The sequence below is a fragment of the Ruditapes philippinarum genome, unplaced genomic scaffold (genome assembly GCF_026571515.1).
Source record: "Ruditapes philippinarum isolate M1 unplaced genomic scaffold, ASM2657151v2 ctg707_1_1_1_1, whole genome shotgun sequence".
NCBI classification, from domain to species: Eukaryota; Metazoa; Mollusca; class Bivalvia; order Venerida; family Veneridae; genus Ruditapes; species Ruditapes philippinarum.
Genome location: NW_026853675.1, coordinates 44,865 through 164,523, shown reverse-complemented (window position 1 = coordinate 164,523; position 119,659 = coordinate 44,865). Strand labels below are relative to the sequence as shown.

The following is a 119,659-nucleotide window of genomic DNA, read 5'->3' as shown; positions in this document are numbered from 1 at the left end:
TATCACCTCAATGCCTCTACCATGTCGGCCGATAATTTCACATACTTTTTTTCTTTTGTAGTAGGATCTTCAATCTGGATAACAAACTCACTGAAAAAAGGAGAAAAACATATAAGGTTACCAGATGTCCAGATAGTCATAAACAAAAAAATGTTCTATTCTATAGATTCATAAAGCATACAAGTTGAATTTAATCAGCCAGATTAGCCGTACTTTCTTTGGCTAACCAGCATATTTTCTCAAAACGGTGACACATAAATTTTAAACATTCTTAATTTTCAGAAAATACTCGGTGATTTTGGGACTTTTAAAATTCAACATCATTTTCATCGTGAATTCCTGTGACAATTTGACGTGTACTTTTTATCATCACCAAAAGCGTATGCAGAATCGCCTCTTCTAACAGAAATAAAGCCTATTTATACTCATGTCCACTTATTACAACTTATAACGCGAAACATGCACGAAAACTAGTAAGAAATTTTACTTCACCTATCGTCCAATGCTTTGTCAGCCATCTTGGATTCCACGATGCACCTACTCGACTGCGGGGACGGTCGGAACATGTTCTGGACGTTGTGCCGATTTGTTCCATTGTAATTCTGTATGTTCTGGACGTTACAGACAGTGAATGGAACGCGCCCTATGTTTTTGTAGTTTTATTCTTGTTGTCTTACTCATTCCTACTAATTAGCAAGGTTTCTTCAGTTTTTCACATATTCATTTTTGTGTGCTGTATGACTGTACTGTGGTCGATAATAAAACATAATTGTTCCCTTCACTTATGCATGGTGGTAATATTGTAAAATTCTTAACAGAGACACATTTTATTAGCCATATACATGTATTACATGTTAAGTTGAGTTGATAAAATTTATGTCTTTATGATTCTTCAAAAGTAGGACGAGCGTTGTATTCTCTGCAAAATGCATCAAATGGGTTATCATTACATTTTCTGAAATTTCAAAACGAAACAATGAATATGTGATTTTTGTCTTTTTAGCTCACCTGAGCCCAAAGTGCAGTGCTCAAATGTGAGCTTTTGTGATGGCATTATGACCGTCGTTGTCTACAATTTCTTTAAGCAGAATCCCATTTACCATGCACTTGAAGGGTTTTGACCAAACCTCACAGCAATAATCCTCAGGTGGCCCTCTACAGAAGTTTTATAAATCGTTAGTCTGATGCCTAAGTAGGTCACAGGAGCTAAAAATAGACTTTGAAATCTTGAGAAAATCTTCTCAGATATTGAAAAGCCAAGAGCTTAGATATTTGAATGTAGCATCATTTTGTGGTCCTCTTGTAAGTTTTATAAATCCTGTCCCTGGGATCAAAATTGGTCCCACCCAAGAGATCACTTACTTTAGGTATATATACTTGGAAAATACATTTAATTAAGTCTTCTTTTGTAAAACTCCAATGCCAAGAGCTTAGATATATTTGGCATGTAGAATTGCCTAGTCGACCTCTACAAAATCTATATAAGTCATGCCCCCAAGGTTAAAAATGACAACGCCCTGAGGTCATTTATTTTATATAGTCACTAGTCTTGTGTAGTACATGTAATAATGCCTTAAAAACTTCTTCTGAGTGCCCAGAGTTTAGATACTTTGCCTTGTAAGGTCAAAATTATACCACTAAGTTTTGAAAGACTTACTTACTAAAACATATTTAGATAAATCGTCTTGTGCAAAATTACAATACCAAAAACTTTGTCATGAAGCATTGTGTAGCAAAAAATTAATATTTTAAAGGTTATGCAGTTTGGGTAAAAAATGATAAACCCAATGTGACCTTATTACTGATTTAAACATTGAAAAAAGCACACCTTTTTAACAATTTATCTCAAGTGAGTGATCCAGGGCCATCATAGACCTCTTGCTCTTTAAAATATAATAAATCAATAAGAGTTAAAGTGGGCGTTTTTTTGTTGTTCTTTTTTTTGCATGCGATATTGAAAACGTTCTACAGGATTAAGTGTATTATATACATATGCAAATATATTTTTCCACACTTTGTTAAATTTCCAAAGTAATATAAATACATGTACATGTATATAAATTAAATTAATACATTAGACTGTAAATTTTACATTTGTAAATTTTACAGCTAAAGTGCAAAACTTGCAATTTAAAGATTTAAAATGTAATCTGCAAAAGTTATATCGCAAAGAACAAGGATCGAACGTAACATGGTGAAAACACGAAATTATACTGAAGTTTTCACCATCATGGTTTTCATTGTTTTCATCTTTTCACAATCGTACTTTCGTGTTGTCAATGTGTCGCGATGACTCTAACGGGACACCGTAATATTCTGTTCACTATTACATAACCAAATAACATCAGTACAGTTTCACAATTCAAATTGTAATGTGGTGGATTTCTTTTATAATAACTCCTTTATATACAATGTAGTAACTTAGCCATTCTATACTTGCAACAACTTAATCAGAAAAAGAAACGTCTATCACGTAGCAGAAGCGGCGGATAAATATATCAATGTGGCCATACCACGTGACTTTTCGGGTACGGAACACGGCGATTTTTCACCCGATTCAGGTATGTTTTTTATTCATAACTTATTTATTACTCAACCAATTTTGATCAGATAAGGCGCAGAGTACCCGTAATTATATCAGTTATCCACGATATATCAAAATTCTGAAAACCCCTGAATGATTTTTGAGAACATTCGAGTACAGTTTTCTTTTCATAGCCTGGGCCGAGGGGAACGGTACACACTTATTTGGGATAACAGGCGATTTCTAGCAAGTCATATGTTTTTTGACACTTTTTCATAGACAAACACATGTTAAATCTGATATATTTACTATGTCCAATGTATCAAGTGAATGCAGTGATGTTTTAGCATATTTTCATAAAGTTATGTTGAAATGGTACGGAACACACTGTTATTTCAAAAGATACGGTACACACACAATTTCTGTCTTTGAAACAATTCTAAAATAAAATATATAAAAAAATAAAAAAATTTAAATTATAATGTGATTGATTTTTATAGTTATACATTTTATTAATTTAAACGAGAACCCTGGGACCTGTTTTGCAAAGTATCATTATGCCTACAGTTTGATGTAAACAGGATTATTAAAAAAATAAAAGAATATTTTGAGAGTACGTTGCGCACAATTCGATTTTATATGTTGAGCAATTAATAATTGGCTATAAAATGTTAAAATTTCAGGGAGGGATACGGAAGACGTTCAAAATTTTGTTTTGTTTTGATTTTCATTTGAAAAAAATAAGTATATTCTTTTGGATTATAAAACGAATTGTGAAATTCATGGACATCTGTTATGTGCGATTATTATTTCATTTAATTTGCTTGTTCGAATATATAAATGACCGTCTAAACGTAGTATGAATATATAAACAAACAAGAAGTAAGGAGTAAGTTGGAAATATATGTTCCTTGCAAAATGTTGTTTAAATAATCGAATTTGGAGAAAAAAACGCTGGTTTTTGGTGTAAGTGGATTTTTTTAAATCACGGAAAGTTTAAAGTTTTTTTCGGCCACATGATATTTGGTATGAACATCTGCCAGGGTCCCAAACTAACTGCATGTATCTAAATTATCAAATTATCTACATATGGACAAATATATTTCGCAGTTTTACTGTGCAATCAAATTTGATAATTTGAAAAACCCATATGGGAACAAGGCCTGTTATATAACGTAACGTAGTTTATACAAGGTAACCTTGTTACATATACATGTAAGGATATACATGATAGGAAATTTGGTAAAATTATGCCTATCTTGGACTTTCATTTCAAGATGCATTTAACACTTGAGTTCATGGATATGTGTGCTTGCATGTTTGTGTTAAAAATAAAATGATATTTTAATAATACCCATTTTGTCAATCAAATGTTATGGATTTTGGAGGCTGCGTTCTGTTTTATATACCACATGAAGTAGGTACAAGACCACAAGTGACTTCGATGTTTCGATTTTTTATGTGAGAAAGTTTTCTTATTACCGTACAGAATGTCGGTCGTTTTACTCAGGTGCCCGTTCGTTCCTTTATTTATACCCAAAGGGGCACTTGTAAAAACTTGAAAGTCGCCACATGATAATGTCAGTTTTATGAGCCGTGAAACCAAACCAAAAATGATCTAATTACATGAACTAAAAGTTATTTTCAAAGCTTCATGCCTTTAAACATTGAAAATTTAAGCAATGGCGACTACATTTTTGTATTTTCTGATCGCAAGATCAGTAAATACATAGCTAACATCCACGGTCTAACACAAAATTTCCTAACAGACCTAACAACGCAAAGTAGTTCTCACTCAAAACTGCTTAAAAACCAGCAATTTAAAAGACAGAATAATTTTTAATATAGGCATTTAACGAATTACAGTGCATTGAAAGTTCAGGTTAGTCGATAGAAATATGAGGTTACAATCACAAATTTCGCGGATGAATATCATTTTAATCAATGAAAATGCTATTTTTAGCTATGTCGATTACTGAATACTCCAGGGCGTAGTATACAAATAAATCTGACTGCCGAGTAGTGAAATATATACATGTCGGACTGTTTTGGCGAGAAGATTTTCGCTAAATTATTTTTATCAGTGTTAAACAGGTTTATCGTGAACAAAATACCTCGAAATTGATAAGGATTACAAACACGAAATGGAAATTCTCAATTTAGAATCACAATGTATTTGTTTTTATTTAGGCTACATATTACGTATTACTTCACCGTGATGCAGGGGTATCGCGCTCGTTTAGGGTGTGAGAGGTTCAAATCCTAGTCGAGGCAACTCTTTTTTGAAGTGTCTTTTTTAAGGAAGTAGCCACAATATGCAAGGATAAAGTGTGGTTGTCATAAAAAATGATTTTTGATGCAACTCTAGTCATGCAAAATTCCATATGAATCAATCTCAAACTGTTATAAAAAAAATCTTAACGCAGTCGCTGCGTAAGATGAATTATAGTATATAAAAATAAACATATATAGGAAAATACATACAGATAGTCAGTATGATTTAGATTGCAAAGATCAGAAAATACCACAGAGCTTGCAGCCCTTTGATTATTTGTTGGGTCGTCAGACCAAACAAATAATGGTAGCGAAATTTCAGGCTCTGATCTGCTTATTTGCAAAATAAGAAAGTAGTCCGAAAGTAGAACCCCTGGAAGCGGTTACTTACCTTTATATGTATTCTAACGCTGAAAAAATAAGGGGGGATCACTGTGTTAAAATTGTCAAATGACGGGCGCATTAATTTTCAAGCCTTCTCGGGAGAAGAAAAAGTAGTTCCCGATTGGTCAAATATTTCAAATATTGTGTAATTCTTTACAGATATACATGTAATATAAAGCTCCATGATTATTTACATCAGTGTCAAACGAAATTAATAAGGGTTACAAACCCTAATTTAGAATGATATAGTTTTCTTCAGGCTGTTATCTTATAACTTCCCCGTGGTCGAGGGGTAACGCGCGCGTTAAGGAAGAGAGATGTCCTGAGTTCAAATCCAAGTTAAGGCAACTCATGTTTTTTTGTTTTTTTTTGTTTTGGTTTTTTAATTGTTTAAGCCAAATAAACAATGAATTACATATCAGTGTTGCAATAAGCCTTATAGCCAATTTCCTACAATTATGACACTAGAAACAACATTGGTGGCACTATACAAAAACAGATTGGTTTACAATCTCACAGCCTTCACCTTTCCGACATTCTGAGACCCAAACAAATTCAGCGCCTTCTGTGATTTTATTTAATTAAACATGACCACGATATTGCTAAATTGTACTTAATGACTTGCTTATTATTAACAAAATATAAATATAGATAAATTGTTATCAAGTAATGATACTTTTCAGCGATTTAGGTCATGACCTTGTTTTATTTTTTTCAGGGTGAAGCAAAAATACACATCTTACTTTACTTAAACTAAAAGAGATAAAAAACAACAATAAACAACAATAAACACAGCACTATATAACAACATTTTCTTTCTACATGTTCTATAGAGCGCAACTAAAATATATTGTGCAAAATTATGTATGTTTACTGCTGGAAAACTAATGTATTATATATTTGTTATATTAGAAAATCCTCATATTGTACAAATGTGCTTGAGTGAATAAAGATATCTGTCTGTCTGTCTGTCTGTCTGACTACCTGATTCTGTGAAGATCGAAGTGTTTAACATACCCTAGGTGATTTTAAATAGGACAATTACATGGAGGTTGTAAATGTTAAGCGTGATCTCTTGAAATAAAGTGCACAAATACATATAAATATTAAAAGTAAGCATGATAATTGCAAAACAGGTCCCTGGGTTCTCGTTTAAATTAATAAAAATGTATAACTATTAAAAAAACCTCACATTATAATTGAAATTAAATTTAAATATATTTATTTTTAGAATTATTACAAAGACAGAAATTGTGTGTGTACCGTATCTTTTGAAATAACAGTGTGTTCCGTACCATTTCAACATAACTTTATGAAAAATATGCTAAAACATAACTGCATTCACTCGATACATTGGACATAGTAAATATATCAGATTTAACATGTATTTTTTCTATGAAATAGTGTCAAAAAAACATATGACTTGCTAGAAATTGCTTGTTATGACAAATGAGTGTGTACCGTTCCCCTCGGCCCAGGCTATGAAAAGAAAACTGTACTCGAATGTTCTCAAAAACCATTCAGGGGTTTTCAGAATTTTGATATACCGTGGATAACTGATATAATTACGGGTACTCTGCGCCTTATCTGATCAAAATCGGTTGAGTAATAAATAAGTTGTGAATAAAAACATACCTGAATCGGGTGAAAAATCGGCGTGTTCCGTACCCGAAAAGTCACGTGGTATGGCCACATTGTCCACGGTATATCAAAATTCTGAAAACCCCTGAATGGTTTTTGAGAACATTCGAGTACAGTTTTCTTTTCATAGCCTGGGCCGAGGGGAACGGTACACACTCATTTGTCATAACAAGCAATTTCTAGCAAGTCATATGTTTTTTGACACTTTTTCATAGAAAAATACATGTTAAATCTGATATATTTACTACATGTATGTCCAATGTATCGAGTGAATGCAGTGATGTTATAGCATATTTTCATAAAGTTATGTTGAAATGGTACGGAACACACTGTTATTTCAAAAGATACGGTACACACACAATTTCTGTCTTTGTAATAATTCTAAAATAAAATATATAATAAAATTTCATTTCAATTATAATGTGAGTGATTTTTTTTATAGTTATACATTTTATTAATTTAAACGAGAACCCAGGGACCTGTTTTGCAATGTATCATAATGCTTACTTTAAATGTTTATATGTATTTGTGCACTATATTTCAAGATATCACGCTTAACATTTACAACCTCCATGTAATTGTCCTATTTAAAATCACCTAGGGTATGTTAAACACTTCGATCTTCACAGAATCAGGTAGTTGTGCTCTATAGAAAGAAAATGTCGTTATATAATGCTGTGTTTATTGTTGTTTATTGTTGTTGTTTTTTTCTTTTAGTTTAAGTGAAGTAAGATATTTCTTTTTACTTCATCCTGAAAAAATAAAACAAGGTCATGACCTAAATTGCTGGAAAGTATCATTACTTGATAACAATTTATATATATTTATATTTTGTTAATAATAAGCAAGTCATTAGGTACAATTTTGCAATATCATGATCATGTTTAAGTAAATTAAATCACAGAAGGCGCTGAATTTGTTTGGGTCTTAGAATGTCAGAAAGGTGAAGGCTGTGAGATTGTAAACCAATTTGTTTTTGTATAGTGCCACCGATGTTGTTTCTAGTGTCATAACTGTAGTAAATTGGCTATAAGGCTTATTGCAACACTGATATGTAATTCATTGTTTATTTGGCTTTAACAATTAAAAACAAAAAAACATGAGTTGCCTTAACTTGGATTTGAACTCAAGACATCTCTCTTCCTAAACAAGCGTGTAACCCCTCGACCGCGGGGAAGTTATAAGATAACAGCATGAAGAAAACCATATCATTCTAAATTAGGGTTTGTATCCCTTATTATTTTCGTTTGACACTGATGTAAATAATCATGGAGCTTAACATTACATGTATATCTGTAAAGAATTACACAATATTTGAAATCTTTGACCAATCGGGAACTACTTTTTCTTTTCCCGAGAAGGCTTGAAAATTAATGCGCCCGTCATTTGACAATCTTAACACAGTGACCCCCCCCCCCCCCTTATTTTTTCAGCGTTAGAGTACATATAAAGGTAAGTAACCACTTCCAGGGGTTCGGACTACTTTCTTATTTTGCAAATAACCATATCAGAGCCTGAAATTTCGCTACCATTATTTGTTTGGTCTGACGACCCATACAAATAAAAATGTAGTCGCCATTGCTTAAATTTTTAATGTTTAAAGGCATGAAGCTTTAAAACTTTTAATTCATGTAATTAGGTCATTTTTGGTTTGGTTTCACGGCTCATAAAACTGACATTATCATGTGGCGACTTTCGAGTTTTACAAGTGCCCCTTTGGGTATAAATAAAGGAACGAACGGGCACCTGAGTAAAACGACCGACATTCTGTACGGTAGTAAGAAAACTTTCTCACATAAAAAAATCGAAACATCGAAGTCACTTGTGGTCTCGTACCTACTTCATGTAGTATATAAAACAGAACGCAGCCTCCAAAATCCATAGCATTTGATTGACAAAATGGGTATTATTAAAATATCATTTTATTTTTAACACAAACACGTACGCAAGCACACATATCCATGAACTCATGTATTAATTGCATCTTGAAATGAAAGTCCAAGATAGGCATAATTTTACCAAATTTCCTAACATGTATATCCTTACATGTATATGTAACAAGGTTACCTTGTATAAACTACGTTACGTTATATAACAGGCCTTGTTCCCATATTGGTTCTTCAAATTATCAAATTATTAATTTTGATTGCACGTAAAACTGCGAAATATATTTGTCCATATGTAGATAATTTGATAATTTAGATCCATGCAGTTAGTTTGGGACCCTGGCAGATGATTCATACGAAATATCATGTGGCCGAAAAAAACTTTAAACTTTCCGTGATTTAAAAAAATCCACTTACATCAAAACCAGCGTTTTTTCTCCAAATTCGATTATTTAAACAACATTTTGCAAGGATCATATATTTCCAACTTACTCCTAACTTCTTGTTTGTTTATATATTCATACTACGTTTAGACAGTCATTTATATATTCGAACAAACAAATTAAATGAAACAATAATCGCACATAACAGATGTCCATGAATTTCACAATTCGTTTTATAATCCAAAAGAATATACCTAATTGTTTCAAATGAAAATCAAAACAAAACAAAATTTTGAATGTCTTCCGTATCCCTCCCTAAAATTTTAACATTTTATAGCCAAAAAATAATTGCTCTACATATAAAAGCGAATTTTGCGCAACGTACTCTCAAAATGTTCTTTTATTTTTTGAATAATCCTGTTAACATCAAACTGTAGGCATAATGATACTTTGCAAAACAGGTCCCAGGGTTCTCGTTTAAATTAATAAAATGTATAACTATGAAAAAAATCACTCACATTATGATTTAAATTATTTTTTTTATATATTTTATTTTAGAATTGTTTCAAAGACAGAAATTGTGTGTGTACCGTATCTTTTGAAATAACAGTGTGTTCCGTATCATTTCAACAAACTTTATGAAAATATGCTAAAACATCACTGCATTCACTCGATACATTGGACATAGTAAATATATCAGAATTAACATGTATTTTTCTATGAAAAAGTGTCAAAAAACATATGACTTACTAGAAATCGCCTGTTATGCCAAATGAGTGTGTACCGTTCCCCTCGGCCCAGGCTATGAAAAGAAAACTGTACTCGAATGTTCTCAAAAACCATTCAGGGGTTTTCAGAATTTTGATATACCGTGGATAACTGATATAATTACGGGTACTCTGCGCCTTATCTCATCAAAATCGGTTGAGTAATAAATAAATTATGAATAAAAAACATACCTGAATCGGGTGAAAAATCGGCGTGTTCCGTACCCGAAAAGTCACGTGGTATGGCCACATTGTATATGGTTTTCAGTTCATCTTCGCTGTCATCAGCGAGTTTTATAGTAAAGTAATACAGAGTTCTGATTCTATGATTTCCTGGAAACACCTATTGAAACTTAAGCTTTCATACTCTAACATGGTCTCAGTGCAATTCTTTGTCATTTATATAAACATTTGTGCAAACGTACTATTTGACGAGGCTTCACCGCCTCTGCTAAATTTTGGTTCTAACCAAAACAATTTAGTACAAAACGACCGCTGAAACGTCGGCATTGCATCGCACTTTCACAAACCAACCACATTGGTATTGTTATTGTATGCAGCCTATATACTTGATTACAACATAGTCGTGACAATAACAACGTAAGTGTTATTACGTAACTTTAGAATGAAATTCTTCAAACCTCGACTTAATTCCTCTTTAGTTAAGAAGTGAATACACAAAAAAAACTGGACAATTATGTTTCACTTTGTAAAGCAGTCGTCTATTGTCTTTTAATATCATGTGCAGGAGAGTTGTAATTTGAGGACAAGTTTTCTGTCCATGAAAAACAATTTCAAATGGCGATATTAACCGTCATTAAAGCATATCATGCCATTCGTTTTTTAAAGAAACAATTTACATGTGTCGTTGGTTTAAACCCCATGGGTAGCAATCTCTTTTTGGAAGACAATGGTTGCTATGAAGATCACTGGTCACTAATGAAAGTCAATGGATGCTTTGGAAAGTCAATAGTTGCTTAGGCAGTAATTGATTGCTATGTAGTCAAAGGTTAAAAAGGAAAGTCAAAGGTTGCTAAGGAAAGTCACTACATGTATGCTATAGAAGCCACTTGTTACTAAGGAGTCAATGGCTGCTATAGAAGTCAATGTTGCTATGGAAAGTCATCAGTTGCTATGGAACTTACTGGTTGCTACGGTAATTGGTTGCTGTGGAAATCACTGGTTGCTATGGAAAGTCAACAGCTGCTATGAAAGTCACTCCTTGCTACAGAAAGACAATAGTTACAATTGGAACGTCAAAGGTTGCTATGGGAAGTAAATGGTTGCTATGGATAGAACAGGTTGCTAAGGTAAATCCATGTTCCTACTAGATTATGTTATGTGTGGGTGACAAAATAATGGCAGATATAAATTATTTTTATTTGTCCAATATTTGATACATAATTGTCTTTTAGCTTCAATCGTTTAAACTCATCTAAACATGACGTGGCCATGTATGATGTAGAGCCATTGCTAGAGTGTGAATGCATCAGCAAATTCCTAACCTGCAAGAAACTAGTTTAATTTATAATTTGTAAATCTTGGGCCTCAGTATTTCTTGTTAATCTTTGTCTTAAATATTTCTTGTAGATCTTAGTGTTACTTGTAGTTGTTGGTATTTCTTATGGGTCTTGGTATTTCTTGAAGTTTTCAGTTTTTTCGTGCATTTTTGGAATTTCATATTTATCTCAATATTTCTTGTAGATCTTGGTATCTCTCTTGCAGAAAATGCTTTCTCTTGTAGGTCTTTGTTTTTCTTACAGATCTTGGTTTTTCTTGTTTAACTCAGTATTTCTTGAAGATCTCAGTATTTCCTGTAAATCTCATAATTATCATAATTCCTTTATTTCATATAGATCTTTGTATTTCTTATAGATCTTGGTTTTTCTTGTGTATCTCAGTATTTCTTGAAGATCTTGTATTTTCTGTATCATATTCCTTGTAGATATTGAAATTTATGTAGATCATTGTATTACAGTTACCTGTAGGTCTATACCTTTTGAAAGAGCTCAATATTTCTTGAAGCTTAATCAACATTAAATTTACTTCAATAAATATAAATACTTACATGTATGTTTCTTAAATTCACATACATGTAGTTTTGCTACTAAACATATAAAAAATAAAATCAAATAAAAACAGCATTCTTAACTGTAACAATTTAATCTTTCAATCACATGTAAAACTTTAAATCTTTGACAATTTGGTTCATCATTTCTTACAAAAATGAATCAGCACTTGGATTTACATGTATTAGCAACATAATCATATCATCAGAACTTAGATTCTGTACTGTTATCATTTAACCATAAATTTAAGTTGTTTAGAAAACATACAGTAAAACACACACAAATACAAAAGTTTTTCTCAAACCACTGAGCAGCAGAACAAATTTCTTCAAATATGACAAATTCAAGGTCCCCTGTGTGGGTAAATGAATGATTCAAATTGTTGTTAAAATGTGATTCCCTCATTGTTAATGATGCAAGAAAATCCCTTTTATACCAGAACTAAAAAAATAAAACATTACACACTAATGAATGAGAAAAGAACACATATGGAATACAACATTTTTGGCAACCTCCGTCATCTTTCTGCACTAAGAGTGGAGTCTACAGCCTCAGGTTCACTGCTGTCTTCTGTATAAAGATCTTCTGACTCATATTTCAGTTCTTCCATCTGTTCTACAAGGAAATCTCTATTCTCTTTTAATCTGGAAAACAATCAGAAACAATTAATCAGCTGTTGTTTTATGGCCAAATGTCTGTTGTCATAATAAATTTCAAATTTATAACTGTAAATTCTTTTATTCCATTTTGTTGGGTTTTATGTCGCACCAAACACAGTGCAAGTCATTGGCACCTTTCTAGCTTTGATGGTCGAGGGAGACCTCAGGTGCCCTTCCGAGCATTATTTTTTAAGGCACAAACAGGCAATTGAAAAGAACCACAGACGTTCCGTTAGCTAGCTGGATAGCAATATTTCACATGAAAGAATCCAAGTCCCTGTCAGGATTTGAACCCCAAATGGTGAGGGGCAAGTGGTTTGAAGTCAACAGCTTTAACCACTCGGCGACAGAACCCCTTAGCCTTTATTATTATAAGTGTAAAGAAGAATTATTTTGATGGGGGCAACTAGCAGTGGCAAACATGAAATCATCAGATACAATTGCAATATTTTCTATAAACCAGTCAACAAACAGACATATATCAAGTCTACCACTTTGACTGTAAACAAAACAAAATAGGAAATGACATACTCCTGATTATATACCCAAGCACATATTAGAAAGATTCATGTAAAGAACCTAAGAATGCTACTAGAACATAATAGAGTGAATATGTATTGTACATACTGTTCTTTAATATCATCCACCTCAGATTGAGCTGTATCACTATTTTCACTTTGAAGCTTCTGTCGACATAGTTGCAACTTGGCAGTCTGAAAGGTAAAAATACATGTAGTATATGTTTTAAGTACAAACAAGGCACATTTTAAATTATTGTGAACATTCTTGAATTTTTATAATTTTATCTACAATGTCATATTACAATATCATGTCAAAATGATGCTTCTCTCCAGAGGTACTATATTTATATCCAGACATGACTAGCTGATATAAAATAAAGATTTTAGGGACAAAGCTATCAGGAATCAGCTATCAGACCATCAGGGATGACATTAACAACATATATTCTCACCTAATACATGGATTGCTTATTAATTGAACTTCTTACAACTTCAGGGATTTAGCAGCAATTCAAGATTTGTCACACTAAGAAATAATTACATCAAATACTGATTTTAGTGTAAGCAGGCAATGAATGCATCATTTTGTTATATAAAAGATTTCTTTGCTGTAAATATTCTCCACTTGATTTTTTTTTGGAAGGGTGGGGGGTGGTGGCCTGTGATAATCTGGCCTGTACCTTCATAAAGGCTGAAAACCCAAACACAGCCTAAAACCTAAAAAAGTTATTTTGCAGAGTGCATATCGAAGCAGTGATGTGTAAACAAAATAGCAAGAAAAAACAACAGGGATAAAATTCATAGGTATAAAATAAAAATTGAAATAATACAAACACTAAGGATAAATTCACAAAATGTACATATAATTATATAAGGTCCTGTAACTCAATTTTTTCATAGTTTTAAATCATAAATATGATGCTCAAATTAAGATTTATCAATATTTTAGGTTCCAAAAAGCATTATTTATAAAGATATTACCGAATTTAACATTTCATGAAAATAAAGGGAGGTAATTAGAAATTAATTTTCTATAAATTTAAGAAGAAATAAATGCACATATATTTTTATGATTATATATAATATGCACAATATTTGCAGTTCATATTTTACATATTCTTTGATGTTTGAAAATTGTTTTATATAATTATTAGCATAACTATATACATATATATAATTTCACTTAATGTGGTTAACCACTTTTGCCAGCTCGCATAGCTTAATCGGTTACAGCGCGAGACTGGTAATCTTGACATTGTGGGTTCGATTCCTGGGCTGGCCAACTAAAATTACTAATCAGTCTTTCTTATGAGACTTTAAATCGACGTCCAGTGTATGAGTGCTTTAACACTTGGCACGCTGAAGAACCAGGAGAAGCTTCTGGAATAGGGGCATCTTTCTGTATCTGTATTTTGCACTATCCTCCAAAAATCTAAAATGACTAATACTCTTCTGGAGGACTTGCCCATATGGGCAACTGGTGGCGAGTATAAATAAACTCAAATACACAAAAAAGTTAACCACTTTAATCACAACATACAGGATCTTTAAACATAAACTCACAAGTTCAAGCTTTGTTTTTTCTGCATCTTGAATCTTGCCGATTATTTCTGATATTGGTAATAGATTATTCCATTCAGCAAATGTAGATTTGATGGAAAGAATGTCTGTTGAGATTTTATTGAACGTCTCTGTGATCTCACTGACTAATTGTCTGTATAATGGAAAGTTGTAATTGGGAGCACCTTTCAGGTAAGCTTGGAAACCTCTGAAATATTGAAGAACTTCAATCAAAATATATTCAACATAAAAACATCAGAAGGAAACAACAACCTTTCCAAAATATAATTACACTGGTCTGTCGAAGGTCATTTCATGTATGTGAAGCTCTGTCAAATAACGTAGGCCTAGGCTTCATGTTATAAGAAAGAGATGGTTAAGAATAAAATTGTCCACAAATAGACAAATGGACTGGACATGAACAAGATGCCCAATTTATTGAATCTGATTATACTAAAAAACAATATGAAATATTTAATGTCTGATTAATAAATAAGATTAAATAATAATAAGATTAACAAGCAAATTCGTTGAATTTATATCCCCCGCCGAGTACTGGTTATTATTAACACAACAACTGAAGACATAAGGCTTTATTTATATATTAATCATGGCATAAACAGTAATATTCTTTGAACTTGATAAATATTCAGGGCAATAACAGAGCCATAACTTTGTGTTAAATAGTAAAATCTGGAAATGCCAATGAGATGTATGCATACTACATAACTAATCAAGGGCCATAAATCTGAGTTATAAGTATCTGATTGGAACAAGGCGACTATATGCACATCTCCTCAGAGTATCCCATAAAGTTTCATTGAATTCCAGCCAGTAGTAGCGAGAAGTAGCGAGGAAACAAATATTTTTCTATATGGATATTGCATAACTAATCAAGGGCCATAACTCTGAGTTAAAGTGTCTGACCGGAACAAGCCGACGATATGCGCATCTCCTCTTGGTAGTGAAGGTTCCCATAAAGTTTCGTTGAATTCCAGCCAGTAGTTGCAGAGAAGTAGCGCGGAAACGATTTTTACTCCATATGGATACTGCATAACTAATCAAGGGCCATAACTCTGAGTTAAAGTGTCTGACCGGAACAAGCGGACGATATGCGCATCTCCTCTTGGTATTGAAGGTTCCCATAAAGTTTCGTTGAATTCCAGCCAGTAGTTGCAGAGAAGTAGTGTGGAAATGATTTTTACTCTATATGCATACTACATAACTAATCATGGGCAAAACTCTGAGTTAAAGGGTCTGACTGGAACAAGCCGACGATATGCGCATCTTCTCTTGATATTGATGATTCCCATAAAGTTTCGTTGAATTCCAGCCAGTAGTTGCAGAGAACTACTCCGGAAACGATTTTTACTCCATATGCATATTGCATAACTATTCAAGAGCCATAACTTTGAGTTAAAGCGTCTGACCGGAACAAGCCGATGATATGCGCATCTCCTCTTGGTATTGAAGGTTCCCATAAAGTTTCGTTGAATTCCAGCCAGTAGTTGCAGAGAAGTAGCGCGGAAACGATTTTTACTCCATATGCATACTGCATAACTAATCAAGGGCCATAACTCTGAGTTTAAGTGTCTGACCGGAACAAGCCGACGATATGCGCATCTCCTCTTGGTATTGATGATTCCCATAAAGTTTCGTTGAATTTCAGCCAGTAGTTGAAGAGAAGTAGTGCGGAAATGATTTTTACTCTATATGCATACTACATAACTAATCAAGGGCCATAACCTTGAGTTAAAGGGTCTGACCGGAACAAGCCGACGTTATGCGCATCTCCTCTTGATATTGATGATTCCCATAAAGTTTCGTTAAATTCCAGCCAGTAGTTGCAGAGAACTACACCGGAAACGAAATTCGGACGGACGGAAGGACGGACGGAAGAACGGACGTTCTCACAGGACAGTAATTATGTGGCTACTCTATTGTTCTCTCTATTGTTCTTTTTAGCCACGCAAAAGAAAATAGCCACATAAAAGCATTACGGAATGAATGACATCAAAGAGAAAGAACAGTTACCTATTGTCCCTCTAGCCACATAATTACTCTCCTGTGAGTGCGGACGGACGGAAGAACGGACGGACAACGCCAAAACTATATCCCCCTCCCGATTCCATCGGCAGGGGATAATAAATGCAAATATATGAAGTAAAGACACTCCTGTTGAAAGCCATCCTGATTAGCTCAACAGAAAGTGTGTATTGTTTACGGTACACAGATGTTTTCCTAAGAGCCTTTGTGGCCGCACATTTTTGGTTGAAAGCAATGACTGTAATGCCATTCTCGTTCTCCATCTCTGATTCAATTATTATCTACAGTATTTAATTGGCTGTAGCTTATTTACATTGCAGAAATACAGACTGGTTAACTACCAGCCATGGGCCATAAGTATTTTGATTAAATGCCTTCAAATTTGTACAAAACATGCACAACCAACCAACCAAACTTCTGGTTAACTCTCGACAAAGTGATTAAGTCGCAGCGTGGCCTAATGGTTAATGCATCAAACTAGTATAATCTAAGATTGCTGACTGTGTGGGTTCAAACCCTGTCAGCAGCAAGCTGTTGTTTCCTCTAGCAAGAAACTTTAAATTCATTGCTTAGTACTGGTTGGTTTCCAGGAACGGAATTTCGAGAGTGTTTCAATAAGCTTATAGCTTCCAACACAATCAAACTTACATAAATTTGTATAAACTTAACTTCTGGTTAAAATTTTGTAGCAATTCTAACATAACAAAATATGATTAACTCACTCTTCAAACATTGAATAAGTCTGTACCCTTTCCTCTTGTAGAGAATAAAACCTTGACAACATCTGTTTGGGTGTATCATCTCTGGTCTCATTAGTGCTTGAACTATTGCTATTAATTTCGGCTGTGCTTAGCTCACCCATTCTACACTTAATTTTCCTGAAAAATGTTTAAAACAGTCATTAAAATGATTGCATCTGTAATTACAGGACACATACATATATTAAAGTAACATCTTTCAATTAGTGTATCACATAATACAATGTTGACTATTAGAAAATTAAAATACTATGTGTAAAAATTGATATATAAATTGTATACATGATGTCAATATGAAACTGTTATATTAGTTATAAAAAAGAAAAGAAATTACAAATTGTACTGGCAAGTCTCATTGAAAAAGGGGCTATTTTGGATTGAAAATAGGGCCTTATATTGGCCCCTGGTGATAGGGTGAAAATGCCCATGGCATGCCCATTTCTTAGCCATTTTGGGAAAAAGTACCTAACCCAGTTTGTGAAATTTTGTGTCAAAATTACTGAATTGGGAAATATATCTGGAATTTGGGAATGGGTTTGGTAATCTAACCTGTGGTGACACTGGAAAAGGCATGTGACCTAATCGAATTAGACACTACAGCTTGAGCTAGTGTTTCCAAATTTATGAGGTGTGATATTTAAATTTTTATTAAATTCCTGAGACTTGTCTTGTGTCTCTCAATGTAGATACACATTAACCCTTTACCTCATATATATGCGAAACAATGCACTTTCAACCCCCCCCTTTAGCCTAAAGTGAAATTCAGGGGAGTTGCCAGAAGTGGGTAAGTGCCCCCTTCGTATATCAGGGGGTTTGTAGGAGGGGCAGTCCCCTTCGTAAAGAGTTTTGGACTTGTGAGAGGCTAAAAATGGCCCCAGGTCAATTATAAGGTAACGTGTAACCAACACTGAAAAGCCTTTGACTCTATCTGAATCCACTGAAAAGTTGCAGCACTTTGAAATCAATTTTGATGGAATTAATCAACACAAAATAGTGATATTTGGCAATTTTGAGATGTCCCCTTGTTGCCATGGTAACAGGAAATTTAAGACTGAACATGTATAGTTACAAAGGCAATGGTCCAGTCAGATAAGTATATGTATATTAATATACGTACTTGGTCCAGCCAACATTTGTGCCATGTTTGATTAGTATTGAAGCAGTTTTTATAGTTTTATAGCAATTTGAAATTGTAATAGGAGACTTTTCAATGAAAACAGGCATTTTTCACAAAATGCTCATGCAGTAATGGGTTAACTACATAACAGGCGCAACAAAAACTGGTACATATTTTATTTATAATATGGATCATCTCCTTTACAAGTACAAATTTTAAGTACATTTAGAGCATCTCACCAACCATACAATAAGTACATGTATAGACAAAATTAGCGATGTAATTAAAAATAGGAAGTGAAGTTTAAAATTTAAGTCATTCGGGCCAGTATTGCTAGCCAAAAACTGTGTATGTGTCTCACATACGGCTAGAGCTTTTGGCTAGCAATACCAGTACAAACATCTAGACACTGAATTAAATAAATCCTTTCCAAAAAAAATTAAGCATGAACATCTATGCGTTTCAGGTCACAAATTTTAAGATGTCGATTTTGGGAATTTTCCAATAATTAACACACATACTTATGCTACCTGTCTAACTATACAGTTCAGTGCAAATTTTCTGATCAAACTGATAAGGAGATGTATTAACAAAAGGACGAGTTGACCAAAAAGCTGAAGAGTTGACAAAGGTTCGAGAAAATCCAATGCGAATCAATAGTGGTACGAATCTATTATCAGTATAAAACTAAAATTCACAGCAAAATACTGTACAGAAAATAACATAACAATGTCCTCGTTTTATTTTTTTCGAATACCTTTGAAGTCATGTCAGCGTGAGATTAACTGAAACTTGTAAACTGAAAAACTCTGGAAAAACTAACCTTACGCTTGAGAATTATTCAGCAAAATCGAATGGTCAAATCAGAGAATTCCGCATGATTTGTTTACTACTAAATCGCAACTTTTCGGCCCTTAAGTAATGTTGAACGCCACTAAAAATACCCTGTCAGGGGAGGGGGCCAGGTGAGGATGTTCTTATTGTTTTTTTGTTTTTTTTTTTGTTTTTGTTTTTTTTAATACAGTAATGGTGGCATGTGGTGACATGTTTAACACATATTACGTATTAAGAAATATCTCAAAGAAAATCAAAGGACAGAAGGCGCTGATTTTTTTTTGGGTCTCAGAATGTCAGAAAGGTGAAGTTTGTGAGATTATAAACCAATATGTTTTTGTATAGTGCCACCAATGCTGTTTCCAGTGTTATAACTGAAGTAAATTTGCTATAAGGCTAATTGCAACACTGATTTTCAATTCAATGTTTATTTGGCTTAAACAATTTAAAAAACAAAACAAAAAAACAAAAACAAAAAAAACCATGAGTTGCCTTCACTGGGATTTATACCCTAGACCTCTCGCTTCCCAAACGAGCGTGTAAACCCTTCAACCATTGGGCAGTTATACGATAACAGCCTGAAGAAAACCATATTATTCTAAATTAGGCCGAATTGTAACCCTTATTAATTTCGAGATATTTTGTTCACGGTAAACCTGTTGTTTAACACTGATGTAAATAATCATGGAGCTTAATATAAGCATGTATATCTGTAAAGAATTACACAATATTAGAAATCTTCGACCAATCGGGAACTATTTTTTCTTCCCCGAGAAGGCTTGAAAATTAATGCGCCTGTCATTTGACAATCTTTACGCAGTGATCTCCCCTTAATTTTTCGGCGTTAGTGTACTTATAAAGGGAAGTAACCGCTTCGAGGAGTTCGGACTACTTTCGGATTTTGCAAATTAGCATATCAGAGTCTGAAATTTCGCTACCATTATTTATTTGGTCTGACGACCAAAACAAATAAAAACACACAAAAAAACCCCAACTTTTTTAAGCATAATCGAAGAGATAACACTTAAAAAAAATGATTCTAGTGTTGTGAACCTTGTCATACATGAAACAAACAATACTATCTTGCCTGATTATAAAGGCTCTTAGTGACAAGGAACATTTAATATTGTAAACCATATAATTATATAAGAAGGAATTAAATCTGCATCCGAATCGGTGCACATGCAAAAGTGTTACTGGTTGCTATTTCACCACCAAGTTGGATTTTGTGTCCTTATATAGGCCTATGGGAAACATTCTTATGTGTTAATTCAACAACTTTAGTTTTTTTGCTCATTATCAGTATTATGACGTTCTATCAATGTCGTTACATTACTTTCCTCTCCGAGAAGTCTCGTCCCGAGACTTGGCCTGGGAAATAATTGAGTTCAGCAACTCCAGTTCGGCAGTTGTCTACATCCCCACTGGCCACCAAATGTAACATTTAGGGCACACTAAACCCTCTCAGAGAAAAGCTAGCTCACCACCGAGAGGTTTATGCCCTTATATACGGGATACTTTCCTATAATTATGTTAATTCACCACATTTTGTTTTTGCCTGTTGTAGTGCTCATTTAGAGTTTTATGACGTTCTACCAACTTCGTTACCACCGTGTATATCCAGTAACGCAGGAATGTGCAAATAACGCAGGAATTGCAATGAAGAAACACAGAACTGTGCAATTTAATGGCTAAAACGACCACCGCGATAAGTAAATCAACTAATGTTTTTTATTGTACACCAAATTGGAAGCGTTAATGAAGTAGCGCATTACGGTTGCTGAGACATTATACTTCAAAAATAGTTCCATGAAATTGTTTATTTTTAAAGATCATTCATGAAAATAACGACATGAATAGCGTATTGATGGCGATTTTAAGTTTCGTTGATATCTTTAAATACAATAACGTACATATTACTTTATGATTTTTTATATTCGGTGTACCTGAGACATTTACAATCTACTTGTGTCATATTACACGTAACTTAGCAGATACAACGTAATTGAGACGATTTTTACGAGCTCGAGGTAACGCCGAATTCGTGAATGAAACATTGAAGCAACGGCGGTTTTCTCATTTAAAGTAGTTAAATCTTATTTTATCAGCTTCCTTCTATTGTTATACGACACTTAATTTTTGTAGTTTGACAAATGTCTTAGGTATACAGAATATGACAAAAAAAAATTTAAATGTGTTAAATGTGTATATAATTATTTGACGAAACACTCAAGTCACCTACAAAACGGTAATCAGGTTGTCTTTCTCACTAATGATATAAGAAAGTAAACAAATTCCTGAAAAAAAAATGAAATGCTGGTTAAAGTCTAATGTCATAGCAGCCGAATGCGCTAATTCATTTCTTTAAAATTGATTTGATTTAGAATAAAATATTTTGGTTCGTTTATTTACTGTGTTATTCGTTTTGACAATAGTGTTGCATAGATTCGGCGTTACTTTTACGTTAATTGAACATTTTTGCGTTACTGGATATGCACGGTGGTTACAGTTCCTATGAAAGTCGACAGAATAATCACTAGTTGCTAAGGAAGTCACTGGTTGCTACAGGAAGTTACTGGCTGCTATAAAAAGTCATTGATCCCTATGGAAAATCAATAGTTGATGTGTAATACAATGTTTGCTATCTAAAAATCAGTGGTGGCTATGGAAGTAACTGATTGCTTCGTAGAGTCATTGGTTGTTTTGGAAATCACTGATTACCATTAAAGTCATTGATTGCTAAGAAAAATCATTAACTGAGCACTATGGATTCAATCGTTTGCCCAGGACGGTCAATGCTTTAAGAAATCTTAATTGCTCAGCAAAAACAGAGGTTACTATGGAAGTCAGTGGTTGTTATGGAAAATCAGAGGTGGCTATGGAAGAAACTGATTGCTAAGGAAAGTCACTCGTTGCTATGATAATCCAAGCTGGAAGAAACAAAGTCAATGGTTGCAATAGAAGTCACTGGACTGTTGGTGAGTCAATAGTAAATGGAATGGTGAGTCAATTGTACAAATGTAAGTGGCTGGCAGCCATGGAAAGTCACTAGATGCTATGGAAAATTATTGGTTGCTATGGAAATTCAGTGGTTGATTTTTTGCGATGGAAAGTCAATGGTTGCTATGGAAACCCAATGGTTGCTATGAAGGTCATTTGGTGCTATGGAAAGTAAATGGTTGCTTTGAACAGTTACTAGTTGCTATGGAAAGTCAATGATTACTATAAAAAGTCTATGGTTGCTACAGAAGTAAATGGTTATAAGAAATGTAAATGGTTGCTTAGGAATGCCACTAGTTCTATGGAAGCCACTGAATGCTATAGAGTAAATGGTTGATAATGAAGTAAGTTGTTGCTAAGGGAGTCAGTGCTTGCTAATGGAAGTCAGCGGTTGCTACTGTGATCACTGGCTGCTACGGGAAGTCAGTAGCTGCTAAGGAAGTCAATGGTTGCTATGGAAGGTCAATTGTTGTTTTGGACGTCATTAGTTGCTAAGGGAAGTCGGAAAGTCAGCGTTGCTATTGAAAGTCAATGCTATGTAAATAGCTTGTTGCTAAGGAGTCACTTTTAAGATTGAAAGTCAATAATTGCTGTGTAAGTCAATGGGTTCTAACGAAATTTAATGGCTTCTATTGATCCATTTGACCTTAACAGTCAAGCTCATTTAAGAGTGAGTCACATTTGAATAAATCAACATGTCAGTTTTGTTTAAAGTGTTCTTTTGTATAAGAATGAATCAAATCAATAAATAAATAAGAAAGTTGCGACAATTAAAGCAAAATATATCAACATGTTGGTTTTGCCATATGCTTTCTTCTGTCTAAGTATGAATCTAATCTGTAAATAGGTAACAAAATTATGACAATTTAAGCAAATTTCAAAAATTTTGTCTCAAAGGTCAAGGCCAAATTTAGGTCAAAGTCATATCAGAGTAAGTCAATAAGGCCATTTTGTCATGTATTCTCTTGTTCAAGAATGAATCAAATCCATAAATAAACTAAGTTATGACAATTAAAGCGAAATTTCAATGATTTCATCTTAACGGTGAAGATCAAATAAAAGTCAAGGTCAAGTACATATAACCTTAGACATATTGGCGATTTAACTCCAGTTCCTTCCAGAACACATTTATTCGCACCTGGAATTCTCTTCCTGAAACACTTCGATCTAGTCCAACTTAAAGCTCATTCAAGTCCAAAATAACTCCGAATATCAAAAGACCACCATCTTACTATAATACAAAAACAAGTAAAGATTAAGATTAGGATGTAGCTCATTGAATGAGGATCTTTGTGGATAGCCCAACATGCACATGTGGAATGACAGAAACTGTATCTCATTTCTTATTGCAAAGTACCAAAAACAGAAATATACGTCAAAGATATCTCACTACTTTAAATTGTCCAGCTGCAGTATATAACCATCTTTACGGCAATGAACATCTCTCTTTTGATGAAAACAAAACCCTCTTTCAGAATGTCAAAAAATTCATTACACAGTCGAAGTGCTCTTTTGTGAATAAACTTGGCCTTTCTGTAGGCTCATATTTCTTTATATGTTAATCTTAAGTATTAAACTTCGATATATTCAATCATATCTTTCCTTAATTCTTCCTTTCTTCCAGCATTTCACCATAATTTACCTTAGTTTCTCTATAGTGATAATTCAACAATCAATTATTCTCTTATTCTTTGTTGTACATTCAATGAGCTTACATCTAACTGCAACTTTTTTGCATCTTTATCTTCAAAATAAATTACTTTTACTGGAGAGGAATTGATATAAGTATTGTTTTACTTGTTTTAAAATCCAGTCTGAATTACATTGTTATGCAATGTTTGTAAATGTCATTTTATGTACAATTTATTGAATAAATAAAGTTTAAACTAATTCCATAAATCAATTGTAGCAAAATTCACTTATTTGACCTTAAGTAATTTTTGTTGCGCACAAGTATGAAGACAAATATTACAAAATAATAGCCAATTATAGCTAAACAAGGGGGCCATTGGACCCAATGCGCTCACCTGAGTACTAAATGCAATTGATATACAAAAGTGAAGTTACCAGGTCTTAAAAATATACAAAACAAATAAATTTTTTTGTGTAAGTAAGAAGTTGATGTTTTAAGACAACACACCAAGAACTATAAAGTTATGATCAAGGTTAAAGTATGTGGATGGGAACAGTTTTTACTATATACATATAAGGAAAACCAATGACCCCGGGGCGGGGCCAATTTTGACCCTAGGGCTATAATTTGTACAATCTTGGTAGAGTTCCAATACACAATGGTTCATGCCAAATATCTAACCTCTAGCCTTTGTCAATTCAGAGGAGAAGGTTTTTTAAGTTTTTACTATATACATATAAGGAAAACCTATAACCCCCTGGGGCAGGGCCAGTTTTGACCCCAGGGCTATAATTTGAACAACTTTGGTAGAGGACCTATAGGTGTTATTATATACCAAATATCAAAGCTCTAGGCCTTGTACTTTTAGACAGGAAGATTTTTTAAGTTTGCATTTTTTAAGTTTGCATTTTTTAAACTCCTTTTCTAGCCCTGTGACCTACTTATGCAACAGACTGGAACCATTTGAACAACTTTGGCAGGGGACCACCCAAGGATCATTCCTGTAAAGTTTGGTTACTGTGCAGTCATTGGTTTTTGAGGAGATGTTGTTTAAAGAAATTGTTGATGATGCACGACGACGGACGGTGGGGGATCACAATAGCTCACCATGAGCCAAAAAAATTTGTGAAATTATAATAATTTGACCTTCAAGGGCAAGGTCATTTAGGAATCAGAGTTTGATATTCTTTCCTTAAGGAAACTTTCTTTTAACTAAAATAAATTAAAGCAACATTCATTTTATTTTTTTTACCAAATAATTTATTTCAATTTCACCAAAACTTCAAACAGACTTTCTTTTTGTAAAGAATATATGTAACACACGATAAAATAAACATGTAACCAGTCAAAATAATCATGGCAACTGTGTGAGGCTGGTATATAGTTCTAACTGACATATTGACTAAACCAGTCAGAAGATTGGCAAACAGGAAGTAGAACAGTCCATTGTAATTTATAGCAGATACAAGATCACATGTGTTGTATACATCTGTAACAGCAGTTTCCTGGTTTGGTTTGTAATCTGGAGATTCTGGAAAAAAGTTAAAAAACTGTCTGAAAATTTGTTTAAACCATATCTAGCTCTAAATTCTTTAATCTACTTTACAAGCTTTTATTTTTGGAAATGTTGATCATCAGTTTTGTACTTGTAGTAAAGGCTGATCACTTTCAGTTCCAGCAAGGGCTATCAGAGATTTGATTTGTGTCAACTTATGTATCAATAAATGCTTTCTTTACTTGTTAGCACTTGTGAGGAAAATAAAAGAAATTAAAACTACCAAGTTAGATTGTAATGGTAGGAATTTTATTTTTCCATTTGTAGTACTTTTTAAAGGAGCTGCAATTAGTACCTCAACTTTAATTTGAGAAAGCTTTGACTTTACATTTATTAAGCAAATGTTGTACATTTACAATGTATATGTAATACAGTGATGAGTTTGTTATTTTTAAAACAAGTAAATAATTTTTTGTTCTGTTTTGTAATACAGAAAGATATTTTTAATCCCAGGTAAAATGCAACAGAAAAGATTCTTTAGTTTTTGAAGTTGACCATACTCGCCATTATAGGCAACAAATTGGATGAAACATTCGTTCCAATAATATATGGCTTGAAACATTCATTCCTATAATGTATGGCCTCAAAAATTCATTTCTATTTTAATATACAGTGAAAGTTGAGAAAACCAGACGGCTTTCGGACCGAGGGTTTTGTCCGGTTTTCTCAGCGGTCCAGTATTCTCAATGTCCCCTTCAGCTGTTTAGGATCCTATAAACCGAGCAATGACTTACAAAAGATGCTGAACATATATTTGCATTTTAAAGATCATGAGTAAGTATATTGCTAAATAAAGAAATGATAAAAATACTATACAATATGTTCGAATTGTTTTGTCCCATTTTTGCATATAAATACAATAAAATTCTGGATTTAAAGGAACATCAGTTTCCTCATAACGATAAAGTCTGTTTACACCCGCATATGTTTACATTTGGGTAAGGGATAATGATTTAACAAACATCGTTTACTTTGTTTGTTTATAATAATGCCCCAATTGTAAATATTGCCTATACCATAATTGTCAGATAAATACTTTTACAGTAGGTCTCGGCAAAGTTTCACTGTCTTTAATTAATTTAAATTTGTCATTTATAGACAGCTCTCGTCAAATTCTTTTAGGCCATGGAATAGAACTTAGTGCTGATAAATGTCGTTTCCGTTGCGTTGTCATTATAGGAAATTAATATACAAAAAGCAATGCAGTATAATTATACTCTATTTTTCATTCATACTGATTTTAACTTATCAATTCCTTGTGCATTTTGGCATTTATATAAAACGGTAACATCTATACCTTACATTAAATCAAACTGTGAAAAGGGACATAATTAACAAATCAGACAATCATTGTTCCGTTACAGCTCAGTTAGCATATTAGACACAACCAATTGATAAGTACACAAGGTTATTCACACCTTCGTCGTCCGGTATTATCAGGGTAAGTGTCTATATAATTGACTTGTAGTCCACTTTCAACCGTCCGATATTCGGTTTTTACAGATTCTGGTATTGTCAATGTTAAATAAAATAGTTTAAAGAAGGGAAAATTTGGGACTGAATTATTCCTCCAGTGTTTAGAGAGTTCCGATTTTCTCAGCGTCCGGTTTTCTCAAAGTTCACTGTATCAAGTATAATAGAGGTAGATAACATTAAGAAACAAATGTTTACAATAGCAATCTGTTATACCTTTTTTGTTGGCAACATTACAGAGATGAGTAAGGCATGTAACAGCTATATCAAACACCAGAAATAACAACATCAACATACTGTTAAAAGCAATCTGAAATAGATAAATATGTTTGATTTTATATAGTGATTACGTAAATTTCATCCAAAATTATTAATTAAGTTGGAAATTACCAATTTACTGTTCATGATTAAGGTTCATGTAACAGGTAATAGTCTATATAAGCTGATTATGGATTATTTTTGGCACTTGATTTCAAAGAATGACTTCAACTTTTTGACCTTCACACAAACTTCTTTTGCACATATTTCCTCATCAGGATGAACAGTTGTGACAACTTATTATATTACCTTCATCAGATCAAATGGCCAACTTTGTCTTAAACCTGTTCTTTTATACAATTTGTTTTCTTCCCAATAGTTTCCTAAATTGCACTTTTTTAAAGTTTTTTTTCATTATCTTTTTTCAGCTGCTAAAATATGTTTGTGTAGAACATACATATAAATTGCTTAAAAATAATCTTCAATAAAAGAAAAAAATCCATAAAAGTATTGACAAAGTCTAATATTTTATGAAATTTAAATGAAATGTTTCAGTGTAAATTCTTAATACATTCATTTATAAAGGTGTGATAGTAAAAAGTTAAAGTGATCTTTGTTAACATACCATCCACAGTAGGTATGCTAAGTTAGCAAATCTCCGGGAAACTGGCTCCACATATTTGCCAGCAAAATACATGAGCAACCAACATACCCCACTAACAAGGAAAAGAGAGAAACATAACTTCATCCAGTCTCTCACGCATTCTCTGAAATAGTTAGAAGGGTACATTACAATCCTTCACTGGTACAGTAGTGTTTCATGCAAGATTTAAAGTGTTTTAATCTACTGTTAAAAGTACCAGAATAAATTTCAAATTTTTCATTATATTTCAAATTGAAGTTTAACTTTTTTTAATAATTTACAACTTTGTTTTCATAAGTGTAAAATGAAATTATTATTTCTGACTAAAAAATAACTAGAAATGTGTCATCATGCCACGGATGCCCCCGCATGCAGCCAAAATTTCAGATGGTGCATTAATTATTTTTTTCATTTTAAGTTCAAAGCCCTTAAAACTTTTCAATGTTAACACAAACCATTTCCATACAATGTTCAAGGCACTGAAATTATTCAGTCTTAACCTTTTAGAAATAGCATATTGCATATTTGCAGCCAAAATAATGGCTAAAAGAATGAGTGGTGAAACTGAAAGTTCAAAATTTTTCCAACATTCAGGAAAGATAAGTTTGTCTAAAATCATTGAACCATGACCAAATTAAAACTTAAACTGCTTATTCCTAAGATGTATCTATATTATTTTCAAAGTGAAAGAGACAAACTCTGCCAAAAAATCATCAAACCATGACCAAATTCCAACTTGACCTGCCCATTCCTTTGACATATCCATATGTCAAATTAAAGTTGAATATGTGACACTGTTGGGTAGATAATGAACAGAAACTGTAAATTTCATATTATTTTCAAAGTGAAAGGGGCATTACTCTGCCAAAAATCATTGAACCATGACCAAATTTGAAGTTGACCTGAGCATTCCAAAAACATTTCCATATGTCAAATTTGAGTTGAATGTGTTGTACCATTGGGAAGATAATAAACGGAAACTGAAAATTTCATATTACTTTCAAAGTGAAAGGGGCATAACTCTGCCAAAATCATTGAACCATGACCAAATTTGAACTTGACCTGCGCATTCCTTTGACGCATCCATATGTCACGTTTGAGTTGAATGTGTTGTACCTTGAGGGAGATAATGAATGGAAACTGAAAATTTCATATTATTTTCAAAGTAAAAGGGGCATAACTCTGCCAAAAATCATCGAACCATGACCAAATTCGAACTTGACCTGTATTTTTTCATGACATATCAATATGTCAAGTTTGAGTTGATTGTGTTGTACCATTGGGGAGATAATGAACGGAAACTGAAAATTTCATATTTTTTTCAAAGTAAAAGGGGCATAACTCTGCCAAAAATCATTGAACCATAACCAAATTCGAACTTGACCTGTATTTTCTCATGACATATCCATATGTCAAGTTTGAATTGAATGTGTCCAACCGTTCTTAAGATAATGAACGGAAACTGAAATTTCATATTATTTTTAAAGTAAAAGGGGCATAACTCTGCCAAAAATCATCGAACCATGACCAAATTCGAACTTGACCTGTATTTTCTCATGACATATCCATATGTCAAATTTGAGTTGAATATGCCCAACCGTTCTTAAGATAATGAACGGAAACTGATGATGACGGAATGACAGAATGACGGAAGGACGGAAGGACGGAAGGATGGAAGGACGGAAGGACGGAAGGACGGAAGGACGGAATGACGGAACAGGGTAACACTATATGCCCCGGCCATTACATGGCGGGGGCATAAAAAGAAAATTTCCAAAACGACAAAAATTGCATATGAATGAGACTACATTGGAAGAGCACTAGACAATGATTTTAGATTCAAAAGTGTGATTCTGATTCTCACACTGGAATTTGGATGAAGACAGATAAGAAGAAGTGAGCACTTTACTGACATTAATGAAATGAGTCATAACAATCCTAGAATAGTTAATGCTCTTTTGCATAAGACACAATTTTTGTACATCTCACTGTGTGACTGTGTCATACAAACTTACTTAACTCACAAGTACAAATTTACATCATACATACCAGTAACAAATAACTGCTCACCTTTTTTTCATGACAAGTTTTCCCAGCTGAACACCCATTATATAGATACTTAGGAAGCCGACACTTGAGTACAGCCCCTCTCTGTTAGCATCTATTAGATCTGTACGGCCTCCTTTACCATCTGCTCCTTTTATAATATAATCCTTCAAGTCACCATAGGTCAAATTGTGCTGTAGAAAATATGAAATAAAACTTTTAATAAGGTTATAATATTATTAAACCATTGTAATTTTAATTTATACAAATTTATTTTAGTTTGATTATGTTGTAAGCTATAAACTTATTGAAACACTCTAGAATCTGTCCCTAGACCAAACCAGTACTAAACAATGAATGAGAAGTTTCTTGCTCAATGAAGCAACTGCTTGCCCCTGACAGGTTTTAAACCCACTCTGTCAGAAATCCTTAGATTACTAGTCTGACGCATTAACCACTCTGCCATGCCGCCATTGTTATTTTGCTGAGCATTTTGTATTATATTTTTGTCGATAAAATCTTACAAAATTGCTAGGTTTTGGTCAAATGATAATATCTTACAAGTCTTTACTAGTTTAAATGGGAGAACAATCAGAATCAGACTTTTTGTCATACCCTGCCGCAGACCACTTACCTATCCAGTTTTATTTAAACATAGTTCAGGCATGTACATGTAAGATCTAAAATTGTTTGTGGATTTAATTCACATTAGTTGTAACCTATATTTCTGCAAATAACTGGTTATGTTCTCATACTAAATCATTTAATACAGCAATATTTGACTATTAAATAATAGTTAAATGATCTAGTATTATTTTTGTCAACAAAAACACCTATGCTGTGACCATAGTTTAAACTATAAATCTATTGACTTAATGCTCAGTCTAACTAATGAATTTACTAGGATGGCACTGAAAGTCACTGTAAGGCAGTAAGCTTTAAGAAGTTACAATGCTTTAGAACAATGAGCTGAAGACTCAATTCAGTTGTCAGTTGTTATTATAGTTATTCTTATGGTTTTGAATGACTGTTACAATAAAAAAACCTTCTTTCAAATTGAGAATTAACAAGATGATTTTGTATCTTTTGTAAATTTTAAGCTTTTTAATATCATAATAAAACAAGTATCTGACATTTTGTTAAAAGTATCTCACATTTAGTTGTCATATTTTATATACATCATACTCATCCTAGTAAGTGTATATGTAATGACTAGCAGTATAAGATTTTGAATATTATACATCATGAGAGCTATCATTTAGATTATCATCATGAAATTGCTACTTACCTGATATACTGCTATGATTAACACAGCTATGATGTTCCATAACCGTGGTGATACTATACAAAACAACAGTGTACAACCTATCTGTAAATATAATTATAGTTAACAGATAATTTATTAGTAAGTGAATAATTTCTCTATAAATCAAAGGGCTGTGGTATTTTCTGATCTTTGCAATCTAAATCATACTGACTGTATGTATGTATTTTCCTGTATAAATTTATTTTTATATACTATAATTCATCTTACGCAGCGACTGCGTTTAGATTTTTTTCTTAACAGTTTGAGATTGATACATATGGAATTTTGCATGACTAGAGTTGCATCAAAAAATCATTTTTCATTTTGTATGTCAGACAGCCACACATTATCCTTGCATATCGTGGCTACTTCCTTAAAAAAGACACTTAAAAAAAAGTTGCCTCGACTAGGATTTGAACCTTAGGCCTCTCACACCCTAAACGAGCGCGCTACCTCTGCACAACGGTGAAGTAATACCTATATAGCTTGAATAACAAGCAATTATCATAGTATTGCAAGCAATCCATAAGTCCACTACCGGTTAGAACCCCATCAACATTCTGAAGGGCCATTGGCCATTCACTAATGTTTCAATTTTTCTCTATTTTAAGTAAACTTGTTGGAAAAGTTCTTTAAAAGTGATCACAGGAAACAGTTTTTATGAACAGAAAGACAGACGGACTGAAGGACACTCTAAAGTTAATATTTAAAACATCCCTGTTACCAAAATATAACATTTTAAAAGCAAAATTCTTAAAGCGGAGATAACTCTTGAATTAAAGATGCAATTTCATAAAAATTTTCAGCTCTTTTTGACTAATCACAAATATTGTTATATTTGCCATGTTTTAAGCCTATTTGTTGCCAAGGCAACTGATATTTTTTCAAAATAGGAAGAACAGATAAGACATGCATAATCTCAAGACTGCTATCTACCCATATGTCAAGTTTCATTAAAATATTTCCAGTATTTTTTCAGTGGATTCAGTTTATGTGTAAAATTTGCCATATTTTCAGTCTATGTGTTGCCATAGCAACCAGAATTCTCAACATAGGAAGAAAAGAAAAAGACTTGCATAATCTCAAGACTGCCATCTACCCATAATTATGTCAAGTTTCATAAAAATATTTCCAGTACTTTTTGCTTTATCACTGGATCCAGTTTATGTGTAAAATTTGCCATATTTTCAGCCTATTTGTTGCCATAGCAACCAGAATTTTCAACATAGGAAGAAAAGAAAAAGACGTGCATAATCCCAAGACTGCCATCTACCCATATGTCAAGTTTCATAAATATATTTAAAGTACTTTTTGCGTTATCACTGGATCCAGTTTATGTGTAAAATTTGCCATATTTTCAGCCTATTTGTTGCCATAGCAACCAGAATTTTCAACATAGGAAGAAAAGAAAAAGACGTGCATAATCTCCATACTGCCATCTATCCATATACCAAGTTTCATAAAAATATCTTCAGTACTTTTCAAGTTATCGCGGGATCCAGTTTTGTGGACGGACTGACAGACGGACAGACAGACGGACGGACGGACTTACTTAGCAGACGTGTTTGTGGGGTTATTCCTTTGATCTCTTAACCCCACAAGAGCAAATTTTTTTAACCCCATAAGAGCATTTTTAACCACATAATACATGTCTCTACGGAATGAACCCCATACAGAGTGCCTGTACATAAACCTAAACCTCATAATGTAGCTCTCGTCTGCTCGGACAGACGGATGGACAGACGGACGGAGGGTAAACCTAAAGTCCCCTCCGGTAAACCGGTAGGGGACTAAAAACAAATACATTGTAATTCTAAATTGAGAATTTGTAATCCTTATTAATTTCGAGGTATTTTGTTCACAATAAACCTGTTGTTTAACACTGATGAAAATAATTTAGCGAAAATCTTCTCGCCGAAACAGTCCGACATGTATATATTCCACTACTCGACAGTCAGATTTATTTGTGTACTACGCTCTGGAGTATTCGGTAATCGACATAGCTAAAAATAGCATTTTCATTGATTAAGCTTTACGGAAATAGCCGAACATTTTTCATTGGGTAAAAAAGATATTCATCCGCGAAATTTGTGATTATAACCTCATATTTCTATTGACTAATCTAAACTTTTAATGTATTGTAATTCGGTAATTGCCTACATTAAACATTATTCCTTCTTTTAAATTGCTGGTTTTTAAGCAGTTTTGAGTGAGAACTACTTTGCGTTGTTAGGTCTGTAAGGAAATTTTGTGTTGGACCGTGGATGTTAGCTTTGTATTTACTGATCTTGCGATCAGAAAATACAAAAATGATAAAGGATATCGAGATTGATGGCTTTATTAACCCTTACATTGTTGGAACAAAAAGCCTAGCCTTTGCAATCAGTTTACACACGGGCCAGCCAGTACATCTGTGCCATCTAACCAGATTTTATACTGTTGGTAGCTCAACTTTTGTATTTTAATATTAAAATCTCTAAAACAGTTATGAATAACCATTCCTATTCAAAGCTGGGCAAATCAATTGCAGTGATGGAGCAGGTTATGTGTTAACTAAACACAGGAAAAATATGCACAATGCCATTCTTTCCTGAAATCTTTAAAACCACACCTTTTGAAAAAAAGTTAATTAAAGTTTATTAAAAATTACTTAACTGTATGAATATATTTTTCAAACAAATTTCTATGCTGATGTTATTTAAGAGCTCACAATCCAAATAAACAAAAAGAAGAACTTTTTGTTTTGACATTTGCAACCCTAACCTGATAAGGGTTCTTTTTCATCCTTTGCAATTAAACTAAGAATCAGAATGACTTCAGTTAAGAAAGGAAATCAAGTTATATATAAAATTACTGTAGTTTATACAGAATTTATTTAGTTTGTGTTGGAAGATATAAGCTTATAAACACACTCTTGAATCTGTTCCTGAAACCAACCAGTACTGAGCAATGAGTGTAAAGTTTCTTGCTCAAGGGAACAATGACTTGCCCCTGATATGGTTTGAACTCATGCAGCAAGCAAATCCCTAAGGTTACTATTCAGACATGTAGACCAGCCACCACACAAATTTATTTGTGAGGACTAAATTTTGTTTGACATGGAATATTACCAACAAAATACATCAACACAAAGCACATTATCTAAATTTGATGTTTGCAAAACAAAGTACAAACTGACAATTCTGATCTCCCTCCATCTGTAGAGCTACCATGTCTTATTACTAACCTCATAGAGCTTATGAAACTTAACAATATGCATAGTAAACTAATCAACTACCTTTACAGCAGCAAGTGTGAAGAAGAAATTCCAGTGTACACCATATTCTGTCACATGTTCCTGATAGTTGGTAGATTTCACAGCTAGTACACGCACCAGACCTAGTGCCAACAATGGAACAGATGACTTCAAAGATTTCAGTAGTGATGGCACAACTCTGTACAATGAGAAATTGTCCAGTTATTTTTGCATTCAGTGCTCAAAAGGTCTTCTTTAATTCAAGAGCTGTTCATATACCAGCCATTTGATATAAACCACATTATTGTCCATACTTATAATATATTCTCTAATAAATGCTGCAAGTGTTTTACATTTTCCAAAAGTCAGCCAATAATTAAAGTACACACCACTTTAATTAACATAAATCTAATCTAATTTGCCTACTGTTTAAGTGATATTTTCATACTTGTTTATACATGCTAGAAGCACCAAATTTGTTAAAATTGTGCCAATTTCTGTGAATTTTTAACAAATTGCTTTCGTCTCTGTACATTGTAAGTCAGTCTTCTTTTCTTCTTTGACAAAAGGGGGAGTTTGTCAATATGTTGTACCCAATCTCACTATTTGGAGAAGTTTTTCTCTTCTAAAGTACAGATCACTTTTGTAAACTACTATAATCTCTAATTGATTTGTATATAAAGAGAAACAATTTATTAATTAAACATTCATTTTGTTATTATATAAAGCAATTGTTATTACATTATAAAAAACTTGTTCATAATCAAAGATCACATAAATTTGTATGCCTTTTATTACATTGTAAATCAAGATTCAATTTGTATATTAATTTGCACATATAAAATAAACAAATTATAGGAACTGAGTTATTTTTGCCACAAATATAAGTACAAGAAAGTTCCAGACTCTATGAAATAGTTGATACCATTCTTTTGCCTATTTTGCACATATATTTATTGTACATTGGGAAAAGAAATCAGCAAGAATTTGTAACAGAGTTACCAACGTCCCCCGCCTTGGGAAGTTTTATATGAAGCATAAAATTGAACTATTTCAAAAGATTGAGGTATGGACCTTGGGACATTCAGTCCAAAATTATGATCAATGCTAGATCTGCAAATGCAACAATATGTTAAAAAAATAAAATGAAACACGGAATTTAAAAATCTATCATGTTAAGCTTTGACCTCTAAGTGTGACCTTGACCTTGGAGGTAGGGGAGCAGGTGTTGTGCATGACATATCGTCTTATTATTGAGACTATTTGTGCCAAGTATTTTCAAAATCCCTTGAACTATGAAGAAGTTCTAGATCCGACACAAAATATACCCTATAACAGACTATGTTAGTTTTTGACCTCTAAGTGTGACATTGACCTTTGAGGTAGGGATGCAGGTGTTGCGCATGACACATCCTCTTATTATAGTGACTTTTTGTGCAAAGTATTTTCAAAATCCTTTGATCTATAAAAAAGTTATGGACCGGACACAAAATATACCCTGTAACAGACTATGTAAGTATTTGACCTCCAAGTGTGACCTTGACCTTGGAGGTAGGTGACAGGTTTTTGCACATGACACATCTTCTGATTATTGTGAACATTTAAATCAAGTATTAACAAAATTCCTTAATAGATAAGAAAGTTATAGACCGGACACGACATATACCCTCAAATAGACAATGTTGACCTTGAATGAGCAAGTGCGACCTTGACCTTGCAGGTAGGGGTCTGGTTGTTGCGCATAACACATCATCTTATTATAACAAACATTTGTGTCAAGTTATTTCAAATTCCCCTGATAAATGACAAAGTTATGGACCAGACACAAAATATACCCTGTAACAGACTATGTTAATATTTGACCTCCAAGTGTGACCTTGACCTTGAAGGTAAGTGACTGGGTTTTGCGCATGACACATCGTCTGATTATTGTGAACAATTATGGCAAGTATTTACAAAATCCCTACATAGATAAGAAAGTTATGGACCGGACACGACATATACCCTCAAATAGACAATGTTGAACTGAATGAGTAAGTGCGACCTTGACCCTGGAGGTAGGGGTCTGGTTGTTGCGCATGACACATCGTCTTATTATAATAAACATTTGTGCCACGTTATTTCAAATTCCTTTCATAAATGACAAAGTTATGGACCGGACACGAAAGTTGACGGACGGACGGACAGATGGACGTCCGGCTGAAATGGAATAAGGGGCCATTTCTTTTGTTATTTTCTAATGTTTAATAGAAGGCCAATGGCCCCTTACTCTATTGTTACGGAATGAACTCTATTGTTTTCTTTTGTTCTGTTTACAGTTAGATGGCCCCCTATCCCTGTTTGGTAGTGCGGACAGACGGACGGACAGGCGAACGGAGGAACAGGGAGCCTATTTCTATATCCCCCTTTTTTCTTCGAAAAGGCGGGGGACAACAAGCAGTCAGTTGTTTAAGTCTAAACCCTTTTTTGTATAGATTGTAAATATCATGTATAAAAATATTCTGACGATTAAAATATGTTTAAACCAAAGGTGTAGAAGCTCACCTGTCTGTGGATGTGATACCCCTAGCTTCTGGTGACACAACAGCATTTGTAATGAGAAATCCTCCTACACCAACATCCATCAATCCTGTGCCATATGTTTCTACTTTAGCAAAATTTCTTGGAAATATCTTAAAGTCCACAGCTAGGATTGAAAATGCAGTGATTACGTTTGCATATGCTCTATAATATGTAATAAAAGGTCTTCTATTGCTCATGTGAACATCTTTGAGAACCACTTTTTCTCTTACAGATCTGATTTTTGTCATCTTTAATTTCATGTTAAATATCAAAGCCAAAATCATGAAGAAACCAAAAAGGCACTGGAAGGAATACTGGCTAAATACTGTCATGGTAAGCTGTAGGGGAACTATCACTGCAATAAAATCTAACAGCAACCCAACCCTGCAAATACAAAACAAACAAAATTATAAATATACATGTACATGTATGTACTGTACATGTATGTACTACTTATATTTATTATTCAATGACTAAAATATCCTGAAAATAGTTGTACAATCATACTTATTTAATATCTTTTTACCCATTGTATATTATAATGCAATCATACCACAATGTCTAAAGGCAGGTCACATGCAACAATAGGCTATTAACAAATTGCTAGACAAAAGTTTTGACTGTATCAGAAAAAGAAGCTATGGCAACTTATTAATCTTGTATAGTCTAGATCAGTAGATTATTAAGTACAACAGTCATGTAATTTGGTGCTGGATTCATGATGATTAAAGGGACATTATTTTACAGTAATTTTATCCTTATTAACAAAACAAATTAGATAAGAGGAGTAGTTGTGGTCAGTGCTAGTTAAGAGTGTAAGGTATACTTCTGGACAGCTTCCACAGGTCATATGACGAGGCGGGCAGTAAGACAGGGCAACCCATACCAGGGCAGAACATACCTCTGTACAGGGCGAGCCATATTTTGGGACAGGGCGGACCATGACTAGAGAAGAGGCATACCATGCTTTAAATTCAAATTTAATATTGCTATTTCATTTCTTTTTTTATCTTTTGATATCAATATCATCCTAAACATGCCATATATCTAAGCATTTTAGTATTGAACAGATTTATATTGAAAAATTTAAACATCGATCTAGTTAAATATGTACTGATTAATCATGTGCACATGACATAAGGCGGACAGCAGACTTCCCGAAAGTTAAAAAAGACATTCGGTCTGACAAACCATGAAAATCTGTCAAACCGAAACGAAATCTGTCAGACCAAATAAAATTAATCAAAATCAAAGGAAAACTTGTGTTTGTATTTCTAAGACACTTTTAGGTTTTAATTTTTTCGCAATAAAAATCGGCACAGTCTGTACAGTTCATTTTCATCTCCTCCCTCTCATACACCAACGATTTACGGTCCTGCTTCCATTTTTCATTAAATTTTGTCTCAGATCTATTCTTTTCATCATTATACTGCTGTACTGCGTGCTCCGCTGACGTAGATTTTGGTTTTTCCCATGTTTGGCACCTATAGTGACGCAATTTTGTATACATGCGACTTGGATAAAAGCCGGACAGTCGGACCGATCCGGAATAGAAAAACCTTCGGACCTAATCAATATTTATAGGACATGTCTGCCGGACCGACGTATTTCGGGAAGTCTGGGACAGTGGATTAATATAATTTTACATAAATTTATTATCATATTGTCTTTTTTGTATCATATTGTTAAATAAAGGTTTTCAGTATTAGCAGCATTACTGTCTTATTATTTAACAAACAATGACTAATTGGTCAATTACCACCTGATTAAATGTCCAACTGGATGCTGTTATTTATAAATTCATTACAACATTTTGTTTAAAGTTATAAACTGCTTAAGTTTAATTAATAATATGTATACATATATATTTATAATGAAAAGAAAAAAAGAAATATCAATATTTAAATGTTTATATTACATTAAATCACAGATCATCTTGTCTTGAGTCATGGTCTTCCCTGTCCCAAAATAAGGTTCGCTCTATCCAAACATACAGTCCGCCCTGTCTCACGGTCCACCTTGTCCAATATATCTCTCATTATGTGCACATAATTCTTTCCACACGGTACGGTTGAAGGTAAGACAAAACATCCATAAGGTACAACATTTTTATACCATTTTCAAGGGGAATAATTAGTTAATAAAAAACTGCAAAAGATGAATATAAATCTGCTTCTGTTAGTTTTAAGTCCATATATGGAAGCATTTCGGGTGGATAAAATTAAAAGGACCTGGAAAAAAAGTTTGCTAAATTGCTTTGACTGTTATATTACTACAATGTGCAGTTTTGTTTCCTGTGTCTCGTTCTTTTTCAGCGGTTTAGAAAGTATTGTATAATGAACCCTGTACCATGATAAGTATTGTATGGTGAGCTGAGCGTATCATTACACCCTCTAACTTCTCGTCCTCTAAATATGATGATGCTTTTGAGATATTTTTACTTCAGTGCCTGACGAACAACATTTTGCAACATGCATTATTTCATTGAACTAGAGATACGACAATGTTTTAGTGAAATATGTAAAGAATCAAAGGTTGAACTTGAGTTTAACTAAGTTTTTACCACACTTTTTCTGTAAACTTCGCCAACCCTGGAATAACAACGACACTTGCATCTCTAATGTATACTGGTAAAAGACATGCGATCCCAGTAACTGCGATATGCAATGCATCTGTACCATTCGTTCCACCTATAAATGCTTCGTGTTCGTCTTTGTACGTCATCCTTTAATAATATTTTATTCAGTTAATTCATTGACAACTTGCAGAAATCACATTTTTTAAGTCTGTATCATCAAGACGCTTGAATATCTACGTCGCAAAGATCAGGATGATGTTTTAGTACTAAGTTGCTGACGAATAAAATATTAAACGGCACTTTATTGCCCAGGCCAATATCAGGACATATTGCCTGCTTTTTAATGAATGATATTAATTAGCTTAAGAATAACGCTAACTTGTCATTGTCCTTAGGGATTAGTATAAAAGTATCACTTTATATGTAATATAGATATACATTTTGTACATGTATAGAGAAAATTGCATTCACCCGTCTGCAAAAAGGCGCACTTTGTAAAATAATATCATGTCCCTCAACTATATCTATTGCAAATCTACGCATGATCGGGCCAATATTGACCACTGCAAATATGAGATCAATTATACACATGTAAACTTATAAGAATTGCGCGTTTCCATAAAGTAATATACAATTTGACATCACCCCAACATTATGCATGTTGTTAGTCCAACTAATTGTACCGTGCGAAGATATATTTTGCGTTTTTGTGTATGGGCAATATCTCTCTTGTAGCGTGATTATGCCCAGAACAAACATATTTTAGAATCAATATATTTTGGCTAGCCATGTTATCTGATTGCTGTCTTTTACTGTATAAATTTGTCCGCTTTATATTCCACAAAGGCTAAAAACGCGTTATGCAAAGTACAGGTCATGAAGAATCCATCATAGTATACGTAATGTCCAACTTTTTTAGCTGCGTCACGACAAAACCAACATAGTGGGTTTGCGACCAGCATGAATCCAGACCAGCCTGCGCATCCGCGCAGTCTGATCAGGATCCATGCTGTTCGCTTACAAACTCTTTTACTAGCAGAGAAACTGATAGCGAACAGCATGGATCCTGATAAGATTCATGCTGGTCGCAAACCTACAATGTTGGTTTTGTCGTGACGCGGCTCATTTATTTCCAGAGTTTAACACTGTTTATTCATCAATTTCAAATTGTGTAAACTTTCCCACTCTTGAACAGTGTTAAACTCTGGAAATGTCTGCGCTCGTCATTCTTCAATCGCATTAATTAATATGTCTTATGACTTTAATAGTACGTACGCTTATCACGTTGATGTTGTTTAATTACAAATGTGTTGTCGCTTAATTTTGCTGTGTTTGCAACATCTGCAGTGTTAATTCTGAGCATATGTCAGTTAAAATACCTTAAAAGTCTTCGTAGTATTACTCAGATTACCGTTAATAAACACGATTTAACTTTTGGTTATGTACCCAAATTTATTGACCGTGTGCGTTGAATTTGTGTTTGATTTGTAATTAAATAAATGAACTATAATATCATTTCTCTCAGCTATATATTTTGAAAATGTCAGCATGATCAGGCAAATATTGAGCAGCGTATATGACACTATTTATACATGCACATTTATAAGATTTGTTTTAAGTGTATATGTACATGTATTCTGCCGGACATATAATGTATATATGCGGCCATGGTGTCAGAAACCCAGGTATAAATACTAAATTTAATACTTATATTTGTTCAACAAATTTCATTCACGTATCAATACAGACCGATTCAAGATTGAAACAGAGCCATGTAAACTACGCTTTATTCATTTGCCTTCAGTAACCATGGTAACTTCTCGATGGAATCGATTTGTTTTTATTTGTTTGGCTCGTCAGACCAAACAAATAATGGTAGTGAAATTTCAGACTCTAATGCTGTTAATTGCAAATGCCGAAAGTAGTCCGCTTTTTTGAAGCGGATACTTCTCTTTATATGTACACTAACGCAGAATAATTCAGGGGAGATCACTGCGTAAAGATGGTCAAATGACAGGCGCATTAATTTTCAGGCAAAAGGCGCATTAATTTTCGAGCAAAATAATTCCCGAATGGTCGAAGATTTCTAATATTGTTTTATTCTTTATAGATATACATGCTTATAGTAAGCTCCGGTGAGCGGCGTCGTCTCTTATGGAATGCTTTTTATTTTGGCCTATGGAAGGAGCTGTTATTATTAACAGTTAATGTCATGTTGTTAAAATTACATATGTGTTAAACAACAGTGAGCGTCGTTACAAACCCTAATTTAGAATAATATGGGTTTCTTAAGGCCATTAACATATAAATTCACCGTGTCCGAGGGGTTTGCGCGCTCGCCTAGGAAGCGGGAAGTCTGGAGTTCAAGTTCCAGATAAGGCACTCATTTTTTTCAAATTGTTTAAGTCAAATAAACATTGGATAGAATATCAGTATTGCAATTAGTCTTATAGCCAATTTACTAAAATTAAAACGATGAAAAGCATTGGTGGCACTATACAAAAACAAATTGGTTTATAATCTCACAACCTGCACCTTTCTTACATTCTGAGGCCCAAACAAATTAAGCGCCTTCTGTGCTTTGATTGTTTTTTTTGCAGGTCATATATTTAATTTTCAGTACACTAGTTAGCGGATGACGTTTACTAGCAAACACAGTTCTGTTACGTTACTTCTTTTAATAACATGGAACTTAATTTTTTTTAAATTGGACACATGAAAAAGATAATATGAGCCGCTTCACGATAAAACCATCATAATGGGTTTGCAACCAGCATGGATCCAGATCAGAATCCATGCTGTTCGCTTACAGACCCTATAACAAGTAAAGAAACTGACAGCGAACAGCATGGATCCTGATCAGACTGCGCGGATGCCTGCGCTGGTCTGGATCCATGCTGGTCGCAAAACCATTATGCTGGTTTTGTCGTGACGCGGCTTATATGTTTTGCGGAAGATCTTCTTTTTCTTATTTGGGAAATATTTTTTATGAAAATATTCATTTACATTAAATAACTCGGTCAATACAAATGTTTTAATAAATTAAAGTGACCATCATAGTGTGTATGTAAGGTTCCATATTTCATTTCATAGATGGCTATAATAAAAAATAAAAGAAGCTAACACAATTTTTTTTTAAAGATTTATATCAAAAGAGACAGTTCAAAGACGAAAAGATAAGAAAATAAAAACATAATATTTACAATAAATTTAAGTGATTTAATTTAGAAAAAATACAAACCGCAACAATAAGTATTATATAGTCCTAAAAAGGATTATGTTTTTCATTTAAACGACGGAAAATACTTTCAATTGAATATTTCTTAATCGGAAATTCATTTATTTTAAACCCTCCAGCTTTTCAATTCAACACTTCTTTTATTCAATGGTCACCAAAAGACAACTAAATCTCTTCTTGTTAATCACACATCGTTTTTCTAAATCTAATATGTACCAGTTGTTTTAATTTTTTTTACTCGTGTCTTATATATAACAGTCATTCCTTCATAAAATCTTAAATGAACAGAAACAAAAAAGAACAAAAAGATATGACTTCTTGTAGCTACATTTCGGTAGAATATTTTTGTTTTTAACCTTATTGGTAAATTTTAAACATAAGTTTCAGTAGTCAATTACAAATCTTTTCAGATTATGTAAGTCTACTTGAACAAAGTCTACAAAAACAAAAGTTAAAAATCTCACACATTGATGATAAAAGTACATGGTATTGCTTCAAAAGATTAAAATGATTTAATTATCTACATTTCGGTAGAATATTTTTGTCTTTAATCTTATTGGTAAATTTTATACATAAGTATCAGTGATCAATTACAAATCTTTTCAGATTATATAAGTCTATTTGAACAAAGTCTACAAAAACAAACGTGAAGAAATATAAGTTTAAAATCTCACACATTGATTATAAAAGTACATGGAATTACTTCAAAAGATTAAAGATCCAAAAGATTCAAATATCTACATTTCGGTAGAATATTTTTGTCTTAAACCTTATTGGTAAATTTTAAACATAAGTATCAGTAGTCAATTACAAATCTTTTCAGATTATATAAGTCTATTTGAACAAAGTCTACAAAAACAAAAGTTGAAAATCTCATACATTGATGATAAAAGTACATGGTATTTATAATACTAAGCCTCGCTTCTGTCTGTCCTAAGAATCTGCACTGACGATGTAACTTCATTTGAAACATTTATGAACCGGATTAAAATAAATAAACGAAATGGTAGACCTGGTTTTAAATAAAAAGAAAAACATATAAAACAGAAAAAAAATTCAAAAAGAAAATTCAAAAAGAAAGATTCAGTTATAGGTCTTGTTGTATTTCAATATTGCTTAATTCATAAATAGTCACGCTGGTTAACTACTACCAATTTTTTGCTGTCTGCCCTGTAATGGTCAGGAAAATGTTCAACAAAATTAGTAATATATTGATAAAATATTGGGCAAAGTTCTATTCCGTTCTCGGCCTTTAAACATTTTTATTTTTTCCTGTAGGGATATCTGCCGTCATCATGTTCATTAGGATATCTATCGGATTCTGTATCTCCTTGGTGCTCTGGTTCACCTACATCATCACCCTCCGTTGTGTCTCCATCATCTTCACGGGAAGGTCGAGTTCCATCATCTTCAGGATACTCACCATTCGGGTAGTGACTAGGGTCTCTTTCTCCATGAGAATCGGATGTATCTTTGTCGTCAGCGTAAGCTATGTCATCTGATTCACCACCTCCTTTGACCGGATGTTTGCCACAATGATCGCAAGTGCACCGGGCAATAGATTGCCAGGCTACCATTTTGTTCTCAAGGTCAAGGTACCCTCTCTTTACTATGCCTTTCTCTAAAAGTAGAAGATATGTCACTGCTGATTATCATCATGAATAGTAATGATAATATAAAATTAATCACACCACTACTTATGACGCTTTTCAATATTAAACAAGTTGTATTTCAACGTTTTATAAAATAACGAATACTGTTAGTGTTAGGGATACTTAGGCAAACAATGACAAAATATTAAAATGATTTTATGTACTCAAATCACGCTAAAATGACATTTTTTAAGTCCCAGCATGAATTTCTGTATATTTTCTAGATATTTAGGGTTTGAAGCGTGAATGTATTCATATATGTAGAACAAAATTTAGACCCCGACAAAATCAATCACCGAGTAGTTTTAAAACAAGTCATGTGACACTAACAAACCCAGGAAGTTACAATAACATATACTAGGGATATTGTATGACTGAAACAAGTGTAAGTTATTCATTTGACATGTACTTTAACGTTTCAAGAGTTCACTGTAACAAGTATTATGAAATCTTAAGCTCTAGATAACCTGACCCACTTGGATCAAGTTAGGAAACCAACGTTTTATTCTTTATAAGGAGAAAAGTTTTGTTCTTGTGACAGTCTAGTGTTTTAATTTTGAGGACATTTACAGAATAATGAATGAAAAATTCAAAACTAAGAAATGAAAATTTTGCCTGTTTCTCCCTTTAATAGATATGCTGGAAACAAAAGAAACAACAGAATTATATGAAAAATTCAGACTGGCTGTTGTTGAGTCTGTTCATGAGTTTAAATGTAAAAAAGTGCCGCTTCTCTCAAACAATCTTCAACACATAAAGTGCTTGATTATAAACTTTAAAAAAATAAACTATACAAATTTATATATCACAAGTTCTTTACAAGCACAGCACATTGAACTCCTGTTATACTTGGACGTTTTGAAAGGTAAATATCTAGCTAAGACTTGTCATACACGTAAAAATAAGACATAAATTTACAATACTTTTCATATTTGATTGTGATATTTTATAATGACAGTAATTTTAGGTAGATAACAAAATTTTACCCATTTTCGTCAACGGCATCTGTTTTCTTGTAGTCATTTTGTCATTTCCATTACATACCGCATCTGTGAGATAATAGAGTACTTCATAATTATTAATTGACACTAAATTTATTGAAGCATTCTTATTAAATATCAAGTACACTTATATTATCTGAAAAGATTTGTAATTGATTACTGATACTTATGTTTAAAATTCACCAATAATGTTAAAGACAAAAATATTCTACCGAAATGTAGATATTTGAATCTTTTGAAGTAATACCAAAATCTGCGAAAAATACGAAGCATATTTCTTTATCATACGAATACAAAATGATCAACATTTAATATTCTACCACCTTTTTAAAACAAGAAGTATCTTTTAACACCCTACTCAGCCGAATAAAAACTTTTTAACAAACAAAATTATGTTATTTCTAAGTTTTCAATAGAAACAGAAATGTTTCAAGCACCTGTATGTAAGTACTGTTTTCGCCAAAGAGTTTTAACATCTTTCTATCGGTTCAAAAGATACAGACCGGACACGAATTTTGAGATTCATACAAAATAACTAAGTGTGACCTTGATCTTGACATGATGAATGTCAAACATGCGCTCATCGTCTCATTAAAAATTAAAATTTCTGCCAGGTGGTTTCAATCTCCATCCAACGGTTCAAAATATTCAGAACGGACATGGAAACTGTTAACAGACGGACGACCAGGTACATAACAATACTCTCCGTTATACTCTCGGGCGTATAAAAAAGAACCCATAAACAGTCTTAACCACATTATAAACCACAGAACAAAATGCATTTACCAAATGGATCCTTTTGCATTGTGCCCATTTGCATCATGTTATTGTCGGAGATACGTTTTGCATGTTTAGATACTACTTCCTTCAGGCGTCTCATTTTACAAACATCCTCTTTTAGAGTGTCAACGGTCTCACCATTTCCAGTAAACGACTGGTCCTGTTGTCTACACATGCTCTTCATCTTTCGGATACATGCGTTCCTTTTACCACAGCCATGTAAAAGTTTAGCATAGATTCCTTCGTTAAATGGAAACCCTGTCTTATTCATCCTGTAATCATTCAGTCGTTGTTGAAATGATTCATCATTCATCCAGTCAAATCTTACCGATTGTATGTCTTGTTTCAAAGCATCATGTAAATGCATAAGCATGTTCTCGAAACACGTGTCATAAAATTCTGGATAGAAAAACATTAGCTTGACTGCCAGCGAGGATGTTGTGTCCGAAAACTTTGCAATCATTTCCTTTACTTCTTTACCAGCAAGATCCATATACTGATACTGAGTTTGTGCTGACATTTGCTTGAATCTTTCTAGTGTGTTTGCTACTCCACATACCTCTTTAGCAACATATTTCTTAGCAATTTCTTGTTTATGATTGCGTACAAGGGAAATCATTTCATTTATAGTTGCATTCATTGCTCTGACACCTGTCAGTTCGCCAGCAGACGTATACCCTAGAGAACTTAACTCCGCCCGAAGTCTCTCAGCAATGTTCGATAGTTGACCTTCATCCTGTCCAAAGTAATTCATAGTTTAGTTATTTGCAAGTTATCATTTTTTATTACCACGATTGTAACTTGTTTCTTTCTTGAAGCGTAAAATTTACGTCCTATTTCAATTGTTCGACTTTAAATTGTATAATATCGTATGCATTTATATTTAATTATTAAGTAAATGTTAATATCACATTTGTACTTTATTGTACAAATTATTTTGTTGATTAATGAATTTGTTTGTTTTGTTTTTTTGTTATTGTCATCAAAAAAAGCTGTTTATCGGTATAACGAAGATTGTTAAAAAATAATGAAACTAAGCAAATACCTATCACGTGATACACGAACTATTTGAGATACACTATTCACATGCGTAAAGTGTAATTGTTTCTAAACATTCACTTTGAAGGCCAAGTAAACGTGGAAAATGTTTCTAAAATATATATACTATTTTATTTTCAATTAAGCAGGACAAAAATGAACACAATACTTTGAGCGGAGAAATAAACAGGCAAATCGTGAATGGGCAATTAAAACACTACGAGACCAGCAAAAAGGACACAATCTGTATAGATGATGTCACACGTAATTTTGTCTGTGATAAAAGTTAAGCATACTAGATACATGTCCCGAAAACAAACTCTATGACGGAAAAACATCTATGAAAATGTTATCTTGAAAAAACTAGGAAAATATATTTTCAAAACAGCGACTAAAAACGGGGATGGATAAAATTAATATTATATTCAATTTTGGTATGACAAAGCATCGTCGCATAAGCTAGACAATTTGAAAACATTTTTAGAAACAAAACAACAACAACAACAAATGTTCTTAACTATCCTGTAAATCGTACTTGTCTGTACAACATACAATGCTCTTGGGACAACACTAGTTAAGAACCTAAAGGATATACCTATTTCAGATTAACGAAACTGCTATAACAAGTATAGAAACTGAAAGCGAACAGCATGGATCCTGATCAGACTGCGCGGACGCGCAGGCTGGTCTGGATCCATGCTGGTCGCAAACCCATTATGTTGGTTTTGTCGTGACACTGCTCAATTGTGGATAAAACTTTTGAAAAAGGGTGCATAACTATTGGAGTGACTGCTTTGTATCATTTAAAACGGTTACTTGAAGACTTGAAGTGAATTTGGTAAATTTGATGTATTGCATTTAAATATACGACCCTAGTTTCATAATTTTCTGAACATCTTCGTATACGTGAAATAAATATTCTCTATATTATATCTGTTTTTGATTTCCATAAAATATTGGAAAGCATATGACAATAAACAACCAATGTATCTGAAAAAATGAGATGAAATCTAACACAGTGAGACTTGCCAATTATACCTTAGAACACATTTTTGTTTAATAAGAAAATATCTTACTTTCATTTCTTGTACATAGCGTTTGATCAAGTCTAGAAGTCGTCGGTAATTGATAACACTTTCTTCATTCGCATCACCCCATGTGTTTTCACCGTTTAACCCTTGAAACTCATTCAGTTGACTTTTTACCCATTCTTTAGCTATTTATAAACATGTTTTCATTTTATAAACATTCTTTATTAGTGGCGTTAATAAATCATTACGTGCCTGTTATAGTTTGCAATCATTTAGTTATTGGCCAATTACATAAACCATCTTTTGCTTTTTTTTGCTTTTCTTTGCAATAAGTACACTTATCGTGTGGAGCATTTTGTAAAGGCAATTTAACTTTGTTTTTATTTCTTAACTTTTACGACAAATAGTTTTACATTCAGCGCCTATGTATTCAGGTAGTAGTCATCTAGTATGCTCCACAAATATTACTTCAATGTTATAAAACTTATGTTTGCCCTTACTAAAGAAGAAAAAAAAAGGAAAACATTATGTGTCATACTTTTTGGGCTTTAGAACAACTTTGTGAGACTTGAAGTTAAACAAATTTTGGTAAACTAAATTCCTAGTATCTTGTTTTATGTGTAAATTATTATTACCATTTTCATTTTCCCTGGAACAATCATCAAGGTAAGATTCCTTCGGAAGTCCTTTAATATAGGCTCTCATTATTTTAGTAAACATCTTTCCATATTTTCCAACTACATCATAGTCTTTTTCATACTCTTCATTCCATTCAGGAGACATTGCCTAACGGAGGATAATAACAAATAGTCAATATCTGATTTTCCAGTATTTCTTTGTCACTAGAGATTAAAACATTTAATTGTGTAAAGATATTAACAGTATATGCATACAATGTATAGTTTGAAATGAGATGCTGTCTTGTACATTACTTTAACACCGAATTTTATGGTCGTTAAATCTGACTTGAAAATTAACATGAAAACATATGATAATAAGGAAATAATTGTGACCATATTATATTTGCCATTTTGTTTGCAAGAGTTTACTCCCTTGAATTTCTCACTCAATTGCCATACGACCTGTTCTGCAATATTTTTCTGTTCAATTCGACCATTGAAATTTACCTTACCATCTATTATCTCATTCAAACAATTTGCTTGCATTCAACAATTTAGCATTTTGATAATGAGTCGTGTATTTTTTTCTTTCAAATTTACATAAGCATAACAGAAACTGTCCCATATTCTTCCTATCATGAAACTTACCCTTTGTCTAAACATTTGCATAGCATGTTTGAACCTCCTTGGTTGACCATACACCCCTTCAGTCCGCATGTGATTCATGTAGAGTAATGTAACGTCATCGTCTTCGGTTTCCATTGGGAGCAAATCGCAAGTAGGCTCTATAAAATAAAATGTGAGTGGTTTTACTGCATTGATAGTCATAGTATGATTTATCCATTAGTAAAGGCGTTAAGCAATTATAGACATTATTTTTGTATTCGTCTGTATTTTTAACTGTGAAATATCACAAGACGAAAACATTATTGATAGTATTTTAGAAAATACATATGTATTTTTTATTTTTTGTTCTGCACTTCAAGTTGTAGGAGGACGTAAGGTCAAGGTCATGTCAAAACAACATTGAGAAAAACAATATATTGACAATTAAATTCTACTAAATAATAAGCACCTCATATTGAAAGTTTAGCGTATTTTATGTGGCAGTTGTTGCATTATCTTATTTCTTTTCATACAGAGAACTAAATTATTGAAGCCATCAAGAGACTTTAAGAAAGATTATTGTACGCTTAATTTAACAACACGAGCTATCCGATTGTTTTGAAATTACTGTGGGTGTAGTATGCGATAGATTATTAATATCTTCCATTGTCTTGCTTGCTTACGTAAACTTTGAGTACTTTTAATTTGTACTGATAGTAAACGATGTTTCTAATTTCCAAAACAAAGTAACATACCCGTGACTGTTTGAATGGAGCAGTTAAAGTTGATATCAAACGTAAGATAGTTGTTACAGAAGTTTGTGTCACCTTGAACCTCCCGTAATGGATCCAACATACCCACCAAACGGTACATACCTGCACAATTTATATATGTTAACTATAAATACTAACCTGATAAATACCAATTATTAAAAACCTGTAAAGTGTGCTCAAGAAAAACGCTTTTAGATAAAACAACTAAATAGATGAATCACTTTTTATAAGTAAAAGCACCATAACTTTAATAACGGGTTTCACATATTGCTAATTGTTAAGAATCATGAGTATATTTTTTTTTCAAATGAAAATGACTTGTCAATAGTTATTCTCATCTCCTTGAGAATTTTAGAACTTGTCCTTCACATTTCTTTTACCAGAAACATAAATTGAAGTGGTAACCTATGTAGTAAGTATAAAATCTTGAACGGTATGATATCAACAGTGTATATCTTTAATTTGTTCTTCTAGAAACAACAATTATTGAATCGCATCGGTATTGCGACAGGCCTGCCATGGGTATGCCGATAGAAATTACTTTTGTACACCGTTCGGGTACAAATCTGTGATAAAGTAGTTACATCTATCCATTAAATATTTTTTTTAATATTTAATAAACAGTGCTAAAACAAATTAATTACCACAGTGTGTACGGCCGTGTTCTCCAATCAACTTAGTGAAATCACTATTTTCAAGGTCTGCATCTGAAAGATTGATTAAGTTAAACTTATACATAACTAGTGCACAGGCCGAATAACTCTTTATTGTCTATACACTTATATGTAGATTTTAATAGCAAAAATGAGTATGAAAATTGATACGTTTATTAACATGTATATATGTACATGTATATATGACGGTTAGTGTCATAATTAAAAAAAAAAAAAAAAAAAAAAAAACGGATTCAAAACTTGCAAAATATGCACTGTTACTTTTTCATTATATTTTTCATAATATTTTCATTTGGGACTTAAAATACTTTTTTATATAAATATTTTAAGTCAAAGCTTTCATTGAACTGTTTGATTTGATTACAGAGGACACTAAACGATATACATAATCCAATACGATTTAGATATATCATGTCACCGCGCTTTTTGTTCGTTCAGTGGATTATTTAGACAGGCAGACAATTTATTACAATCAAATAAGGCTTATAAGCCCAAGCATATTTACGTACAGACAGTGCATATGGTCATATACAAAACGTTATACACGTTGAATTAAAACGCGTCCGATCTCATCCTAGTATTGATCTGACAGTGTTTGCCTCAATCAATTTAAGAGACAGCATTTATATTAACTAAATTAAATTATAAATAATAATATTCATAGATTTCATATCAGGTATAAAACAGTATTTTTAAATTGTAAATTAATTGCCTTTTAAATAAATAAATAAAATAAATAAATAAATAAATAAATAAATAAATAAATAAATAAATAAATAAATAAATAAATAAATAAATTGAATAAATAAATAGATAAATAAATAAATAAACAAATAAATATTTTTGAAAGGTGCGTTTGTCTCATACATACACTTGATACATTGCGGATATCCTAAAATTTCGTCAGCAACTCCGATGGTTGGTAGTAGATTGTTCTTTTCACATTCTTGCCTGTTTGGGAACGGTTTTGTGGCGGTGATGCTTTCAAGAGGAGATAGAAATCCGACAACAAAGAAACATTCATCAGTTTCGGTGGAAGGTAATGGAGAAGCTGTAGCAACAATCTGGTAAAAAGTTCACATACGTTTTCATCTGTTTCAAGTTTAATTACATGATGAATAAGATGTAACTCAAAATATATTTTTTATTTAGATATTCACAATGATTAATCCTGTCTTCTGTGTCATTAAACTTTATCAATATTTGACATTTTAAACGCAGAAAAAAAATGGAAATACATTTTTGCCTGATGAAATCTTGACTTTATGACATCACAAGTTATTTCTCCTACATGTGTATATTTAAGGCTTACCTCCACATTATGTGTCACCATCATATCACCGATAATATTTGCGAGGGATTTGCGTCCAGGAGTCTCTGTTACTTCTATTGTGGGAAACATACTTGGATCAACATCCATAAGTCCACCATCGAATGTTAGGCCTAACTTTACGTCAACTACAACAAACGATAGTACATTTACTTACATTGTTCGGACAACAATTTTATCGTTTTCCCAATTTCCATCATTAGTTCACTATATTTTATTTTGTACTTATTTCATACGCAAATTCTTAAATACAGATATAACATATATCTATACAGTTATACGTGTGATACTTGTGATGTATGGGAAACTTTATTAGTCCCCTAACGGACTATCATTCCCCTCGAGAGCTGTTTTCATTGTCGTCCGCTCCGGTATTGGTCTATTCAATAGATATTGTCAAGTTTGAATCTTTTCCATTGCCAGTGTTTATCTAATTTAGATTTGAACTCATTAACGTTCTTTGATAAAACTATTTCACTGGGAAGTAGGTTCCATTCGTTTACGACTCTATTAGAGAAGGAATTTTGTCTTATTGCCTTTAGTGGTCTTAACTTTTCTAATTAATAAATATGTCCTCAGATTTCATGATTTGTAACAGATAATTTGAACAACTTTTCATAGTCAAAATCGTCTATTACGAAAGCCTAATAGTGTCAAATAAGATAAAAAAATAAAAATGCAAAGGCGTTATAACGCGAATAAATTTAAGGCGTTATTACGCGAATCAAAAGGCGTAATTACGCAAATCAAAATGCGTAATAACGCGAAAAAGGCGTAGAAACGCGAATAAAAAGCGTTATTACGCGAAAAAGGCGTTGTAACGCGAATCAAAATGTGTAATAACGCGAATAAAGGCGTTATAACGCGAATCAAAATGCGTAATAACGCCTTTATTCGCGTTATAACGCCCTTTTTCGCGTTATTACGCCTTTTGATTCGCGTTATAACGCCTTTATTCGCGTCATTACGCCTTTTGATTCGCGTAATAACGCCTTTATTCGCGTTTTAACGCCTTTGCATTTTTATTTTAATTTTATTTGACACTATTAGGCTTTCGTAGTCTATTTTGTGAATAAGTTTAAAAACTTGTATCATATCTCCACGTTGACGTCTGTAATCAATAGAAAGCCTTTAATTTTTGTTCATATGTGAGTACTCTTAGTTCAGGGATGATTCTTGTAGCTCTTCTTTGGGTATTTTCCACTAATTGTTTATTTTTCTTTGTTACAGGGTAATAAATGATATTTCCATAATCAGTGATTGGTCTTATAAGACCTTTATACAATAAAAAAAATTGCATCTTATCCATGTGAATAAAATTTCTTTTCAGCAAACCGATATGAGAGTTTACTTTATTAACATTAAAATTACATATCAAAAATTGCGGGTTGGATATTACCTTAAACCTGCTAAATTCGTGTAATGGATTTATTATGTTTTGAACGCTAGTGACCAAGAATTATCAAATCGGTGCCATCCGTTTAAGGTATAGAGAATCTTGCCGAATATCAGACAAACCACGCCCTCAGAACCAACTTTTGATGTCGTAGTAAGAACACTCTTAAGCTATTTACTTAATGTTTAGATATTAGAATATTTAAACTCTTAATGACGGAGGACCAGTTTTGTTGTTGTTGATGATGATGTTGGTAGTTTAATTAAGCAGACGAGATATGTTTTTTTTATCTAAAGAGGTTTTAAATTTTTAGTGCAAAATGGAATTGAATAAGCAACAAAAATATTCTTTTCGCAACTATGACTGAGAAATATAAAGTGTGACCCCTTTGGTACTAATTTACTTTCAAAGGTTATATCAATATTAAACTTAGATCCTTGATTCATGTGGTTTGTATTGTCATCATTTTAGCGGTTCTAAATAGATTTATCATATAGCTTTTACAAATTGACTTTTGAAATAAAATTTAAAGTATTATAACGGCAACTCAAATATTCATCTCCGCTAGCTTTATGTATAATAAAGCAAAGGAAAACATTCTTTATATTATTTTACATTGACAGTTTAAAACTATATAAGATTAGCATATATAAAATTAGGAAGAAATCAGAAATGAAAACTTACCACCACCATAACTCTGCACCGAAAAGATGCAATATAGAAAGCAACAAACACTGCCAAGAAGGCATAAATTACTTCCATCCATATTAGTTAATTCTAAAGCTTCACAACCTATTCTAACCTTCTCGTTTATGAAATGTCGCCGAAGTCTTTATTTATCCCTTTAATTTGTAATCTCTGACGCAGGTAGCTGAAAACGAGACTGACTCCAGAAAAAGGCAAACTTAAAAACATATTTGTTTCCAGAAGAACTAATTATTGATAATTAGAATCTTTCCATATGATTAATAAACAGAACAGAAGTAGCAATATTCCGCATCCAAAAATGCAAATAAAAATTATAGTAATAAAATGGTGAAAATGAAATTAGTGAATGACAATATGCTGCAAAAAAGAAAAATACTCCAAAAAGAATATAAATTGATTTTTTAAAATTAATTTATTTTTTGTTGACGATCAGACGCTGCTTAATTATTTTGTTTTAAATATACTCCTCTAGCTTAAAAGTTTGAGCCACATAATGAAACAATTGATTGTATATTATTATTTCAATATCGGTGAATATGTAATGCCCTTGTGGTCCGAATTCCGCAAGTGATTTTAGAGTCTTTCCTGTGAGGAAACTATCCGGCTAGCTTACGGAACTTCGATGGTTATATTCAGGTGCCCGTTCGTGCCTGAAATATTGCACGGAGGGACACCTGAGGTCTTCTCCCACTAGTAAAGCTTAAAAGTGCCAAATGACCTTTCCAATGTTAGTGCGACGTAAAAAAGTATATATAATATGTATTTCATGATATGTACGTTTTTACGGTCACAGTATACCTGATTTGACGAGCAAAGTTATACAATATTTACTTATTATCATAATTTTACAATAAAAGTTATGTTTTATCGAGTGATAAAACAATGCAAAAGTTCGATTCTTAAAAAAAACAAGAAAAAAAACAACAAAAAACAAATGAGTACCAAATTATGAGCTACGTTATATTTTGCCTATTATCTAGCTATAGCAACGACAACATCATTATGGAAAAACAGAATTTGAAATTCTCTTTCTAAAATTTAGAACATCTTAATACTTTAAATGGTTTCTCTTTATCTTCCAAATACAATCACGAACTAACTATAAATCAAGAATTATAAGATATCTACTAATTGCTTTACGGCAACCAACCAGCTCATGTTTGACAGGAAATATCTATAATTCATAATGTATCCTTTGTTCTTTTAAAAGTCTTTAACATTTGCCAAAAGCTCTTACTCTGGTCGTGACTTTGGGATTGGTGATGACTGGCAATTTTTGCCTGTGAAGTATACTATGAAGAACTGAACTGTCTTAATTGACAAATTTACCTTTAATTGTTTTTATAACGTCATTAACATTATCAAAGCTCATAGTTTGTTTTCGCATTGAATTCATGTTATTATTTTTTATTTATACATGCATAAACAATATATAAAACTTCTATGCTTTTCATTTCATAACAAATAATATGTTAATTTTATAGTTTAATACTGAAAGTATTCATCGTTTAAAATTAGAAATATCATTCAGATCATACAGATCTAAGAGAATTCCTTCCGAAAATAGCAAAAAAATAACAACAACGATAACAAAACAACAAAGAAAGTTGATTATTATGCATCTGCTTACCATTTTTAATTTGAATATTTCTATATAATGAATGGCAGAAATAAAGTTATAAATGATAACTATGTTTTTATTGTCCTATGTTTCTTGTAATCTGCATTGTTGTTTTTAAAACCAAGGTTTTCTGATTTGTTGGTTATCTAAAAAATTGCTATCATCAAATTATTAAAGGATTCATGAAATTCCTTAATTTCAAGAATATGCAATTTCTTCATCTTTTGTCACAAAAGACAAACTTCGTTTGAAATTCTCTTTGATTTCAAAAGTTGTGATGATAACTGCCTGATATTTTATAACATGTTAGTTAAGAGTTGTACTACAGTATTCAAAAATAACTAACTGTAAACTTGAAAAAAAAAAGAACATATTGACAATAACTTGAAATATAGAACAAAGACTCAATTAAAATAAAAATGTAGGACCATTCAGCAGGTTGACCGAAATCTTTAAGTATTGGATAAATGTCAATACAGTACCAACGTTTTATCACATTTTTATATAAAATAGAGTGTTTTATAGTAAGTAAAAGAAATGATGGCAAGAACCACAGACACAATTCTTTAAACTAGAGCAAGTATAAATAAACAATAAAGGAATCAAGGCTTAATGTTTTTATTGCAGTACTGAACAGTTTCATGGTTTAAATACACTAAAGAGCATAGAGTGTTTTATAGTATTTTATTTCTGTTTGTTTAGGAATATTGTACTTTTAATCAATTACATCTTATACTTTTTATTTTACATGTATATACTGATGAAAGCACTCTTTGATCATATGTTGGTTATTCAATATCATCAAAACGGGAGACGACTAAAGTTTATACAGTTACTATAAGGCTGTAATGGTTATTTTCTCAGAGGCGAACATGAAAGTAAATAAATCGCATAAACAGTTTGCAAATAAGTTTTGTTTATAACAATTGATAGCTATTTCTGTCTCTGTTCAATGATATGTGTGTTTGATATAAATCTGAAAATGGATGGTTCGATTTTGCATACATTTTATTTTTTCCAATCAGACATGTTAAATGTTGTTTTGGCAGAAAATACAACAAACACGATGAATCTACCCAAAGAGACTGTAAATCTATTTTAATGTTTAAATGATATCTAACATACATTTTGATTTTTATCTCGTCTAAAGAATGAACTGGATATCCAATTTCAAAGAACTAGTTAAATCAAAACGTTTTGCATTTCATTTTCTTTTCTTGGCGTTATCATAGCACTTCTCACACGTGCAGACGGACGTTTTCTGCCACATGATGTGCTTGTTGTCTAGTGTTGGCACTCCTCTGTAAATGACCTGACCATCTCCGTTCCCGACAGGTTCATGTTCTGCACAAAATTTCAAATACAAAATTATATAATATTCTTCATTCGTGAAAGAAAAATAATCTAATAAACTTGTTACATAAGTTATAAGACACACATTTTGCCATAAACCATACATCTGTATCTGTTCCTTTTTGCACAAACAATACTGTTTACGTGTTTTGCCTGTTTTACAAAAAAAAAATACAAACATATCGCAAACTTTATATTCTTAATGAAAGAGATAACTAAAATAAACTCAATATTACTCACTCATTTTCCACAGAGTCAAAGGTCCTTTATTTGGGGCTAAGGGGTCTTTGCGGCATTCATCTAAAACGAACAAAATGTACATTAAGCAGAAAAAGTGTTCATGTATATTTTCAATATAAACATGTAAATTTGCAAAAGTCAAACAAAGGTGGCAATGTTTTCTTTATTGTCTTATCTTTTAAGCAAGTACTTTAATAATTTTATATAGAACTTATTCAATACCTCAATATCTAGGCATAACATACCATCATTCATTCCGTGTCTATATTTCATTCCCAACCATTTGAAATGCTTTTCAGCTTGCTGCTTTAGATATCTTGCTCTGCAAATCTCGTATTTACTATCCATTACAGGAATACTTGATGTCATGTGGCTGGTTAGACACATTGTCTGTAACTTCTTTACACATTGGTTAGGCTTTAACTTACATCCACTGAAAGCCACTTTCTCATTGACTATTTCGTTCGTATCCCTCACCTTGTGATAGAAAACAAGAATGTTCATACCTCTCATCTGATAAATATCTTAAAATATTACTGTTTAATAACTGTATGAAAATCAATGCATCTACTTATATATTCTCACAACGAGCTGTTTAAATATTTTTATCACGGATTGTTAAGATTTCAGAACTATGTATCCGAAGTAATATTTATTTTGTATATCATTTTACTAATGGCATAACAAAGCATGGTTTAAATCATGCTCATTCGAACTGTATACCTGATCCACACTAAACATCCAGTCAAGGTCAATCTTGCCCCGTTCTTCTGGCGATCTTGTGCTCCACTCTTCTGCATAGCTCAGCATATTGATAAGGACGTCTTCAATGCAAGTAAATTCAGGATATAAATGGTGCATATAAAGTACTGTTTTTGTTAAATTTCCAACGACATTCATCAACATTTCCTTTCCATTTTTCTGACTCTCGGGGTTGTAGAAGTCGTTCAGTCCCATAATGATCATAGGGACATATTCTAACCAGGTGGCAGTTTCACAAGCTTGTATCTGTGCATGCATCTTTATGTCCATCTCTCTGACGCCAGACTGCAGAGCAGTGGCCAGCTCCAAGGTTGCATTCATTGCATTTACTGCGGCCATGAATTTTACACGTTCGTTGAATGTATTATTGATGCCAGTATCAACCATATTTCGTATTAATGATTCAACATCTGATGCAATGCCATTATAATCCTTCAAATATAACAATTTATTATTTAAATATAACACAAAAATCACCAACACCACAACAACAACACATGCACACCACATGATTGCTATTTCCAGTGTCGATACTTCTGATGCAAACTTTTTAGGATTAAAGTTGCTGTATTTTTAAAGTATACAAATGTATGTTTTCATATGTTGTCGTTAATAAACAATGCTACATTTCTGTTTAATGGAAGACGAAACATGAAATTCTCGGAAAGTTTTAACATTTCTAGGACCGAGGATATTAATTTATTGTCAATTTTTCATACTTATATTTGCAACAGATTATATGATATTTCATTACCTTTAACAATTGAATATAATTTTTGTAAAACATATAGATCTATGTATTAATGAAGTAAAACAATTCAACTAAAATAAATAACCATTTGTAACATAACGTTGATTCTAAATGCCAATGTAAACGTTTATATATACATGTATATATATTAAAACAGTTAAAGACAATTTCATTTTTGTGAAAGAAACTTGTAAACCTTAGAATTGCTCATCAGATCCATTTTCTCCTTTGCTGTCACATAGGCCGGCACAAGCAAGTCTATGCTAATGTCTTGACTGGCTTTCAGCAAATCTTCATTTAATCCTTCTAATTCTGATATAGCATTTTGAATGTCACTGTCACCCACTTAAATTGAAATTATTACAGTAATGTTCATAAATGTTGTTTCTTTTCATATTTAAAGGAACGTTGGAAAATTAAAATTTTCTATGACATAAATAGCTAGCTGAGCCAAATGAACTAATCATTATTTCAGAAAAAATAGTCATCGTATGCAGACAGCCAGACACCTTAGAATTTATTTTTAGTAGCATATACGTAGTCAGTATTACGCGCAAACTTCTTGCAGCATTGCAGTAAGTGACATTTAGATGTGTATATCATATTTGTATATTTCTTAGCAACCGTAACAAAACAAAACTTTAGAGTTGTTCACATTTATATAAAAGTCAATGTTTCGATTTAAATGACATTTTATCATATTGGTTTAAACAATAAATTTATTTCAATACCGAATGTGACTTGTATCTGGAAAATATATGTCCCGATGGATTTCTAATGTATAAAACTTGCTTTGATATAATTAACATACCAAGATCATTACAGCTGCTCTCAATGTCCTTGTTTTCTATATATGTTTTGAATACTTTCAGAAGATCGGATCTTGATTTACGGCCATCATGCATTTCTATGTAGTTATTATGGATTTCCATCCAATGTAGTTTCTCCTGTCAAAGTCAAAATTAAAACATAAATGTCTTATGTTGATTTTTTGTGAGTCAATGGATTTTATTTCATATGTATTGTATCTTGGTTTGTATATCCTAACTTTTTTAAAGACATAATTTATCTTAAAATGAAATCATTGGTGTATACGCCAGTGAACAATCATAAACAAGCCTTGTGACTGGTTAACGTTAAAGAAAAATAAATCAAATTCTAGCGAATTGTCTGCGAGTGATGAGCTACATGTGAATTTTTTTTAACCTTTTATATATTAGCACAATTATCTAAGAGTTTATTAATGTACATGTTTTTCATCCTACTACCGCTCAGTAACATCTTTTATAACAAGGATCATTTCATGTTCACATTTAGTATGTTTCAAATTGCTATCTACTTTATTATGCCTTTTGCGAATTAACTGCTACACAATTAATGGGAAAAGACTTAAATAAGCATTAGGTTGCTTCCAGTCTAAATCTTTACTTGTTTTGATGTGAAATATCATGTATGTAAATATGCTTATGTGACGAATAAAATATGTTTAAACCAATTACTATGTTGTTTTGTTGTTATATTTTTTAATTAATTATAAGATGGAGCATTTCAAGAACAAACTAGATCTACAACGAAGGTAATACAATTGACGTAACAACAACATTCGAATAAAATTACCATTTTAAGGTTTTCATTGTTTCACGTTTTAACTAGATAAAGTAATGTTTTCAATCAAGAAATTTCTGTCAAGTTTAAATTTTATTGATTATGAGACTTAATGTGACTTCATTAATCCATATATTTAAATTTAACATTATTATCTTACTAAACAGAATTATACTTGCCTGTCTAAACATTCGAACATTGTGAAATGTTTCAGAGGTCGAATAATTATGGTTGGCTTTATGGTATATAAATCTAGTATGGAACATCTCTTGATGCGGGCTTCCTCCAAACGGGTCCATCATTATCTCGCATGTAGCAGGTGCCATGCCTTCAAAACAAATATGTGAGCCGCGTTATGACAAAACCAATATAGTGCGTTTGCGACCAGCATGGATCCAGACCATCCTGCGCATCCGCGCAGTCTAATCAGAATCCATGCTGTTCGCTATCAGTTTCTCTACTTGTTTAGGGTTTGTAAGCGGACAGCATGGATCCTGATCAGACTGCGCGGATGCGCAGGCTGGTCTGGATCAATTGCTGGTCGTAAACGCACTATGTTGGTTTTGTCATGACGCGGCTCATGTTATTTATAAGACTTATATTTCCCATAGAAAAACGTAAGTAATATATTACTGACCTGCAATAAGTGTATCTGTCTCGTTGTTTAGTTAAAAAATAAGTTGCGTACTTGTAGACTGATATTTGTAGACAATAAAGAATGAACTTTAGTGAACATTCTATGAAATTTTTTTTATATTAAAAATAAAAAATGCCGACTTTTGTAATACCTCCGTGTGACATGCCACAGTTGATATAGATGTCAAAGGTTATAAAGTTATTACATTTGCTCATCTCGTTATGCAAGGTATGCAATGGATCCACTTGAATAACAAGGGTATATTGTCCTGGAAGAATAATCATAAAAATCAAGTCTTAAAAATCAACAAATAGGACATAAAAATAATCAAAAAAAAATTCAAAACATGATTCTTTTCAGGAATGTTTAAACAGGGATGTGAAAGATGAAGGACATTTATATGTTGTAGACTCAATCCAGGAGCAGTTATGAGTTCTCATAAATACTTTTGCAGTTCACTTGATTGAAGCATGGCTCATACATTTGACATTTGATAAATCAAATTAAGGTTCTCCTTTACTTACCTATAGCTGCCTTATATAAATTGAAATAAAATAAAGAAAACCAGGATTTCCTACAGAACAGTAAGGGTAATTGAAAACCATCGTCCACGCCCCTAACACAGAATCAGAAAACAATTTGCAGAAATAAATAAATGAAATTTTGTAACGTGACCAAATGTTTTGAAGCCGGTATATAACAGACAAACATCAAAGATAAATGTAAATAGCAGGTGACCTTCCGGCATTATTGACAAGAAAAATATCAAAAACAATGTCGTGTTAGCCATCTTTAATGATTGGAAATATAAGATATCTGGGCGCCTATGTACAGACTTCACAAGATACCTAGCCTGCAATTGTTACATTTCATTTACAGTGAATGTGCTTCTTAATATATGCATATTTGTTAAATATCATATTAATGATAAGCCAAACATATTTATATAAGATAATAGGCCATTTTTAAGGTTATGTTATTTTGCTGTTTTTTCACCATACCACAGACACTGAGATTCTGGTGACTTTCTTTTATCATCTGTAACAAGTCTCCTCCATTATTCAAATTGGCTGAAATGTGAAAAACAAAACATCACACAAAGTTGATTACTATACGAGTTATGAAGAATTATTGAGCTATACGCACACTTTTTACACCTGAACATTATGAACATTATTTTACTATTTATTTCTTAACCCATTACGTTATATACACGCCTTTTAACGCCTTTTTCACCCCCCCCTTTTTTGTTGTCTCAAATGGTGAAAAAATGCCTTATTTAGGCCCCCAACACTTGTTTTTGTTTGAGAAATGTTGTTAAAAAAAGTGACCTCTTTTTCGGCGCGGCCCCCCAACCAAAAGATACATCAGGGGGTTGCCAGAAGGGGGATGTGCCCCCTTCTGTTTGGGGGGTTTGAAGGGGGCGGAGTCCCCCTCATCGCCAAGAAAATTTTGGACTTGTGAGAGGCTATAAATGACCCCAGATTGATCATAAGGTAACGTGTAAGCAACGCTGAAAAGCATTTGACTCTATCTCAATCCATTGAGAAGTTGCAGCACTTTGAAATCAATTTTGATGGAAAAAATCAACGCAAAATAGTGATTTTTGGCAATTTTGAGATGTCCCCTCGTTGCCATGGTAATTTAAGCCTGAGCATGTTGTTGCAAGGGCAATGGTCCAGTCAACATTTGTGCCAAGTTTGATTAGTGTTGAGGCATTTTTTATAGTATTATAACAATTTGAACTTGTAACGGGAGACTTTTCAATGAAAAAAGCCATTTTTCACAAAATGCTCATGAAGTAATGGGTTAAAAGAAATACAGTCAGTAAGATCTGATAGGAATATATGTTTTTGTTTCCAAGACTGTGGCACGTTCTCTCGCGCACATTACACTTATAGCACATACATGTATTAACGAAAGACGCAGTAGTAACAATATTAAAGTACCAAACAGGTATAGTTTTTTTTCAAATATTCTTTCGTCATTGTGTTCTCTGTAAAGCATGACACATTTTGTAATATTTATTGCATAACAAATTCACGTCATATAAAAAATAAATGTAGGGAAAATTAAGAAAACATCACTTACATAAGCAAATAGGGACCCCTATTAGACTGTCGTAGTAAGTCATCTCTGGAACCTTGGTTTCCATTCCCATTTCTGTACAATGCTGGTTGCTAGGTACTGGATGTATTCCATGTGTTTTAGTAAGGTAAGCAATGGCAAATATACACGTGTCTGCCGGATCGAGAAGCGGTATGCTGCCATCGACAATTATCTGCAAATAACTTTGATTAAGTATTTGGTAATATTAGTACATGTATTATTATTCTAACTTTTTCTCAACAATGAAGTACATGATCACCTATAAAAATAAGTAATATAAGAGCAGAACAAATTCTGACGATATTTTCATATTCGATAAACTTTTAATTTGTTTATACAGACACATAAACATTTATACCTTATCTAATTTAATAGAAAGTTTTCTTATTGAAATAAATTTTGTTTTCAAAGCAAGCATGCCTGCTGCGAAAACAATATTTTCAATAAATAAAGTCTAGATACTTTAGCCTCTTTTATACTTACTTTAGGGTTATTTCTATGAATGCAGACAAGTATTTAACACAATATTAACCAGCAATACAAAAGTCACCACAAAGTTATATTTATATAGTGAAACGATACAATGAACATACCCATTACATTAATATCAATATAATGTTAACGAACACAATTGTCAATAATCCAAACAGTGGCGGATTACCTTTAAATTGGCAAGATCTGTTGCGTAAAAGAGATCACTGGTTGTATTTATATTGTCGATGTAGAGGGTGGTATTGTTACTCTGTGTGTATGGCAGGCCATTAGGTGTCTGTAACTCTAGTTTCAGGTCAACTCCTTAATATAAATGAAGATAATAATTATGTTTTGTATGACTCTTAAATTTTCATCATGCGCGTGTTGCCAATAAAATTCTTATCAACGTTTATTTTTATTATTACCATTATTATTATTACTATTATTATTATTATTATTATTATTATTATTATTATTATTATTATTATTATTATTAGTATCATTATTTTTTATTATCATTTTATTTATTCATTTATTTTTTTTTTTTGGGGGGGGGGTAGCATTTTTTAGGGGGTAAAAAGCATTATCTAAAAGCAACGGACTATCATATCACAAGCTTTACAAGTATCACAATTACTAGCCGTGGTCTTAAGTTCTTATCAAATTCTGTGAAAACGCCAAATAAAATACTAACATGCAGCGTGTTAAAGAGAATATTCAAATAACAATAGTACGAGTTGTGATTATAAAAACGCCAGTGAAACTGATAGCCTAACGTATACCTGAGAACTCACACATCACCCTAAAGAAACCTTTTCCAACATATTCTGCATCGAACCCTGACTGTTCGGAGAAAAGCCTCATAATTCCCTTTCCACCTAAAATAGCAAACTCATCGATATTTTCAACATATAAGACAGAGAAAAAGTGTAATACATGGTCATCATAGAAAAGCATATTATACATAAAGCAGTAGAATTATAACCTGTTTTATGTTTATAGCGCAAACTTATACATATATAATTGGAAAGGTGTTAAAATAGTCGTTTGCAGATTACAAATTAGAACTCTTGTCAAGTCAAATAATGTTATAATCTGTACAGCAATAGATTATATTTACCTCTATTGTCACATTGTCCATCGGGAATCTGGAACTCTGTGTTGCCAAGGGTTACAGTCAAATAGTGTGTAATGATATCAGTGATGTTATCGCCTTGGTTTAATTCTGTTAATTCAACTAAAGCAAAAATAGCTGTTAAATATTCGGTGTTGTTGCAGAGTGTTTAAGTATATTTTTACGATTGTTTTTCTTTTATTGTTGTTGTTATTAGAACTACATGTATATATCTATAAGTTAAACAATGGTGTTTGGGGAAAAAAGAAATCAATAACTAGATATAAACAAAACTTTAAAAATGTAATCACTTACTATAACAATCTATAAATTATATACGAGGTATATCCACTGTACATGTTTCCTCGACATCATTTTCAAATATAATAATGATAACGAATGAACTAGAACAAAATTATAATAGGGACTTAATTTTTACTTACTTGAGACTATTTTAGTGGATTTGATGATATTGTCTGGGTTTTCTAAATCAGTCACAAGAGTCATTTCAAATTTCCATGGAAAGGATTCAGCTGGAAATAAGTACGTATTGCTTGTCAATCCATGAACAATCACCTGAAAATTGTCTCCACAAATCTCCTGCACAGACAAAATGGAAGGCAAATGGTTAATTTTAAATTCTAACAAAAGTTTATATGTGACTAATTTAAAATCAATGTGTCATGTCAAAAAGTCTCAGAGGATTTCTTAAACATCATATTCTACATGTGAAAATTATTTCGTAGTGCATGATTAATTGAGAAGAGACTGGATAGTATTAGCGATATATTATATACTTAATCAAGGTGCCTTTACTATGGCATTTTATGATCTTCGTGTGGCCAAAAACAAGCAAAAAAAGAAAGCAGTTTTTTTTCACAGAAAACATCTTTGAATAAGTTTTCTTTTCTTTATAATGAATAGGCCCTACTTTTTATCCCATGATAATAGTGACATATTACAAATGTTATGGAAGACAATAAAACCTTGATTGTCTTTTATACTTGTTTTCTGTCCCAAACATAACACAAAAATGCACGTGTAAAGGCACCGTGTTTCAACAAATAAACTTTTTAGGCCATTTCAAATCATTTTGCTCGTGAAAAATTAAGGTCAAATATTCAAAAAGGAATGTCTTAGAAACTTATGCACTTTGAAACAAATCATAAAATTCTGTTTTTTATCAAATGGAGAAACATTAGACCCCAATATCTTTATAAGATATGATTGTGAGCAGCCATCAATGTTTTACAAAAACAAAACTGTTGGTATTGTCAAATAAGACAAGTTTAATATTTAAAAGGTGTGTTTACCTGTATTGTAGGCGAGGATCCTGCTAACATCGCTTTCAAGTCACAGTTAATGTCAAGGACATTGTCCATTCCTGCATGACAAAAGTCATTATCATCAAAAATACTGAATGTAATGATCATCTTGTAAATTATAGTTATACATGAACAATAAGACAGTAAAAGAACTACTATCCGATGTGAAAAATAGATTATTTTAATGACTATTTTTAAGGTAGCGTGCTCTATTTTAAAGCAGTATTTCAAATACGCAATCTCGTATCTTAATTTAAAGCATCAACATATCTATGTCAGATTTCCTGTATTTTCATGGCAAGGGCTTTGTTCCTGCTGATGCCCGCTTTCAGATATTAGGAAGCTTTCTTATAGAAATGCAATAGACTTTTCTCATATGATGACACACCTTTCTGCGATAAATGATTGTGAAAAAACATCGCTGATATATGCTTAAATAATACTCAAACTAACATTATTCTATTACATGAGTTTTTTCTGCAAATATTGCCTTAAGCACAATGATGGGTCTTTTTTGTTTATCTGGCGGGTGATTACAATAATTGGTGTTTTCTCTTAAAAGAATAACAATTGTATAAATTTTTACTCTAAAAAAAGTAAAGGGTGTGTTAAAATCATGCCGTAAAAGAAGACAAACTGTTTTTCCATTTATTTTAAGACGACATTACAATCTAGTATAATCTACTTCATAATAAAACGATAGTAGCACCAAGAACTTATAGTCGCTTAATTTTGAAAATTACAGAACAGAAAAAGTAAAACGTAAAAAAAATCGAAATATTATTATGTAGCCGTTGGCGTCATTTATTCAAGAATACGTCTGTATCATTTCTCGAATGTACCAATATAACGGTCTCAAAAACGGAGGTACATTGAGAATGGCTAATCTTGTACTTTTTATTATCTATTTTACAAAAAAAAAATGTGAAAATAAAAACTTTATTTGTAATACTGATCGTTTATACTTCAGTACAGTGTAGTCACGAGTATTTAATTACTAACAAAATTAGGTTGGTTTTGAGTAAACATTTTATCTTTAATTATTTCATTTTGTTTTGTTCAGCATTTTCCTCGAAAATTGCAGATCTTATCTTTGTATGATTTCCAAGTTATAAAGTCTTATTGATAATCAAATATTTATGTTTCCTTATATATTGGTCATTTAAGTTGTAATATCTATAAATTATAATGACTACACATGAAATATTCGTCAATCAATGATAAAAATGAGGCACGGAATTATAAAATCGCAGCAATATAAGCAAAGCAGCATTAATTGTCCCAGGTAAGACAACAATTGCCGCTTGCCGTTGGCCCCCTATCCTTATGGCGGATCTTTTTCTACTCAGAATTTCCCCATGTTCCTATACTATTTATTTGCAAATTCAAACATTTATTCTTTGTTGTCATTTGAGCTCACAGGAAAAATATCTATATACTTCATATAGACCATATATTTTGTTGTTAAAACAAGCCATTTTATGTTATTACAAACAGTGTTACATTTTTGAAATTATTTTCCCCCTAAAACTTTAAAGACTTGTCAACGAGTTATAAGCTCCACACTATTGTATTACGTTCAGAGAAAAGAATTGACACTGTATAAATCGATTGTAACATAGTTTCAAAGTTTCAAAGTTTTATTTCATAAAATATCCTGAAGGCCAAAAGCCCATGAGGACAACATTTTAAACAGTGTACAATCATGTTGAAAATTATTACTACATACAATGTACTAACATATTGTTATAATCGTGTATGCTTCTAAATCTCTAAGTAAAAGTATAGTTATAAACATGATCTATTTTTTAATACTGATTATGACATACTCTATCTATTCGCATTACTTCATCTTACGAAGTGTGCTATTGATTGCACAAATTAATAACACCAGTGACTAGAACTTCATGACCTAATAAGAATATCCATATGCTTCGCAAAGACCAAAAATGAAAATTATATCTGACATATCACAATGTCATATATCATTTATATTTTTCATTATGCCTGATGTTTGCTCGAATGCGAATGAGAAAAATATATCCCAAACAAATTCCAAATTTTTTTTTTCTCAGAAGATAGTGTTACATAAGAAGATGGATATTATTTTTAACACTTAACAATATTCGGAGAAAATTTTCAGATAACATACATATAATGACAATGTTACTTCATAATTTAATGTAATATTTTTCAAATATTTGACATTACATGGCAAAAATCAGTCTCTCAGACCTAACACACAAGCACAAAAGCAGTAGTTAACTTGTTTATCTTACATGTAAGGGAAAAGCACATTCTGTCCGCCCGCACCAGCTGTTATATTTACACTTTTGTCTTAACAACTCGTGTAAATATCACATCCAGCGCTACCGCACACAACCCGCCCCAATCCAACAAATAAGACATACAAATATCTTTATGTATTATTATAACAAGCACAGTATAATACCTCTACATTCATATAATGCCTGTTTCCGGCAAGTTTCATAAATGCTAAAAAAAAATAAAAAAATAAAAAATATTACTAATTGAAATAACTAGTTGACAATAAGTATGCATATTGATATTTGCTCTATAGAACATATTTAACTAACAAACATTTTTGTATGTTCATTACTTAAATATATATTGTACACATCATTTGTATAGAGTAAGACGGACAAATATCCTTTATTAGGTTAATGCATCAACATTTATATAATGCCTGTTATGAGCGAGTTTTATATATTCTAATTGTAACATAAAATTGTCATAACAAGTATACTTACATATATATATATTTTTTATGTTAACATATCATGAACACCATTTCAACCTGCCACAAAATTGTATTTATCATTATTCCAAATATTCAGGGCAGTGAATAAAATCAAACCGTTCAAAATTTCAAATAATTTGATTTGTTTCCTTGTTGACTTAATCCATGATTATAAATTACATTGAGTGCCCGTGGTGCCCGTGGTGCCCGTGGTGCCTTTATGTGATATGAACATTTTTTATATAAGAAATTAATAAGTCAAGATTTGAAAAGTAAAAATGATATTTTTATACAAATTAGAAATTCTGGCCAAACACCACTTTACTTTTATGGTGTTTATATTATATGTCAAATAATAAACCAGAACGTTTGATACTGTGCATCAACAATTTGTCTTCTATACCATTAAGTTAGTTTTGCTTTTATACTTAAAGGTTAGGTCATCATCTGTTCAGGTGTGAATGCACTTTATTCTGCGAACTCTGAAACACTTTTAAATCTATGCTTATTAGGTCAAACATTTGACCAGTCACTTCATTTATTATGCATGAATATTACAAGTAAATAAGGTTTCTGAGGGCAACATATTCATTCCTATAGGCAATCAGATAATAAAGTTTACAATGTATGTCAAATAATAATCATTGTAGAAACGTATGTTCTGCAATCGTCGAAAATAAATTACGCAATGTAAGAAAATAACTGATACAGTAATAGTTGATGGAATGAAAATATAATTACTATGCTGAAACAACAATGAATGAATTTTTCATGAAGCTTAGTTTTCAAAAGAAATGGGGTGTTAAAATGCAAGAAATATAAAAAATGTAAAAATAACAAAGAAATTTGCAAATCTGCGGCCGAAACGAGGGTCACCGCAAGAAAAGGAACCAAAATATATTGATTTCAAGACGAAGGAAGACATGAACTGGCTCATAATAAGGCTGCTAAAATATTTTTTTTAACCTCATGAAATATATTTCCAGAAAAAAACGTTTACTTTTATGAACATTCGTGAGAATGACCTTTGTACCGAACTGAAGTTTTGTTGATATCTATGAACATAATAAACGCATATATCACATTATTGATTCTTATATTCGGTATATCAAACTACACGTGTTATATAATATGAAATATGCAGAGAAAATATTATTAAGACACTATTTATATCGCCGATTTCATGAATAATGCATCGGTATAACGCTGGCAACTCAGAGTTCTAAGGATTAAATACTATTACAATACCTTGCGCATTTATTCCTATCACAAACATTATAAAACAAAGGTATGTACTGAAATTACCAGTACGCGCCATCTTTTATGTCTGCAGTGACCAGTGACCACTGACTCAAATGAGACCAATAATCGAACAACTAGCAATAATAATAATTACATAAACAACTTACCTTAGTTACCACAGGTCTAGGTAATATTGCCAGGCAATACTCGATATTTCCACAATAGTATTAGTTATTATCAATTTATGGTCTCTGCTGTGTTCATTTAATTTCTCACATTAGTATGTAATGGTTGTTAACGATTGTTTGCAATGATTAAATTAATCTTGTAGAGGTATGCTATTTTAACATAAAACTATTAGGTGTGTATTTTTCATATTTGTAAGATTAAAAAATCAGCTCTATCTGTGAATTCCAAACAGCCACCCAGACTTATACTCGATCATGATTCAGCAGATATCAAGTGTTGGTTGGCACCTTGTTGTTATATATTCCTGGTCCTTCGGGAGCAAAAATGCCAGTTGTGCTTGGAGACTGAATACTGCCCAGAGCTTGGGAATATTGTCCATGAAAAGACTCAACATTGATATGCTTCTTACTTTTAAATTGTTTTAATTATATCGATGAATCTCCGCTTTCTAGATTTTTTTTTCAGATAAGTATTTACTGCTCATTCTAAACAGCCATCTGTTCTGGCTTTTGTTAATACAACAATATAATAATGACTCACAAAAAATACGTACATTAATCTGATACAAGCTGTTTATTCAGGCTAATGTTAATTGATTATTCGCAATTATGACTTATAAACCATCAATTGCCATAGGTACCTACTGTTAGTTAATAGTGTTTTCATGTTTTCAATATTGAAATGTAAATTTTAAATTCAAATCGCCTCTACTAGATCATATATCATTGTTAACTTACAATGATCTCGCCACACAATATTGTATTTGAAGCATATGATGGAATTTTTTTTCTGGATTTACTATTGATGTAAATAAATATATAACGTTTGTTGACGTCACCATTGCCCATCAGCATACCAAAAGATATATCATTAAAATGTTGTATCCGTTGAAACGAAATCTATATATTCATGTTATTAATATGTGGAAAGCATCGGTTCGGAACTTTGAGAAAATGACATGGTATTGGTTAATTAATGAAGTTGAAATATTCTTACCGGTCATTAGTATCTAAGAGACTGGCACTAGTTTCTGGTTACAAAATTGACAATCGCCTTATTACTGTAAAAATATTTGTTGATGACAAGTAAATATGTTTTAGCTATTTCCAATTCTAATGTAAATCAAAGCATGTCCAACTAAAATAAGTGACCGTCTGTGCCTTTTAATCAATACTGTAAATTTTCAGCTACTCTGTGTTTGCCAAAGATTTTTACAACAATACAATACATAGCATGCTATCCAGTATTAAATAATAACGAGCAACACCACATTCAAAGAATCTTTTATTGCAGAACAAACAAATGATCAAACAAGAATATCACAGATAAGTAAAATACATTTATAAGCTTCTAAAAAAATACATTTTACCATAAATGTCTCAAAGGCGTAATTTTGCCAACGTTAGCTTATTTTATCAAGCAATCTAAAAATCAAAATCAGTTCTTATACTTAAATTCAATACTCTTAAATCAATTGAAATATTTACTGTAATAATACAAATTGTGTCATTTCAACTATCATTTTCACTGAAGGTACACATTGATACAGTTATGCAACAAACCAAAGTACCTCTTATTATATAAATCCACAATGCAGATGTCTTTATGCGCTTTTTCGATAATCTAAACAATTTTACAAAGAACTAAACGAAAAACCCGGTTAAAAACATATGATGGTTATTCTTGGAAAATAGCTCTTATACATAATAAACATTATTATATTTTCATTTTACATAAAACATACTATGCGTTGAGCTAGTTGCTGATGTCTAACCGTCTAACGAGATAGCAATGTGAATTATACGATGGTGCACTATAGCATTAAAGGAACTGCAGATCTTTTAAACTCTGTTTTCTTCAAAATTACATCATTGTTACGGTCCGAAACATTATCGGCATCTGATGTTGATATTATATGTCCAGAAAATAGAGTATCTTATAACTATATTGATAATTAATTGATATTGATGTCTATTATTGTATTTGTGGGTCTTCTGGAAATAAGACATAGATTTTAGCTAGAATAAAACTGTATGCCATTCCAAGTTGTATTTTATATACTTTATGTTATTTGAGTGTTAGAGTTTGACAGAATTTAAAATGTTAAACAAGTGAAATAATTGCGTAAAAAGCAATATAAGAAGTAAGCAACATGTAACACATGAAATACGTATAACAATTTGCATAAACATATATATAAACAACAACATTCCTGATTTAAATGGATATTACACTATTTGTTACATAGTGTGTTTTTTTAATTTGCCATATTGCAAATTGTCACATATGCATTTTAAAAAAGAAGTTTTGATTATCAATGAGATTCTGTAATTGGTCATGATGACTTAATTATGATGCTAATATATTGTGTTATGCAATCACAGGCTACTCGATTGTGTTATTTTTTTAGATTATAAAAAGGGCATACCCAAATAATGCGTTGTAAGAATGTATTTGACTGGTTTGGTGTTTTCTCTTGTAAGTCAAATAAACTTGCTAGAACATTCCAATATTTTATTTTAATACAATTATAAAAACGCAACCCAGCAGACGCAATTTTCATATTTTACCAACTTTTACAACTTTATATTGTTGTTTATATATGCACAAAAACATTAAGCATATACATATAGATATATGAAATTGAAAGAAAAATACTTCTTATCTTTAACAGCCTATAGAAATAATCAATATTCACAGTTCAGATTTTTATCATGAAATGATCATGATATATCTTAAATGTTTCCTCTAAAATTTTCCTTTATACAGGCATGATTTCAATACTGAAAATATGCATATGTATTGCTGAAAAAGACAAAGCAATTATGTTTGTTTAACATTTGGAAATTAAACAAAATATTTCTTCAATTCTTTCACAATAAAGTGTTATCTCAAAACCGTGCTAAGTAGCTTGAAGCTAATTGCGTCAACATTAAAGCTAGGATATTAAATTTTAATTAGTAATCTATCGTTTAATTGTTTTCTGTTGCATAGTTAATAGCCTGATACAGTATTACAATAAGAACAAAAACTTTTTTTATTATTCCCTTCTGTTGTAGTTACTGAATATGATAGATTCTTTTTTAATTTTTCATTTTTGTACTTTTTTGAATTAAACTAAAGACATGTGGAGCTTAAGATATTGACAACAATGTTAGTTTTCTAAAAGATGATTAACAAATATAGATTTACTCACAACACTTACAAAAACAAATTTACTACACTAATTCGCTGCCAGAGTTGTAACTGTAAAATTAAACTGTATTTGTCATGGTGTGTAGTAAATGAAAGTGAAAAAATGTTTCTTATTTTTAACCTTACATAGATAAATCATATCAAACTATACCTTTATGATAGAGCATGTTGTTATATATATGTTGTTATATATTATTATTTTCAACACGATACAAAAGTCAATTAATCATATAGATTATTTTTATATCCCTAGCACAGATTTAATTGTTTTGATTGTGTTGTAGGAAAAGAGATTGCACGAATACACCCGTCTATTAGCAGCGAAATGGTATAGATGGGAAAAGCGTTTACAAAAGTAAAACATATGTACAAGAAAAAATAATCATCCTCATCTTTACAGTTTTATTTATCAATTGGACAAATGTATGTAGTTAAAGCTTAATGAGGGTCCATCCGCATTTTCGGGCACAAAATGCAGCTTTCGCTGTCGAGTACGGACCCTGGACATATCACCAGTCATGCCCTTAAAGAGTTAATTTTGAAGCACAAAGAGGTGATAATTTACCTCCATGCAATTTCCACGGAGTATTAGCCAAAGATATGAATTTTGAGCCAAGAGTAGGTCACTGTACGGCGGTCAATGAGAACCTAAATGTACAGTAACCTGTGACAATATGAAAGGTTAGCCCTGAAAAGGGCTGTTGGTGTTATCATAACTATTTATAGTTCTTATAGTGGTCTCATGGTGGAATATATCATTTTATCATTGAAAAATATAAAGAAAATATAAAGATACATTGTAATGTTATTACAAGTCAAAAATGCCGACCACCCTTATATATACCAGTAATATAAAGTTTTATGTATAAAATGTCAGTCTTTATCTTCCTTTTATCAATCATTTTTAAAGAAATGTATGGCCATAAGAGTTACTTGATCTACTTATTCAACATAGCAAATTATATGTTTTGAAATGTAATTATTGAAATCGCAGATTGATAGATTTTTAAGTAAGCTTGTATGCTATTAATGACGATCACAAAAAGGAAGTTTAATTGTTCAATTATAGAATAGTTAAAAGTATCCCAAATCTTTAACTTTTTCGCTCAATGTTATACGAGTAAGTTCTACTTAAAAAGTTTAATATTAAAAATAATCAATTTTATCTGATTGTAAGACATTAAAAATCCCTTTTATTTTAAAAGAAAGACACTAATAATTCAATCTTAAAAAATCAATTCAATTCCCGGTATATTCGTCTTGTCCTCGATTAAGAAACTTCATTTATTTTATTTTCTATTTTCTCCTCCTGCGCATCATTCCATCGTTCCCACCTTCAGTTGGTGTTTCACCGCCAGACTCTCCGGTCATACCCCCTGCGACACATTCTGTACAGCTGCATACAGCTTTTTTGCGCCAAGCTATTTTCGAAGCATCTTCATTCATCATACCATGCATAATGTATTTCCGTCCATTCTCAGCTAAGATGATAAAAGAACTAGACTGGTAAAGTACTCTTTTTATTAAAATTTTGTTACTATGGTAAATATTTTCAGATGTCTTATCGCATGTGGCGGTCATTTCTGTTAACAAGTATCGCTCATGTTTTCCATATTACCTTTGAGACAATATTTGTTCTCCTGCCATTACCCTTAGTAACTTTACCTTTAAATCATCATTTTGAATGTTACTGAAAATTACGTAGAACAATTTTAAGACCTTATCAATATCATTTTATTTACTTTTAAACTAAATATTTATTGTTTTTTTGACAGTTAGTTATTAAAAAGATACACTTACTCATCTCTTTCCAATATGTTGGAGGTCCGGCTTGATCTGGCTTTAGAGGATCCCGGTTACATTCTGAAAGTCATGAATAATGAAATAATTCTTGAATAAAAATACAACTGAATTGATCGAGCTTCTTATATATATTTATTATTTCATACAGATATTACTAACTTTAAGTTATTAGGAATTCTAAATGTCGGATTTAAAAAAGCTTAACTTTCTTATGAATATCTGGTGCTATTGTTAACTTGCAATCCGCATATACAATAAGAAAAACTGCATCATTCTACTGGCGTTCTTTGGGGATTTCAGTTTCCTCTTTTTTAGTTTTGTTCTTACTTTGATTTCGTAGGAAGCTATAAGGAAATAGACACACTTTCGAGTCCGTTCCTGGAAACCAACCAGTACTGAGCAATGAGTGTTAAGTTTTATAGCTCGAAGAAACAACGACTTGCCCTTGATTGGGTTTAGCGAGCGATCTTTCGGTCACTAGTCCGACGGGTTAACCACTAAAAATAGAGTAAAACAGAATCCTTTAAGAAAACTGTTTTGAATTTGGAAACATCCGCAGATGTGTTCATACGGCGGTTATCATGGAACCTTCAATATGACATAGTAGTGTCATTCCATGAAAAGCGGCGTATGTTCCCTTAGTAAAAGAATGCGCGTGCCCTAAACGAGAAAACAATGGGCGAAACTAAATAAAATGGAATTTTGAAAAGGGATCTGAGGTTATGAAGCCTGTATATCACAGACAAGACGTCAAAAGATAAATTTAAAAAGCAGGCAACATATCCTGAGGGTGATTATACAGGATATAAGTAGGAACACTGGAACCACCCGAGTTGAAAAAGGCCAATTACAAGAAACCAAAAATACCACCCAAAATGTATACACAACAAAAATGTCGTGCTGAACGATCTTCACGGATCGAAAATATAACATCATTAATTTAATGTACGGGGAGACTTTTTACAGCCGCCACACGGCACAAATAACACGGATGTGACAATAAAATAGAGTAAAACAGAATCCACTTTCATAATTTGCATACACAATGTATCACAAACAGAATAAAATTCTACTTACGTACGTCATCGTAGTGTTTCATTTTGTTGTATATATCCGGCATACCCAATGTCATAAAACTTTCCCTTGCCACTTTCTTCATCACATACATCTTACAAATTTCAGATTTGCTTTCTTCGTCAATTTCCTGCCATATGGAAATGTCTTTAGCGTTACACATTCTATGCAGCTTCTTGATACACCTGCTTGGTTTTGCGCAATGTCTAAGATCATCTTCTTTAGCAACCGATTCTTCGTCAGCTGTGAGATACGCGGGATCGACTACCTCACTTGCATCAGCCTTTTCAGCAAAAATTAGAAAACGCTTGAGAATTTTCTCCAGACAGGATAAGCCAGGATTACTGACAAAGGCCGAAACAGTATCACCTGCAAGATTGAACATATCTTCATGTATGTCTTGACCATCTGTGTATTTCCATTGCATTTCTTCAAAACGTCCCGGTAAGTCACAGTAACTAGTGTCCGTAGTAGAGCCACCTTCAGATATGACATGTAATGCTTCTCCCAACGCATGTATTTCCATTTTATGCACGAGCATTTCATAAAGGTTTTTGCCAACGGTAGTTTGAGCTTCTAATTGTTTGAGCGCATTTTCAAATTCCAAAACAATGGTACTACTGTCCTGTGAATGAATATTTGACAACTGTGGTAAACCATTCAATAACTGAATTTGGATAAATTCAATTCAAAAACATAATGATAATACTAATGAGGATTTGATTTTCTGATAATCTAAAGCTACATTTGAAGCTAAATAAATTGAACTTCATATCTAACTTGAATATCTAAATAAGAAAATAAAGATAGGAATAAACAGTATATATTGATGTCCTATTAAAGTGACATGGTTACAATGTCATGTTCAGTATATATTTTTAAAGATTGACTATTAAAATGATAATTGACCACTAATTGATATTGAAAAATGTATATGATACAATATATAAACGATCTGATATATTCGAAAGCTGTTTATAGACGTTTCCGTCGGTAATGTGAATTACTGATCATTTTTCATGATAAAATTTAAAATTGAACACGATGCAAAACGTCAAATTTTGATTTTTACCAGTTCACCGACCATTTACCAACAGATGGGCATGATGCCACTTTAAGTATATTTTTCCTTTCACATATGATTATATAATTATAAAATTAAATGGCTAAATATTTACTGGTTACGTAAAACAGGTATATCTAATTATTGTCAATTTTTGGTCTGAATCCTTGACCATGAACAGGTACCTATAGTTACCTAATACAATAAAACAAGCTAAACCTACTACACTTGGATCGCTTAGTTGTTTAAGTTTTTCAATAACGTTCAGAACTGAACTTGGTAGTGTTGGCTCATTTTCCTCTGGTACGACACTGTCATCTGCATTTTCTTCCATTTTGTGTACCATATCAGATGACTCTGCAAATGTAGCAAAATAATGTAAATATGTGCAGTGTTAAATGTTTGTTCTCTATTTAATCAAGATTTAAAAAAAAATGTTTATCAAAACTGGGAAATTCCGATCCAATAATTAACTTTATTATTATAACCACAGAATAACACTTATATAAATGTTTTAACTTACCGGTACATAATCCAGGACTGTTTTCAACGAGTTTCTCTATGTAATGTCTCAGAAGCTTCAACCGACCATATGCATTTTTCATGTACATCTTCTCTTGCATGCTCTCGTATACTTCTTCTAGTTTTTCGTCCTGAAATCAAAAATACCTATGTAGCTATGAGCATAAATTCTTTACCACTAACGTTGGTGTTAAAACAGGACATCAAAATGTATACATAATATCATTCTTTGAAAAGAAAAGAAACTTTTCACTTTTCAGTAAACTATTTGCATAACTCATGGCCTATGAAAATGTCTGTGAAATTAATAGATATACAGATAACCATTTAAAACAAAAGCGTTTCCTCATCTCAGAGAAAAAAGGTAAGCATTAAAAGAATTTGATTAATAATCTTTATCAAAGTAATTTCTCCGACTATCTAAATAAGTAGAAGTTAAAGTCAAGATAGTGTTATATGAGATATACCTGAAATGAGAATGACTTCCCATACGGTTCCATTGTCGTGTCACGTTTACCTCTATAAACAATTCGTGCTTCACCATCAGTCCATGCGTTCCTTATCAATTCACAACGTGGATGCACTTAAAAAATAACGTTATATTGCTTATTTGAAATATTTTCGTATGGAAATATTTCTTTAAAATGATCTTGCAGTGTTCTCTTTTGCACAGTTGCTGTTACTTTTAATATAATGTTTATACTTGAAATGGTGGTCATTGATAAAGATTTTTAAAAATTCGATATTGCAACATACATGGATAGAATTACTTTATATCAGGGTAAAATTGATTTTGATAGAAAATCATGACTTTTAAAGATACTAGTACTTTATAACATCATTTAGATTTATCTCCGTAATCAAGCGCGATGTACATTGTTGAGATAAAACAAAAATAATAAAACAACATTAATGTGAAAATGTAAACGGTTTGCTCAACTGAATAACGTCACTTTTACTATGATTTGTACAACACTGTAAACAGTAGAAATTAATTTTTTTATTCATTTCATTTTGCATTTAGTTCTGCGCTGTATCTTTTCATAATGTTTTGCACATAATTGAGATGCATCGCTTAATGTTTTGTTAGAAAGCTTTTCAGTGTACTGTAGTATTTTACAATTGCAATGTTTAATTAAGTTTTCATATTGCTTTTGTTGTAATATTGTATTGCCGGAAGTTGTTCAAGTGCTGTACATCTTGTAATCGTAATCAAGCATTACATTAAGATTGTAAAAAAATATTTTTCATACCTGAATCACATTTTTTCGTAGAATTTATACGGAAAGTAACAAAATTGTTGCAGCGATTTCCTTCGTTCCCTAGTGTGTTCAGAACGTCAATTAGCAGTACTAACACATAATCACCTGTATATAGATATAAAAAATCCTTCAAAAAAGATAATTCTGGCAGTATAAACAATTATAAATAAATAAAAGTCCAGTAATTGTAGCTATATTAGATTGTACCCATTTTACTTAAGTCTTAATTGCTATCTTATGATCATCTGCTGCTGCCATGTACAATTTATTACCGCTAGTCCAAAAAGTGCATAAATACAATTGCATACATGTACATATTTCACCAAATAAAGCTACCTCAAATCTCAGAAATGAAAGAACAGTTATCCTTTCGAATTCTTTGAGTTAAGTCTTTACAAATACGGTAGAATATTTATGCCTGTATTCCGCCTGTTATCTCTTAGCTGTAATGCAATGCATAGTTCACAACACTACAGTTACCTATCTTTTTGTTTTGTTAGATAAATCTACATCAAAAATATAGCCGTTTAATTCTATGAATTTAAAGTGTGAGTAATATACATCATTGGAAGACAAATATCATAAAATTAACATTAAAACACAAGATATTATTTTATTACAGACCGCAAATGTCCAGTTCATCGTCATTCAACTTCACTAGGTCAGAGATTTTTGTTGATGGCAGGTCAGCATTGGCTGCAAAATATGAAATAACAAGATTACTATCAAGTGTTACCAAAAAATCAATCACAGTCAAAATAACTGTTAGAATTAGTTTTTGTCAACCTTTTAGAATTTCACTTTAAGATTTTTTCTTCATACACTGAAATTAACAATATACTGGTAATTACATATTTATACAAGAATATATTTGTAAAGAGTTTATTTATTATAACTACAATTATTTATAAATAGATTATTACTACCAGTGAATAGTTCATGTGCAACAATGATATCTTTGTCAGTAATTTCTGGTACTGAATGATTGACATTATTCAGACATTCTGTTTCTGTGAGTGGCATTCCTTTACGATATTTTGTTACGAACGCTGCAGCAAATATCCCGAGCGGCACTTTTCCTTCCTCTGTCACGAATTCCTGAAAGTCTCCGCCTAGGTTTTTGGCCACCACCTAAAATGTGTGTATAAAATCTGATTAATGGAACACTTCAATTCTTTACATTGTTCCGGAAAAAGAAAAACGGTTGCAATGTCCACGCGAACTACAGTCTACTTCAAAGTTCCTACTTTGCATAATTTATAGTCAAATATTTTGGAATTGTTTATTTGTCTTGAAATGAACATAAAATATAAAACTTGAAAATCTAAATCATATTGGTTGATACAGACGGAATTCATATACGAATAAAACACTTCTAACGTAAATAATATATTGTTTTTGATTTTATTACTAAGCAACTTCTATTATTTGATCGAGTTTTAGAAATAATTAAATTCACGATAAAATTATCATATTGAAAACAAAGTTTACTGATTGATATGTTAATACGTCAATAAAAAACTAGATTTTTACCTCAACATTAGACCCGGACAAAGCTGTCATTAGGGAGTTTATTCCATCCAGGTAAATTGTCGGTGTTTCTCCACCAGTCACTTGCATCGCCAAATCAACATCTACATTAAAATAAACAAACATTGCTATTGTCACTTTAATTTTATATTAAAGATGCTTAATTTGAAATATTATTGAACTATACTTTTAAAAGAGAGATGATTATTGTAACGATATAGTTAGAAACAGCCTTTAGATGGTAATGTTATAAAATTTCTTCAATACACAGACCTATGTTTAATGAAATAATAAATTTCAAATTCATGTGCTCAAATACATGTATTCAGTTTTACAAGGAATCATGCCCCTTTATGAATAAAGAAATATGCAAATGTATTTTCCATTTTACACAAAAGGGAAGAACATTATGCTTTCTATCTCGTTTATCGTACGTGTTTCTTATTAGATCGGAAAATCGATTGCGGAACTTTAACATTTTGTACTATTTTTCCTAAATGGTGTAGGTTTAAAATAATTAATAATTCAGTGAAAGCATTTAAGTTTAGATAATGAGAAACACCGTAGAATAAGATAAACAAGTTTTGACATAATAATTCCTTCCTTTAGGTGACTTAATAACTTTGAGAGTGAAAGACACGTGTACCTTAGGAACAAATAAAGTTTTACTTCTTTAGAAAGGGCAAACATGAATTTTATAATGTTTAAATAATGGTTTTTGCTGCGTCCTGTGAACGTTGATCTTTATTCTCGTTTTTTAGAGATTGTTAGATGATTGCTACCTGAAGAAAGTAGCGATAAATCTGAAATAATTTGTCATTAAAGAAGTAAAATGTGAACAAAGTAGTATTTTGGCTTTCATTAAAAATACTCATTCGCTATAACTGTACTTATTGCAAAAAAGCATCAGAGAGAAAAAAAAACTCTTCAGGCAATTGGCAAATGAATAATTTTATGAAAACTGTAAAAAGGACATCAAAACTAAAAAGCTTTTGAGAAATAAAATTCAAAGCATTTTTGAGGCAACAAGGGCATTTAATAACTTTAAGAATTAAAGGCACATAATACCTAAGGAACGAAAATATTTTTCCTGCTACATTAGTTTAATAATGTTCAAATATGTTGAAGTACTTAAGAGCTTGTCAGATGCTTGTTTTTTTTTTTTAAAAAAGGAGCGCTAAATGGAAAAATATTCGTCACAAAAATTGCAAAGTGTAAATAAAGTAGTATTTTGACTTCCATACATAGTACTTAATCACTATTACTATACTTATTGCCAAAAAGAGAATTCAGGTAAATTACCGACAATTAACATTTTGGAAATTGATAAAGTACACTAAAATTAAAAAGCTTTTGAAATTTTTTTTTTAAGTATTTCTTGTACATAATGGGTACACCAAAATCACTAATTAATCGCAAATAACCTGTAAACTATTACTTGGATCTTTTTCTAAAAATCTTAGATTTCTCAAGTTTCATTTTCTTGAAAGATTTTGAATTATCTGGAGGCATGCTGCTTCAACTTAGCTGTGAAATGCAATAATTACTTTTATAATTACTTTTCTGTTTTGTTGGTTTTCTTAATACATTGCACCCATAGTTAGTGATAAACTCATTTTCTGTAGAATATATTTGCAAGTACAATTATCTTTTAAAATAGCTTGTGCTTAAGTTTATTAGCACGTGCTGTGCTAGAACGTTTCTATTTGAAGGTTAATATCATACTCAGTTCGGGCGTTGTACATCATGTTTATTTATTATGCTTAAATAGTCTATATCATTTATATGTCTTTTATCAAAATGTTTACCGCTGTTGTCACACCAGATTCTGCGCTTGACCTGGGCCTGATATAAGAGAGCTCCATTTGTAGATTCCAGTTCAAAATGGACTGAAGCTCCTGAAAAAAATACTTTGACAATAGTGCCTTTTACACCACGAATAATATTACAATGTATAATGTTGTTCTTGATAATTACGGGATTTTTCTGTGATTCTTTCTTTGCAAAGCTAACAAACACATACGAAAGATACAAACATCCGTTTAAATAAATTATTATGATAAAAATATGCACTCAAAATGCCAAGTATTTATATAAACAGTTTTCAGTACCTTAACTTTCTTAATTACATACTGGTGAGCGTAACTATTATCTGTAATTCACGATGACGGTGGGAACAGAATATTCTTTTTGATGTTTTGTTTTCAAGAATAGCTTATTAGATATAAGCCTGCATAAATAAAATACACAAAAATTATTAAGAACGTTTACTGGTTCCCTACCTCTAATAGAGCACGTGCTTCCAGAAAGGGCCATAACTCCAACTGGTACAAATTTTGTTATATTATCCTTGTCCATTAGGTCAGTTGGACTGTTTACTGGAAAAGATAATTAGGAAATAATTTGTAGAAACAGATGTAAATAAAATATAAATTATTCAGTTTAAGGAGTTTGGAGTATAAAAATATTATGTTTGGCGTTTTTTTATTATTTGAAATGCTTTAAGTTGATTTTGTTCTTGTTTTACGATAATAATTAATTTACATACTTTCCATCTCAACGCGAGAAGATTCTTGCCCCGAATCGTCCTTGATGTACGATACAAACATTAATGGAAATTTGTCGCTCGGGATGGTTGATATTTCCGGGGCCATTACGCTGTAATTGGAACGACAAATACTCTGTAAAGAAAGTAATGAAGTTAGCGTAACAGTTCATTATGCCTGCATTCAATATTAAACATGGGAGAAAAGTCTATGAAATATTAAATTTCAATTATCGATATGTATGTATAATCATTTCACACAGAATGATTTTTATAGTAACGAGTAAATCGCAAACATATCAAACAAACAGTAACGCATGTCTTATATTACTAATATTCGTTTGTTTCTTTTTTTTTCTTTTTTTCTTTCTTTCTTTCTTTCTTTCTTTTTTTTTCTTTCTATATGTTGTTATTACTCTTGATGGATTTTGATGGCGACTTTCCAGCTTCTCTGATGGAAGAAGACCAAAGTGCCCCTCAGACATAAGCGGAGAACCACTGACCTTTCATAAACAAGCTTAATCACTTCCTGACATGAAAGAAACTAAAGTCACGCCCAAATGCGGTGGCGGGCAAGTATTTTAAAGTCGGCGACTCCCGGAGGCCCCCATACTACAAAATGTGAAATTGATCAAACATTCTGTATATCGGTATTCTTTTATTTCATTATGTATGACCGCGAACTTTTAAACCGCTTTTGTGCATATTCAATAATGTAAATAACTAATCCCTGAATCCACAAAGGAAAGGAATGTTTTTATATCGGATGATTGATTCTTTGAACATAATTGTTGCATTTTATGTTAATTTCAAAATGGAATGGTTTACACAATATTGAACTTATGTGTATATAAAACATATAAATTCCAAACAAATCATTTTCACTTATGAATACACGTTAGTGTGTTATTTTTCCACACTGCTTGTAAGTTGTTGCTTTTCAATAGCATACCTTTTTGGCTATCGATAAAATCAACTTAAAGAATATTCAAAGTTAATATATAAGATGTACATATTCTAACCTTGATGGTATTTTCCATCCCTTGAGTGATGTTGCCTCTTCCACATAGCAACTTCAACTCTGAAATTTAAAAATTGGTTGTTGTATGATAAATATTCATGTTAAAGCAAGGCTGCACATAAAAGAATATAAATACAAAACACAAACATGCTAATGAACTATCAGTTTAAATACGCGGCTCCACGATTTCTTACCTGAGGGGGTGGGGGCGGTCGCACAATTCCGACAAGGGATAATGCAAAATGCATTGTCCAGTGAATTAGTTTTCACAGAGGAGATACTAGTAACACGAAAGTTTGCCATAAATTCTTAAAAAGATGTTAATATCTAAATCCAAGAGAGTTCAACTCCCTCCCTAAGAAACACACACAGTCCCTCTCTGGAACAACACCTTTAAAATCAAACATTATTGGGTATGCCTCATTGCCGTTTGTACTTTAGATAATTCTACCTCGAATAATAAAGATAAAGCCCCTGCCCGACATTGGTCAAACATTTTTTTCTAGAGTAAATATTTGAACAACAAATACATCTTTTTATAAAAGTATTGTCATGTAAATATAAGATAAATTAATACAAATATGTATGTAAATCCTTTTAAACTAAGTTACGCTAAATACTATTGGTAACTTTTTGCAGATATTTTTATCCGTGGCGTCTATTTATTTAGTAAAAAATCCCGACTTTCGATTGTCATTCAATGAGATCTTTCACTGGATAAAACTGCAACTTTTACATTTCAGAAATTGTTTCCTTTAAAGACTTCCCTCTCTACCAAAATGCGCTTTTGTAACCTCTTTGTTCAGTTTCGAAAAGCTGAAATATTATCTTCTTTTGGAATCTGTCACAGATACTGATGAATTGCACTGCCAATAGTATCCCTAGACGTTTATCTTTTATCGGAAAGTATTTTCTTAAGCCTTGGTAATAGATACTTAAGTAGATAGTTTCAACTTTACATTAGTAAGCAAAATCGGGTACCCACCAAGCGCAAAACTTTCTTAGACCAAACGCTTAGAGTACCGTGTTTTGCTTTAAAAAATTGGCCCACCTGTGCGCTTTGAAATGACTTGACATCCATATTATGCTATACAATTCAAACCGTTATTGAACGCTACAATGAAGCAGTGGATGCATAACTTACTGAAAGATCCTCTTATGATACAGTTAATGTAAATATAAATCTTTGTGATTGTATTGAAAACGATATTAACATTAATCCCTTTGTATCCATTGTGTCAGTATACCTTAAACAGATTCATTTTATCCCTTAAACAACGGGCGTTGAACGCAATTTCACTAATATTTGACAGAATAGATCAAGTTTACGATCACGAATAATACAGTCGGGCTCCACTAGATAGAAACATGTAACATTGATTGTGTTAATGTGATTATCAGCCAGTTTTCGCCTAGTTTACGAAAGATTATATGATTATTATGTTGGAATGCATACAAATATTTCACAAAACTGTGCTTTTGTTAAAGATCATGTTTTAACTATAATGAGAATTACTCATTTTTGTTTACAGTCAGTAAACAAATTTTCCGATCCTTAAAGACGTTGTGTTTGTGGTATGTTTAGTTTTAACTTGTTTGGCATTTCCTAGTTGGGTGGTTCCCATATTTCTTCCTGACTAACGTTGAACCACCCATAGGATATGTTGCCTACTATCTGTCTTTTGACGTCTTATCTGTGATATGCTGGCTTAATAACCTCTGATCCCCTTTCGAAATTCCATGCCCATTGTTTCTCGTTTAGGGCACACGCTTTCTTGGGGACCATACGCCGCTTTTCATTGAATGGCACGGAAGTGTCATATTGAAGGTTCCATAATAACCGCCGTATGAACACATCTGCAAATGTTTCTAGACTCAAATTTTTACCATTTCATGTTTAAATGTTGAATTCTGCTCAAGCCGATGCTAGGTGGCGTGGACGGTAGTCTGCATTTGACAGCACCGTCAATGAACAGGCTCAATCAAACCGAGCCTGCAACATTTTCAATTTTGCCGTTTTGGGCTTTCTTTAGGGACTCTAATTTGCCCACGCAAATATTATTTGTTGTTGTTGTTTTTAACCTCGTTTAGGGCCCGTTTATTTATACTTTCTTTATATTATACATTCATTTTACATTTAACAATTATTAGTTTTACATGTCATAATAACATTATAATATACATTTTATACATATTCTGTTGCATTGGTAAATATTTTTGAATTATTACTTACGGAGAGTGCATGTATTATGAATGATTTTTTTATTAGGAATGTTGTACTCAGTTTTTAATTGACGAAAAGTTTTGAATATTTTTGAATTTGTATTGTAGATGTCGTTTACACGGTATATATATTTTTTAATTTCCTCTCAAATAGAGTAGACGGTTATTTTTATTTTTAATTTTTGCCAAGGTATTAGTTCTGATATATTTTGCGGGTTTTAATTATAACTGATTTCACTCCAGCTACTAATACATATATAAATTTATTTTTTAAGTTTAATTGTTTTCAATATATCTTGTGTGTTTATATTGCATCTAAATAAAGATATTCCACCTAAATTATTTACATTGTTTTCTTTATTATTTCCTTCCACTCCCCATTATCAACCCCAATATTATCTGTTCTTAATCAAGTGACGGCAAAAATATATACCAGTGATTGACAGGTCGTTAACAACACTATAAATAATGTTATATGTTTAATGGATAAGTCTTTTTTCTATAAATACATAAAGTAAACGCACGTAAAATTTTTTAGACAGCCGTTCTGTTCTAAGCTACAAAACAATAGATAATCGTTTTGTAAAATGTCAAAAAAGTATTTCAAACGGCATATCATCTCCATGCCAACTTATTTTTAAAGATTGATAGAAAGTTTATTCATATAATACGTGTACAAAATGCACATGGTCACAAAATACATACATTCAAATATAATTAAACATCACATAATCATCAAAGTTAACAAGTGTCATACAATGATACAAATACATCTTTGGACTGTATTAACAAAACATGGAGAATGAAAAGAAATAAAGTAATATTACTAACAAGATAACATTTTTATAATTATGTCTGAAGATTCGGTTGATTTAATTCCCTGCGTTTAAATGCTTGTGCTATAAAATTTCCCAAATTTAACAGTATAACACTGTTCTGTGTAATATCGTCGAACTATTATTTTGCAACCTTTTATTTTTCATCTGAAACCTCTTTCTGTAAATTGATTAATTAGACAACATAGCTTTAGACCGATCAATTATAAATGCCAACCCGCAATTAAACCTGATGCACCCAACATTAATCGAATTTGTAATTATCTAATAGTTATCACAATTTGTTACAATAGCGGTATTTTGAAATGTTAGTTACTTGTCGTGTCTCCAATTCTCTAACGAAAAACAATTTGTTGTCTAATATATTTGTTTTGATCAATAGCATGACTTTGAGTCGCCTGTTTTATCATTTGTGCTATGAATATAATGTTCATGGGCTTTAGTTCATAAGGTTTTGAACCAAAAATGATGATAAAAGTTGCAAAACATTTTATTCAACCTTTACTCTAATACATAGTAATATTACATTCAAGATTCGTGGATCGCAACTATTTTTATCATTTATATATTACTTATCTAATGTGTAATAAATAAATAAATTTGATATTTGCAATTAAACAATAGAAAAGATGAAAAAGAACACGTACTCGGTATATCAGACGTATCCGTTGTCAGAGCACATATCACAGAAAAAAGTCCATAACATGCCACACTAAAAACTGTTTTGCTCCACATTTTTCCTGCTGAACAAATCAGTTGACGGGCAGTTTCTGATCGGGTGCTTCGTCTTCTAATCGAATTCTTATACCCTGGATAATACGCTCTCTGCTTCGCTGTCTGATTGGTTCAAATATGTTGATTGTTTCGTAGCCGAGGATACATATAAACAGATACCCGATATGTACCTAGTTGTATTTGAATTATAAGTTAAGTTCTAGGACATCACGACCACTTTTGTTTTGTCTATTGAACTGACGTTATTCGCCTAAAAGGTAACCCATTAACAATTATTACTTTATTCTGAAGTTGAGCTTTTTACCGTCTGAAACATTTATTATTGATAGTCCCTTTAATGAAATATACGATGTCGCGAATGGTAGCATGAATTATTTATTGGACATTTGATTAATGTCATACAGTTTAAAATGAACTGAATTTACATGTTTTTTTAGAATTTAGGTTTCCCATTTGTAAATTAAAATCGATTCTGCAAAGCAACTTTTTCATAGTAGTTCACACAATACATGCTTTGACATTAGGTACGCATTTAACATATATATTTTAAAGAGCATGTGTTACATTTTTCAAAAATCAAATTTTTGAAATAGAAACTTATATATTATATAACAGAAGTTGCAAATCAAATTAATCTCATTTGACTATAGGTTTCATAGGTTCTGTTTAAAAACAGTTAATTGAGTAAAAAGTTTTTGTGAACAAAGTGCAGCTATTTTAAAGGTAATCATATTATTTATTATAGTTACTATAATAGTAGTTGTATACTAGATCTATCTGAAACATAAGAAAAGTATAAAGCTATATCTGATCAAATACCTTAAAATAAAACTATGTTGTTTTCATAACATTTATTGTCGATTCTTGAAAAATTTGTAACATTTGTACCATTTAATTCAATATAGATGAATAATTTACGTAAACAAAATACAATTCTTCGGAACAAAATAGTTTCGCCGATGATTTCTTGCATACAACATTTCCTTTCGATAAAATACACCTATAAATCGCTTTCATACAAGGTAGTTTATATTGTCATCGTTTTAATCACAATAATTAAAAAAATAATTTTACAATCTGCAGACAACGAATTATTTTAACATCCTGCAATTTCGAAAAGAAAAGAAACAACTTTGAATCTGTAAAGACCGTTTGAAATTGAAGGATTTTAATATCAAAGTTCAAAAGTTTGCTATCCAACAGTTTAGGGCCGAATAAGACTTGCCTCTGTGTAAAAGAGTGGCAAAACCGAGTCACTTTCGGTTAAAGAAGGCTACACTATGATGGGTTGATATGCTATCACTATCGTAAGATTTTATTTTAAAATTTCAACACACATATTCCAAAAAGGAACTTATTTACTGAGTATCATTTACTTGCTTTTAGTTTGCACTGACCTTTTACTTTTATGTCTTTTTCTTTGCGTAATGATAAATAAGTAATGAGGATCAGTAAAAGAATAATTTAGGTCTGGTCGAATGTAAAAGAAACAAGATCAAACACAACTTGCAGTCTGAGAAACTACATTTATGACCTTATTATTAGGGTGTATAATAGACAAATCATGCAAGGACTATAGTGATTAATATTGTGCAAGTTGTTGGATTCATATACGAAAATAATAATAATGAAGGTTGTCTAAAAAATGAAAACATTTAATAAAATGAAAAGTTTTATTACAAATACTTTTGAAGAAGGTAAACGCTTGAATATCGATACTATTGTGGTAAGTGCAAATTGGCCGTATATCATTGTTATATTTGATATATATGTATTTTTTAAAAGTAGCTTTTCCTCGTCTTTCTATTTTACACTAAAGCCAGTGGCTGTGCATGTGTACACCATAGAGGTCAGTAACTATATTCATAATTGTTATTATCAAGCTTTGCTCATTGTCAAATTATGTATTATTTTGTCCTGTGTCGCCATATTACTACATGTACTTGTAATAGACATCGTATACATGGTAAAAAACATTGAATTGGAAACAAAATAAAGAATGCAGGATTTTGAGTTCTTTAGGAAATTCCGAGTTAGTTGATAAAGATATTTACATTCTATTGTAACATAATCGTCTTAAGAGTTTTGATATTACTGACAAGTGTAAGCGTTCAGTAAAACACTTCGATTTTTTTATTTCGTTCAAACATTATATTACAAATTAACCTTAATGTTTTAGACATACTAAGATACATGAACATCATTGTTAGATTACGTTTGTAAGTTTTTCGAATACTTAAATTAATCGGCAGAGTTAAATTGAACTACTTAGTCATATAAGTGTTATCTGCCATACAAATTATTTATAAGACGAATATCATTTTATGTGTTTTTTATAATTAACAAAGAAAACAAGATAATCAAAGATTCCATCATTCCCATATAGGAAATTTTAAATTCCTAGAATTTTGTAACTGAAAATATCACATAACTTGCAATTAATAGTCGTTCTGACTGAAACTTATCATTGGAATAACTCATAAATGCATTTAAATATTGCTATATTTTATTAGGTATTGGATATGATATTCTAAACAGACGCTACCTAGCACTTTATTGTTATCAGAATAAAGAGTCTTTAGAATGCATGAACAAAGGAAGTGTATACTATAAGTAAATGAAACTCCAGATCAAATTCCAAAATCATTTTTGTAAGCTTTAATTAAGCGAAGACAAAAACGATAGCAAATACATATAAACATGAGATGAAATAAAAATGGCTAATTTCACGTTATATTTAATTGACCATTTTCTTTAGTCTTTAACATGGAATGAACTATTTCATCTTTCAGCTTTTGCTAAAAAAGCATATATTTTTATTTTTTAAAATATCATTTACTGCGTTAGTGGATAAAATCTTTTACCCTGGTTTCCTGACCTAGTTTGTGACACAAAGTTGTGTACACGACAAATGATTTATTGGAATCGTGACATACCCATTACCCGGAACAATAGATCACGTCTCCCTTTGTACTAATACTTGAAGGTAATCAATTAAAACAAAGATGTTAATAATTCAAAATCGCTTTTTAGATGATTAAAGATATAATGTATAGAAAAACCAGTTGGGTACACCGGCCGAAAAATGTTAACAAATAATTAAAAAAGGCAAATAATGTGTTATGCTTACACAGTATTCAACCTTTTGTCCGGAACAATTTTTCTCTGTAATTGAGGTTTTATGCTTCTGAATATTGAGAATTTCATTTGATCGATACTCATCTAACAAGTGTTTGCCCATTTAGACATGAAACCTCACCTTCTATTTTGCAAACAATTGCGTGTTTTTTTGTTTTTGTTTTTGTTTTTTTTTTGCAATTAAAGTCGACAAATATTACACTACACTTATAATTATTTACCTAATGCATACACTATTTCGCATTGTTCTTTTAGATATTTGGACATTCTTGATGTAGTGATTATGGAGAGTGGTGGCTAAGAGAAGCAAGTATTCAGGGTCAATTCTTTCGATATATTAAACCATTACCATATGACATGTCTGCAACTGTTAAGTAATACTTTTGTATGTTTTTCACTCCAAAAATGTTGGAAGAAGGACATTGAAGTTCTTCTAAACTAATACAATAATATTTTAAGCCATTGGTTAATCTTCACCAAGCTATCCATTTATTTTGCTATAACGACGTATATCCTATTTTGATCAAAACAAAATTTGTTCGACAAAGTCGTTTATCACATACATCACATACCCGTGCCGTTTTTGCGACTCCGCAAAATTGATATAGCATTGCTGTTAACTTTTTTGACGTGGCGTCATTTTGCAATATTCAATAAGCGCACATCAATGAAAAAGTGATTATTTTTACTGTTAACCGTTCTTATTTTGGATATGTGATAAATAGAATATTAAATTCATGTAGGTTTATGAAAGAATATCATGTTTGCCAAATGTTCGCATACTATAATGATGTTCAGCTCGGACAATAAATTCAGCATTGATTTGTTTGTTTGTTTGTTTGTTTGTTTGTTTGTTTCATTTTACGCCCTTTCCAAACAGTATTTCAGTAGTATAGGCGGGTCGTTTCCTAACCAGACAGACAGACAGACAGACAGACAGACAGACAGAAAACTTTATTTTCACTCAAGGTATTACAAATACAACATGAGGATGTATGCAAATAACACAAATTAAGCAATATATGGTTCCAGTAGAGATCAGCAATAGAAAAAAAAGGAAAAAAAATAAAATAGAAAAACAATTATTTATGCATTCAGTATCATATATCATCGTTCTGGTGGAGAGTTACACCAGTACTAGACTACCTTCCTCCCCGTTAAACTACCAAAGCATTTCAGTATTGAACCTACACTCATTCAATATCCTCTATCTAATGATTTTTAATAAATATATTATCAACTGTTGGGTGGTTCTTACGAACGTCAGTGTGTATCTTAAATATTAGATCGGGATCACTTGCAATTTTAACTAAAAATTTTCTTGTTTTTAAAAAGTTTGCTAGGACAGCTCAAAAGAGATATAAGGCGATAGTTTCGCCCAGCTTTCTGCAATGCCCAACAAACAGTATAATGTATATATTTATATAGACTTAGCACAGAGTAATCGGTTATTTCATTAACAATTTCATCTACACCCTGTCATTTATTTGATTTTAGATTTTATTTCCGTATCCGTAACTGGACCAATGATAGTATCATGTTCAGTGAAAAAAAAACATTTGGATTTTTCTGTTTTATCTCATTTTACGAATGTTTAATGATCAAACAATGTGAGAATGCCAGAAACTTTTTTTTTCAAATCAGTTTAAACTTCAATGTCTTTTTTAAATAGTTGGTCAAACATTATTACTGATAAGAATTTAATTGCTTGACAGTCAAATCATATGCTGATAACATATTTTATATTTGTTGTAAATTTGTTGGTAGACCAGAGGATTTACGAAGGTTGTCCGATAATATGTATTGTACAATATCTCAAAAGCATTAGACTAAAATAGCCTAATGAAAATATGAATATAGGAATGGGTTATGTGGTATAATATGCACAAAGCTGACCTTCTATCACTGAAAAATTGCTTCACAAGCTCGGATGAATGTGTTGGATCATTATCTTTGGCTTCTATGCCAACAAAAGGCTTTGTTTGTGATAATATTTCTTGTGCTTTTTACTATAACATCTGAAAAATACTGACAGACTTTTGCCCTTAGTAATTAGTGCGGCTATACCATCAAAAGAGAAGCATGTGCAATAAACGACCTTCTTTGTGTTCATAGTCTTGTTGGATACTACAGACTTTTGATTACCCTTATTTTGTTTCAATTTTCCTGACTTGTTCAAAATACTAAACCCGTGTTAAGCCACTTGTAACAATGTTTGCAAATTGTCTTTGATGGAAGTTTGCATATATTTTGACTAATTGCTTAGCGGTTATTCCTCGTAGCCTTTTCAGGTCATCTAAAAATAAATTGGGTATCGATCTGGCACAAATCTTGTATTTTTAAAATACGCGTCAAAATGAAATGCCTGCGCAATGGTTATATGCCAGAAGTTTTGGCAGAATCGCGTAACTGTCATCAATTTCATTTTACTCCTCAATTTTGGGACATTTGTTTTGCTTGTTATATTCATAGAGCGGTCAGATTTTTCTGCATCTTTGACAGACTCTTTGCCTGTGCGAGTCAGAAAGTTCTTCCTCCACCTGAGCAACTTGATATAATAGTGATAACTGATGCCGTATTTTAAGAAATGGATGTGTTGATATAATTAAGAATGATGCATGTATAAATAAATCTGATCATTTCTTATATAATATTAAATCAGTTAAAATGATTTGCAAGAATAGTATAATTATTTTGTTTCGAAACGATTTGCCAATTTTATCTTTACAGCATTGAAAATGTATTATTATTTATTTATGATGAAGGTAAGTAATCTAGACATTTTCTTAGGCTTATTTGACGTTACTGTCAACGTGTTACATTGTGTTCAGCATGATGTATTTTGGAATCAGTAAGGATTAGTTGCTTTACAACACAAACAAAACGATTAATTTGTTTAATTTTGCATCCATGGAATGTTTTACCAGACCTTTCCAATGAAGATTCCCTTGGGAGGATAGATTACATATAGCTTAAATCGAAGCTTCCTTGCATGAAATGATTTATGTGTTACACAACAAAGGATCCTGTAAATGCAGTGTAAAATCGTTGGATGTCTTTAGATATAGAGACAAGTTAAATGTTGATTCTGTACATCAAAGACGCCGCCAAACGATATGAACAGACACATAATTATAATCTTGAAAATCGGTCTCTATTAGAGTTGAATATCCGAAGCACTAACCTTTTTTCTCCATGGTCTTGGTATTTGCAGGTTGATTACTAATAAAGTTACATATTTTGTGACAAAGTAGCATCTAATGCATAAATTCACTAAGTAATGTCTGAAATTCTGAAATGTAAATGTCTGTTGCGACAAAGATTGAAAGGTCTTGTCTAAGGAAAATAAACTGGAAAACAAGACAAAATTAAATGATTGGTACACTTAAAATAAATTCAAGACAAAGACAGAGGTAAAGAAAAGAATATCTTTGTTGCGCCAAGAATATGTCCTTTTAAATCTTAGTGCGAACTGCATAATGTTCGAATGATTTTGAGGACGAACTGTTGTCTTCTTTTACAAATAGCAAACATGTGTCAAAATAGTCATGAATCAATTGTTAAATGTAATCAATTCTTAATTAAGTATTGTTTTTATAAAAGATTAAACTACTAGTCTGGAATCTAGGTACAGAACCATTAAATGTAATGAAAATCTAGGCAACAGAGTCCTTCAAAATATCCTATTGTAAATATTTGTGATACATTTTAAAATAAACGATTTTATTTCATTCAGTTAATCTGTTTTATAACTTAAATGTTAATTATTTTCATGAATTAGCACAAGTTTTGCCTGTTTTGCAAAAAAAAAAAAATATTTGCATTTCGCCCGTATCGCAAAAAAGTCACACCCCTTTTCCCTGCCCGAATTTGGTTCCCGTCATTAGACGTACTTTCTTCGGTTGAGAGAGATAGTGGACGTGTTTTAGGCTTTGAAACTTGCAGGGAAGTACGCGATACTTAGTTGTCCTGGTTCCCTTCCCTCCGTCAACGAGGACTTTAATGCTAGCATACAGAGCATCATATTAAACTTTGCGTCAATTTAAGGCGGAGCCGTACTTCAACAGTGGCGAAGCAAATGAGGTGAGTGACACTGCCTCAGTCGTAACCTCTCTCAACCATTATGTTTTAGAACGGTCGACTGGCTCATTGGAACGATATTTATTAGGTAAATAAAATAAGATATTGATAAAAGTATATGATATTCAAACATGGCACTACCACTTCAGTTAATCGCTTGTTTAAGTTTCTTAAAGCTCGGTGACATGTTGTACATCAGAAAAGCTATTTTTATTAGAAAATTTGAAAACAGTGATGTTGTAAAAACAAAAACAAGAAATACACAAAAACAAGTCTAAAATTTTCTCCATAATGCATATCTACTTGACGCTTCTTGCGACGTTGATTGATTGACGTTTACGAGGAAAACGTTCATAATAATAATTATAGATATTGAAAAGAAATGTGTAATAATCGATATGATCATGACAAAACAATGCAAAGTTTATGTGATCATAGCCATTTGGACACTGCAAAAAGCTCAAACAAATTTAAATCATTTTTTTTACCGGTTTGCTTCACAATTCAAATTAAAAGACAAGTACCACAAAAAGGGCGGTTAACATTTGTTGTATTGTGATGATCGATTTTAATCGAACAACGATCGGCATTAAATCAGTCACAATAATCCAACTCAATGCAATACAAACCAGATTATATGATACTTTGCATACACATCATTTTCTGTTATGATTGTGCAATAATGCTTTTTATGTTTTAAAGATGTCCGACATATATGGATTGTTACAGGTGAATCGTGATCATTAGATTTATGTCCTGCGTGTTATGTCAGCGACCTGTTTCGATAACATAATAAACAAAATAGAAATAAAAACACCATAAAATAAGTAAAGTAATACAAAGTTGAGTTTCATCAGCTATTCACTAAATTATTTTTTTAATATAAATAATTTATTGAATTGATGATTGATATATGAATTTCATCAGTTATTCATTAATATATTTTAATTGATTTTACAATAAATAATTAATTGAATTGATGATTGATCTAAAACATTATCCAATTTTCTATGATCAGTGATGAATATATCCTGATTATGAAACACTATTTATGCTCTACATAAAGCAAGGTCACACAACCCTAGTGTATTTCATATATCTCACAATTAGAAAATAGTTCACTAAATACTCAATGAGTTGTGTATTTACAAATGTTTAGATTTAAATATTCTAAACAACTGTAAAGTTACTGTAAGCAACATCATTTTTGATACATATGACAATAATAAACATCGGGCGTAATTGAGTGCAAAATTGAATATTTCAACTTTTTATGATTAAAAAAAATGTTGTTTTTTTTTTTAAATAATTTTTTAACTTTTTCTTAAAGTCCTGTTAGGATTTTGTTAACCTTTTCAATTTCATAATAGTATTCTAAATCATAGTGATAATGTCTTTCAAAAAGTTTTACCAATCAAACACAAAACCAATTTTAGCCTCATGAAGTTCGCTCAAAGTTAGAAGAAACACATATTTTTAAACTTGAACTATTAAAACCAGACTGGAAGCATTATTTGTAAATAAGGATGCATATGCGATTATGATGTAATTTAACGAGTAATTGAAAACAACAAGCATACGTAGTACAGTTAAGATTAAACAATGCCGTTACATATTCAAAGGTACAAATTTGCCTTATAATGTTGAGCCATTATAGTTCTATTATTTCTTGCCATATCTAGTATATTGACATTACAGAATCAATGATCTATTATTGAAGACGTACTTGAATTGTGACAAAAATATTAGTTCGAACAATAGACCGTGTCTCCACACGTAATTGGAAACTAGAGATGTAAAGTAAAATATTGATATGGCAATATTTTAAAGTCCACATTACATGAGGACATTTAAAGAAGTATTGTTATATTAGTATGCTAAGTGGGAACATCGACCGGCTTGTGTCCGTAGAGAATAAAATAACAATAAAGTGTTTAATGTATATTGCAAACATAATGTAATAGAATTGATTTGAAACCACTTTAATCTTATTTAACAGTGCTACATGATGATCTCACAATTCCATACAAAAAGAAATGTGATCAAGTCTTATCAGAATCAAGTCTTATCTTGACATTAAAACGTAAGTATGTCAACCAATGACCTTTACGTATAGAAATATTTTACAATATCATTGTTTTTACCCAGCTTGCTTACGGAACGTCGGTGGTTCTATTCAGGTGCCCGTCGGTGCCTAAAATAATGCAAGGACGGGCTACTGAGGTCTTCCTCCACCAATAAAGCTAGAACGTCGCAATATGATCAATACTGTGTCGGTGTGACGTAAAATCCAATCAAACAAATAATATAATTTTATAGATCGTCTTTACATACACAAACATCTTTTTTATTTTGATGAGGTTAAAGAACCCTGCAAATAAGTGCTAAAAGGCTATCAAATCAATCAATTTGATGCTGTATTTATGTCGATATGATGACGCTCGTGTTACAAGTAAATAAACGTCGCACAAATTGTGATGCAAATTAATAATAGAGTATGCACAATAACCGTAACAAAATATTGATATTATAAACAGTAAAATATAAGGAAAATTTTACCAATGCAAAGTTGTGTAAATTAAATTTTCATGAGACTATTAAGTGTGACATAAACTGTGATCGATACAGTGCGTAAGCTTTACACGACGTATATTTAGATTCATTGAGCAGTTTGTACTATAGCTTCATCCTTATTTCTCAAATCAGCGCATATTATATGTTATTTTGGTTTTGGAGTGATATATGTGGATATATTACCTGTTAAGATTTTATATCACCCGAGCCGTTAGGCGAGGGTGATATTTTATCTTGGCAGGTAATATATCCACATATATCACTCCAAAACCAAAATAATAATTTTATTACCCTTCCCCTGCCGAGTTGAGACGATTTTTTAAATAATCATTGCTGTTTCAAATGAAACGTCGAAATAAGATTCCCTTTAGGATACCTCTTCGTCACAACATGACGTCACATAAATACATGACGTATTTTTCCCGTACCTTACAAAAGTAAACAAGAGAAAAGGAGTAGTCTATTGAACGCACTTTTTTGTAATTAATATCAAGCTTTCACAAGGTCATATTTGTTTTCGATACTGATGGTTATATGTATCATAACTCTACTTTGGTAAATATTTATCATTTGACAGTTAAAAAGTGCTTTTAAATCGGAATTTACACCGCGTAAAATCGAACCGTACGCGCATCATCTCCGCGCATGTTGTTTACAACGTTGGGTACCAAACGGGGAAATTTAGTGCGTATATTACCCGTCTGGCTCGGTTATATCAATTTCTTTCGGGTGATCAATATCCAATCAAAAAGGCGGAAAAAATCTGGAAGGGTAATAAAAAGGTATATAATAAAGGAGTACAATAAAAAATAATCCGATTATTCTATCGTCCTTATATTTTCTAATAAATCAATAGCTACCATTTTACTGAACTGAGCAACAGTAGAAACACTCTTGGCAATAAAAATATAATTGAATTATATCAAGACTAAATAAGCGGAAGTATTGATTTACTTTTAACAAAAATATCTAAAGGGTACTTTATTTTGAGGTTATTATACATTCCTCAGAACGCTGAATTCGATTGAACGAGTGACCAGCTGTCAAACTTAATTAATAGAAAATATACAAATGTTAAATAATAAATCTTCTATTATCCTTTTGATTATATTCTCCGGGTAAAATATGATAATATATATATTTTTACCAATTAATTTTTGATTTTATACTGGGTATATTTATATTTATGGGCATCAATGCTGCATTTAGGCCCTCATCCAGCAGGATGCGTTTCATTTACATTGTCACAAAATCATTCATACTTATGAAATATGCTCCAATGTTAATACAGAACTACATAAAATATTCATCATATGTCAATGACATGCAAATGAATAGTAAAATGTTCAATACTTTATATACATGTATAATGCACTCGGAAGGAAATATTAAATATTAATGCTCCCAAACAATGCTAGATGAACACATCTTTAGATGTTTCTAAATTTAAATTTCGCCATTTACATTTATAAATGTTGTAATTTGCTTAAGCCGGTGCCAGGGCATTCACATATACCACTATGAACAGGCCCAATCAAACTGAGTCTGCAACATTTTCAATTTTGCTGTTTTGGGAGCTCTATAGGAATTCCCTTTCTTTCTTTGTTATGTTTTTGTATCATTATCTAAACATAATGTTGTGACTTGGGTTTATTGTGCTGATTTGATTAGTACATGCATATATCTGTTTTCCACAAATTTTCTCTAATATTTGTACTGTATTTATACTGTATGTTTATATATACGTCATATCGTTTTGATCTAAAAGACCAAAATTTAAATCTATAAAATTCTACTTTCATCATTTCCTTATTATTCTCATCTGAACATATATATAAACATAATAAGAATATTCAGATATGAAATTATTTCTTCATTCAATTGTCTAATTAAATTTCACTAGATTTTATTATAAATATATTGTTGAGAAATATTGTAGACAATAAAACGTGCACATGTTGAATAAAATTTTATTCATTTTATCAAACTGTTAAAAAGTGTAATACGTTAATGATTTTTTTCTACGATGTTACATTGTCATGATAATAACTTTAGAGCAAAAGAATTGTATCCTTGTGCCGTATGTGACGTGATACTGTGGATTAATGTAAATATCTTGTACTTACTGTTATGACATTAATAACACCAGATTAATTTGCGTCGAGTATGAAACATCAATTCTGAATGTTTTGTCGTGCTATTGTGTGAACAATACATTAGCTTTGTCACGGGATTTACCATTTATATTACTTAAAACTAAATAATTTGGTTTCTCTTAAAACTAGGACTTCATATTTGTTGAAACAAAACCATGGAGTTAACCAGCTCATTGTATTGTATTAATGTTATAATGTGTTTAACATCTTGTGTTGGACAATTATTACATGCAGATGTACTAACAGAATTCTTTGGCGGAAATTCTAGACATAATGTAGAACATAACGAAAATCAAGTATTTAAAACTTACAGTCAACACCACAATTTCCTTCCACCTGTATTGGATGATTATATAGATATGTTTCTACATAAAAGTCATCACCGAAATGTTGCTGATTCGAAAATTCGATCATGGAAGACAATTTCAAATGTACATTCTAGAAATGAAAGGATGCTAAGTGAGAGGGATTTACATGTAGACATTAAGGGAGAGCTTAAAACACTAACAACATTTATGTTAAATAACAAATTCTCCGGGAGTGGGAGACGACCGACTTTATTAGAAAAGCCGCGACAACATCAGCTACACATAACAGACATACAACGACAAACGTTAATTAATCAGAATGCTCAATCTAAACCAAAAGTAAAAACAACAGATTTGAGCAGAGAACAGGAAGTATTGCTTTCAATTTTAAAACGTAAAGGAATAAACATAGATTTCACTGGTAAAGTAACGAGTACAGCGAGACCTTACTTGAAAGCACATAACAAATACAAAAAGCTGACAATGCAAAAGGCTGTTGAATTTTACGCTTGTTTAAAAATGTAAAACAATTATCGGAAAAGGTGTCAAAAGACGAAACTGCAACAACTAAAAAACCAACATCGCAGGGGATTATACCAGACACAACACAGTATTCAGAAAACTCATCAAAGAATAATGCAAATATAACAAAATCTACAACTCAACACAAGACGACGAGTACCTTACGACAAGCAGAAATTGATACAACGGAACAAACGACTCAAGAATTGTTAAGTACCACACCATCATTAGCAATAATAAATACCCAGCAAATTCCACATGTCTCATCTCGAAATTTAACTAAACAGACAGAGGAGGTAATACAACCCCCAATACAATTTCAAATGACTACACTATCGATGTCAACGATTCAAAATGAAATATGGAGGGTAACGTCCCAACAAACTAATACTTTTCCTTTGACATCACTGTTTCAAATAACTAAAAGTTTGGCACCACTGGCATTGTCTACATCATCATTAACAACAACAGCAACAGCAACAACAACAATAGATATGAGAGACATGAATGAAGCTTTCTGGAGTACTCCGCCACATTCCAGTAATGCAACAAAAAGCACGACTAGCATACCAACACATCAAAAGCAGATAACATTGTCAGTAACCCAAAGAACTAATGACCTTGAAATAAAAAATAATTCTAATGTACACAGTGCTTATCAAACAATTGACGATAAATCTAAATTAAATGATGTATCTGGGAATAAAGTGCTGGCTGCAAAAGATGTACATTTGTTTTTCGAAAAGCTTAAAAATTCAAATTTTTTGAATAACTTAAACAAAACTGGAAAAGACAAGAAAGCAAAGAGTAGCACTGATTGTGCAAAAGAATGTACGATTCTTCAAAACGTTTGCAAGAATGGAGGTACATGTGTGAATTCGTGCCCAGGTTTCTCGTGTATTTGTGCGGAAGGCTTTACCGGTTATTTTTGTGAAAAAATTGTCAAAGCAATATAAAGAAGAAAAATGTAAATACTGCGAATGCATCAATCAATAGGTAAAATAGAAAATAAAAAGAATATTTATCACATGTTTTTCAGTGGATAACGAACTGATGAAAACATCGAAATACAATTTCAATGCTGAGAGGGGCGATGGGGGGGGGGGGGGGGGGGGGGGGTATATCAATAAATGGAAATTTTGTCAAAAATACTCTCCGTCATTAGTCAACTGAACATAAGTTCGTGATTTCTAGTGTTTTACTGTAATATATCAGACGATAATATTCTCATAAACCACTTGTGAAATTTATACAATATATTTTTTACTCTAGCTGGACTATATCTGAATGCGGATGAAAAGAATATCATAACTAAATGGAATAACAGGCAATAATAAACGCTTTCATACGTAAATTTTGTTTCTTTTGGTAAAGAAAGTCGATGTCATCATACATGACGTTAAAATGTAACAAAATTAGAGAAATTTAATAGAACTATATCTCAAATTTGATGATGTGACGTCATGATGTGATGAGGCTACGCCGCAAAATCAGTAAAAAATACTAAAATCTTAAAATCACTTATAAAGCATGAAATAAAAAGAAAATTTATTTGTTTTACATATAACATTGAAATATATTTCATTCGTGAACACCAGCTTTTCTATTTTCACTCGTGGTCAAAATTACTAAAACGCATAAATGCATGAAATAGAATAAAAATGTTTTTATATTTTACTCGTCGTCGTCGTCGTCGTCAACACCAGTTGTTATACATTTGTATTTTAACTTGTGGTCCTGCCACTCGTGGACATATTACATCATTCTGGCAAGCCTAGTTACCGCCCAATAGGCAGTTACGCTCAGGACGGTTGACCCATTCCAAACCAAGACGTATGACAGATATTATCTTTCTTTCTAAAATGTTTTGTGTTGAGACTGATACCGCTTAAACCACATTTTGCATTTCTTTTTTCATTTTCCATTTTCTCTTATGAACAGTTTTTCGTTAAGCTTTTCTTGCATGCATTTCATTCGATCACAAATGATAATAGTAATTAAAATGTAAATATGCAGAAGAAAAGTAAAGAAATTTGATAAGAAAGTGATACAAAAGGAGTAATAATTCATCGCTACACCATATAATAGTATCTAATCTTTAAAGTACTCTTAGCTGAGATCCATTGAAACTAAATCCAAAATAGACTTATGAATAACGTTCGTTAAAATAATATGCTAAAATTTGATACTTTTGATAAATTTGTAACAAATGCCTAGACAATTCATAATTCCTTTTTCAGATAACAGCTGAACATGACTTACATTCTTTTTACGACCAACTTATTTTTCGTCACGTTTTCTGCTAATTGCCTAGTATATCAATTTGTTTCTTATGCGCGATATTGTTTACTTTACTTGTTTAATAGTCATTTAAGTGTGTTAATTATATACGTATATGTAAATTTGCGTTTAAATGCATCAACATGTCAGTAAAAACCTAAAAACATTAAATTTTCACGTAAAATGACCCCCAAAAAATCCCCGAAAAAGAAAATGATGGGGAAAACAAGACATTTAAAAGTTTATTCTTTAATAATTTTGGGTTTTAAAATTCCGGAATAGAAAACAGGGAAATTTTAAAAAACTCCCGGGGTCAAAAATTTAAAAGATTTAAATTTCCCTTTAAAAAATGCCAAATAAAATCTTTGCTTATTCATGACATTTAACAAAAATCACAACACAAAACTATTTAAGCCAAAATGAAGTTGTTTGCTTTCACATTTCATGTCAGGTTTACTTCTTAAACATTTGTTTTGAAAAGAAATAATTTAGTACAACATTGTTTGATCGATGGCCTTGAATAACATATACCCCTGCCCATGCTCTGCCTTGTGCCCTGACCTGGTTTTGTTTGAGGACCTCCTGGGCTCCTTGCCACTGGCTCTTGTTGCTAGATCGTGTGGGGGTTGCGTTCATTGAACGCCGCCTTTCCTTGTTGATCATGTATATCATATTTTAATATCCCAAAACAATGGCCCTCTCGAATGGGAAATCATTCAAGTAATAAATAATTTCGATTCTATACTTAACAAAAATGATTTTTTATCAATCATATCGACAGGTTTGACACTAGAGCTCAAGTTATAATGTCGTTGTTTATTACATTTAAAACAATTGTTCAACGATTTTATTGGCGTATCCGCCGTCTTTACACAATAATGTGATAATAACCATCATCACGTGAGTTGTTGAACAAACTCCTCACAGTGATTACCTCCCTTGGCAGAATTGTAATCACTGCCTTCAAAGACGTCACATGATGATGAAAGTCACATGACGTAACGTCGAAATTCAAATGTAAATATCGACCGTTACAAAGAAAATCTAACGTCATTTTTCTCTTTCTGTTTTATTTTTAACTTTTAGTGCCTACGATCGATATAGTTTATCAAAAAATTATCAAAAGTATACAAATAACGAAAAATAAATTCAAAAGCTAAAAAATATAAAATATCAAAATATTGTCTCGGTAGAAAATATTCTCATATATTTTTTTAAAATTATTTCTAAATATTCATATTATTTATTTATTTATCCATTAACATTGTTTAATCAATGAGAAAAAACTTAACTGATAGATAAAAGCAGTAAATTTAACAATTTTTGAAAAAATATAATATATCAGAAATTCTGATATATTGGGACCTTGGTGGCAGAGATCTACGCCGAAGAATTAAGGGGAGATCACTGTGTGGAGATTGGTTGTTGAAGACAGGGGTTACTGGCCGTAGCGTAACCGGTGCGCGGAGTTTGAAAAATTATCTTTAAGGATAAAAGATAAAATAAAACAAAGTAATATTTCATAAAAGGATCATAAATATTGAAACTGTTCTTTATTAAAGCATGTTTATAGAAACAAAACAGAAAAAGAAATATTATATAAATATTATAAAAAGGACCAAATGTACATTAGTCTATGTTGAAATAATTATATGTTGCATGAAGTATAAGTGAAGTTAAGAAGGTAAAGAGTTTTCTTAGAAATCATAGTCAATATGCTAAAGTGTACATTCATGGTGACCAGAGTAAAGAGGAAAGAACACATGCAAACAACCTTTAAAAAAATCATTGATAGTATGAAAAGTGGCAAAATCTTGAAATACGTGGTTCTAGAGTCACTGTGAAATCTCATCGTGATAGTGTGAGGGATATTGACAGAAACAGCCATGATAGGAATGGTGAAAGTGAACGAAACAACAGATACAATGAAAAAACATATTATAATAAAAGAAATGAAAGAGGTAGCCATAACAATCGTCAGAACAACGGACATGATAATAACAAAAGGCATTCTTTTAAAAGACAACAAAACTCATACAGGGAAGCTAATGGCAATGACTGCAGACAAGCACAAGGACATAGTAGGAAACACTAGGAGTAAGCATGCAGCTTTTGGAATATTAGAGACTGGAACATTAATAAAGCATCAGCTAGTTATAAATTAAGAGAAACTTGTATAAATTTCTGTAATTGTGATATCATTGGCGTGGCTGAGACTCATTTAAAAATAATGAAAACATAATTATGTATTGATGGCTATACTAGTAATTGGTTTGGTCAGAATAGAACAAAATCTTCATAAGAAATGTAAAACCGGCTCAGGTGGGATTGGCTTTCTTATAAAGAATTCCATTGTAACAGATTTTAATTGTGAAATTTTAGATAATGATTTTGAGGGAATTTTATGGTTGACATTAGAATGTAAACTAGAATTGTGTCCATAGGACACGGGTGCCCCCACCGCGCCACCGTTCTGTCAATCTTTTTACTAGTCAAGGGAAATAACTCTACAAATACTGGATAAATCCACAAGCGAAACCCCAGGTGCAAATCTAAATATGCTGAGCAACCTGCCTATAAGGTTTAATGACTCTATGTCAGATCCTTTTTGAGTAACTTGCGACACAAGTTGAAAATTGCAAACATTTTCTAAGTCGAGGGCAATAACTTTAAAAATACTAAATAAATCCAGACGAAAATACCTGGTGCACAACTGCACTTGCTGAGCAATATTCCTGTGAAGTTTCATGACTCTAGGTCAAATACTTTTTGAGTTACATGCGACACAAGTTGAAAATTGCAAAATTTTACTAATTTACTAAGTCAAGGGCAATAACTCTGAAAATACTAAAAATACCCAGACGAAAATATCCAGGTGCACAACTAAACATGCTGATAAACATTTCTGTAAAGTTTTATGACTCTAGGTCAAATACTTTTTGAGTTACATGCGACACAAGTTGAAAATTGCAAAATTTTACTAAGTCAAGGGCAATAACTCTGAAAATACTAACAAAAATGCAGACGAAAAAAACCCAGGTGCACAACTACACATGCTGATCAACATTCCAGTAAAATTTCATGACTCTAGGTCAAATACTTTTTGAGTTACATGCAACACAAGTTGAAAATTGCAAAATTTTACTAAGTCAAGGGCAATAACTCTGAAAATACTAACAAAAATGCAGACGAAAAAACCCAGGTGCACAACTTGATCAACATTCCAGTAAAGTTTCATGACTCTAGGTCAAATACTTTTTGAGTTACATGCAACACAAGTTGAAAATTGCAAAATTTTACTAAGTCAAGGGCAATAACTCTGAAAATACTAAATATATATACACATGAAAATACCTGGTGCACAACTACACATGCTGATCAACATTCCTGTAAAGTTTCATGACTCTAGGTCAAATACTTTTTGAGTTACATGCGACACAAGTTGAAAAATTGCAAAATTTTACTAAGTCAAGGGCAATAACTCTGAAAATACTAAATATATATAGATATCGAAAATACCTGGTGCACAACTACACATGTTGATCAACATTCCTGTAAAGTTTTCATGACTCTAGGTCAAAAACTTTTTGAGTTACATGCCGGACACAAAGTTGAAAATTGCAAAATTTTACTAAGTCAAAGGGCAATAACTCTGAAAATACTAAAAATATCCAGACGAAAATACCCAGGTGCACAACTACACATGTTGATCAACATTCCTGTAAAGTTTCATGACTCTAGGTCAAATACTTTTTGAGTTACATGCGACACAGGTTGAAAATTGCAAATTTTTACTAAGTCAAGGGCAACAACTCTAAAAATACTAATTCATCCAGACGAAAATACCAAGGTGCACAACTACACATGCTGATCAACATTCCTGTAAAGTTTCATGACTCTAGGTCAAATACTTTTTGAGTTACATGCGACACAAATGTGAACGGACGGACGGACGGAAGGACGGACGGACGGACAAGGGTAAATCTATATTGCCCGCCACTAAAGTGGGGGCACAAAAAGAATGTTACGGTTAAGATAGGTATATACATGTATGTTTGTTGTTTACCTCCCCAAAATTCTGCAAGGCAAATTGATGTGTATGATTTTTATGAAAATATAATGTGTCAAGTACACACTTATCAGCGTGATATGTCTCTCATGTATATTTGTGGGTATTTTAACAGTCGTTGTTCAGATAACCTTGACTATATACCAGGGATTGATGATATCCAAGAACGAGATGTTTTAGATTTTACTCTTAACAGTTATGGTAATGTTTTAACTGATTGTTTAGTTGATATAAATTATTGCATTTTAAATTTAAGAAATTCAATTAAAAATGATTTTATATTTATTGGTCCACAAGGAGCATCATGTGTAGATTTTTGTCTAATCCCATATGAAAATTTGAATAAGTTTAATAATTTTGAAGTTATTAAAACAACAGATTTAATGTCTGACACCGGAATTGTCTCTAACATTAGTTCGAACATTGTAAAACCTGATCATTCATTTTTTTGGTGGAAACTGTCATTAAACATTAGTAAAGAATCATATGATGATGTTTGTATGGATGGAAACATTACATTAAATAAAATTATCAATGATGATTTTTTTTATCAGGAAATGTTGTTGTACAAAAGTTAAATGAAGTGGTTATTTCTTGAGACGGTGTGAATAATTCTCAAACAAAACTTGATTTAGCGTATGAAAATCTAGTTGAAATATTTAATACATAAATGACAGAGAAGTTACAACATAAATGTGTTAAATTCAACACATTCAGGCGCACAAATAAAAAATAACGAACCAGTAAACCGTGATGGACTAATGAATTGTCTGTTTTGTGGTCTGATATGAGTAAATCTGAAAAATCGTGGTTGAAATCTACTTCACATGAAAAGAAAAAAAATCAACAACAATATGTTGAAAAGAGAAGGCTTTTTGACCGTTGTGTCCAACCGACTAAGAGAAGCTAGTATGTATCTCAGGCCCAAAATAACATTGATGATCTTATTGATAAGAACCCAAATGATTTTTGGAAAGAAATTGGAAAGATAGAAATTGGAAATGAAAGAATGAATAAGAGACCTTTTGAAGTAGTAAGGCTTGATGGTTCCATTAACAAAAATGCCAGTCAAGTTTTAGATAAATGGGCACATGACTATTCTGGTCTCTTGAACACAAATAATGAAAATTACTCCTCGTTTGTAATGCCATTTATAGATGCCAATATCAATGGGATGGATATTGATGACGAAAATATATCAATTGCGGAAACTTATCAAGCAATTTTACGAGCTAAATCGGGTAAATCGCCAGGTTTTGACAATATACCTGCAGAACTTTTAAAAAATAATTCGGCCCTTTATACGCTTGTAAACGTTTTCAATTACTGTTATAAAGACAGGAAATGTACCATCTGCCTGGTCCAAAGGAATTATAACACCAGTTTCAAAAATCATCAACATCTGACCCTAGAGACCCTCTATCATACAGAGGTATCACTTTTGCTCCTTCCATTTATAAAATTTACTGCAGTGTATTAAATGGACGTATCAATAAATGGTGTATTTTAAATGAAATTCTTCATGATGAGCAGAATGGGTTTATAAAAGGTAAAAGGACAATTGACCATGTACAAACATTGACCAATATTATAGAAACAAGAAAACGTTTTTAAAAAAAGTACATTTACAGAAAAGCATATGATTTTATCTCAAGACCTTTGTTGTGGACGAAAATAGAAAAATGTGGACTACAAGGCAAACTTTTTCATGCGGTTATGTCGCAGATGTAAAATGTTGCGTAAGACTAAATGGTTTTGATTATCGTTGGTTTGAAGTCAAATGTGGTCTTAAACAAGGCTGTCCTTTGTCGCGAATTTTATTTAATTTTTATATCAATGACTTAGTTACGGTTATATAGGAGCTAAATTCAATGATGATTTCATCAGTATTTTACTATATGCAGACGATGTTGTGCTTATTGCTGAATCTGATAGGGATTTACAAAGTTTGCTTGACATTCTCAGTGTCTGGTGTATTTATAATAAAATGAGTGTTAACGGTGATAAGTCAAATGTAGTTCATTTTAATACAAATAGTTGTGTCTGAACAAATCATGTTTATAGTATAGGTTCGACAATGATACCTGTTGCACATACGAGTAGTTATAAGTATCTTGGCGTTATTTTTTTTTTTTTTGAATTTTGCTGAATGTAGCTCTCTCTGCAGGAAGAGCACTTGGTCTTATTATTTCCAAATGTAAAACTTTTGGTGACTTTCAGTTCTCTACCTTTACAAAACTTTATGATTCCATTGTCAGGCCTGTTATTAGCTATCCAGCCCCGATATGGGGAGATAAGTCATACTCGTGTATAAATGCTATCCATAAATGCTATCCATAATAGGGCAATGTGTTATTTTAGGGGTAGGTAAAGACACCCCAAATTCAGCAGTCCAAGGTGAGATGGGCTGGAAGCCACTGATAGTTCAGCAATGGGACGCTGTTATAAGACAACACTGTAGACTGTTAAATATGCATGACTCAAGATTGAATAAAAAAAGTCTTTAATTGATCAAGATCAGTAGCTAGTATTAAGTGTAAGAATAGTATTTTTCGAATTACGGCATTGTTACAGAGTACTGATTTTAAAGACCACATTTATTTTAATACAAATCAAGTGAATACTAAAGCAATTGTAACAAATATTGAGGAAAAAAAATTGATGTAGAAGTTAATAAATGAAAACAATCATTAGAGCGTGTGTCATCAATATCAGGAAATGGTAGAAATAAGCTAAGAACATATAGAATGTTCAAGAATGTTTTTGAAGCTGAAACTTATGTAAAACAACATTTACCTTTTCATTATCGAAGAGCTATGGCATTATTTAGATGCTGTATTGCACCGATAAGATTGGAAACGGGGAGGTATGAAAATCTGTCAATACATGAAAGAACTTGTTTTAACTGTGATGAGATACATGTTATGTTACACTGTCCACTCTATACACAATTCAGGGAAGACCTTTTTGAATCTGCCAGAACAATTGTTAATAATTTGACAAATTATCTGATGTGGAAAAAATGCGTAACGTTTTTGTTAATCCATGTATGACTAAGTTTACAGCCAAAGCCTGCTTTTAAAACATAGACATTTTTTATTTTACTGTAGGTAACTATTCTTTTATATGTAGATATTTTAAGACAGAGAATGTTGTGAATCTTACAGATGGAATTTATTTTTATGGTTTAGGAATAATGTTTTTATTAGTTTTTTTTTCTGTTTTTTTTTTTTCTTTTTTTTTTTTTTTTTTTTTTTTATTTATTAGAGTATATATTTCTTATCATTACACACATGTTGTGTGACAAGGTTCATAACTCTAGTGTGTCTATTTTTCAGAATTATTCCCCTTTGTCTTCGAATTAATGTTAAAAATGTTATTTTTTTACTATAACTGAATACATAATTATACATAATTGATTTTTCTTTCATAGTTTTGTCTTTCATACTGCTTCCAGTATTTTATTAGTCGAGCTTCGCTGTCTCCTGTGACAGCTCTTGTTATATTCATTGTTACATAGGCATCAATAACGAATATGCATACTATTCATATAAGAGTGAAATATGGCTGACACATTAATTATAGTCAGCCATATTTGCTCTATCGGTAGCTACAGATATATACATGTTTCTGTTTAATAAAGGTAATGAGAATTTAACCAATCAATAGACAATAAATTCGTATTGATTATCGTGATGTCTTAACTATTGCCCACCTAATCAGTCAGTAAATTTTCTGTCTAAAGAAGTCTCTTACTACACTTTGGGGTCAACTGAGTTCGGGTTTTCCAATACTAGACAAAAAAAGATAATATTTACTGCAAAATAACGTGTAAAAGAGCTACAACTCGTTGTACAAATCACATAGTATAAAATACATGCTTAGGTAAACACTATATATATCTACACACATTTATCAATGCACAATTGTACTCAGTATGATATGTTAAGAATTAATACAATTACTTCTTTGAAACAAAATTAACAACAACAAACAAATTTCGTTAAATTCAAATCACACTCAACAAATCACATCACTTTACTGCTTTTATTCAAAACAAATAATACGGTTAATATTAATTAAAATTTAAAATTTATATTCATATTGTGTCGGGCAGGTTTAAGATATCTATTTTTATTTTTTAGAAAAAAAAAGTATTTTTAGTAAGAAAAAAAATTGTTTCATAAAAGAAATGCGTTCTTCTCTCGCTTGGATATGTAGCACACTAAATAAATTATTATACAATTTTAAATTAGATCTGTAAAATAAAAATGCGTTGTTTATTATCCGCGTACACATTCCTAATACACATTACAAAGCTGTTTTGTAAAACAGAACAGAACATATAATTTATTTTGAATTAAGCATATTCAGCTCATCTTCATATACAACAAATATATACATGCATGAATATGATAATGGTAAACGCATATCAGTAATTGAAATAAACTAGTGAGAGTGTAATACAACACATATATTATATACAATCCTCATGTTACTTTAAGCAATACAAACAAGTGGCCTTAATTATCATTACCCGGCATTTAATGAATAAACGTTTTTTTTTTTACAATATATAGCTAGTTTTGTTAACACTGACTTCCTTTCTGAATTTAGCAATTCTAAAAATTTAAACATACTAGGGTTTCTTGCAAAATAGTTGAATATACACTGTTTCCTAAGAGAATCATACAAAGAGCAAATCAGTACAAAGTGATATTCATCTTCGATGTCATTATTGTTGCAAAAAGTAGATTTTCGGTTATAGATGGGTATACAAATATTTGCGGGTTTGCGGTGCTGAGTGTCATTCAGATTTCGTATTTTTAAAATGTTAGATAATGTTGTCACATGTCATGCGATATACGAAAATGTGGTCTTTGTAGATTTCACTTACATTACATCATTTATAAGATTTAGAATCTGATTCAAAATGAGTCAAAATGAAACGATCATGTCTATCAAATAATATTATAAATTATAAAAGCACAGTGCAGTTTTTGTCAATGTCTACATTTCCTCATATCTTGGTCTAGACAACAAGTTAAGCATAAATAAAAAAAAAATTTCCAGTTCACGGAAATATGATTAAAAAAAGATAATCGAGAAACTCATTTAACATTATTTAAAATGGTCAGATTATTTAAGACACAAATGTTTGCTACAAGAAATATTTCCTTCTCCGTGTCAACAGCTGTCAAAAGAAACATACTAAGCCCGTGAAAGATTTTATTAAAACCAAAAACTTTGTTAGAGCCTTCCTCCCGCAGTAAGTTTTCCGGTTCATACTGGCAACGATAAAAGATTATTATAAGTTGTCAACGAAATATCAAGAATGTGATTTTTAACATACTATTTTAAACATATTCACAACATATAACGCCTCTTACGTGGGTGAATTTAACAGCAATACAGAACGCCCTGAACATGAATGAAGTGGATTTTTTTTCTTCTTTTTTTTCTTTTCTCTTTAAAAAAAAATCAAAAAAAAAATCGCTGTTACAAATCCATCAAATGTCAGATTAATGTTAGTGAAAAACAACTTAAAAATAGAAAATAACTTCACGCTTGATCACATCTTACGTTACGATAAAGGTGTGTTGCGTAGATATATAATGCATCGGGAGCGTTAACGTTGTTTTACGTATCATATTAACATCCGCAAGTACAACTGAATCTCCGTTAACGGTTCGTCAGTAATGTTTAACTGGTATTTCTGAACTGTCATTGATGAATATATAATACAAGGTAAAATAAAGCAAACATACGTGAAAAAAGAATGACATGGTTTCATTCCACGAATAAGGATTGTATTTTTTATATATAAATCTACAATTGTAGCGAACAATTTAAAGAAGTTTACTGACTCTAAACAAAATGAAACCCTTTATTATGCGAGTTTTATTACATTTCGGACTTTTATTTACAAGTACATTTGCGGCAAGCCTGTATTCCAGTATTTATAGTGATTTAAAAAGGCATGCTCATATAAGAGTAGCTCGAGAAACACGTGCAAAAACGGATTGTGCTGAACCTTGCTCACTGGGAAAACTTTTCTGTATGAATGGATCGTGTGTTCCGGTAAATTGCAGCTTCAAGTGTGAATGCCAAACAGGATATGACGGATGGTTTTGTGAACGAAAGGTACCGACAGTTGCGGAGGAATTTCAAGTTTTATCAGCAAGTACTGTTGTGACCAAAGGCCTCTCTTTTGAACAAACTAAGAGAACCATATCTTCAATAAATACTCTCGAAGATATAACGTCATCGAGAAATATTAATGTGATCTCATCATCATCAACAACATCATCATCATCATCATCGTCATCATCAGTACCTCCTTTAACACAATCATCAACAACGATATCATTATCAACACCATTGCCTGTGTCGGATCATACACATTTTGCAAATACTACTCCTGCATAAACAAAATATTTTATTGACAAATACCTTGTAAAGGTTTAAACTGAAACGAAAGTTATGTTTATTGGAATATAAATTTCCCAGGGAATATAAGAGCAGCTTTAAAATTGCAAAGATAAAATAAACAGAAGATAACATCATTGAGAAAGAAGTAAAGATTCTGGTTTTATTAAAGTGTTTTATGTCAACAAGAAACAATTTCGATCGACAGTTTGTCACTTACAAATTGCATATAACAAAAAGGAGATAAAAAAGCAGTAAGAAACTTGTATATGTGTAATGTTTTGATCTGTACATTTTTAGAAGTGTTGAACACATTGTTTAAATTGTACATATATTTGAAATCCATGCAAAAGATGTTTTAGTATGTGTGTTGAATATAGCTTTGAGTGTTTCTTTTTTTTCCCAATGTAACTGTTGGAGATGTGTCCCACATTTGATACTAAATTTTGTGCTATATGTTAATACATATAATTACTTTTTTGTTATGATGTACAGCGCTGCCAAATTTTATCAGTCACCTATTGCTTTAAAGTATTTTTATTTATTTATATGTTGCTTTAAATTGATGACATCCGTTTTATGTGTAGAATTTTCCGGTTTACTTACTTAATGTTTCACTGTATAGTTGGACATGATTTTAGTAATATCTGTTGTGTTCATATGTATGTTTTATTATTATTATTATTATTTCATTAAAGTCTCAGAGACGTAGTGAAAATCCATAACAATTTGACAGATAAAGTTACCTATCATAACGAAATATTCTCTATTTCATTCTTAGCATGCATTATATCCCAAAATTAAAAGGTTCTTTACGAGCCATAATATAAATGTATCCAATGCATTTAAGATATTTATCATAGCTTTTTCATGTCGCTTTTATCATTATGGCATATGACAAGTAGTTATTACGTGATTTCATTTACTTAGATTTATATGTCATTTGTTAAGCTATTTATTTATTTATTTACACTGGAAATCCATGGTTGGTATAGATTAATAAAAGATATTAAAAACATGTATGTTCGTTATTTTTCATTTATGATATCTTGACGGAGGGTTGCATTAGGAGGACATAGGAAATCTTTTATTTACTACGTGCGCACGCGATAGCTATTACTTGGCCTCGCGATAGATCTTATGTGCGCACGTGACAGCTTGGTTAGCCACGTAATACCTATCCCGTGTCCACGGAATTGCTGTTGCGTGGGCACATGATAGTTATCGCATTGTCATGAAATACTATCTCGTGTGAACGTAATATCTAGCATCCACATGTAGAAAATAAAATATTTCTTATGTCCCTTTATGCCACGTGTTCGATGTGTTATATACACTGTAAATGCTGATTTTATTATTTAATATGTGATTTAGATATGGTATGCGGAATCATTTGTAATTCTCTTATTGACGAAAACCAACATACAAAGTATAGTCTCCCAGAAAATATAACAAAAATACCGATATAATCTGCATATATTCTCATAATGATTTCAGATCGAGAAATTTAAATTAAGGGATACATTTTACTATGATGATGAACAATCTTGTTATCTTTCTCTGACTGAAAGTAAATAAATTTCAAAATATAACATACGTTAAAGCATAATGATTAAAAACAAACATACATATTACTTAAAGGCATACGTTAAACTTACAAAATTGTTCCAGTCCATGTTAAATATTGAATTCTGCTTAACCCTTTACCACATATATACGCGAAACAACGCACTTTCGACCCCCCCCCCCCTTTTTAAGGCCTCAAATAGTGAAAAAATGTCCTATTTTGGACCCCAAACATAAAGTTTTTCGTTTGAGAAATGTTGCTTAAAAATTGAAGCACTTTTTCGGCGCCGCCCTCCATCCAAAAGATACATCAGGGGGTTGCCAGAAGGGGATGTGCCCCTTCTGATAGGGGGGTTTTGAAGGGGGCGGAGTCCCCCTCATCGCCAAGAAAATTTGGACTTGTGAGAGGGTAAAAATGACCCCAGGTCGATCATAATGTAACGTTTAACCAACGCTGAAAAGCCTTTGACTCTATCTCAATCCCTTGAACAGTTGCAGCACTTTGAAATAAATTTTGATGGAAAAAATCGAGGCAAAATAGTGATTTTGGCAATTTTGAGATGTCCCCTCGTTGCCATGGTAACAGGAAATTAAAGACTGAGCATGTAGTTACGAAGGCAATGGTCCAGTCAACATTTGTGCCAAGTTTGATTAGTATTGAAGCATTTTTCATAGTTTCATAGCAGTTTGAACTTGTAACAGGAGGCTTTTCAGTGAAAACGGCCATTTTTCACAATATGCTCATGGGGGAAAGGGTTAAGCGGTGCTAGGGGCGTGGACGGTAACTTGCACTTTTCCATTACCGTCCATGAACAGGCTCAATCAAACCGAGCCTGCAACATTTTCAATTGAGTCTTGTTTGGCTTTCTTTAGGGATTCTTTATTTTTCTCTATTTTACAAATTCTATAGAGACGCTTAATTATATATATATATACCGAGAAAATTCAATAGTGTATCAATGGAATATGGAAATATTTTCCTTTTGAATAAATCTTTTAACAATAAGTTTATATGGAACTTAAAGTAATTAAGGTAAATGAAATTTACCTATATTTTGTTTTTGCTTCCGTGGCAAAAGACGTAAAAACAGGTATTTCATGTAAAGCATGGAATATATTATGTAATTGTAAAAAACATTTGTTTTCTGTTTTGCAAATATATTAGTTTACAGTTATATAATTCAACTATATTATGAAAGAAATGTGTGGCTTATTTAAACTCCTCGCCTTCCTAGAATTTACCAGTACTGCTGTCATATGAGGAATTATAGTCATACCTTAGAACGGCTTCAACTCATAATCCCTTGACGGCCTATGAAATAAGCCACATTTATCCGAAAGACCATTACAAATTCCATTTACAGGGGAATAATAAGTTAAATGTGCCGTTTTCTTACCCTTTTCCCTTTTCTTTTGCGTGAGTATTTTTGTTTTTGTATTTCATACAATATTTAAGATTTTATACGAGTAGACTCGGCTTAACCTTTTACCTCATATATACGCTAAACAACGCACTTTTGACCCCCACCCCCTCTTTAAGGCCTCAAATTTTGAAAAAATGTCCTGTTTGGGCCCCAAAGACATGTTTTCGTTTGAGAAATGTTGTGAAAAAAGTGACCACTTTTTCGGCGCGGCCCCCAACCAAAAGAAAAATTTTGGACTTGTGAGGGGCTAAAAGTGACCCTAGATCGATTATAAGGTAACGTGTAACAAACGCTGAAAAGTATTTGACTCTATCAATCCATTGAGAAGTTGCAGCAGTTTGAAATCAATTTTGATGGAAAAAATCAACGCAAAATTTTGGCGATTTTGAGATATCCCCTCGTTGCCATGGTAACAGGAAATTTAAGCCTGAGCATGTTGTTATAAAGACAATGGTCCAGTCAACATTTGTGTCAAGTTTGATTAGTACTAAAACAGTTTTTTTATAGTTTCGTTTTAGATCAGTAAAAATATACGGCACCTTGTTATCGGGCCGAAATTAATGCAAGTGACAGGATAAAATGTGAAATGTAGCTAAAGACTGCAAACCTCAAAAGAAATCTTGAAACTAATCTGAGTGCGCATACGCATACAAGGGTTGTTAGCCATATAACAAAAAGGTTACACGTTGGAATGCATAGCATTAACATTGTTTCCTTATAAGGGCATACAACTAAAACCATACATAGTCAATTCCGTTTGACTCATCAAACCTCTAGAATTAGCATTTCCGTACAAATACGTATATAACAAAGGCGGGCGAATTTGTAAATTTGGTAGACCGCATTTACAAATCATGCCAATAAATATGGGTGTAAAAGGTCGTTAAAGTCAGATATTACCGAACATATTACCATCAAAATTTTAAATCATCGCCTGTATTTTACATATGCATCTCCTGTAGGCGTTCATAATTATTTTTAAGTTGAAAGATATGGCTTATTGTGATTTACATACGAGCCGTGTCATGACAAAACCAACATATTGGGTTTGCGACCAGCATGGATCTAGACCAGCCTGCGCCTCCGCTGGCCTGGATCCATGCTGGTCGCAAACCCATTATGTTAGTTTTGTCATGGCGCGGCTCATATTGTAATGTGTCGAGGAAATGGTCAAATAGACTCTAGAGATAACGAAAAAGATATATAAATGTTAATGATAAGATATAAAAACGACCTCAGTTTTAAAAAGATTACCCCGCTATTTTCTAGAATTGCACGTTCCCAATACATTTTAACAATATTTATAGAAATTTCCGTTGATTACATTTAGTTTTTATTATTATAACTACAGTAAAATAAAAATCTAATACAATTATGACAACATGTCATGTTATTTTAATTTTTACTTGTTTTCACTGACCTCTTACTCTCGTTAACATCTGTCAGTTTTGGGCTATCGCATCTCTTACTATGACTGTTAGAAGAAGAATTATTATTGTTAATCATGAAATACACTGACTAATGCATGGTATATTATTTCATTTTAAAGAGATGAATAATATTATATTAAATGGCAAGAAATATATTAAAGTTACAAGTTTATTCATAATGACGCCTGTTAAACATAACTAATAGCATCATGGATAGCAGAGATGTCTTGTTTTCTATTTATTTACACGTTTTATTTACTTGCATCATATGAGACATTTCGTATCATTATTTATATTTAATAGTTTTGTTTACATACGCATTAATATCAAAATTTCTCTTAATTGCGATAACGTGATTTAGTTTAACTACACTTGGGAGTAAATAAAACGAAATATATTTGATACTAATTTCATAAACCATTTTCTGTTATTAAGTTGTTGCCCATTGTAAACATATCGACTGTTCAGTTCTAAAAGCAAATCATTTTCTTTACATTATTGTTACAAACCAAATTTTTTTTCGATCGAGTACAGAAATTATTAACTGTCATTGATGTAACCTAATTGATAAGGCCAATATATTTTCTGTCTTGTATTTTATATCGCAAAATAAATTGTTTCATACGAAAAACGAGTGATAAGATTTACAATTTTATCGCTGATTGCTGTGTTACACAGATGCTATAACCCAATATACTGGGATCCTACATATTACCGGACAAAATATGATGTTTTTTCGCTGTAACTGCACATTAAAATTTTATGTCTAATAAAATTCTCATTTCTGTCATGCGACAGTTACAGTACATCGTTTTCGACTGGCTTATGGAAACAGCATGACCTGCAATGCCGTCAAAGACTTTCTCTGTAGCCGTGACAGTCTCGTCGCTTTATAATAACTAAAGTTATCAAAATATAGCAGACACACCTTTCAAAATAAAATATTTAAGGAAAGGTTAAAGTTTATTAATAATTTATTTACAAAATTAAATAGATCGATTTATTTTTTAAAATACGTACTAATAAATTTTAACCAGCTTAGTGTTTGAAATTATTTTTATATAAACAGTCGATTTACAAGACCGACTAACAATAATTATTGTAGTTATAGAGCCAACCGCAGTTGAGTTTT

At 31.9% G+C, this 119,659-nt stretch overlaps 8 protein-coding genes across 9 annotated transcripts; 2 read left to right on the top strand and 6 right to left on the bottom strand.

The window, feature by feature from the left end:
* Window positions 1-11,220: 11,220 nt before the first annotated feature.
* LOC132737515 (required for excision 1-B domain-containing protein-like) lies at window positions 11,221-19,514 on the bottom strand. Of its 2 annotated transcripts, none has more exons than XM_060724812.1 (5): window positions 19,413-19,514; window positions 17,437-17,592; window positions 14,672-14,876; window positions 13,215-13,300; window positions 11,221-12,572 (listed from the first exon to the last, which is right to left on the bottom strand). In XM_060724812.1, the coding sequence occupies exons 2-5, from the start codon at window positions 17,574-17,576 to the stop codon at window positions 12,446-12,448; spliced, it is 558 nt and encodes a 185-aa protein (XP_060580795.1). In that variant the 5' UTR covers window positions 17,577-17,592; window positions 19,413-19,514; the 3' UTR covers window positions 11,221-12,445. The 2 variants fall into 2 exon arrangements, with proteins under 2 accessions (XP_060580795.1, XP_060580794.1); XM_060724811.1 differs by lacking the exon at window positions 19,413-19,514 and adding an exon at window positions 19,347-19,368.
* Window positions 19,515-25,293: 5,779 nt separating this feature from the next.
* Window positions 25,294-39,945, bottom strand: LOC132737514 (phosphatidylinositol-glycan biosynthesis class W protein-like). Its single transcript, XM_060724809.1, has 8 exons — window positions 39,698-39,945; window positions 37,117-37,518; window positions 34,615-34,771; window positions 31,320-31,400; window positions 30,056-30,225; window positions 27,968-28,109; window positions 27,301-27,394; window positions 25,294-25,587 (listed from the first exon to the last, which is right to left on the bottom strand). Exons 1-8 carry the CDS (start codon window positions 39,856-39,858, stop codon window positions 25,328-25,330), a joined length of 1,467 nt encoding a protein of 488 aa, XP_060580792.1. The 5' UTR covers window positions 39,859-39,945; the 3' UTR covers window positions 25,294-25,327.
* A 2,895-nt stretch (window positions 39,946-42,840) lies between these two features.
* Window positions 42,841-54,698, bottom strand: LOC132737513 (uncharacterized). The gene is made up of 11 exons (XM_060724808.1): window positions 54,536-54,698; window positions 52,438-52,583; window positions 51,997-52,189; window positions 51,096-51,158; window positions 50,434-50,553; window positions 49,721-49,857; window positions 49,088-49,238; window positions 48,498-48,637; window positions 46,390-47,119; window positions 45,589-45,651; window positions 42,841-44,571 (listed from the first exon to the last, which is right to left on the bottom strand). Exons 1-11 carry the CDS (start codon window positions 54,615-54,617, stop codon window positions 44,213-44,215), a joined length of 2,184 nt encoding a protein of 727 aa, XP_060580791.1. The 5' UTR covers window positions 54,618-54,698; the 3' UTR covers window positions 42,841-44,212.
* A 2,474-nt stretch (window positions 54,699-57,172) lies between these two features.
* Window positions 57,173-58,964, bottom strand: LOC132737512 (uncharacterized). The gene is made up of 4 exons (XM_060724807.1): window positions 58,497-58,964; window positions 58,019-58,250; window positions 57,774-57,833; window positions 57,173-57,524 (listed from the first exon to the last, which is right to left on the bottom strand). The coding sequence occupies exons 1-4, from the start codon at window positions 58,920-58,922 to the stop codon at window positions 57,385-57,387; spliced, it is 858 nt and encodes a 285-aa protein (XP_060580790.1). The 5' UTR covers window positions 58,923-58,964; the 3' UTR covers window positions 57,173-57,384.
* A 491-nt stretch (window positions 58,965-59,455) lies between these two features.
* LOC132737507 (uncharacterized) lies at window positions 59,456-70,644 on the bottom strand. Its single transcript, XM_060724803.1, has 12 exons — window positions 70,560-70,644; window positions 66,539-66,609; window positions 65,669-65,825; window positions 65,232-65,348; window positions 64,894-64,989; window positions 64,299-64,432; window positions 63,620-63,809; window positions 62,530-62,598; window positions 61,680-61,796; window positions 61,071-61,219; window positions 60,098-60,233; window positions 59,456-59,631 (listed from the first exon to the last, which is right to left on the bottom strand). The coding sequence occupies exons 1-12, from the start codon at window positions 70,627-70,629 to the stop codon at window positions 59,456-59,458; spliced, it is 1,482 nt and encodes a 493-aa protein (XP_060580786.1). The 5' UTR covers window positions 70,630-70,644.
* Window positions 70,645-72,013: 1,369 nt separating this feature from the next.
* LOC132737510 (uncharacterized) lies at window positions 72,014-88,727 on the bottom strand. Its single transcript, XM_060724806.1, has 15 exons — window positions 88,464-88,727; window positions 84,759-84,817; window positions 83,740-83,872; window positions 83,474-83,569; window positions 83,000-83,089; window positions 81,195-81,295; window positions 80,588-80,792; window positions 80,286-80,357; window positions 79,653-79,766; window positions 78,867-78,982; window positions 78,401-78,530; window positions 78,101-78,234; window positions 76,818-77,439; window positions 75,738-75,800; window positions 72,014-75,418 (listed from the first exon to the last, which is right to left on the bottom strand). Exons 1-15 carry the CDS (start codon window positions 88,549-88,551, stop codon window positions 75,234-75,236), a joined length of 2,208 nt encoding a protein of 735 aa, XP_060580789.1. The 5' UTR covers window positions 88,552-88,727; the 3' UTR covers window positions 72,014-75,233.
* Window positions 88,728-100,693: 11,966 nt separating this feature from the next.
* Window positions 100,694-105,704, top strand: LOC132737506 (GATA zinc finger domain-containing protein 14-like). The gene is made up of 3 exons (XM_060724802.1): window positions 100,694-100,795; window positions 101,350-102,054; window positions 105,405-105,704. The coding sequence occupies exons 1-3, from the start codon at window positions 100,694-100,696 to the stop codon at window positions 105,702-105,704; spliced, it is 1,107 nt and encodes a 368-aa protein (XP_060580785.1).
* A 7,866-nt stretch (window positions 105,705-113,570) lies between these two features.
* LOC132737505 (uncharacterized) lies at window positions 113,571-114,107 on the top strand. The gene has a single exon (XM_060724801.1). The coding sequence runs from the start codon at window positions 113,571-113,573 to the stop codon at window positions 114,105-114,107; it is 537 nt and encodes a 178-aa protein (XP_060580784.1).
* The last annotated feature ends 5,552 nt before the right edge of the window (window positions 114,108-119,659 follow it).

Excerpts from the sequence above, each read along its gene's own strand:
- LOC132737515 (XM_060724812.1), bottom strand. The coding sequence starts at position 17,576 with ATGGGTGAGCTAAGCACAGCCGAAATTAATAGCAATAGTTCAAGCACT. Across the intron at positions 13,301-14,671 it reads AAAAAACAAAGCTTGAACTT|ACTGCCAAGTTGCAACTATG; the intron begins GTGAGTTTATGT and ends TTTACCTTTCAG. Across the intron at positions 12,573-13,214 it reads GTGGATGATATTAAAGAACA|ATTAAAAGAGAATAGAGATT; the intron begins GTATGTACAATA and ends ATTGTTTTCCAG.
- LOC132737514 (XM_060724809.1), bottom strand. The coding sequence starts at position 39,858 with ATGACGTACAAAGACGAACACGAAGCATTTATAGGTGGAACGAATGGT. Across the intron at positions 27,395-27,967 it reads TAGCATACCTACTGTGGATG|ATTGCTTTTAACAGTATGTT; the intron begins GTATGTTAACAA and ends TATCTATTTCAG. Across the intron at positions 25,588-27,300 it reads TAATGTTGCCAACAAAAAAG|AATCTCCAGATTACAAACCA; the intron begins GTATAACAGATT and ends ACTTTTTTCCAG.
- LOC132737513 (XM_060724808.1), bottom strand. The coding sequence starts at position 54,617 with ATGGATGGAAGTAATTTATGCCTTCTTGGCAGTGTTTGTTGCTTTCTA. Across the intron at positions 50,554-51,095 it reads ACACGGCCGTACACACTGTG|GTATGTACCGTTTGGTGGGT; the intron begins GTAATTAATTTG and ends TAAATTGTGCAG. Across the intron at positions 47,120-48,497 it reads GCTATGTACAAGAAATGAAA|GATGAAGGTCAACTATCGAA; the intron begins GTAAGATATTTT and ends TACTTTGGACAG.
- LOC132737512 (XM_060724807.1), bottom strand. The coding sequence starts at position 58,922 with ATGGTTGATACTGGCATCAATAATACATTCAACGAACGTGTAAAATTC. Across the intron at positions 58,251-58,496 it reads GGATGTTTAGTGTGGATCAG|GTGAGGGATACGAACGAAAT; the intron begins GTATACAGTTCG and ends TTCTATCACAAG. Across the intron at positions 57,525-57,773 it reads TTTGACTCTGTGGAAAATGA|AACATGAACCTGTCGGGAAC; the intron begins GTGAGTAATATT and ends AATTTTGTGCAG.
- LOC132737507 (XM_060724803.1), bottom strand. The coding sequence starts at position 70,629 with ATGGCGCGTACTGGTAATTTCAGTACATACCTTTGTTTTATAATGTTT. Across the intron at positions 65,349-65,668 it reads ATCCACTAAAATAGTCTCAA|TTGAATTAACAGAATTAAAC; the intron begins GTAAGTAAAAAT and ends TTTTTGCTTTAG. Across the intron at positions 61,797-62,529 it reads CCAGAATCTCAGTGTCTGTG|GACAATATACCCTTGTTATT; the intron begins GTATGGTGAAAA and ends TTATTCTTCCAG.
- LOC132737510 (XM_060724806.1), bottom strand. The coding sequence starts at position 88,551 with ATGTGGAGCAAAACAGTTTTTAGTGTGGCATGTTATGGACTTTTTTCT. Across the intron at positions 78,531-78,866 it reads GGAAGTCATTCTCATTTCAG|GACGAAAAACTAGAAGAAGT; the intron begins GTATATCTCATA and ends TTTTGATTTCAG. Across the intron at positions 77,440-78,100 it reads AACTAAGCGATCCAAGTGTA|GACAGTAGTACCATTGTTTT; the intron begins GTAGGTTTAGCT and ends ATTCATTCACAG.
- LOC132737506 (XM_060724802.1), top strand. The coding sequence starts at position 100,694 with ATGTGTTTAACATCTTGTGTTGGACAATTATTACATGCAGATGTACTA. Across the intron at positions 100,796-101,349 it reads TAGAACATAACGAAAATCAA|GTGTCAAAAGACGAAACTGC; the intron begins GTATTTAAAACT and ends TTATCGGAAAAG. Across the intron at positions 102,055-105,404 it reads AAGTGCTGGCTGCAAAAGAT|TATGAAAAGTGGCAAAATCT; the intron begins GTACATTTGTTT and ends AATCATTGATAG.
- LOC132737505 (XM_060724801.1), top strand. The coding sequence starts at position 113,571 with ATGCGAGTTTTATTACATTTCGGACTTTTATTTACAAGTACATTTGCG.